This window comes from Lutra lutra, chromosome 12 (assembly GCF_902655055.1).
Source record: "Lutra lutra chromosome 12, mLutLut1.2, whole genome shotgun sequence".
NCBI classification, from domain to species: Eukaryota; Metazoa; Chordata; class Mammalia; order Carnivora; family Mustelidae; genus Lutra; species Lutra lutra.
This window is the reverse complement of record NC_062289.1, coordinates 86,986,471-87,117,814: the sequence shown is the minus strand read 5'-3', so window position 1 is coordinate 87,117,814 and position 131,344 is coordinate 86,986,471. Positions and strand designations below refer to the sequence as shown.

The following is a 131,344-nucleotide window of genomic DNA, read 5'->3' as shown; positions in this document are numbered from 1 at the left end:
GAGAGTGGTGATGGCTGCACAACATTGTGAATGGATTTAGTGACACCCAATTGTCTATTTCGGAATAATTAAAATGTTAAATTTTGTGTTAGATGTATTTTACAATTTTTTTAAAGGTTAAGGACAAATAAAGACCTTTTCAGACACAGAAAAACTGAAATAACTCAAAACATGCTAACCAAACATGCTAACCTAACACTACAACAGAGTCCTTGAAGCAGAAGGAAAATGATACCACACGGAAATCTGGGTCTGCAGAAAGAGTACCAAAATAGTAATTACATGGGAAAATATAAAAGACACTTTTTCTTATTTAAATGTCTTATAAGGTAACTGACTGTTAAAACAACAATGTATTAGGGATATTTGATGAATAAAATGTATGACAATGGCACAAAAGCTAGGAAGAAAGAAATGAAATATGCTATTGTAATACTGATGGTGAAGTGGTACAGTATTACTTGAAGTCAGAGTAAGATAAATTAATGTGTATATACTATAAACCTTAGAACTACTGTTAATAAACAGTTTCAACCAATAAGCCAACAAAGGAGATAAAACAGAATCATAAGTATTAAAGCAGAAAAAGAAGAAAAGCACACAGAACATGATACAAAGAAATAGCAAAAAGATATATATTTAAGGGGCGCCTGGGTGGCTCAGTGGGTTAAGCCGCTGCCTTCGGCTCAGGTCATGATCTCAGGGTCCTGGGATCGAGCCCCGCATCGGGCTCTCTGCTCAGCAGGGAGCCTGCCTCCTCCTCTCTGCCTGCCTGCCTCTCTGCCTGCTTGTGAACTCTCTCTGTCAAATAAATAAATAAATCTTAAAAAAAAAAAAAAAAAAGATATATATTTAAGCCCAAACATATCTGGGTGCCTGGCTGGCTCAGTCAGTAGAGTACATGACTCAATCTCAGGGTGATGACTTCAAGCCCCAAATTGGGCATGGAACCTGCTTTAAAAAAAAAAAAAAAAAAAAGGTGATCCCAAACCCAACCATATCAATAATCACATTAAGTGTAAATGGTCTACATGCCCCCAATTAAAAGACAAATTGTCAGGGGCGCCTGGGTGGCTCAGTGGGTTAAGGCCTCTGCCTTCAGCTCAGGTCATGATCTCGGGGTCCTGGGATCGAGCCCCGCATCGGGCTCTCTGCTCAGTGGGGAGCCTGCTTCCTCCTCTCTCTCTCTCTGCCTGCCTCTCTGCCTGCTTGTGATCTCTGTCAAATGAATAAATAAAATCTTAAAAAAAAAAAAAAAAATTGTCAGATTGGCCCAAAAACAAAAACCCCAACTATACACCACTCCTGAAAAACCCACTTTAAATATGTAAATATAAGTAGGATAAAAGTAAAAGGATAGAAAGAGATGTAGTATGCTAAAAATAGTAAGAAAGCTGAGGGGGGCACCTGGGTGGCTCAGTTGGTTAAGTGTCTGTCTTCAGCTCAGGTCATGATCTGGGGATCCGGGGATCAAGCCCACATCAGCCTCCACGCTCCAAAGGAAGCCTGCTTCTCCCTCTCCCTCTGCCTACTGCTCCCCCTTCTTGTGCTCTCTTTGCCCAATAAAGAAATAAAATTTTTTAAAAAATAAGATTTCAAATTTTTAAATTTTAAAAAGCTGAGGAATGTTAATATTAATATAACTATGTTAACACCAAAGTATATTTCAGAGCAAATATAAAGAATACAGAAGGTCATTTCATACTAATAAAAGAACCAAAAGAGAACCTAATTAAGAGTTTGTATATCTCATAACAAGGCTTCAAAATAATGAAGCAATTATAGAATCATAAGGAAAAACAACCTTCAATTACAATAAGGATTTCAAACAAACCCCTCCCCCCAATAATTTAAGTGAACAAGTAAACAGAACATCAGTAAGCACATAAAGGCTTGAACAACACTACCATCCAATTTGACTTATCTGCCATTTTTTTTTTTGCCATTTTTTTTTTAAGATTTTATTTATTTGACAGAGATCACAAGTAGGCAGAGAGGCAGGCAGAGAGAGAGAGAGGAAGAAGCAGACTCACTGCTGAGCAGAAAGCCCAATGCGGGGCTCAATCCCAGGACCATGAGATCATGACCTGAGCCAAAGGCAAAGGCCTTAACCCACTGAGCCACCCAGGTGCCCCCTATCTGCCAATTTTTAAAAAATATTTTATTGGGATGCCTGGGACCTCAGTTGTTAACCACCTGCATTTGGCTCAGGTCATGATTCTAGGGTCCTGGGATCGAGCCCCACCATCAGGCTCCCTGCTAGGTGGCAAGCATGCTTCTCCCTCTCCCACCACCGCCGCCGCCGCCTCCCCTCCTACATCGCTTGTGTTCCCTCTCTCACTGTGTCTGTCAAATAAATAAATAAAAATATTTATTTTTAGAGGTACCTGGGTGGCTCAGTTGGTTAAAAATCTGCCTCCAGGGGCACCTGGGTGGCTCAGTGGGTTAAGCCGCTGCCTTCAGCTCAGGTCATGATCTCAGGGTCCTGGGATCGAGTCCCACATTGGGCTCTCTGCTCAGCAAGAAGCCTGCTTCCCTCTCTCTCTCTCTCTGCCTGCCTCTCCGTCTACTTGTGATCTGTCAAATAAATAAAATCTTTAAAAAAAAAAAAAAAATCTGCCTCCAGCTCAGGTCAGGATTCCCGGGTCCTGGGATTGAGCCCCGCATCAGGCACCCTGCTCAGTGGGGAGTCTGCTTCTCCCTCTCCCCACTGCTCCTACTCTCTCTCTCTCTCAAAATCTTTAAAAAGATTAACTTTTTTTTTTAAAGATTTTATTTATTTATTTGACAGACAGAGATCACATGTAGGCAGAGAGGCAGGCAGAGAGAGAGAGAGAGGAGGAAGCAGCTCCCCGCCGAGCAGAGAGCCCAATGTGGGGCTCGATCCCAGGACCGTGAGACCATGACCTGAGCCGAAGGCAGAGGCTTTAACCCACTGAGCCACCCAGGTGCCCGATTTATTAACTTTTAGAAAGAGCAAACAAGCATGACCTGGGCTAGGGGGAGAGGGAGAGCATCTTAAGCAGACTCCTCACTGATCATGGAGCCCAATGTGGGGATTGATCTCACAACCCTGAGATCATGACCTGAGCCGAAATAAGAGTCAGACGTTTAACTGACTGAGCCACCCTGGCACCCCTATCTGCCATTTATGTAACACTCCATCCAAGCAAAATAGAATGCATAATCTTTTCAAGTACATACAGAATATTTATGGCCTGGAGAATATTCTAAGGCTAGAAAAAATTCTCAATAAATTTGAAGAGATTCGAGTCATAGAAATTACGTTCTCTGACCACAAGAAAATTAAATTCGTAATTATAACAATTCTGGGGGCACCTGGGTGGCCCAGTTGGTTAAGCATCTGACTCTTGATCTCAGCTCAGATCAGAAAAAAAAACTTTTCCCAGCTCAGATCATGATCTCAGGGTTGTGAGTTCAAGCCCTGCATTGGGCTCCATACTGGGTGTAGTGCCTACTTAGAAAAAAAAAAAAAAAATGTGGCGGGCACCTGGCTGGCTCAGTCATAAGAGCATAGGATTCCTGAACTCGGAGTCATGAGTTCAAGCCCCATTAGTTAAATAGACTTTAGAAAAAATAAATCTGGAAAATATCCAGTTATCAGAAACTAATTACATACTAATAGCCCATGAGACAAAGAAGAAATCAAAGTATTTTGAGTTGAATGAAAATATAAAACACCAAAATTCCAGAGATGCAGATAAAGCAGTTCTTAGGGAAATATTTATAGCACTGAACACTTGTATGAGAAAAGTCTCAAATGAATGATCTCAGCTTTGACCTTAAATTAGAACAAGAAAAAAAGCTCAAAGCAGAAGGCGGCAAATTAATATCAAAATGGAAGGGGGAAAAAGATCAGAATGCAAACCAATGAAATGGAAGCTGAACAACAGTGAAGGAAATCAATGGGACCAAAGTTGATTTTTTGAGATCAATAAAACCAATAAATCTCTAACCTGTGATTGCCATGCTATAGTTCATAATCTAGCTGCCTGTTTTTGTAAATAAAGTTTCACTGGAAGTCTCACCCATGGGTATTAACCATGGCTGCCTTCACTCTCTAACAGCAGTTGCAAGACAGACTGTAAAGGCCTGCAAAGCCTTGAGTATGTACTAGCTGGCCTTTAAGAAAGAAGTTTGAAACAAGATGGGACCAGGGAGGGAGACAAACCGTAAGAGACTCTTAATCTCAGGAAACAAATAGGGAATAGGGTGGTTGGGTTATGGACTCTGTTGGGGGAGGGGGCATTATGCTATGGTAAGTGATATGAATTGTGTAAGACTGATGATTCACAGACCTGTACCCCTGAAGCAAATAATACATATGCAAATAAATAAATAGAAAAAGTTTGGGGATCGTTGCTCTAGCTGAACATATTAGGAAAAGAGAAAAGAAATTACCAGCATCAGGAATGACAGAGGTGAAATCACTACAGATTTTACAGATATTTTTAAAATAAGGTAATATTATGAACACCTTTATGCCAATTAAGTTATTAAAATGGACAAATTCTTTGAAAGACAACACCAAAGTTCACTCAAGAAAAACAGAAAACCTGAGTAGCTCTGTTAAAACTGATAAAGGGTATCATACGTGGGGCGCCTGGGTGGCTCAATTAAACATCTGCCTTCAGCTCAGTTTGTGATCCCAGGGTCCTGGGATCAAGCCCCATGTCAGGCTCCCTGCTCAGCGACTCTGCTTATCCCTCTGCCCCTCTCCCCACTGCTCATGCTTGCTCTAATAAATAAAATCTTAAAAAAAAAAAAAAGTGGGGGTGGGGTAATCATACTTATTTATGGTTGAGTTTTGGTAGTTTGTTTTCAAGAAATTGATCTATTTCTCCTAGTCCCTTTTAAGGGCTCCTCTGATTAGGTCAGGCCCATTCAGAATAATCTTACTAACTCACAGTCAACTGATTTGAGACTTTACACCCCCAAAATCTCTTCATGGTTTTGTCATAATACTTAAAAAAAATCATATTCACAGTCCTGCCCGCACACAAAGGGAAGGAAATACATATACATCATGTACATATGTATTACCTGTATGCCATGAACACCACGAGTCAGAAATCTTCATGGCCAACTTAAAATTCTGCTGATCACAAATAAGGAAAAAAATTATTCACTGAAGGGGCACCTGGGTGGCTCAACCAGTTAAGTGCCCAACTCTTGGTTTCATTTGGCTCAGGTTATGATCTCAGGGTTGTGAGATCAAGCCCCAACATCAGGATCTGCACTGGGTGTTCAGCCTGCTTAGGATTCTCACTCTCCTCTCTGTCCCTCCCCCGACTCTCCCTCTCCAAAAAAACTAAAAATAAAATTTTATCCACTGCAACATTATTTTTAATCATAATATATTGGAAACAACCTAAACATATATAGGAGAATGGATGAATAAACCACAGTACATTCACACAATGAAGTGACTTTTTTTTTCAAGATTTTATTTATTTGACATAAAAGTGAGCACAAGCAAGGGGAGTGGCAGGCAGAGAAAGAGGGAGAAGCGAGCCCCCAGTTGAGCAGGGAGCCCAACATGCGTCTCAATCCCAGGACCCTGGGACCATGCCCCAAGCCAAAGGCAGGCTTCAGACTGAGCCACCAAGGCACCCCCGATGGAGTGATTTTTAAAATGAGGTATAACTGACATATATACAATGAGAGTTACCTTGAGAATATGCTGTTAAGTGAAAAAAGCAAAGCTCAAGAGTGTTTGTAATATGCTACCTCTAGCGTAAGAGAAAAGAGGAAATAAAATACACATATTTGGTTCTTTTGACAAAAACAAGTTTAGAGGGAGATAAAATAATAGAAACTAACAAGATTGGTTGCCCACAAACAGTAGGTGGAAACAGGGGAAAAGGCTGGAGATGTTGAATGGGAGTAGAAGGTATAAGGGCTAGTAACATTTCTGAGTAAACCTTTTATCGTTTAATGTTGGAACCATACTAATACTTTACATACTGTAAAATAGAATAAACAAACCTGGGGGGAAAGGATCCCTAAGACGGAATATAAACAAAATCAAGCCAAGTGTATTTCAAATGAATAGTGTAACACATCAAAGCATCAAAGAATGGGAGTAAAGAACCTAAAATTTTGAACACATTTTCACTATATACCCTCATAATAAAGTCAAAAAGAGTGATAAAAATATTTAGCTTGTTAGTAGATTAAATTTTCTGTAGTAGTAAGATTCAGCAATACCAATAACTACTTTCTTGGTCTTTGAGGACTGAGCAATAAGTAAATATATTGAGAATAACAGGAGCCAGATTTCTCATTGCTGGAGAAGGCAAAGGACAGAATCAGCCCTGTGGTGATGGACTGAAACTGGGACATATTATAATGAACTCATAATACAGTTATAAAATCAAGTATATGCAGGTCTATAACCACAAATACATATATATAAATATACACACATTTCGAAGTTGTCTGCTGAGAGGACACAGAAGCAATAACCTCCCACCCCTAGAGTAACATCTTGTACATGCCAAGCACCCAGATGATGGTTTCTAACTACTGTTCTGCCCCAAAAGAATCCAGGGTTTCTGGGGGAAAAAAAATTCTAGCCCTGAGGCAGGGAAAATACAAGAGGAACCTGGAATATCTTGTGTCGGAAAGTAAGGATGTATTCAAGAAATAGTTGGCCATGCCTAAACGAGGACCCATGAACCAGCTGGCCAAATCTGGCCATCAAAATAATTATATTTGATCATCAGAATAAATGATAAAGATGAATAATAAAAAATTGAATAAAACAGCCTATTTTTATATATGAATGAATGGGGGAGAAAGAACAGTTCTCCCTTATAGAATACCAACTAAAATGTTGAAGGAATGATGGGAGTTGGAAAATCATCATTTCAATAGTAATAGTTCAGGCAAAGAATCATCATGGATGCTAAAACTAATTAGTGGAGGTTTGACAAGGAACAGCAGTCTCAAAATACCTCCCTCAAAAATAGTAGAAAAGGAAAAACTTTACAGTGGTAAAACTTGCCAGTCTTCTTTACCACGTGATCAAAAATTATCACTGATGAGACAAATTGATAGCACATGGCCACGCATCTTAGGATGCATAGAGGAGACCGTGTAATTTCTGGTATTCCCACAAAAACAGCATAACCTGAATTGTTAAACAAAAACAGATAAACCCAAATATAAAGAGGTTCTACAAAACAACTGGCCTATAATCCTGAAAAATTTAACATCTTTGAGAACAATTTGAGGAATTATCCCAGATTAGAGGCTAAAAAACATAAGTATATGCAACACGTGGTCTTGCACCAGAGAAAAGTGATTTTTGTCACTGTTGGGTCTTGGTAAAATAGAATAAGGTTTGTAAAGGAAAACAAATAGTATTGTATCAATGTTAACTTCCTGATGATTGCACTGCAATTAAGTTAAAAGAACATCCTCATTCTTAGGAAACACACACTTGAAGCAGTTGTGATTAAGGGGTGCCCGGTCTGCAACTCCCTCTCAAATAATCTGAGTTCAGGCAAAAAAAAGTTACAGACACATTGCTAAAGCAAATACAATTAATAGTTAATAAGAGCAATGCTGTCCAATGCCATGATTTGGAAATATGGCAGCAAACACCAGAAGAAATAGCTTTAAAAAAAAAAAAAAAAAAAAAAAAGGCAATCAACTTTCAGGAGAGAATCTCAAAAGATGGAAAGAGGACAAGAAATTATTTCTTGATCTTTTAACTATACTTCTTTTAGGAGCATACAATACTTTTTATTTATTTTTTTTTTTTTTTGAGAGAGAGCACAAGTGGTTAGGAAGAGGGTCAGAGAAAGAAGGAGAAGCAGACTCTGTAGAGCAGAGAGCCCAATGTGGGGCTCAATTCCAGGACCCTGGGATCGTGCCTGAGCCAAAGGCAGACACTTAACAGATTGAGCCACCCAGGTGCAGTGACATAAAATACTTTAAAAAATATTTCAGAGGCACCTAGATGGCTCAATCAGTTGAGCAACTGACTCTTGGTTTTGGCTCAAGTCATGATCTCAGGGTTATGAGATTGAGCCCCAAGTCAGGCTCCATGCTCAGCAGGGGTCTGCTTGAGGTTCTCTCTCCCTCTGCCCCTCCCCTAGTATGTGTATGAAATAAAGAAAGAAAATCTTCTATTTCAAAAAGTGTACCCATTATGAAACATTCAGGAACTATAGATTACTAAAGAAAGTAAAACAAACCAAAAAAATTACTATTTTACTGAACATCTAATCCAACCAAAGGGAAGGAAAACAAGTTTATCTCCATCCCCAAACACTAAAATTATGGGTGACAAGCCCCAAAGCCCTCTCTGCCCCAGAGGATCCTTCCTCACACCTCTAAGTCCCAGGGGGATTTTCAGTCATGCTAGGAGTGGCCCAAGTCTCTCAAGTCTTTGGGATTCTTTCACCGAAGACAAGAAGGTATTTCTGAGCTGACTGCTAATTTTTATTCAGGTAAAATTTTGACATAAAGCATACCAAAAAACCCTATACTTATATATTCTTTTCTCTGGTCTTACTTTTTTTTCTCATTATGGCCCAGACCTGGATGGGAGTCCTGGCTCTGCCATGAATTACCTGCATAGCCTTCTGCAAATCGCTCCTTTCCACTGATGAAATGAGCCAATTCTTCCTTCTTTTCCCACTGCCACAAGGTTGTCAGGAGAATAACAAATGAGCTCAAAATAACCTAAAGTCCTGTACTAAGGGGTAATGAATAATTCTGCTAAGGCTCAACCACTCTCAGGACCAAGGCTTCTCAAATATCTGCCTTTCTCTGTTCAGTTGGAGGCAGTCCCACCTCCACCCCAAATCCCAGAGCTCCAACAACCATCCATTTCCTCAAAATCCAATAGAAAACTGTATCTTGAATGTCTGGCACTAAGAAGCTGCTCATGCTTCAACTACCAGGGTTTCAGGGAGAATGGGGGGCGGGGGAAGCCTAGTCCTGCTCACCTTCCCCCATACTTCAGGGACAATTCCAACTCCAGCCCACTCTGTCTTCTCTAAGGTCTCCAAAGAGTGCAAAGGAGAAGGAACCACAAGACTCAGCTGAACTCCAAGTACAAACTTTATTTCTGTTACAAGTATGTTAATAGTAGTAGTAGTAGTAGTAGTAGTAGTAGTAGTAGTAGTAGTGAAATAAAAAGAGGGGATGGGGGCTCTGATACTTGGTTTTCAGAGCAAGCCATGAACTTAGGCCTCAGTCCTGATCCAAGCAGAGCCCAGCATGGCTCTGGTGGCAACAGGGAGCCCCCAGCCTTCTCCATCAGAAGACAGTAAAGACAAAGGAGCCATGCTCCCCACCAGAAACAGAAGGCAGTTACACCAAATGCCAAAGAAGCAGATTAAAACAAAGACTCTAGTGCACTCACCTCTAGCTCAAATAATCTCCAAAGCCTTGTTCCTAACATATATTGCAACTGGCCTGAACACTTTACCAGAGTGCCTCCATACACACCAGAGGCCCAAATTCTAGAGTGGGGAGGGACAGTACACAGGAAAGGGTACCTAAAAGTTCCCAAATTGAGGCCCCAACAGAGAAGAGAATGGTGAGTACCAGGTTTCCAGAACCCTCTCTCTCCTCTTCCCACCAGGACTACACAGCACCAAGAAGCAGTGGCAACAGTATGTCAAAAGATGGAGCCCTGGTGGGCTGAGAGGCCATAACTCGTATTCCTGCACAGCCAAAAAGCAGTAACTAAAGGTGAAACATTTCTCAACAGCCTCCCTGCTAACCCTCCCCCAAACCCTCAAACTCCCACAGCACAATCTCAAAAGACACAAAATGGCCATAACCTAGAAAAAGTTAAAATCTGTAAAATCTCCCCTGCCCACAGAGCCCAAGAGGTGGGGCCTGAACGGTGGCAAGTGCTGCTGTGCAGAGAAGATGGAACCACTGTGCAGGTTCTCTGAGACACCATTACTCTTCTTCCTCTTCCTCCTCTGCATCCCCAGCTCCTTGTTGCTTGGGGGGTTTTGCCTGTTGAACAAGAGAACACAATCGAAGCAGAAAGGAGGAAGTGAAAAAGCAGTCATCCTCCTCTAGAGCCCTAGAAATGTCAAACTTCTATGGAAACCTCATCCATTGCCTGACACCCACCTCTTCTGACTCCAAGAACCATACCAGTCCCACCCATTTGGGAGTCCTCACTGAGCATCACTGACTAGATCCCCAATTACCTTTGCAGTTCTGTTTCGGTAGTTAGCAGCTGAGGAGGTGACCCGCGAGTTCCTGCCACCTTCACTCCTACCACTGAAAGGGAAGGATTGGAAACTAGTTTCTGAGATTATCGCTGAACGGAAGTCAGAAACTCAGAACAGAAACCACTGGAACCAGACAAAAGCAACTTTCTGCCAGTAGACAAAGCAAATGAACAATGAAAAATCCACAGAAAACAAAAGAATGCTTTGGAATCAGGTCACAATACACACAATACACTACTGAGCTACTCCCAAGCTCCACTCCTGGGCTACTGCTTCTTACCTTACTCCGTATCTCCCTGAAGACCCACGAGAGAAGCTGGGTACAAGGTTTTCTGGGTAGAGATTTCGCACTGGGTGAATCACTGGAAGATGTCCGCTGGCCACAGCCGCATTATGGCTGTTTCGATTGCGTGCCCGGCCATCCTGGCTGTCTAAGTTGTTGAGCTTCAGTATTCGAGGAGGGCTAGGCTGGCACCCAGGTCTGGGGCCTGATGTGGATGTTGACAGTCGGTTACAAGTTGCTGTCATATTGTTAATGGGTCTATTGGGGGGAAGAGGGTAGGTGGGCCCTTTAGCTGTTTCCTGCTTGATATCATCCATGTAACCAGAAGACAAGTCTCCTGAGAAGAGAAAAAAGCACTAGCTTTAGAAAGAAAAATCTGCTCTTGCTATTAGTGCTGGATCTGGGGCAGAAATAATAAGATTCAGGGTAAAAGACTAAGGGTAAAAGACTACCTTACTGTTGAAACCCACATCTCCAGGACAAGGTTGGGAACACCTTGTCCAAATTTATTACCTGAGTCCTCTTATATAGTCTCCTAAGTATTGAACAACGATGTGCCAGCAGATCTTGAAAAATAATTTCTAATTGGCTTTGTAGTGGTTAGGTTTCAAAAACAGCTTACCTGCCTATTCTTGAGGCGTCTAAATAATATTACTAATAAATTTGAGTACCCTAAACATAGTTCAACTAGAAGCAGGGACTCAGGGCTGACATAGTAAGGTCTGAAAATTACCTCCAAATTATGCACTGACTGCACAGACAAGAGACCTGCAGCTGAATAAGCACTGAACAGCATGTCTCATGGCTATCCCCAAAGCCATTACCCTATAATACACTCCAGACAGCTTAGTCTAACATGGGACCACAAGTAGCCTCACAAGTGTCCCCAATGAGATCCTACTGTGCTTGGTAATTCAGAATTCAGGTAACCCCCAAGTTAGAGTAGCAGATGAGAAGTGGTAAGCAGGCCTGAGCCAGCAGCAGACCTGTGGCCTTGGCTCAGCCCTGGCTAATACCCTGGTGTCTGACACGCCTCTTGGGCAGCTCTGGTGAGGTCTCTGGAGGCTGGAAATCCTGGCTAGGAATCCCCTCTGTCAGATGGTTGTTTGCTGTGGCTGGGCGTTGGTCACACTGGTCCTAACAAGAAAAACGAGAATTAGTTCCTTAGGATTGAGTTTGTCCTATGAATAACTATGCAAGGGAGCAGCTGGAGGAAAGGAAGGAACAGCAGGCTGGATAAACAGAACTTATGGGGAGAGGGAGGAGACAGACAGGATTTTGACGACCACTGTCAGGAAGGGCCTGGGTCTAAGAGGAAACACATATGGAATGGCACAGTCATTCCCGTTAGTGCCTAAGCCACTGAAAGAAGCACTCTGACTGTGCCAGGAAGAAGGAAGGGCTGGTTAAGAACCCAGAAAAGGATGTCAATACTTTAATAACAGCATTTGCATGGTTGCTAATTTCATAGTCTACCCTCAGAGATAATAAGCAGTTACTTGTCTACTGCTTGATCCAAAAGCAGAATTCTGACAGAAATGAAATGTGTGATGTTCTAGCAAGATGTATATGGGATCAACTACAGAAAAGACCCTGAACATACCCTCAGTATTAGCTCCTCATAACAAACAAGACTAGGCAGAAAATTTATTTTTTTACCAACAGGTTGGAATCCTAGACTGCAAAGCTAAAAAAGAACTTCAGACCGTCTAATCTAACTCCTTCATTTACGGATATCCCCAGTGAGGGGACAGGACCTATCTGTAAAGGTAAAGCCAGAACCAGACTTCTAGGTATCCTGGAATGCAGGACTCAAATGCCACCAGAACAGGAAGAACCTGCCTGGTCAAAGATAAAATGTTTGTCAGTGACCTCAGGGAAACTCATCAAAATCCTTTTGGCATGGGGTGTCTGGGTGGCTCAGTCAGTTAATAGTCTAACTTTTGGTTTTGGCTCAGGTCATGATCTCAGGGTTGTGAGAGCCAGCCCTAATTCAGGCTCCACATGGAGGGTGGAGCCTGCTTAAGATTCTCTTTTCACTCCTCCTCCCCTCCCCTCCCACACATACTCTCCCACACTTTAAAATGATAAAAATAAAAATAAAAACAAGTCCCTTTGCCAGGTCCTGGATGCCTGCTTAAATGGAGTCCTGGCTGCTTGGTCCTCAGCTAATGACATTACGGTTCACAGAGGTAGAGAAAGCCTAAAAGCCTGAAGCAGTATACACCTCAGTCCACAAAACAGGGCATGACTAGTAGCCAGGTCAGGTATGCATGAAACTTAAAAGCTAAAGAAGCATTCTCAGTTCTGAAAGCCTTAGGTTCATTCAGAGGATCTGCATGGAATGAAGCCGACTGGTCCTCTGCGGACTCTTACCTGGTGATGGAAAAGCACCTCCTCCTCCAGCTGTACCCCACAGAATTCACATGGGATGATGATGCTATCCTCCACAGGGGGTGAATTGCTCAGGCCCATCAAAGAGTCTAACTGGTTACTTGCAGCCTGCTGCAAAAACTTTTGGAAGATGACATCAGGGTCCTCCACGCCTTTGGGGGAAGTGCTGCCCACACTAAGTGGAGGTAAGGCACAGGAAGGATTACAGCTTGTCTGTCTCAAAAAAAAAAAAAAAAGAGGCAGGCGTTAAGGAAAACACTACATTCCCAAACACTGCCTAAAAGTCACAAATGTTAATAATCCTTAATGGGGAGAGAGGCTATAAAGGGTTAGGGCAAACAGAACACTTTACTTTTATTTTAAACACTGTTTAAAATTTTTTTTCCTGTGTTCATGTGATTATGATTTCTTTTTTAAGGATTTTATTTTTAAGTAATCTCACCCAACATAGGGATGGCACTTAGAACCCTGAGATCAAGAGTCACATGCTCTACCAACTAAGCCAGACAGGAGCCCCTGTGATTATTCTTCTTAAATTGAGAAGATTCAAATTCTTCCCATAGCCATTAAGTAAAAGGAGGCTGTTATCCCTATTAATAGGTTTTCTTATGCTGTTCTAAAACCAAAAAAGTAGATATATTCAAATACTATATTATTCCACTTAGGGGGGAATGTATGTTCCACCCAGAGCACAGGGATTATTTAATAGTTATGGAAATGCCACACGAGGCTAAACCAAACCAGAGAGCAACAGAGTTGAGGGGGAAAAGTGGTTCCCTCCACCAGGTAATCCTCAAACACGAAGGCTATTCTCTTATCATTCCTAAATCCCTCGAGAACTTTCAGTCATTCAAAAAGCACAGGACACCTTTCATATACCATGTACTGAGAGATTCAGTAGCTAGGAAAACAGAACCTTCTCAAGGAACTCAGCCTGATGGTGCAGACCAACAGGGGATCAGGAGACCACACCATGGAGTGATAGGCTAAAAGAAGTGGGCACAGGACTTTTGAGAAGGACACAAGTGGGACCTCTGACCTTGTCTTCAGAAGATCCCTTAGGATGGTTTCCTGAAAGGCCTGTCAGAACCAAGTCTACAAGTAAGGCTCTGTGTTGTAGGGTGTTAAGGAAGCAGGGGTGGATGGCCACACATCTTGTAGGCAGAAAAAGTAAACTGCAAAAAAGATCCTTAACCCTTCCAGGGAATTGCAAGGACTTCAGTACATCCCCGATAAATCAAAATGGGGCATGAGAGGACACCAGAATAAGCTGGTTGGTGGGGATGTACACTAGTCACCATAGTATGGGGAGAGCAAGGGGGCCTGCTGGAATGAACATTACTTTTTTACAAGATGGAACAAGGCTGAGTTCTCATACCCTTAGGTCACACCATGGTAAGAAACACAGTTGCTACCTCCTGCCACAGGTGTATTAAAATAGTGGCTCAAAAACTCATGTGGCCTACAGCACCAACTAGTGCCTGCACACGTTCCTCACATAATTAAACACACCTGATGGTCAATCAGCAGTTCCTCTGGGTAGAGCTCCTCACAAAATTCACAAGGCAACATGGTCTGGTCAGCTGCACCTAGGTATCAGGCCATACAGTCAGACTCAATGAACAAAAACAAATTTGATTTAATCTTTTATCCCACTTGTAAGGTTTTATATAAAAGTCACACTTCCTTTGACTTTTCTTAGATGTAGCAACTTGTGGGACTGCAAAAAGGAGCCTTCTAAGAGAAACTCTAAGGAAAACTTCCAGTATGAAAAAAGAAATTTACATGTCACCATTTCCTGAGCAAAGTAAAGTAGTAGCTTAACCGCTACCCTAATTAAGGAAGAATGTAAATGTGTACTAACCTCAGGCACTAATCTAAAAACTTCTGTAGATTATTTCCATCCTCAGAGAAAACTTATTAAGAGAACCTCCATTACCCTCATTTTATAGATCAAGAAGTTGAGGCTCACTTAGGACTGGTAGACAGATATCCTTAAAAACTCTCCCAGTACAAAATACCAAGAAAGACACAAAACAAAAGTAATATAGGAGAGCAAATAAATTAAGAGTAGTTTTAAATCCAGGATTCCCCAAAGAGCCACCTCAGTAAGACCGCTAAACAACTGGAGGGTAAACAATGAGAAGAGTTAAGAAAACTCGCCCACCTAGGTCTTCACTCTGGGTAGGAGGAAAAAGTCGTTACCGTGGAAGAGTAGCTAGAGTTTGACCTTTACATGGGTTTGAGTCTAGAACTTACATTTTTACATAAGTTCTAATTTTTTATATAAATTCATGTTTATAATTTTTAAAAGTCCAAGCCAACCAAAAATTCAATTTAAAATTATCCCAGGGGCACCTGGGTGGTGCAGTACAGTCTGTTGGGTGTCCGACTCTTGGTTTCAGCTCAGGTCATACACGATCTGAGGGTTGCGAATGATCTCAGGGTCATGAAATGGAGCCTATATCAGGCTCAGTACTCAGCACAGTGTCTGCTTAAGATTCTTCCCTCTCTGCCCTCTCTGCCATATCCCTACCTGCCCCCACCAACCGGCTCACTTAAATAAATCTTTTAAAAACTAAGAAAATAAAATTATCCCAGTCAGGAGTGTCCCTACATACCTACCAGAAGCATGCATATATATATATATATATATATACACACACATACATACATACACACACACACATACATACTCTAAGGAACACATCAGAAGTTTAATGTTAAAACACACACAGAGTGGGCAGTAGGATTTGGGTGTCCAACTCTTGGTTTTGGCTCAGGTCATGATCTCTTAGGTCATGAGATCAAGACCTGCATTAGGCTCTCAGCTCAGCAAAGAGCTTGGGAGTCCGTCTCTCTCCCCACCCCTTTCAGCCCCTCCCCACCACTTACATGCTCTCTAAAATAAATGTTAAAAAATATATATTAAAAACAGAGGGGGGCGCCTGGGTGGCTCAGTGGGTTGAGCCGCTGCCTTCGGCTCAGGTCATGATCCCAGGTCCTGGGTTCGAGCCCCGCGTCGGGCTTTCTGCTCAGCAGGGAGCCTGCTTCCTCCTCTCTCTCTGCCTGCCTCTCTGCTTACTTGTGATTTCTCTCTGTCAAATAAATAAATAAAATCTTTAAAAAAAAAAAAAAAAAACAGGGGCACCTGAGTGGTTTAGTCAGATAAGCATCTGCCTTCAGCTCAGGTCATGATCTCAGGGTCGTAGAATCGAGCCCTCCATCAGGCTCCTTGCTCAGCGGGGAGTCTGCTTCTCCCTCTTCCTCTCCCCCTCTTCCCTCCTGTGCTCACAGGCACCTTCCCTCTCAAATAATAAAATCTTTAAGAAAAAAGTTGAAAACAAAATAAAACAATAAAAACCCACATACGCAGGAAGCAGCAAGCCACCATAACAGTCAGCAGAAACCAAACAGCAAAAAAGATTTTAGATATATTTCTATACACTACAGAAAAATAAGTATATCTAAAATCTTTAAAGACATGTTTAAAAAGGAATTGGAATAGGCCTACCCCAGATTAAAAAAAAAAAAAAAAAAGCCTTTTGTAAGATCAGGTCATGATCCCAAGGTCCTGGGATCGAGTCCCACATTGGGCTCCTTGCTCAGCAGGGAGCCTGCTTCTCCCTCTGCCTGCTGCTCCCCCTGCTTGTGCATGCTCTCTGACAAATAAATAAAACCTTAAAAAAAAAAAAAGATAGGAGAGAAGAGAGTGCATGTAAGCACATGAGCAAGGGCAGAGGGAGAGACTCTTCAGGCAGACTTCCTCCTGAGCATGGAGCCCACACAGGGCTCAATTTCATGGCCCATGAGATTGTGACCTGAGCCAAAACCAACAGTCGGTCGCTCAACAAACTCAGCTACCCAGGCGCTCCTATAAAGGATTATTTAAGGGGTGCCTGGGTAGCTCAGCTGGTTAAAGCATCTGCCTTCAGCTCAGGTCATGATCTCAGGGTCTTGGGATCAAGCCCCAAATCAGGCTCCCTGCTCATCGAGGAGTCCACTTCTCCCTCTCCCTCTGCCCTCCCCCTCATGTTCTCTTTCAAATAAATAAATAAAATCTTGAAAAAAAAAAAAGATTTAAAACATGATGAGGTACACTGAGGAAAAAAAAACAATCAAATAGAACTACAATAAATGAAAACTTATTAATCACTGAAGTGAAAACCTCAATGGATATATTGAACAATAAATTAGAAAATGATACTTCAATTAACCAAAATTTGCCCCAGAGGAAAAAGCAATGAAAAATATAAGAAACAGGATAAAGCAAAATCTAACATATATAGGAGAAGCCTGGGTGGCTGGCTCAGTTGTTAAGTGTTAGACTCTTGATTTTGGCTCAGGTCCTAATCTCAAGGTTGTGAGATCCAGTCTTGCATCAGGCTCGGTGCTCACTAGGGAGTCTGAGATTCTCTCTCTCCCTCTACTCCTCCAGTCCACCCCCCCACCCGCCACCAGTTGCACTTACACCCACTCACACTCTCTCAAATAAACAAACAATCTTTAAAAACAAAAAAACTACAAAGGATGCAAGACTGGGGCACCTGGGTGGCTCAGTTGGTTAGGCATCTGCCTTCAGCTCAGGTCATGATCTCGGGGTCCTGGGATTGAGCCCTATTCTGGGATCCCTACTCAGCGGGGAGTCAGCAGCTCTCTCTCGCTCCCTCTGCCCCTCCCTCCATGCCCCCCCCCAACCAGCTCATTCTCTCTCAAATAAATTTTTTTTTTAAAGACTTTATTTGACAGAGATCACAAGTAGGCAGAGAGGCAGGCAGAGAGAGATGGGGAAGCAGGCTCCCTACCAAGCAGAGAGCCTGATGTGGGGCTCGATCCCAGGACCCTGGGACCATGACCCGAGCCGAAGGCAGAGGGTTTGACCCACTGAGCCACCCAGGCGCCCTGCAAATAAAATCTTAAAGGAAAAATTAAGGAAAAGATGCGATAAAGAATAATGATGACAATTTTCCATATAGACGAAAAATACTAAATTTACAAATCAGTAAAGCCAGCAAATCCCAAGAAATTTAAAGCCAGAGAAATCACAGGGAAACTGCAGAAGCTCAAAGACAAAAAGAGCTTAAAATCAGCCAAAGGGAAAAGACAAAGTACCCATAGAGAAATAACACTAACAGAGGACATCTCTATAGCCAAAAATCAGAGTATCTTCAAAGAACTAAGAAAAAATAATTGCCAATCTTGACCTGTGTGACAGAGAAACTACCACATAAGAAAAAGTAAGATTTTCAGACTAAAATAGAGAATTTACAATCAACAGATACTTTCAACAGAACTTCCAAAGAATATACCTTAGGGAGAACTTTATCCTAGAAAGAAGTTCTGGGAAACAAGGAAGAATGGGTGAGCAAAGAAAACAGTAAACACATAATAAAATAAATACAATGAGTATATAAAACAAGAAATACCTCTATCTGGTGCTAAAAAAACAAGTGAGAACACTAACTTACCACATTAGTAGTTTTCAAGTCATAAAGATGCTAATTCTAAAGTCTCAGTATTAAGTATGATAAGGTTAATTTTAGTCTTTGTTAAATTATACAAAGATGTTGACATTTCTAGGGCAACCATCACAAGAACAGGGACAGAGAATATAAACTCCAAACCAGTAAAGAGGAAAAATGGAATGAAACAAGCAAACCAAAGCTAATAAAACAATCCAAGGTATGATCAAGAAAGGAGAAAATGAAGGAAACTACACTGAACCCAGTCTTCACCTGTCATTACTCTGCTACTGCATTTTACTTTCTTTAGTATCATGAAAGTCAAGTCTGAAAGGGCGAGAAGGAGACTCACATTAAAAGACTTTGGAAGGGGCGCCTGGGTGGCTCAGTGGGTTAAGCCGCTGCCTTCGGCTCAGGTCATGATCCCAAGGTCCTGGGATCGAGTTCCGCATCGGGCTCTCTGCTCAGCGGGGAGCCTGCTTCCCTCCCTCTCTCTCTGCCTGCCTCTCTGTCTACTTGTGATCTCTGTCAAATAAATAAAATCTTTAAAAAAAAAAAAATAAAAAATAAATAAATAAATAAAAGACTCTGGAAATGCTTTCTGTGGGGCTAGTGCATTTTCCAAAGGGAAAGATGCAGGAACTATTAGGTAAAAAACAGATCCAAGGTAATAAAGGGGAGAAGCCGCCTACCAACATTCCATAAAGGGTTACCAACCTAGACACAAAAGAATTCAAAGCCAAACATTACATTGACAAGCCTTGTTCTGCTCTCCAAAATGCAGGAAGTCTAATAAACCAGCTTTTAAACAATCTCTTATTACATATTCACATCCTTTACTGTCCAAAAAAATATAAGGCTACCTAATTACCTGCTGAAGTGGTAACCTCTAGGGAGAACCAGGAGACTTATCAGTGGGTGAGGAAGAGACTTTTGCTTTCTTTTACTCTTTTACAATCTTAATTTTATGATTTTTACCTCTTTTTTCTTTAATAAATTTATTTGGATATAACTTACATACCATATAATTCACCTATTTAATTTGTACACCATTTTTATTACAGATGCAAACTTTTTTTTTAAGATTTAATTTATTTATTTGAGAGTGAGCAAGAGAACACAAGCACGGGGAGCAGCAGAGGGAAAGGGAGAAGCTGAGCAGGGAGCCTGGCACAGGGCTCAATCCCAGGACCCCGGGACCATGACCCAAGCCAAAGGCAGACACTTAACCAACTGAGCCACCCAGGGGCCCCACAAATTGTTTTTAAATATCCTCTACTCAGGGTGCCTGGGTGGCTCAGTGGGTTAAGCCTCTGCCTTTGGCTCAGGTCATCATCAGGTCCTGACCTCAGGGTCCTGGGATCGAGCCCCGCATAGGGCACTCTGCTCAGCAGGGGGCCTGTTTCCCCCTCCCACTCTGTCTGCCTCTCTGCCTACTTGTGATCTTTCTGTCAAATAGATAAATAAAATCTTAAAAAATAAATAATTATCCTCTACTCAAAGGGATGGAAAGTACAGCTCAGGAAATATACTTAGTAACACTGCAATACACTTATTGTGGTAAGCATTTCATAATGTATATAATTGTTGCATCACTATACTGTACACCTGAAACAAATTTAATATGTCAACTATATTTCAACTAAAACCAAAAAAAAAAAAAAAAAAAAAAAAAAAAACGGGGCGCCTGGGGGACGCCTGGGTGGCTCAGTTGGTTGAGCAGCTGCCTTCGGCTCAGGTCATGATCCCAGCGTCCTGGGATCGAGTCCCAGGTCGGGCTCCTTGCTCATCAGGGAGCCTGCTTCTCCCTCTGCCTCTGCCTGCCATTCTGTCTGCCTGTGCTTGCTCTCTCTCCCCTCTCTCTCTCTGACAAATAAATAAAATCTTTAAAAAAAAAAAAAAAAAAAAAAAAAACAGGGCGCCTGGGTAGCTCAATGGGTTAAGGCCTCTGCCTTCGGCTCAGGTCACGGTCGCCGGGTCCTGGTCCTGGGGTCCTGGGATCAAGGCCCGCATCGGGCTCTCTGCTGAGCAGAGAGTCCACTTCTCTCTCTCTCTGCCTGCCTCTCTGCCTACCTATGATCTCTGTCAAATAAATAATAAGAATTTTAAAATAAATTAATTTTTTTAAAAAACCCTCTACAATACAAAAAGCATTTTCTTAATATAGCCTAAAATAGTGTTTTTTGAACCAATAGGGACATAATCCTCTCAGGAGACAAAGACTAACTCTTTATTCATTCTTTGAATTAACGTGTTAACCAGCTACAGTCTAGAGTAGATTATAGAAACAAAACATTTGGAGCACCTGACTAGCTCAGCTGGTTAAGCAAACTGACTTTTGGTTTCGGCTCAGGTCCTGATCTCAAGTTTGTGAGATAGAGTCCCTTATAGGGCTCTGTGCTAGGTGGGACCTGCTTAAGATTCTCTCCTTCTCCATCTGTCCCTCCCACACCACTCTCAAAAACAAAAATATTTTACATGTATACTTACTATTTTTCACATTAATACAACTTATAATTAAGAAAATACATTTTTAAAAGATTTTATTTGACAGAGAGATCACAAGAAGGCAGAGAGGCAGGCAGAGAGAAAGGGGGAAGCAGGCTCCCTGCTGAGCAGAGAGTCCAAAGCTGGGCTCAATCCCAGGACCCTGAGATCATGACCTGAGCCAAAGTCAGAGGCTTAACCCAGTGAGCCACCCAGGCGCCCCAGAAAACACATTTTTAAAAAGGCAAAATGTCATTAACTATCCAAATTTCTATTAACACTACCATTTACCTCTTTTAAGCAAGCTGTGTAACACTTACCATTTACCTTTTTTTAAGATTTATTTATTTGACAGACAGAAATCACAAGGAGGCAGAGAGGCAGGCAGAGAGAGGAGGAAGCAGCTCCCCGCCAAGCAGAGAACCCAATGCGGGGCTCGATCCCAGGACCCTGGGATCATGACCCGAGCTGAAGGCAGAGGCTTTAACCCACTGAGCCACCCAGGCGCCCCACCATTTACCTCTTTTAACTAGGACCAATTCTATTTTATCTAAATCAATAAAACATTAAGAGTTATCCTACTGTTTTTGCAGCCATTTTTTTTCACTTAATGACATAAAGAAAACTCATAGCAGGGAGCCTGGGTGGCTCAGTCAGTGACACATCTGTCTTTGGCTTGGGTCATGATCCCAGGGTCCTGGTATCAAGGCTCACATCAGGCTCCCTGCTCCTCGGAGAGTCTGCCTCTCCCTCTTTCTCTGCCCCTCCCTACTGCACGTGCTTGCTCTCTCTCAAATAAACAAAATCCAAAGAAAGAAAGAAAGACTCATAGCTGACAGCTGCTTAAGTTTAGGTCCCAAAAACCTCTTACAACTACAGTATTTTTAAAAAGCAGGGGGGTGGGGGGGGTCGCCTGGGTGGTTCAGTGGGTTAAGTCTCTGCCTTTGGCTCAGGTCATGATCCCGGGGTCCTGGAATCGAGCCCCGCACCGGGCTCTCTGCTTAGCAGGGAGCCTGCTTCCCCCTCTGTCTCTGCCTGCCTCTCTGCCTACTTGTGACCTCTGTCAAATAAATAAATAAAATCTTTATAAAAAATAAAATAAAAAGATTTTATTTATTTATTAGAGAGAAGAGAGAGAGAAAGGGAGCATGAGCTAGGGTGGGGGAGAGGTAGAGGGAGAAGCAGGTTCCCCACTGAGCAGGAGTAAATTCTAATCCCAGGACCCTGAGATTATGACCTGAGCTGAAGGCAGACACTTAACCAACTGAGCCACCCAGGTGCCCTTCCAGCATTTTAAATATGCAGGACATGCATCCCTCAAATATACTGTTCTCCAGACAAGAGACTCAAAGGGGTGATTCACCAAACACAATCCAACTTCTATCTTTAAAAACCTAGTTTTAGGGGCACCTGGGTGGCTCAGTGGGTTAAAGCCTCTGCCTTCGGCTCAGGTCATGGTCTCAGGGTCCTGGGATCGAGCCCCACATCGGGCTTTCTGCTCAGCGGGGAGCCTGCTTTCTCCTCTCTCTCTCTGCCTGCCTCTCTGCCTACTTGTGATCTTTGTCAAATAAATAAATAAAATCTTTAAAAAAAAACAAAACCTAGTTTTAATCTAGAAGTCTGATAATACCAAAAAGATTTTTTTTTAATATTTTATTTATTTGACAGAGAAAGACAGTGAAAGAGGGAACACAAGCAGGGGGAGTGGGAGAGGGAGAACCAGGCTACCTGCCTAGCAGAGAGCCCAATGCAGGGCTCGATCCACATGACCTGAGCTGAAGGCAGATGCTTAACAAGTGGACCACCCTGGCGACCCCCAATTTTTTTTTTAATTTGGTTTTTAGTCATTTCTACACCCAACATGGGGTTCAAACTCATGACCCTGAGGTGAAAGGTCACAGAGACAGGCAGCCAGCCAGGCTCCGCAGAATAGTTTTTAAATGAGACAGGGAGGGGAACAAAGTTCTTCATAGAATAAATAATTCAGAACAAAGGATAAAAGCAGAAAAATCACCAATGTACAATCACCAGTTATATATGATTAGTGAATACAAAAAACTGCTAAATAAAAAAGACTGTATGGGGTGCCTGGGTGACTCAGTGGGTTTAAGCCTCTGCCTTTGGTTCAGGTCATGATCTCAGGGTCCTGGGATTGAGCCCCGCATCGGGCTCTCTGCTCACTGGGGAGCCTGCTTCCCCCTCTCTCTGCCTGCCTCTCTGACTACTTGTAATCTCTCTCTGTCAAATAAATAAATAAAATCTTAAAAAAAATAAAAATTAAAAATAAAAAAGACTGTAAATATCTCATTCCTCCACAATCTCAAAACAACAACCTGAATCTAGGTATTATAAAGGGGAAAGCTACCCATATAAGGGAGGTATCTGATAGATCTCATTTTAATGAATAGGATAAATTGACTTCTTAAGGACACATTACCAATGTAGGAATTCTGCCACAGCTATGTTACTTGAATCTAAACAGGAGAAAACAGTCAGACAAATCTAAATTGAGAAAGAAATATTCTGCAAAACAACTATTCTGGACTCTTCAAAGTACCAATGTACAGAAAGGAGAAGAAAAGGGGGCTGGGGGGAAGGGCCTAAACGAAATTAACCTAAAAAGAACTAAACACAATGTGTAATCCCGGATTTTGAAAACAAATATGCTCCAATGGATATTGTGTATAAGTAGGGAACTTGTGTTAAATTTCCTCAGAGTAATATGTGTATTTTATTTATGTATAATACCCTTGTTCTTAAGATACATGCTAAAGTACTCAGGGATAAAATGTTACGTCTGCGACTTATTCTCAAATAGTTAGGGGTAGAAATAAAAATATATAAAGTAATGGAAAATACTAAAATTGGCAAATATAAACAAGGGGTATACAGACATTCACTGTACTATTCTGACATTTAAGAATAAAAAGTTGGCGAAAAAAGAATAAAAAGTTGGGAAAAGCAAAACAAAAAAGGCAAATCTAATCTCATGAACAACTCTTGATTTTACATAAATTACATAGTATAACAGTTAAAAAACCTGTAGAGACAGAAGCTAGTACAGAATAAACAAACCTACCCTTCATGTCATTGAGAGCATTGGAACGTTCAAGGGACTGGTCTGTACCACATACAGCCCTCCAGAAGTCATGCTCTGCCACACTGCGGGCCTGCCCTTCATTTTGCAGACTTAGGGCCAACATGAAGTCCAAGTTTGCACTATCTTCACCACCCTCTTTTGGGGGCTGTCGGGTTCTATTCCTTTCCTGCCTTTCTTGTTCTTCCACTGGAAGAAAAAATAACCAGTACTCAAGATACATTAGAGGGGTGCCTGGGTGGCTCAGTCAGTTAAGCATCTGACTCTTGACTTCTGCTCAGATTCTGAACTCAGGGTCCTGAGATCGAGCCCTGTGTCAAGCTCCATGCTCAACATGGAATCTACTTGAAATTCTCTCTCACTCTCCCTCTGCCCGTCCCACTCATGCACACCCACACTTTGAAATAAATAAATCTTAAAAAAAAAAAAAATTAGAGGGGTGACTGGGTGGCTCAGTGGGTTAAAACCTCTGCCTTCAGCTCAGGTCGTGATCCCGGGGTCCTGGGATCGAGTCCCACATGGGCTCTCTGCTTGGCAGGGAGCCTGCTTCCTCCTCTCTCTCTACCTGCCTTTCTGCCTACTTGTGATCTCTGTCAAATAAATAAATCTTCAAAAAAAAAAAAAAAATTAGAGATGCTGCTACCTCATGTCCATGCTTAGCAAATATTCAAGGTTTACAGGCATTGTGCAGGAACAAAAGAGGCTTGGTCCTCCTGTTCTCCTAGGACTCCAAACATCAAGTCTGCTGTGATAAAGGCTCCACTATTATTCTAATTATCTTATTAATACCCCAAATTAAGCTGTAACTATGAGACAAGTACTGTGCTAAACATTTTTCATATATTTCTGCACTATAGCAAAATAGCTTGAAGCATGGAGCCAGATTGCCTGAATTCAAGTCCCAGCTCTACCCCTTACCTAAGAATGCCTGTGAGAACTAAATCATTCAACACATATTAAGCACTTTACGAATGCCTGAAGCACATACTGTATACTCAGTAAATACTAGCTATTAACAGGATATCACTGTCATCAACACTAGCTATAATCCAGTGGTAATCCAATAGCAAAGAGGTTACTTCCAATCTATAGTTAGGTGTATTAGAAAGACTACCTAACTGTAATCAGGTTTTATTATTAAAATCTATTTGCCCTCAAAGCCCTGTTCCCATTTGTCCTGAGACTTTGATACCATTCCAGTTTTCTTTTTTTTTTTTTTTTTTTTTTTTTTTTTTTTTTTTTAAAGATTTTATTTATTCATTTGACAGAGAGATCACAAGTAGGCAGAGAAGCAGGCAGAGAGAGAAGAGGAAGCAGGCTCCCCGAGAGAGCAGAGAGCCCGATGCGGGGCTCGATCCCAGGACTCTGAGATCATGACCTGAGGCAAAGGCAGCGGCTTAACCCACTGAGCCACCCAGGCGCCCCCCATTCCAGTTTTCTAATCCCAACACAACTCACACAGATTATTCTGAATTGGAAACTGGGCTGTCATGTTCCTTTGGTTGGAAGTTCTACTATGGAAAACATCTGATTCAAAGGATCTCAGAGGTCTTCGGGGTATCCTCATAGGGGGGTCCAGAGCCTCAATTTGCCTGAGGAGCTGGGATGCAATCCAGATGCCATCTTGACCCCAGGACTCATCATATGCATTAGGAGGCATGGCAACCTCATCTCTCTTTTCCTCCCCATCTCTTCCACAAACATCAGGATGAGTCTTCAGATCTTTCACCAGGACATTGCGCCCACAACTGCCACATAACTCTGTCCGGGCGCCACAGTAATCTTCATGGTCCTTTAGTTTGAGAACAGAAAGTTCCAAATCACAATGCTGGCAAAGGGCAAGACGTAGAGGACACTCAGTCTCCTGTAACACAGAATAATAAGGCAGTTAATACGCCGATCTAAAAGAGGCTATGTTTTAGCATGGAGGTTCCTCAAAATGTTGAAAATAGAACTACCCTATGACCCAGCAATTGCACTACTGGGTATTTACCCTAAAGATACAAACGTAGTGATCCAAAGGGGCACGTGCACCCGAATGTTTATAGCAGCAATGTCTACAATAGCCAAACTATGGAAAGAACCTAGATGTCCATCAACAGATGAATGGATAAAGAAGATGTGGTATATATACACAATGGAATACTATGCAGCCATCAAAAGAAATGAAATCTTGCCATTTGCGACGACGTGGATGGAACTAGAGGGTATCATGCTTAGCAAAATAAGTCAATTGGAGAAAGACAACTATCATATGATCTCCCTGATATGAGGGAGAGGAGATGTAACATGGGGGGTTAAGGGGGTAGGAGAAGAGTAAATGAAACAAGATGGGATTGGGAGGGAGACAAACCATAAGTGACTCTTAATCTCACAAAACAAACTGAGGGTTGCTGGGGGGAGGGGGTTGGGAGGGGGTGGTGGGGTTATGGACACTGGGGAGGGTATGTGCTATGGTGAGTGCTGTGAAGTGTGTAAACCTGGCGATTCACAGACCTGTACCCCTGGGGATAAAAATATCTGTTTATAAAAAATAAAAATAAATAAAATAAAAGAGGCTATGTTTTAATACAGGGAAAGGAAAGCCAAAAATATTTATTTACTTCAGTATTCTCTTCCAAACCTAGCTTTGCCTGCCATGGTTTCCTATGCATTTAAGAGTCACGGCTTCAGGGCATCTGGGTAGCTCAGCGGTTCAAGCCTATGCCTTCAGCTCAGGTCATGATCTTGGGGTCCTAGGATCGAGCCCTGAATCGGGCTCTCTGCTCAGCAGGGAGCCTGCTCCCCCCACCCTCTCTCTGCCTGCCTTTCTGCCTACTTGTGATCTCTGTCTGTCAAATAAATAAATAATCTTTAAAAAGTCACAGCTTCCCTCTGTCCCTGTCACCTGGTTCTACAAGAGGAAAGAAACTCTCACAAGGAATCTACTCACTCAGCCACCCTACCACCATTTTGTGCACACATTACAAAGTAACCCAAGTAACCCAAAGCCAGCCAGTTCTTGGGCAAGAGCAAACACCAAAAGCACAGCAATTCAAGTACGTTTGTCAAAACTCCACCAGCCCAATTTCCCCTTACTACTCCAATCTGTCTTAAGTACCTGGTAATGAGGAATAGAGACTGTCCTTTATAAAGACACTGATATTTCTAATCTGCATATTTGTACATAGCACTGGCTTTGAACTGACCAAATAAACCAGGAATTACCAACAAAGATGACCCCAAGAGTATACTCAGCAGATGAAGGATAAAACTCATAAAACTGGGACACCTGGGTGGCTCAGTTGGTTAAGCATCTGCCTTTGGCTCAGGTCACGATCCCAGGGTCCTAGAATCGAGTCCCGCATGGGGCTCCTTGCTCAACAGAGTCTGCTTCTCTCTCTGCCTGCCCCTCCTCTCTGAGAAATAAACAAAATCTTAAAAAAAATTTATAAAACTTATTTTGAAATTGTAACTAAAACACCAAAAAAATTAAAAAGATAAAATCATATGTTCCTCTGATATACACATTCCAAACCTTGGAACTTCAACTCAGAACTTCAATGTAACATCATTTCAAAAGTTTAGATACTTTACAACCACTGTGCCAAAGAACAAAAATTTCTTTTCATACAAATTAAACCCAAGTTCTATCCTAAATGCTACTTTAAACACTTTTAGCATAATTTGTGTATGCATGAACTATCTCTTGTAGAAAGCACAAAAAAAATGATTAAAGAGGGCCTAGGTAAGAGGAATGGAAGAGACAATTTTTACATACCTGCTTTTGTGACTTTAAAATTATATACCAAGTGGCTATAATACTGATTCAGAAGGATTAGAAAAATGCCACTGATTTAAAGTTACTCAACAGCCAAAAAAAAAAAAAAAGTACTCAGCCAAGAGTAAAATATTGCTGGCACATACCAGATAATGTAGTTTAAGTACTTTGTTAGCAACCCTAAAATGTGTTAATAACTCACCAGAGCACCAAATAAAGTTTAAACTTTTTTTTTTTTTTAAGAGAACTTTAAAAAATTCTTTAATCTCTGGTCTACAGCTATTTTGATCTAACTTGCAGGAACATTAGGAAATACTTTGTACTTGTACCTTTATAATGACTGATATATTACCATGTTACCCCCAGAAATAGCCGGAGTGAAGAGGATAGAAGACAGGAGAGCTAACTGGAGGTTGTTTTATAGAGCAGGTAAATATTAGAACCAGAGAAATACTCATTATTGTTAATGTGACCTCAATCATAACCACCCCCGCCCCGCTGGTGAGCCCTAGTACAACATAGGTCAAATGCTTAGAAAAACTAGTAAGAGTGCCAAAGTACTTATAAGATGTTTAATTCTAGGGACGCCTGGGTGGCTGAGTTGGTTAAGCAGCTGCCTTCGGCTCAGGTCATGATCCCAGCGTCCTGGGATCGAGTCCCACATCGGGCTCCTTGCTCATCAGGGAGCCTGCTTCTCCCTCTGCCTCTGCCTGACATTCTGTCTGCCTGTGCTTGCTCTCTCTCCCTCTCTCTCTGACAAATAAATAAAATCTTAAGAAAAAAAAAAAAGAGGTTTAATTCTGTGCTATGGAATTATGAATAGTTATTGTTTTCTTCTTACATTTTCCAATTTTTCTACAATGATTATGAATTACCTTTTTAAATTATAAATTGTCATTTTAGGTACACAGAATGATGTGTACTAATAAGTGCATACCTTGGTAAATTTTTACTTATGTATACACACTATGTGACCAACTAAATAGGGGATCTTTTTAACTGGTGAATTCATATGCTCATTCACAAAAACAACATTCATTCAACTATGGCAAACAGCTTTATTTCAACTAGGGACCAACTGATACTATGTTCTATCTCATGAAATGCACTCTGAGGAATTGCTTTGGGTATAAACAGCATGTTACCCAAGTGATCAAGAAGTCAAAAGGAAATTATAAGATGTTAGGCAGGCTCTGTACTAAAGTGGTTATACCACACTGGCAAGCCCAGGCTCGGTTTGGCACTCACTGAGGGTGCCAGCTAAACCCCAGCAAAAATGACAGACTCAGTTCCAAAGAGTAACGCTCTGAGACCTGAGCAAGGGGTGCAATAGTCACGCAGCTGATTCTGGCAGCAAAAGGTCAAAGCCTTGAATACACTTTAAGAGACAGTGTTTGTGGAGCTGGTAGAGAACCAAGACTCAATCAGACTGGTTTTCTGCTCTGCGTGTAGCTCAGTAATCTCAGTAATATTGGCCCCAAGGTAACTCACGCTCTTCATGGTACAGGGAAACCAACCTCATGCTTCTTTAACTGCCTCTTCTCCAACTTCTTATTACATTTGCAGGTCACCTATGATAAGTGACAATCAGTAAATTGGCTTTGTGATAACAATCACTTGCTAATGCAAAATAGCAAGTATAATAGAGTTATGAACATTTGAGTACTTGGTGGTTTACCTGACAATGTTCTGTCGCCATGTGACTCTCCATGTCAGATTTGGGAAATGGTTCCTTGCAGATAGGACACATACCAATGTTCCTTTGACAGTGGATCTCATGGATGGTAAAATTAAATACAGGAATTTCTTTTTTGCTATAGAAACAGATCAAAGGCAAAGGCAAGCATTACTGACTAATCTATGCACAGTGATAATACATGAAAATCTGCTGGTCAGATCTTTAATCTTTGTTACTTCTCTTTAGTAAATCTAGTCTGTAAACTCTTATGATTATTACACCCCTGCTTTTCAAGGATTAACTTCCAAAGGTTTTGAGTCTTCTGTGCAACAATGAGTTTTCAGTGCTATGTACTACTTCTACAAGCTCAGCCTCACTTTCTAGATGTCAGAGCTAATCACAACCAGCAACATGAAGTCAGATGCCAAGAAATAAACCAGGCTTTTCTAAAACTATCCATGACCCAAAACACAATGATATACTCCAGGATTGTTTTTAAAACAAACAAACAAACAAACAAAAAGCAGCCTACCTATTATTTTCACTCTGGGTCTGAGGTAGGTTTAACCTCAATAGATTTTATTCCACTAAAAGTCAAACAAGCAGATGCCAGCATTGAGATAGTCAGTGGGGAACAGTCTCCCTTTTTTTTTTTAAAGATTTTATTTATTTATTTGACAGAGATCACAAGTAGGCAGAGAGGCAGGCAGAGAGAGAGAGAGGGGAGGAAGCAGGCTCCCTGCTAAGCAGAGAGCCCGATGCAGGGCTTGATCCCAGGACCCTGAGATCATGACCTGAGCTGAAGGCAGAGGCTTAACCCACTGAGCCACCCAGGTGCCCCAACATGTCTCCCTTTATGTCACACATGCCTTTCAAAGCAGGCTAGATACTAGTCAGGAACGTGCTCTGGTCCTGTTGGTATGACTTCACTGAAGAACTGTACAATAATGAAGTCCTGAATCTCTTCCCCCAATCCTGTCTCTTCACTCACTCTCTGCCATTCTCTTTAAGGAATCCAATTCAATTATCATCTCTAAGTTACAGAAAAGGGAGGAAAATGACAATCTTAAGTGAGAGAGTAAGATCATTTAAATTTAACAAGAGCGCTTTATGTACACTTCAACAAGAGAAATATTCAGTCTTTACTTTCAGTCATTTGGATATGGCCATTAGAAAACTCCAATTTTAGTCTAGGTAAAGATTGCATTTTAAGACTGTCTGGGGGACACCTGGGTGGCTCAGTGGGTTAAGCCTCTGCCTTCAGCTCAGGTCATGATCTCCGGGTCCTGGGATCGAGTCCCGAATCTGGCTCTCTGCCCAGCAGGGAGCCTACTTCCTCCTCTCTCTCTGCCTGCCTCTCTGCCTACTTATGATCTGTCTCTCTGTGTCAAGTAAATAAATAAAATCTTAAAAAAAAAAAAAAAAAAAAAAAAAGACTGTCTAAGGTTACCTGCCTGGCTCAGTTGGTAAAGCATGCAATGCTTGATCTCAGCATCCTGAGTTCAAGCCCCATGTTGGGCATGGAGCCTACTTAATTAAAAGTAAAGAAAGAAAGAAAAATAAGGAATGTGTCTAGGGGTACCTGGCTGGCTCAGTCAGTACAGCTTGTGATTCTTGGTCCTGGGGTTTTGAGTTCAAGCCCCATGTTGGGTGTAGAGATTACTTTAAAAAAAAAAGATGAACGGATAAAGAAGATGTGGTGTATATACAATGGAATACTATTTAGCCATCAAAAATGAAATCTTGCCATTTGCAATGATGCTGATGGAACTGAAGGGTATTATGCTAAGCAAAATAAGACAATCAGGAAAGACAATTATATGATCTCACTCCTCTATGGAATTTAAGAAACAAAACCAAAGATCATGGGGGAAGAGAGGGAAAATAAAACAAGACAAAATCAGAGAGGGAGACAAACCATAAGAGACTCTCAATCACAGGAAACAAACTGAGGGTTGCTGGAGGGGAGGGGGCTGGGGGTGAGGTGGGCATGAAGGAGGGCACATGATGTAATGAGCACTGGGTATTATATAAGACTGATGAATCACTGACCTCTACCTCTGAAACTAGTAACACATTACATGTTAATTAACCGAATTTAAATTAAAAATAAAGATAGAGTCTATAAGTATGTCACCTAGAATAAAATTTCAGAAAAATAAAATACTGAACAGAATCAATACAGATAATTACGCAATCTTTAAATATTTTATTTAGCCTACAAAGCTAAATACTATAGGAATTCTCTTCCACACTAAATTGTAGTTAATTTCTGGGGCGCCTGGGTGGCTCAGTGGGTTAAGCCGCTGCCTTCGGCTCAGGTCATGATCCCAGGTCCTGGGTTCGAGCCCCACATAGGGCTTTCTGCTCAGCAGGGAGCCTGCTTCCTCCTCTCTCTGCCTGCCTCTATGCTTACTTGTGATTTCTCTCTGTCAAATAAATAAATAAAATCTTAAAAAAAAAAAATAAAAAAAAATAAATTGTAGTTAATTTCTCTTAGAGTTTTCATCTTCATACATAGTGTAAGAAACATTTCAAAGTAGGATGACTGATGTGCCTCCAGCTAAGTCATACTCCAGTCTGAAAGACCAAGACACCAAATAAATGCAAATTTATTTCCACCCAATGGTGAAACTATCAAGGAAGCTCTTATGCACAGAAGATCAACTGTGAGATGGGAAGAAATCTCAACGAGATAAAGAGGGAAACTACTAATATCTTGAAAGATTTAACTCCCCTTATTTCTCCCAAATTCCTAGCTTTGAGGAAACCAATGGTTTTAAATTATTTTATTTTTTTTTAAATGAAGGAAAAATATATAGAGGCTATAAATCAAAGTTATGATCTAAACCTAGTAAATCAACAAAAATTAAAATTAGTAAGTTCCACTGTTAAAAATGTTGTGAGGGGCGCCTGTGGCTCAGTGGGTTAAGCCTCTGCCTTCAGCTCAGGTCATGGTCCCAAGGTCCTGGGATCGAGCCCCGCATTGGGCTCTCTGCTCAGCAGGGAGCCTGTCTCCGCCTCTCTCTCTGCCTGCCTCTCTGCCTACTTGTGATCTCTGTCTGTCAAATAAATAAATAAAATCTTTTTTTTTTTTTTTAAAGATTTCACTCATTCATTTGACAGAGAGAGATCACAAGTAGACAGAGAGGCAGGCAGAGAGAGAGAGAGAGGGAAGCAGGCTCCCCGCTGAGCAGAGAGCCCGATGCGGGACTCGATCCCAGGACCCTGAGATCATGACCTGAGCCGAAGGCAGTGGCCCAACCCACTGAGCCACCCAGGCGCCCCATAAATAAAATCTTAAAAAAAAAAAAAAAAAAAAGATGTTGTGAAACTAGTGTTCTATTATGTTACCAGTGGTACTGTAAACTGCTTAAAAATAGGCTGAAAATCTGTTTCTAGGACCATAATACAGTCTTTAACCAGGTAATCTCTCTTGGAATTATGAAGATTTTCATTAGGGTCGTAAAACAGTTTAAAAAAATCATTAGGGACAACTGGGTGGCTCAGTTGGTTAGGCCACTGCCTTCGGCTCGGGTCATGATCCCGGCATCCTGGGATCGAGTCCCGCATCGGACTCCTTGCTCATCAGGGACCCTGCTTCTCTCTCTGCCTCTGCCTGCCACTCTGCCTGCTTGTGCTCTCTGATAAGTACATAAATAAAATCTTTTTTAAAAATCATTATAAGTGTTTAAATCAGGGCTCCTGGGTGGCTCAGTCGTTTAAGTGGCTGCCTTAGGCTCAGGTCATGATCCCACAGTCCTGAGATCAAGCCCTGCATCCGGCTCCCTGCTTCTCCCTCTCCCACTCCCTCTGTTTGTATTCCCTTTCACTGTCAAATAAATAAAACCTTTTTTAAAAAACAAAACCTTTTATTTTTTTTAAGGATTTTATTTGACAGAGATCACAAGTAGGCAGAGAGGCAGGCAGAGAGAGGTGGAGGCAGGCTCCCTGCGGAGCAGAGAGCCCGATGCGGGGCTCGATCCCAATGACCTGAGCCGAAGCCAGAGGCTTAACCCACTGAGCCACCCAGGCACCCCACCACTTGGGAAACTTTGAAAGAAACCTTGAAAGAAAAAACAGATTTGCAACAATTACATACATGAAACAGTTGTCTGCTGGTTTTCTTTTTAAATTTAGCTCCCAAGATAGTCCCACCAAACATTCCAACCAGACAAAATACCAATATACTTACTTCCTATCATACAGATAAAATCAAGGTGTTTTAATTTTTTTTTTTAAGATTTTTGTTTATTTGACAGATCACAAGTAGGCAGAGAGGCAGGCAGAGAGAGAGAGGAGGCGGCGGCAGGCTCCCTGCTGAGCAGAGAGCCCGATGTGAGGCTCGATCCCAGGACCCCGGGATCATGACCTGAGCCGAAGGCAGAGGCCCTAACCACTGAGCGACCCAGGAGCCCCAAAATCAAGGTGTTTTAAAGGAGAGGAGAACACAACTTCGTATCTAGATACAACTGCAAAAAGCTCCAAGGAGGGCCTAGCAAGTTAAAGATGAAATTTCACCTTAGATAAAAATGACTGAAAGGCAAGCCAAGGCTTCCAGAAAATTCCTAGTAGCCTTCTAAATGCTAAACAGAACAAGCCAGAAATCAATTCATTATTACATGCAAAAATAAAAGTCAAAGTTTTGGGCCTTTTTGTTTTTAGTAATCTCTGTAACCATCACGGGGCTTGAACTCACAAAGCTGAGATCAAGTCATGAGCTCTTTCAACTGAGCCAGCCAGGCACCCCCTGCCCCCCCCCCTTTTTTTTTTAAGATTTTATTTATTTGACAGAGGGAAAGAGATCACAAGTAGGCAGAGAGGCAGGCAGAGAGGGGGGTGGGGAAGCAGGCTCCCTGTTGAGCAGAGAGCCCGATTCAGGGCTAGATCCTAGGACCCTGAGATCATGACCGTCATGACGCAAGCAGAAGGCAGAGGCTTATTAACCCACTAAGCCACCCAGGCGCCCCAACCAGGCACCTTTATAAGTCAAAACCTTCTAACATTGAAGTTCCTATTCCTTAGAACCATACTCTCCCCCACAGAGAATAGAGATGCCATGCAAGAACATCTTCAACAACAAACTCCTCCTTTTACTGGCCCAATGGATCTAATGGCAGCTCATTTTTTTAATTTAAAAAAAAATTTAAGTAGGCTCCATACCCAAAATGGGACTTGAACTTTGACCTGAGATCAAGAGTTGCACACTCTGACAGAGCCAGCCAGATGCCCCAAATTTCTTATTTTTTATTTTGTTTTTTTTTTTTGTTTGTTTGTTTGTTTTAAATAGACTCCATGCCCAATATGGGGCTTTAACTCACAACCCTTAGGTTAGGAGTCACATGCTCTACCGACTGAGCCAGCCAGGACCCCTTCACTTTAAATTTTTTTTATTATTTATTTTTTTATTTTTAGTAAACTATGCCCAATGTGGGGCTTGAACTCATGACCCCAACATCAAGAGTTGCAAGCTCTACTAAACTGAGCCACGCTGGCACCCCGGACGCTCACATTTTGAAGTTTACCTTTTCTTAGGGAACAACAGAAATATGGCTTTAAAAACAAAAATTTTAAACCTAGAATTTAAACAGGGTTACTGAGATGGGAGGTCTGTGCTGGCTTGGTTACCCTTCCATGCTAATCCTTTTTCTTTAAATAAATTGCTTTGGCTTTGAATAACCCTGTTTTCATTAGCTTTCCATTAACTTACCTTTTTTTTTTTTTTTTTAACTCCCTTAGCATAGTTATTTATATATTGTCCTGGCCTTGAGACTCCTTCAAATTGGAGAACTGATAAAATAAGAGTATCTTAATTGATGACATTGCCATTATGTCTGGTTTTTTACACAATCACAATGTTTTCTTGTGATTACCTGCATCGCTGATTATTTTGTACCAGTAATAGCACATTTAAAACACAAATAGAGCTAAAATAGCTTTTATTTTTATTTTTATTTTTTTTAAAGATTTTATTTATTTATTTGACAGAAATCACAAGTAGACAGAGAGGCAGACAGAGAAAGAGAGGAGGAAGCAGGCTTCCCGCTGAGCAGAGAGCCCGATGCGGGGCTCGATCCCAGGACCCTGATGTCACCACCTGAGCTGAAGGCAGAGGCCCTAACCCACTGAGCCACCCAGGCACCCTAATATAGCTTTTAAATTGGCAGAAAGTGATAGGGGTATAGTAGAAAAAAATACCCTATAATGCAAGACATGCCCTTAGAAATGAAATCTTAAATCTGTTCAGGTAAAGAATACTGCAATCAGCAGTTGCTCTGATTATATCCTAATTCTGCTGAAAGCCTAATAAAAAGAAAAAAGCAATAAAAGAATAAAAACTGTTATCTGGCTCAAATCTTCCAGCAGTCGGAGTCAAAATATTTTCCTTCTTCAACATCTCTTCCCTTTTACCACAATTTAATAAGTTAAACATAGCACAGTCCGTTCTGCTTTGCTTTTTTACCCTTCCATAGAGTGCTTGTACATTACCAAAATACCAAACTCAGGAAATTATTGGCTGCATCCTAAGTTTCATTTCAGCAAGAAAGAGTTGCCCTTTCCTGTCACTCACGTGGGTTAAACACACCAAAATAGAAAGCTTAACATCCAAGTCTTCACAAACAGTTCTGATCATGAAATGATAATGATTAAGCAGGACTACCAGAAGACTTTAACTAGAGTTTTTTTGTTGTTATTGTTTGTTTTTGTTTTTAGTTTTAAAGCAGTGGAACATTCCTTCAGCAAAATCCTTTATAAAAATATTTGAGTGGCTCTGGCTGTACTACTCTCTCAATGCTAGATGTAAAACCAACCTCACTAAACTTGCTCCCAATCACCCCTAGGACAGCCACTGTAGCAACATGGGGAAATCTTTGTAACATTTTGAAAAGCATACATCTAACCCAAACATTGTATTATATTTTTTGTATCTTTTTTTTTTTTAAGATTTTATTTATTCATCAGAGAGAGAGGAGCGAGAGTGAGCACAGGCAGACAGAGTGGCAGGCAGAGGGAGAAGCAGGGTCCCTGCCAAGCAAGGAGCCCGATGTGGGACTGGATCCCAGGATGCCAGGATCATGACCCGAGCTGAAGGCAGCTGCTTAACCAACTGAGCCACCCAGGCGTCCCTTTTGTATCTTCTTTAAAAAAAACTATGATAAGGAACACCTGGCAGGCTCAGTCATAGAGCATGGGATGCTTGATCTCAGGCTCGTGAGTTCAAGACCCACGTTTGACGTGGAGTCTACTTAAAAGAAAAAGAGGGGCACCTGGGTGGCTCAGTGGGTTAAAAGCCTCTGCCCTCGGCTCAGGTCATGATCCCAGGGTCCTGGGATCAAGCCCCGAATAGGGCTCTCTGCTCAGCGGGGAGCCTGCTTCCTCCTGTCTCTCTGCCTGCCTCTCTGCCTACTTGTGATTTCTGTCAAATAAAAAATTTTTTAAAAAAGAAAATAAATTTTAAAAAATGAAAAATAAAAATGTATTATATTCCAGAAAGACAAAAATTACATCTGCTTATTTATACATCAGAAAAGTGAGGCTCCAAAACAGTCAGTGGGGTGACTGGACAAGTCATTAACTAAAGGCAGGTACCAGAGCTCCAGACACCCAGCTCTATCACATCACTCTACTCATTTCTCTATGCTACCTGAACCTACCATTTTTTTTTTTTTTTTTTTTTTTTAAATTTGACAGAACACAAGTAGGTAGGAGAGGCAGGCAGAGAGAGACGGGGAAGCAGGCTCCCCGCCAAGCAGAGAGCCTGACGTGGAGCTCAATCCCAGGACCCCGAGATCATGACCCGAGCTGAAGGCAGAGGCTTTAACCCACTGAGTCACCCAGGCGCCCCTGAATCTACCATCTTATCCCATCACTAAAACAGGCAATGTTACATAAAATTGTTAAAAAGGCTTTTTAGTCCCATATATTTCCATGTTATATGATAACAAATTTAACCTGCCAATAAATAAACCAACCTTCTACAGAAACCATTTTGTTCTCATTCCAACATTTCTTAGATTTAATTTCTTACCAATTGTCACACAGTTGAGTGTCCTGGTCATCTAGAAATTCAGCCATCTTTAGTTCTTTCAGAAAACTACAAAGGAGAAAAGTGTAAACTTTCAATTTCATTTCTGCTTTTAGGATGACATGCAGAACACAAAAAAAAACTACACAGAAAATGTTACCAATACCAGTAAATTAAAGTATTTTATTTAATACCCAATACATTTATATTTTACCCTATTTTCTAATTTTCATTTTAAAGTAACTTGACAAGCAAAAGCACCACAAAAAACTCCTGTAGACCCTTAACCCAACACATCATAAATAATCACAATAAAATTATCAAGTTTGATAGTAAAATATCAAAATTATCAAATTACTAATACTAATAAAATATTAATAACTCATCTATAAATCATATTCATGAATCATTCCACTAATTTTCTTTTCCTGGTTCAAGACACATATCACAGTTATTTCTCCTTTATCCTCTAATTTAAGATACTTCAGTTTTTCTTCATCTTTCAAAATCGTGTTGTGTAGTTTGAGTCTGTTCAGTGTTTTTTCATGATTAGTACTTTTTTTAGCAAGAATACCACAGAACTGATGTCGTGCTCGTCTCAGTGCATTATATCAGGAAGTACATGATGTCAACAGTTTTATTATTACAGATGATGTTAATGTTGATCCTTAGCTGAAAGTGTCTGCCAGGTTCGTGCACTGTAAAGTTTTTCCTTCTTTTTAAACAAGATGTCAGTGCAGAGAGCAAAGTGCTGGCAATTTCCTTACCACTATTCTTTGCTATGACACAAAAATGGTCTTAAATACTGCCCCCAAAGGGCTCTTAAATGGTTCTGACATTTCCGAATGAACTCCCTTTTCAAAGCATATATTCATTCAACATGTTAATTGAGACCCTGGATGCCGGACCGGCACTAAGACTACTTCACAAACTAAAGAAGAGAAGTGTCCATAACAGATCAACTTAGTGACAGAGGAAAAATAAACAAATTAGCGGAGATCTTAATGTATTTTGATGGAAAAGTACATAGACAAATGGAGATGAAGGGGATCTACTTTAGAAAAAGGTGGTAAGAGAACTTTCTGACAAGATGACATTTAAACGCTGAAGTGTGAAGAGGAAGTAAGAGAGGATGGGAATTGGGGGAAAATCCAATCAGGCAGAAGGCCCAAAAGGCAATGAAAGAGAAAGTAAAGGGAGATCTGGAAGAGCAGAACGAAAAACGAAAAACGGGAAGGACTCAAGGAGGCCTTATCGTGTACAGCAGAAGGGGGGTATCAGCCTATAGTCCTAGCTCAACGGTACCCCAGAGAATGGTTTTAAATTAGGGAGTTACAGGACTCAAGAGAACCGCTCCCACAAGAAATGTACACTAAGGGTAGGAACCACCGATCTAGGAAAATAAATCACGTTCCCTAAAGGGGAAAGGCTGGATACTTTTCTCAGGGCGGTCTGTTTCTCGGTGTGTTCTAGACACTCAACCAAGACCAGAGCTTCCGGTGAGGGAAGTGCCTGCCCTCTGGCTGCAAAGGGTCTGGGGGTGGCAGGCCGAGCTGGGAGTGGGCCCCTCTGAGGGTCGAGCTCTGGTTCCGCCACGCAGTGGATATGGGACGTGACCTTTCTGGGCCTCAAATCCCTCAGGCAGACGACTGACGATACTTCAAAGGGCCCTCTGTACGGAGCAAAGGGGCGAATGCACGGAACTGCCCCAGGACAACTCAAGTCTCCAACCTGACAAGGAGCCCCTCTCAGATGTTTCGGGCGCAGCTGCCCCCTCGTGTCCAGGCGCAGGAGGCGGTTTCCAACCGCCCCCTCGCCCGGGGAGTTCGGAGGTGGGGAGCGGCAGAGGGCACCAGCTTCGCAAAACAGCAGCGGTTCAGATGTACCGTCTGACTGCTACGCGCTTCACAGGACCCTCGCCTCCAGGCCGGAACCCTAGCAGGTGAAAGCCATTTATCCCATTCTGGGGAGACAGCAGCTGCACAGCTGGCCGGAGTGGGGACTCGAACCCCGGTCCCCGGCCGAGAGCCCGCACTAAGCCAGCGCGACACCGCCCCTTTTCGCCCCCACCTCCCGCCCCGCAAGCTGGGGGCTCGAGACTGGAGCCCGGCTCCGCCCGGGGCGCAGTGCCCACAGCCGCGCTCTGGACGACGCCCACTTCCCCGACACCCTGGCCAAGGCCGCGAAGGGGCGGCGCCGCCGGGGGCTGCCGAGACTCGGGTTCCCCGAGGAGAAAGCGCGGCCTCCTCCACTGGCCTGAGGAGACGCCGTGGCGTGGCCGTCTTTCTCCTCACCGCCGCGACCCCCGGGGCCCACAGCCCCCTCGCCCACACACCAAGCCACAGGGATGCCGGCCTCCTCCCGAACCGCAATGAGGCTCCCAAGGCTCCGGCCGCCGCTACACTCACCCGGGACGACAGCAAGGACTTGCAGCAAACCCGCTAGCCGCAGACACAGAGCCTCCCCACTCAGCCCCCCGCACTGAACAACGGCCCCCAGAGCCGCCTCACCACTTCCGACCGCCGCGGAGGAGCGCGCCCATTGGCCAGGGGCGGCCCCAGCTGTCAACCCATTGGATGATACCGCTGTCGCTCCCAGGGCCCCGCCTGATGCGAGCCGATTGGCTCCTCAAGCTCCACCGGGGTGAATCCCTGAAAAGTCCCAGCCCTTGGACAGCTGGGGTAAGCAACTGAGGTCTGAGCTGGAAGCTTGGTTCTTAGGGCCCAGAGGCTAACCTTGACACAGGCTAATAATATTTGCATGAATAACACACACACAAACATTACTAATACGCTTAATATATTAAGATAATTAATAGCATTTGTTCTCTTGTCATGAGCCATTAATACTTATTAGTCATTCTTATTGCTGTGATAACGCCCTCATGCAAGACCTCTGCAAGGCTTTATCCATATTTAAGCACTTCGCTTTTTGCAGAAAATTTAGCCGCTGGATCGCAGTTTTGACTCCCATATTCTCTACTGCTACCTGTATGGACTCTCCGAACTCATGAATTTAAAAAAAAAAAAAAATCTGCCAACAACAAATTGTATATATCTGTAAAGCAATATATATGTGTGTGTGTGTAGAATTGGAATAAATACATTTGAAAAAGAATAGATCTCGTTTTTGTCACAGGTTCCTGGCACAGAGCTTCAAAAAACTGGAATTTCCTAAGTGATAGGAGTGTCTTTGTTGAGGTCATGGTGACTCAAGGTGGGCCCCTACATAGCTTCAGAATGATGGCTGGTCACCAAAAAACCTGGCCCTTAATCAGAGGATCAGACCTTCCACCTCTGAAAAGGGGAGGGGTCTGGATTATCAATCGTGCCTATGGTAATAAAACCCCAATAAAAACTCTGGACACCGAGGCTTGAGGAGGGAGCTTCCTGGTTGGTGACCATATTGATGTGCCAGGAAGGTAACACACCCTGAATCCACAGGGAGAAGGCAAAGAAGCTTTGTGATGCCCCTCACATTAAACCTTATGTATCTCTTCATTTGCTTGTTTTGAACTATGTCCTGTATCGTAAAGCTGTAATTGTAAGCATAGTGCTTTTCTTGGTTCTGTGAGTCATTCAAATGAATTATCAAACTCAGGGAGTCATGGGAAACCCTGAATTGATAGCCAGTTAGTCAGACGTATGCTTGGCCTGGGGACCCCTACGATGTGGCTGGGACTGAAGTGAGGGCAGTCTTGTTGGGGACTACTAAGATCTGTTTTTCACTCATAGCAATTAAGTTCTGGCAACAAATGCATAGAGTTTTCTCTCCCATCAACAACCAGTCCTTCAACTCTCCAGACTTCAGGTGAGTATCCTACAATTTAATTCAACTCTAACACTCAATGCCTGAAGTTAGCATCAGATCTCACAGGTTAAGGGCTCAGTCCCACAAGACATCCCCCACCCCTGCCGATATAGACACTTCAGACTCCAGTTTCAAATTCATGTTGCCACCTATGTTTCTGACCAACCCGTTATAAATCAGAGGTTCCCACAACCCCCTCCTCAAGTTCTATAATTTGCTGTAATGACTCACTGAACTCAGGGAAACAATGTACTTACGTTTACTGGTTGGTTGTAAAAGATATCATAAAGGATATAGATAACAGCCAGGTGAAGACGCATGCCGGGCAAGGGCTGGTGGGTTCCCAGCACAGGAGCTTCTGTCCTAGTGGAACTGGGTATCCCATCCTCCTGGCACATGGATGCATTTACCAACCCGGAAGCTCTCCAAACTCCATAGTTTAGGGGTTTTATAGAGGTCCCATTACACAGGCATGGTGGATTAAATCATCAGCCTTTGGTAATTAACTCAGCCGTCAGCCCTTCTCCCTTCCCCAGAGTCAGGGGTGGAGGGGTGGAGTGGGGCTAATATTTCCAACCCTCTAATCACATTAGCTCTTCTGGCAACCAGTTGCCATCGTGAAGCTACCTAGGGGTGCACCAAGAGTCACCTCATGAGCATAAACCCGGGTATGGTTGAAAGGAACGTATAATGAACAACTAAGGACATTTTTCTCAGGGAATTTCCAAGGACTTTAGAAGCTCTTGGGCCAGGAACCAGTATAAAGACCAAAGTTATTTCTTAGCATATCACCATATCACAAGAACTGCACCCTTAAACCTGGGTAGTCAGGAGGTTAGCATCAGAACTGAATAAGTACACGCAGTATATAAGTATTTCACAACACACCTTTAGTAGAGAAGCCCAATTAAATATAAGCTCATTCAACCTACTGCGGGTGTTCACAGAGCCTTTGAGTCACGGCAATTAATTAGGGGCAGTCTTCCCGCTTGCGGTGAATTTATGTTATTTGTAAATAGGTTTCTTCTGAACTTTGAAACAGATTTTCCCAGAGAAACAGTGTTACAGGGATGCCTGGGTGGCTCAGTCAGTTGAGCATGTGCCTTAGGCTTAGGTTGTGATACCAGGGTCCTGGGATTGAGTCCCATCTTGGCTACCTGCTTCTCCCTCTGCCTGCCACTTTCCCTGCTTGGGGGACAACCAGGCACCCCTTGATTCTTTTTACTTTCTCTCTCTCTCTCTCTCTGACAAATAAATACATAAAATCTTTAAAAAAAAGTGTTACAGTGGTGATTCTGACTGATCCACAAAATGTAATTCAAATTATAACAACACTTCCCAGCAATCCTGTGAACTAAACAGAATCTTTTCTTTTTTATGTAAATAAACTTTTTGAAAATTTTTATTTACTTATTTGACAGAAAGCATGAGCTGGGGGAACAGCAGGCAGAGAGAGAAGTAGACTCCCCTTAAAGCAGGGAGCCGGATGCGGGGCTCCATCCCAGGACTCTGGGATCATGACCAAAGCCGAAGGCAGACGCTTAACTGTCTGTGCCACCCAGGTACCCCTAAACAGAATCCTTTCAACAAAAACCCATTTTTACTAAATCAGCCAGAGCTGGGTCTTGTGTTTTCTAATAAATAAACTTGTCAAAAAAAAATAAAAAAGCTATATAAGTAAGTAAATCCCTGAGAATATATCTCCTTCTCCCATTCACATTGTCTGTAGCCACAGCAACAGAAGGGGAGTGATTTTTCTCCTTAAAACTATTACTCCTTTTTTTAAAATTTTTTTTCTAAGATTTTATTTATTTGACAGAGATCACAAGTAGGCAGAGAGGCAGGTAGAGAGAGAGGAAGGGAAGCAGGCTCCCTGCTGAGCAGAGAGCCCGATGTGAGGCTCGATGCGGGACTTGATGTGGGGCTCGATCCCAGGACCCTGAGATCATGACCTGAGCCGAAGGCAGAGGCTTTAACCCACTGAGCCACCCAGGCGCCCAAAAACTATTACTCCTTTTGACCAAATGACTTGATCAAGAAACTTCTAGGAAGCCAACTTTTTTTTTTTAAGATTTTATTTATTTATCTGACAGAGAGAAATCACAAGTAGGCAGAGAGGCAGGCAGAGAGAGAGGAGGAAGCAGGCTCCCTGCTGAGCAGAGAGCCCGACGCGGGGCTCGATCCCAGGACCCTGAGATCATGACCTGAGCCGAAGGCAGCGGCTTAACCCACTGAGCCACCCAGGCGCCCCTAGGAAGCCAACTTTTGTGTGTGTGTGTATATATATATGTGTATATATATATATATATATATATATATATATACTCACACTATGTAATTACAGGGATGTCTATTACTATTTCCAGGAAGAAAAAATGGTGATAAATGGTCCCTCAAAAGGAGACCAGTTAAGTAATTTGTACTTCAATGGAACCAAAGAAAAAGTAAAAAGAATCAAGGGGTGCCTGGGTGTCTAGTCATTAAGCAGGCAACTCTTAATTTTGACTCATGTTATGATCTCAGGTCCTGGGATTGAGCCCCATGTGGAGCCCCACAACAGGCTCTGTGCTCAGTAGGGAGACCGCTTGAGGATTCTCTCTCTCCTTCTCCCTCTGCCCTCCCCTCCATTCTCTTTCTTCTCTTTCATATACAGCTTTTGGGATGCCTGGGTGGCTCAGTTTGTTAAGTGTCTGCCTTTAGTTCAGGTCAGGATCCCAGGGTCCTGGGATCGAGTCCCATGTCCGCTCCCTGCTTCTCCCTCTGCCTGCCACTCCCCCTGCTTGTGTGTTCTCACTCTCTCTCTCTGACAAGTAAACAAATCTCTAAAAAATCAACAAATAATTAAAAAAGAAAATAAAAAGAAGTGAGCATGGAAAGATACGCCAAATACATTGTTTTATGAAAAGAAAGTTACAAACCAAATACATCAGGGGTGCCTGGGTGGCTCAATCGGTTTAGGGACCAACTCTTGATTTTGGCTCAGATCATGGTCACTGAGGACCTCCGGTCCCTCCCCACCCAGCCCCTATAGGGCTCACACCAGATGTGGAGCCTGCTTGGGATTCTCTCTCTCCCTCTCCCTTTGCCCCTCCCCTGCACATGTAGGCTTGCTCTCTCTTTCTCCTAGGACTGTATTTGTGAATCCATTATTAACAAATAATATTAGTAATATTAAACTACCTAGTAATATGTTAGAATAGGTTTTAGAAATAAACTGGAGGAATCATCCATTCCAGTGTTGGTCTCTAAAAAGTTGGGCTTACAAGGATTTCGACATCATACCATTAAATAATTTTGCAAGTAGGTTATTTTTGTAAACAGGAAAAACAAAAAAAAATCATATTTCTTCTTCCATTTCTGACTTGCACACAATGTATTTAGGAGAGTTTTAAGCCAGATTTTCAGACTTGCTGTTTTTTATGCCTTATTGGTTCAAGGATCTGTGGCATCTTTTTTTTCTTACTTATCCTATCTTTTCAATTTTATTGCAGCATAATTTACAAACAATAAAAGCACCCATATTAAGTGCACAGGGTGTTTTGACCTACGGAACTAGGACTGCTATCAAGATACACGTTATTTCCATCACTCTCCCAATACTCCCCATTCCTCCTCTAACTAGCCCTGGCAACTCCTTGTATGTTTTCTTTCACTTCGGAGAGGAGTTTCATATAAATGGAACCATACAATCATGTCTGCTTCTATGTCAGGTTTCTTTCACTCAGCATAAGGTTTTTTGTTTCTTTAAGATTTTATTTGTCAGAGAGAGAGAGCTTGAGAGAGAGAGAGCACAAGCAGGAGGAGCGGCAAGCAGAGGGAGAAGGAGGTTCCCCCGAGAGCAGGGAGCCCAATGTGTGACTTGATCCCAACACTCCAGGATCATGACCTGAGCCAAAGGCAGATGCTTAACCGACTAAGCCACCCAGGTGTCCCTGTTTGTGTGTGTGTGTGTGTGGGTTTAAGATTTTATTTATTCATTAGAGAGAGAGAGAGAGCACAAACGGGGAGCAGCAGGCAGAGGGAGTTGGAGAAGTAGGCTCCACACTGACCAAGGAGGCAGACATGGGACTCCATCCCATGCCCAGGATCATGATCCAAGCAGAAGGCAGATGTTCAGCTGATTGAGCCACCTGGGCATCTCTCAGCGTAAGGTTTTTAAGGTTCATCCACACTGTTGATCACATCAATAGCCAATTTCCTTTTATTGCCTACTAGCATTCCATCATATGGATATACCACAATTTGTGTTGATGGACAGTAGAGCCGATTCCAGTTTTTAGCTAATATGGATGAAGTTGCTGCGAACATTCTGTACAAGTCTGTTGGGAGGACAATGTTTTTATTTCCCTTGGATAAATACTTATGAGTGGAACTGCCAGATCACATGGTAAGTTTATGTTTTAATTTTACAAGAAACTGCCGAAACGGGTTTTCCAAAGCAATTGTACCATTTAACGTTCCCACCAGCACTATATGAGCCTTCCAGTTGTTCCACATACTTGCCAACTTGGTATAGATACATTTTCAATAAATAAACAGAAGAACAGTGGTCCTGTCCTCTGGGAATAACTTTCTTCCCTTGCATAGGAGATCCGGAAGTTCTGAATACAGACTTTACAACATCATCAAGGAAAGGATAATGATAAGTAGGAATAATGACAAGCTCAAACTTTCCTTAATTCCCTGGGGTGTCTTATTTTTACTGGCCTATATCCAGCAGCAGGAAAAAAAAAAAAAAAAGTTTGCCGGGGCGCCTGGATGGCTCAGTGGGTTAAAGCCTCTGCCTTGGCTCAGGTCATGATGAGCCCCGCATCGGGCTCTCTGCTCGGCGGGGAGCCTGCTTCCCTTCCTCTCTCTGCCTGCCTCTCTGCCTACTTGTGATCTCTGTCTGTCAAATAATGGATAAAATCTTTAAAAAAAAAATTGCCAACATTTTATTTCTGACCCAAAGAGGCAGGTGGGGCATGGTGATTACAGCAGCTGCAGAAAAGATTTAGATGAGACCTGAGGGAAACCTGCTTCCTGTTTTACTAGGAGACAATCTAGGAAAGAGGATTAGAGGCAGTTGGCCTTAAAGGCTGTTTCTCCAGCTACAGTGGAATTTTGATAAAGCCCTGGGGATAGGTGTTGCCTTACCCTTCTCTGCTCTGCCAAACTCACGTCCCAGCCAGGGTGGGGGAGGGGAATCCCTCTTTTTTTGGCCAAAGTTGTCACTTTACAAATCTGAGAAGCCAGTAGGGACCTCCTTCCCAGCATTTCCCTGTAGCCCCAGTCCCAGGACTCCTCAACATCCCACAGTCCCTGCCTGGTCTAGGGATTTTCCCTAACTGAATGCCGCTTTTCCTTGTGTCTCCAGCCACCAGCCTCCTTCCCTTTCTCCCATGTTTGCTTCTCAGCAGCTGCCTCGAGTCACAGATTCCTGGCCTGGTGCCCAGCACAGACTCTGACACATAGAAGGCAATTAATTCATACTTGTGGAATTACATCAAGGTGTTTCTGATGGTTATCTCTGGTGTGGAGTCTTGATGGTTTTACTTATGGGCTGCTTCATCATAAACATTAAAAGTTAGTTTGGGCCAAAACAAAATTCGTTTTCACTGAATTGAATTCCATTTCTCTCTCGGGCATCTCAGCCTTTGCCAGCTCCCTTCGTCTTTTATGTCACTGGCCCCACCTCCTCCGTGCTTGACCTTCCAGTCACTGTTTTGGACATGGCAAGGGGCAACTAGGCTGAGAGTGAATCCTTGGTTCCCTGGCATCACAGCAAACCCCCATTCCCCACACTTTCTCCCTCCCTGCCAGTCTCCTCAAGTACCCCTGGAGGAAGGGAATATTATTGTTTTGTTTTAATATGTATTGGGTTATAATAACACACAACAAAGTGCATAGATCTTAAATATATCTTGCAGTGAATGTTTTATAACATCTTTATTGGGATACAATTTACATGTCATACAATTTGCCCATTTAAAGTGTTTGGTGGGGGACACCTGGATAGCTTAGTCCATTAAGCATTTGACATTGGTCCCTCATTCAGTTTCTTGTTCAGCAGGGAGCCTGTTTCTCCCTCTGCCTGCCGCTCCCCCTGCTTCTGCTCTCTCTCTGACAAATAAATAAAATCTTTTTTAAAAAAAGTGTTTGGGGGCGCCTGGGTGGCTCAGTGGGTTGGGCCGCTGCCTTCGGCTCGGGTCGTGATCTCGGGGTCCTGGGATCGAGTCCCGCGTCGGGCTCTCTGCTCAGCGGGGAGCCTGCTTCCTCCTCTCTCTCTCTGCTTGCCTCTCTGTCTACTTGTGATCTATCTCTCTGTCAAATAAATAAATAAAAAATCTTTAAAAATAAATAAATAAAGTGTTTGGGTTTTTAGCTTATTCACAAAATTGTGCAATCATCACAATCTAATTCTAATCTATATATAATCTAATATATTTCATTTAAAGATTTTATTTATTTGACAGAGAGAGAGAGAGCGCACAAGTAGGCAGAGCAAGAGGGAGAAGCAGACTCCCCGCCGAGCAGGGAGCCCGATGCTGGCTGGATCCCAGGACCCTGGGATCATGACTTGAGCTGAAGGCAGATGCTTAACCAAGCCACCCAGGTGTCCCATGACATTCATTTCTATTAGGTATACAGTCAATAATGGAATTCCTGGGCCGAATTGAATGATGTATATTTATTTAGCTTTTGCTTTCTAAAAGTTCCATGTGCACATACATATTTTCAGTTCTTGTGAGTTGGTGATTCTCAATTACTTACAATTTGTCCCATTTTTTTCCATCTCCAAGTTTCAGGGTTCCATCTTCCTATATTTCTCAGTGATCCCAGGGGATGTCATTAGCCCGCCACCTGATGATTACCAAGAGGGGCTTACACAACTGACAAGCTGGAAAGAGGAACTGGGACCTCTGCTAGGCAGTAAGGGGGCATGTAGGTACCTATTAGGAAGGCAACAAACCGTATCTACCACAGGAAGGGCACTCGTCATACACATTTACCCTGTTGATGGAGATAGGACTTTCAGGGAAGGCTTTACACATACATTTTGTTTGCTATTTTGCACACATGCACAAGTTTATTCATCTGGAGAAATACTTGTGAAACCACTGCTAGAAACCAGTTTCCTAATCAAGATGCCAGGTTCTGAAATGTTTACATTATTTTGTCAGTTCTGAAGCAGGGGGGCTAGGAAATTCAGCGGACATCTGGGGACTCATACATATTCATAAGGATAATGGAGATTGGACCTGAGTTCTCAGAGCATGCTGGGAAATCTTCCGGAGTGCCTGGTTACCAGGCAGAATTCGCAGGAGCTGCTGTTCCTTTGCCTGATGACTTCCTCATCCCTCAGATCCTTGCATGGTGCCCTTCTGGTTTTGAGAGGACACATCTTAGGATCACTTGCACTGTGGTCTGCTTTTCTGAAAAAGCTCAGATCTTTCACCCCCGTGCTGCCTGGGAAAGTACTTCCCATTTCCTAGAGGGAAAAACATTAATGCTTAAATCATATATTTCAGAGGGTGGTTTGAAGGTTGGCAGGATTAGCATCCTTTGGGGCAGGGAAAATGTTTGTAAAAATGCCCAGGCCCATTTCCTACCAACTGGATATAAATTTCTGTGGTGGGGTCCCAAAATATTCATTTCAGAGTTTTGTGGGTGATTCTTGTGCTCAATGAAGTTAGAGAACCCTCTGGCTTAAATTATCAATTAAATGAAAACTAACAACACAGACATATTCCTGAAACTATATCCAGGGGCACCTGGGTGGCTCGGTGGCTTAAGGGTCTTTGGCTCAGGCCCTGATCCTAGGGTCCTGGGATTGAGCCCCCCATCAGGTTTCCTTGCTCAACAGGGAATCTGTTTCTCCCTCTTGCTCTGCCTCTTTGTGCTCTCTCTCTCTCTGTCAAATAAATAAAATCTTAAAAAAAAAAAACCAAAAAACACTATATCCAGTCCCATCCACCTGCTCCCACCAAACTGAATACCTTGTAGCTTTACGTACCCACACGTCCCCACCAAGACTTCTCAAACACTGTTTCTTCTACAACCTGTCTGATTTCCCTCATCCTTTAAGGCTGGCTTTGATTTCACATATTCCAAGATATCTTCCCAGAACTCTGGGTAACGGTACCTCTCCTCTGGTTCCTATTGCTTCCTGTGATTACCCCAGGACCCCTAGAAAGCTGCAGTATTATTGTCCAAGTAGGCACCTGTCTGTCCCATTACACTGAATCAGTTCCTGGAACACTGGGCTGACATTTTTTTTCATGGGCTGGCTGGAACCTAGCATAGAGTGGGGCACACAGTAGGCACTCAATAAATGTTGAATAAAGGGAAGAATTATCTATTATGACTTATGCCTTTTATGCCCACTTAAGAAATCCTTGCCTACCTCACCACAAAAACAAGTATTTTTTTTTGTTTTCTTCTAGAAGCCTTATTGTTTTATCTTTTACATTTAAGTCTATGACCCACTTTGAATTTTATTTATTTATTTATTTGACAGAGGGAGAGAGAGAGGGAGAGAGAGCGTGAGCGCACAAGCCAGGGGAGCAGCAGAGGGAGAAGCAGGCTCCCTGCCGAGCAGGGAGCTTGATGTGGGGCTCGATCCCAGGACCCTGAGATCATGACCTGAGCCAAAGGCAGATACCCAACCGAGTCACCCAGATGCCCCCTATGACCCATTTTGAATTAATATTTGTGTATGGTGTGAGGTAGGGGTAAAGAGTTTGTTTTTTGTTTTGGTTTTTTGATATCCTATTGCTCCATTTACTAAGGGGAATACTTTTTATTTTAAAATTGCACTTGAGGGGTGCCTGTGGGGCTCAGTCATTAAGCTTCTGCCTTCAGCTTAGGTCATGATCCCAGGGTCCTGGAATCAAGCTCCAGGTGGGCTCCCTGCTCAGTGGGGAGCCTGGTTCTTCCTCTCCCACTCACCCTACTTGTGTGTGTCTCTCGGTCAAATAAATAAATAGATACTTATTTATTTTTGTATATTTTTAAATTAACATATAATGTATTATTTGTTTCGGAGGTACAAGTCTGTGATTCATCAGTCTTACACAATTTACAGCACTCACCATAGCACATACCCTCCCTAATGTCCATCACCCTTCTCCCCTCCAGCAACCCTCAGTTTGTTTCCTGATATTATGAGCCTCTTATGGTTTGTCTCCCTCTTTGGTTTTGTCTTGTTTCATTTTCCCTCCCTTCCCCTATGATCCTCTGTCTTGCTTCTCAAATTCCTCATATCAGTGAGATCATACGTTAATTGTCTCTGACAATTATGTCAATTATGTCAAAGAGACAAAAATGTCTCTGATTGATTTCACTTAGCATAAAACCCTCTAGTTACATCCACGTCTTTGCAAATGGCAAGATTTCATTTTTTGATGGCTTAATAATATTCCATTGTGTATATATACCACATCTTTCTTATTCATTCATCTGTAGTTGGACATCTAGGCTCTTCCCATAGATTATCTATTGTGGACATTGCTGCTATAAACATTGGGGTGCACATGTGCCCCTTCGGGTCACTACATTTGTATCTTTGGAGTAAATACCCAGTAGTGCAATTGCTGGGTCGTAGGGTAGCTCTATTTTTGACCTTTTGAGGAACCTCCATACTGTTTTCCAGAGTGGCTGCACCAGCTTCGTTCTCACCAACACTGTAAGAGGGTTCTCCTTTCTCCGCATCCTCACCAACATCTGTCATTTCCTGACTTGTTAATTTTAGCCATTCTGACTGGTGTGAGGTGGTATCTCACTGTGCTTTTGATTTGTATTTCCCTGATGCCTAGTGATGCTGAGCACTTTTTCATGTGTCTGTTGGCCATTTGGATGTCTTCTTTGTTGAAATGTCAGTTAATGTCTTCTGCCCATTTCTTGATTGGATTATTTGTTCTTTGGGTGATGAGTTTGATAAGTTCTTTATATATTTTGGATATTAGCCTTTTATCTGCTATGTCGTTTGCAAATATCTTCTCCCATTTTGTCAGTTGTCTTTTGGTTTTGTTGACTGTTTCCTTTGCTGTACGAAAGCTTTTTATCTTGTTGAAGTCCCAATAGTTCATTTTTGCCCTTGCTTCCCCTTTCTTTGGTGAGGTTTCTAGAAAGAAGTTGCTGCAGCTGAGTTCGAAGAAGTTGCTGCCTGTGTTCTCCTCAAGGATTTGATGGATTTGTGTCTCACATTGAGGTCTTTCATCCATTTTGAGTCTATTTCTGTGTGTGGTGTAAAGAAATGGTCCAATTTTCCTAACACCATTTGTTGAAGAGACTGTCTTTTTACCATTGTTGAAGATTAGCTGACCATACATTTGAGGGTCCATTTCTGGGCTCTCTATTCTGCTCCACTGATCTATGTGTCTGTTTTTGTAAATAAAGGTTGATTCCTGTGACCCAACCACACTCATGGAATCCTAACTTCTGGATGGTAAGGCCTAGGAATCTGTGATTTTAAGTAAATAAATAAATAAACTAAGTTGCACTTGAGCCTTTGTCATAAATCTAGGGACCATCCAGTAGGAATCTATTTCTGGACTCTTTGTTCTACTGTTCTATTTGTCTGTCTAAGCCAATACCACTCTATCTTAATAACCGTAGCATTATGATAAGGCTTGAAATCTGGTAATATAAATCTTCCTCCTTTGCTCCTCTTTTTCAAGATCTTTTATCTTGGCTATTTTAGGTCATTTGCATTTGCATACAAAGTTTAGAATAGGTTTGTGAATGGATTTCCTGGTTGGTTTTAATCTCTTATCTTTTATGCTTTATCTTACCATAACATCAACCACACAGTAGCACCAGTTCCCAGAAGCTCCATTTTAAATTGAGGGCCAACTTCTTGGTATACAAGCAGTCAAATGCAGCCCAGGGCTCTGAGTTCAGCAGCTCAGAGGCTGTATAGAGACAGTCTAGACTCAGAACACCAAATCCAACTAGCTTGGCAAATTCCTTATTTGTGGCCCCCCAGCTTTGACCTGCCCTTGAAAGGAGCCTGTAAACTGTTCCATGACTAGACAGAGTGCATATGGAAATTTAATGTATGATAAAGATGGCATTGTGTCCTTTGTGAAAAAGATGGATTATTTAATAAATGAGGTTTGGAGCAACTGGAAAAGATGAACTTGGAAGCCTACCTCATTGTTCACACTGAAATAAATTCAAAATATATCAAACACTTAAATGTTAAAAATGAAACCATAAAAATACTAGGAGAACTCAAAGTAATTTTAAAATGATATTGGGGGGAGGAAAGACTGCAAAATATAAAACATTTCTTCCTTGCAGGGGCACCTGGGTGGCTCAGTGGGTTAAAGCCTCTGCCTTTGGCTCAGGTCATGATCCCAGGGTCCTGGGATCGAGCCCCACATTGGGCTCTCTGCTCAGCGGGGAGCCTGCTTCCTCTTCTCTGCCTGCCTCTCTGCCTACTTGTGATCTCTGTCAAATAAATAAATAAATAAAAATCTTAAAAAACAAAACAAAACAAAACAAAATATTTCTTCCTTGCAAAAAAAACCCATATCCCCAAAATGAAAAGGCAAACAATACACTGGAAAAAATATATGAAACACCTGTTTATGGCTAAAGGCTCATTTCCTTAATATATAAAGGGTGATGTAAATTAATAACATAATACTAGCAATCTGAAAAAAAATGGCCAAAGGACATGACCAGACTGATTAAAAGAAAATGCATTACAAAATGGTCTTAAACAGATGAAAATATGGTAAATATAATTTATAACCTGAGAAACATGAATCAGAATTACACGGAGATATCATTTTTCACGGAGAGATTGTCAAAGATACAAAAGCTTGAGAGCACACTGTGTTGTGAGGGAAACTGGCATTTCTACACACTGGTTATGAGAATGCCAACTGGTAAAACCTTTGTGAGGTGGAGTTAAGGAATATTTATTCAAATGTTAGGTGAAAAGAACAGCTTACAGAAGCATATGAATAGTATAACAACATTTATCAAAATTTTAAAGAAAGTGAAACTATTATATATTATTTATGTATACATACACATGCAATAAAAATATTAAGACACAGAAGGAAAAATACCAGTCATTAGCATAATAGTGGTTATCTATGGAGAGGTAGGGAGGGGAAGAGATTAAGAAATGTACATGTGGTATCCAGTCTATGCTTGTAAATGTTAATATTTGTTAGATCTGTGTGGTATCTATGCACTGGTATTCTCTTTTACAGATCTTGACACATTTGAACATTTTTTAAATAAAAAAATATAGCTTATAAGGGCACCTGGCTGGCTCAGTCGGTAGAGCATGCAACTTTTTTTTTTTTTTAAGATTTTTAAAATTTATTTGACAGAGAGAGAGAGATCACAAGTAGGCAGAGAGGCAGGCAGAGGGAGAGAGGGGAGAAAGCAGGCTCCCTGCGGAGCAGAGAGCCAGACGCGGAGCTCCACGCCAGAGCCCTGGGATCTTGACCTGAGCCGAACGCAGAGGCTTTAACCCACTGAGCCACCCCAGCCGCCCCTAGAGCATGCAACTCTTCATCTCCGGGTCACAAGGTCAAGCCCCACCTTGGGCACAGAGCTTACTTAAAGAAAAAAAAAAAAAAAGAATTATTATAGTGAGATTCATCCCTTCTGAATTTGGGAAGTTGGCCTCGGTCATTTGGCATTCATGCGCCACCTGGTGGACTGAGTTGGAAATTCTGGGGTGGACAAAGGCCTCACCGCGAAAGAGCTAGGAGGCCCCTATGAGGAAAATGTATGAGGCCCAGTATTACACTGGGAATTAGTGGCCAAACCAAGACCATGACCTGGATTCTTCAGATTCTTATTTCCCAGTTCTGTGTTTCTCTGCCTTGAACCCTACCTTTAATTCTGGGCCTACTTTGTGCTTTCGGCCTTCTTTAGGCTGTTTGCACCTAAGCCTGTTTGATTTCAGAGACAGAGCTGCTGTTTATTCTGTCCAAGTGCAGGAAATCAACTGTCAGAACTGTGACTTATAGTGCCTTCATTTTGTGAAGAATCAGGATTAGGTATTGAAACCTATCCATCAAGGGGGACCTGGCTGGCTTAGTCAGAAGAGCATGTGACTCTTGATCTTGGGGTCCTGAGTTCAAGTCCCATGCTGGGTGTAGGGATTATTAAAAACAAAACAAAACAAAACATGGGGCGCCTGGGTGGCTCAGTGGGTTGAACCTCTGCCTTCGGCTTGGGTCGTGATCTCAGGGTCCTGGAATGGAGCGCCGCGTCGGGCTCTCTGCTTGGCGGGAAGCCTGCTTCTCCCCACCTCTCTCTGCCTGCCTCTCTGCCTGCTTGTGATCTCTGTCTGTCAAATAGATAAAATCTTAAAAAAAAAAAACAAACTTAAAAAAAATCCATCAAGATGGAAAAGAAAAACTAGAAAAGAAAAAGAAAAACTTCCTCAGCCTTAGGAATGATTTTTCCATGAGGATCACATGGGTGGAGACACTCACAATCAGTACATCTAAGTAATGCAGCCCCCTACCTCATATCACCCAGCTCTTCAGGCACAATGCCCCCAGGTGCTTCACTGCCCTTGAGTGAGGAAGTTTTTCACCAGAGCAAATCTGCCACCAAACAGGACAAGAATGAAGGGCTTACCCCTTGTTCAAAGTCAAGAAAATGGAAACTACCATTGAATGAGTACCACTGTATGTGAAGCATTTTCCCATAATGTCAGCTCTAACAATTCTTGAGTTCCAAATTGTACAGCAAGAAGGATGGGCTTTTGGCTCCTTTGAGGTCATCCTCTTTGTCACCTGAAATGACTCAGGTCTGCCAGAGGGTGTGGAGGCTGCCTCCCAGGAGCAGGTAAGGACAAGCCCAGAGCCAGATGACTGCTTCAGCCTTAGGTGCTGAGGACAAGGGGCAGGAATGGGAAAAGAGAAAGGCCAATTCATCCTACTTGGATGCCAAAAAAGCTTTTGGGGTGGAGGGAAACATACTCCACCAAGAACAGTGACTCAACCATCTAGAGGCCCCTGTTAAGGAGGTCCACAACGTCCAGGCTTTGCCAAGTTCAGCGAACAGTGCTGAGCCTGTCAGCATTCTTCTGGGGGCCAGGCCAACAAAGGTAACCTGAGAATGTATCGGAGTAACCACAGTCCTGGCCAGGAGCATCATATGCGCCCCTACTTGAAGGTGCTGTATTTTTCCATTCTGGGAAATTCTTTTTTTTTTTTTTTTAAGATTTTTTATTTATTTGACAGACAGATCACAAGTAGGCAGAGAGGCAAGCAGAGAGAGAGAGGAGGAAGCAGGCTCCCTGCTGAGCAGAGAGCCAGATGCGGGGCTCGATCCCAGAACCCTGGGATCATGACCCAAGGCTCGATCCCAGAACCCTGGGATCATGACCCAAGCCGAAGGCAGAGGCTTTAACCCACTGAGCCACCCAGGCGCCCCCATTCTGGGAAATCCTTAAACCAGCTCTTTCCTTTGTGCCAAAGATGAGCCCCAGCCCTCCTCCCTCCCCTCTTCTTTCCAAGCCCAACCTGGGCTTGGTCATACCTGGCCAAATCGTCTCAGAGTAATCCTGGGGTCAGTTTACCTAGGCTCTTGCCCTTCATTCTTTTTTTTTTTTTTTTAACTTTATGTATTTGACAGACAGAGATCACAAATAGGCAGAGAGGCAAGCAGAGAAAGAAGGGCAAGCAGGCTCCCCGTGAGCAGAGGGCCTGATGTGGGGATTGATCCCAGGACCCTGGGATCATGACTTGAGCCGAAGGCAGAGGCTTAACCCACTGAGCCACCCAGGCGCCCCTCTTGCACTTCATTCTTGCTGGTTAGCATGGTTTGGGGGAGTATGGAGCTCTGCTTGGGATAGGAATGCCAGATGTAGCAAATAAAAATATAGGACATCTGGTTAAACATGAATTTCAGACAAACAGTGAATATCATTTTAGTGCAAGTACTCCCTAATACTACATTGTGTTTTATCTGACATTGTATCCTAGGAGTATTTAAATTTCTTTCATTATCCCAGATCAGGGGTTGACAAACTTTTCCTGTGAAGGACCACATGGGGTACCTGGGTGGCTCAGTGTGTTAAGCCTCTGCCTTCAGCTCAGGTCATGATCTCGGGGTCCTGGGATGGAGTTCCATGTCGGACTCTCTGCTCAGCAGGGAGCCTGCTTCCTCCTCTCTTTCTCTGCCTGCCTCTCTGCCTACTTGTGATCTCTGTCAAATAAATAAATGAAATCTTAAAAAAAAAAAAAAAAAAGGACCAGACAGTGTTTTAGCCTTGTGGGCTCCACAGCTGGGTCTCTGTTGCAACTACTCAACTTTTCCTTTGTAACACCAAAGCAGCTCTAGATAATGCATAAATAAATAGGGGTAGTTGTGTTACATAAAATGTTTTTTATGGACACTGACCTTTGAATTTATGTAATTTTCACATGTCATGAAAGATTATTCTTTTGATTTTTTTCCCCAGCCATTAAAAAAAAACAACATTGTTCTTAGCTTACAGGTTGTACAAAAACTGGTAGAAAGCTAGATTTGACTGATAGGTCATAGTTTGCCTACCTCTGACCTAAAATCAAAGAATCCAGGGACACCTGGGTGGCTCAGCTGGTCAAGTGTCCAAATCTTGATTTCAGCTCAGGTCATGATCTCATGGTCATGAGTTGAGCCCTACGTCGGGCTCTGCACTTGGCATGGAGTCTGTTTGAGATTCTCTCTCTCTCCCTTTGCCCTTCTCCCCTGCACTCACACTCTCTCTCACTCTCTCAAATAAATAAATCTTTAAAAAAATTACGTCAAAGAATCCACCGTTTGTCCGAATCCAAATTACCAGAGAATTGATTTGTAACAATGCAGGTTGCTAGGGCCCACTCCTAGAGTTTTTGCTCCGTAGGTCTGGGGCAGTGCTAAAAATTTACATTTCTAACACCTTCCCAGGTGATGCTGGTGTTGCTAACTAAGGACCTCACTTCGAAAACCACTGACCTAGAAGAAAACCATTTTCCCATAATGCCAACCTATCTAGGATATACATATTTTTTTTAAAGGGGGAGAGAAAGAGAAAGAATCTCAAGCAGACCCTGCGCTGAATGTGGAGCCAGACATGGGGAGGGATCCCATGATCCTCAGATCACAACCTCAGATGAAACCAAGAGTCAGATGCCCAACTGACTGAGCCACCCAGGCGCCCCAAATAGTTTTATTTTTTTTTCTTTTTTTTTTAATTTTATTTTTTTATTTTTAAGTAATCTCTACACGGAACACTGAAAAGAAAATAAAAAATGAGTTGCACACTGCACTGACTGAAACAGACAGGCATCCCCATCAAGGGTATCTTAAAGCTTCCTCAGCCTTAGGAATGATTTTTCCATGAGGATCACAGATTGTATCTTTGTTGGAGAGCCTCTCATTCTCTTTAAGAATTTCTCCTCGCACTTGTTACTGGAATTTTCTCTTTTAGCTAGCCTTGGGATGGAGTTGGGCTGAGAGTTTCTAATACGTCTAGATTAAAAAAAAATAGTTGTCTCCAATTACTAAAAATGATGCATTTAAAAATCTTTTATTTTGTGGGGCACCTGGCTGGCTCAGTCATTAGAGCATGTGACCCTGATCTCAGGGTCATGAGTTCAAGCCCCACCTTGGGGCTTCTTAAAAAAAGAAATTACTTAAGAAAAAAATCTTTTTTTGGAGTAATTTTAGATTTACAGAAAAGTTGAAGAGAGGGTAAAGTTTACATACACTCCTCACTCAGTTTTTTAAAGATTTTATTTATGGGGGGCCTGGGTGGCTCATTTGGTTGGGCGACTGCCTTTGGCTCAGGTCTTGATCCTGGAGTCCTAGGATCAGGTTCCGCATCGTCCCACATCGGGCTCCCTGCTCCTTTCTCCCTCTTACCCTCCCCCTTCCCATGCTCTCTCCCTCTCTCATTCTCTCTCTCTCAAATAAATAAATAAATTATTTAAACACATAATTAAAAAATTAAAAAAAGATTTTATTTGAGAGGGAATGCGCGCGCGCGCGCGCGCGCGCACACACACACACACACACACACACACACGGGAGGTGGGGGGAGGGTGGAGCAGAGGGGGAGGGAGAGGGAAAGAATCTCAAGCTGACTTGTGCTGAGGGCAGAGCCTGACACAGGGCCTGATCTCAGGACCCTGAGATCATGACCTGAGCCAGAACCAAGAGTGGGATGTTTAATGGACTGAGCCACCCAGGTGCCCATCACCCAGTTTTCTTTAATGTTAACATCCTACATTACCAGTGTACATTTATCAAAACCAAGAGGCCAACATTAGTACAACACTATTAACTAAACTCTAGATCTTATTTGAATTTCAACTGTTTTTCCACAATGTCCTTTTTCCGTCCCAGGATCCCAACCAAGATACCACCTTACTTTAGTTGGCATGTCTCCTTAGGCTCCTCTGGTCTGTGACAGTTTCTCTGTTTCCTTAATTTTTCATGACCTTGACAGTTTTGAAGAGTACTGGTCAGACATTTTGTAAAATATCACTCAGATTGGATTTAATGTTTTCCTCCTGATTACTCTGGGATTATGGGTTTTCTGGAAAAATACTACAGAAATAAAGTTCCTTCCTCATCATCTCACATTGGGGTACATGGTATGAACATGAATTACCACTGGTAATGTTAACTTTGATCACTTAGCTAGGGTAGTTCTTACTTCTTACCACGTTTCTCAACTGTTATTTTTCCTTTTCTATACTTAACTCTTTGGAAACTGGCCAGTAATTCCAGGGTGTGGATTTGGGAGTGAGACGACCACAAATTTCATCACAGACTGTGTGATCTTGGGCAACTTACCTAATATCTCTATGTTTCAAAATTCTCATTTTAAGATGAAGATTGAAAAGGTACCTATTTCACCAGTTTGAAAAAGTGAAGTGAGAAGGTCTATGTGAAAGAGCTTGGCACAGTCTCTAGCACAGTGCTCATTAATGCACTCTATGATTATTATCATCACTAGTTTTTTTCTAGGCATGCATATTTAAATTTTAATAGCAATTGTTAACTTGCTGTCATGGTAGATTCTAAAGACTTTTGATGGGTGCCTGGCTGAGTCAGTGGGTAGAGCATGCTCTTTTCTTTCTTTTTTTTTTTAAAGATTTTATCATCCATTTGATGCAGAGAGAAAGACAGAGAGCACGCAGGGGGAGGAGCAGGGAGAGGGAAAGGGAGAAGCAGACTCCCCATGGAGCAGGGAGCCTGATGCAGGGCTACATCCCAGGACCTTGGGATCATGACCTGATGTGAAGGAAGCCACCTAACGGACTGAACCACCCACGTGCCCCATTTTCTTTCTTTCTTTTTTTTTTTTTAGCGTGTGAATCTTGATCTCAGAGTTATAAGTGCAAGCCCCATATTGGGTGTAGAGATCACTTAAAAATAAAATCTTTAAGGCACCTGGGTGGCTCAGTGGGTTAAAGCCTCTGCCTTCAGCTCAGGTCATGATCCCAGGGTCCTGGGATCGAGCCCCGCAGGGGGCTCTCTGCTCAGCAGGGAGCCTGCTTCCTCCTGTCTCTCTCTTTCCCTGCCTCTCTGCCTACTTGTGATCTCTGCCTGTCAAATAAATAAAGAAAATTTAAAAAAATGTTATAAAAAATAAATAAAATCTTTAAAAAAAGTAAATAAAAACTTTTGATCTAGATCCTTTAATTAGTATTCTTTCTTTCTTTCTTTCGTTTTTTTTTTAAGATTTTATTTATTTGTTGGAGAGAGAGAGCATGTACAAGCAGGGAGAGTGGCAGGCAGAGGGAGGAGTAGGCTCCCTGCTAAGCAAGGAGCCCGATGTGGAATAAATCAGTATTTTCCAAAGAGTGGTCTTCAGATTGAATTAGCAACTCTTGGAGTAGAATCCAGGAAACTCATGTTTATCAAGTTTCCCAAGGGATTCTGATGTGCACTTAAGTTGGAGAATCATTTTCTTGGACACTAAAAAAGCCAAGAAAGGAAGAGGGAAGGAACTTCAGTAGAAGGGGTCAACCTCAGCTGGTCAAGGCTGACACAGGGGACACTGCAGTGCAGGGGATTACTCTGGTTCTCTACTCAGAAAGACCTGACTTTGAATCTAGTGACTAGTGTGGCCTTAACTTAGGTTATGACTCTACTGAGCCACACCTAAGTGGCTCCCTCCCTCTCCAAGTCTTTGATAATTAACACTTTATCAGCTAGGATTTCCCTGACCACATTATACATATAAAATTGCTTTCCTCCTCCACTCCCCAGTCCTTGTTCTACTTTTCTCAGAATCAGTTATCATCATCTAATATGCTGTTTTGTCTGTTTCTTCCACTACAAGTAAATCTCCATGAAAATTTTATTTATTGATGTAGCCTGGCACATAATAGGCATTCAATAACTATGTGTTGAATGAATTTAATTACTTTTGCCATCCAGTTTTACTGAGGTATAATTGACAAACTGGATTACTATGAATCTAGGATGCTTCTTAGCTGGTTGAACCCAGGAGAGGGCTGAAGAGATCTTGAACTTTTCAGGCAGATTTTTACTGTAGAGCAGCATCTCCCCCTCTCCCTCCCCCTTTTTAAGTCAGCTCTCTGCCCTCCCTGGGGCTTGAACTCATCAACCCCAAGATCAAGAGTGTCATGCTCTACAGATTGAGCCAGTCAGGCACCCCGATCAGACCCCTTTCCCCCACAGTTCCTTGGGTCAGTCTCCCAGAGGAGTTCCTGATTCCTCAACAGTTGGTCACAGACAAGTCTAACTGGTCCTCCTTCGGACACAGAGGATAAATACGACAAGCGGGAGCAGCTGAGCTCAACTTTGACCAAGAGTTTCTCCCCTCCTTTCCTCACTACCCAGTACGTGACTCGGAAGGGATTTCAATACCAACAGCCGTCTCTTCCAACCTGGTTGATTCCATCGGGCAAAAGGAGGAAAGATTCCTAACGAAGAACCCATCTCCGTACCCGTAGAGGTCCAAGGGGCTCTAGGGTTTCCCCTTCCGCGCAGGGGCGGTCAGTTGCAACTCTGCGACTATCGCGATAGAAGAGCGAGATCGGCGCTGGCCCTTTAACAGCCCCTTCCCGAGGGCCTGCCCCGCGCGTGCGCACTGCGGTTCTGCGCTTGTCATCATGGCGACGCGGGGCCATGTGCAGGACCCTAACGACAGGCGCCTCCGGCCCATTTACGGTGAGTGCCTGGGGCCAGCATGTTGTCGGCCGGACGCGTCGAGGGCTGTTGAGGCCAGGGCGAAGGTCCGGGAGGGGCGCTGAGGGGGCGGGCGCGGAGCTGGCGGATGCGGGGGGCTGACCGCGCGGGCCTCTAGGCCGCAGCCACCCGCCTCGCGTAGGCGCCGGCCGGGCCTTCCTGCGCCCTGCGGTGGCAGCGGCGCAGTCCAGGCAGCGTCAGGTCGGCAGAGCTGGCCCGACGTGCAGGCCCTGTGAGACACACTCTCGCTGAGACTAGTGCGCTGCCCGCAGGCTGCGTTGTTAATGCCACACCAAAGAAGACCCAGAATCTCAGATGGATCCCAAGCCAGGTGAAAGCTGGCTCCGGCGTGAGGGTGCGACACTCTTATTTGAGGGAAAATTCCTCACTGAAGACTTTTTACTTCCGAGAACCCAGTCTAGGGGGTTGTCTAACTAGCTGTGCTCCGTGCACATGGAGAAACAGGTCCAAAGAGGGGAAGGGGCTGATGCAAGGTCACCCAGATCGAGTCAGGAGCAGGCCGTATTGGAGGCTCCCAATCTAGAGCTCTTTGGTGGAGAAACAGCTGCTCTGGGAGCACGTGGGAGGCGGGGTGGGGGGGTCGTGGGCCCAAAATAGCGGTGAAGAGACAGTGTTAGCTCTTGTCAGAGGGGCATGCAGGGCTTTTCCTTTTTTGCAGCTTCCCTTGTGCTTGCTAAATGGATCCCCCTCCTTAACGCCCTCAGACTTTAAGACCTTGATGTCACCCTCCTACCCGGCTGTGAAAAATCAACAGATTTGAGTCAGGGAGAAACACCTTTTCGGTAGCCGAGATGTTCTGTAATTGAGCAGTGGCCCTTTTCCTCTCTCTACTCATAGATGCTTGGTTTATCTTAGTGAACAGTGAGGAAGGCTTCAAGGTCAGTGGTTTTTGCCAAACTAGACCTCGAGCTTATAGTGTAAATAAATTGAGGTTTCTCCACATGGCTGAGATAATTCAACTTTTTTGGAGGAGGGGGTGACTTTATTTCTGGCACAGTTGGTCCTGCTTTTAAAATTTGTATGATGCTTTACTCACATCTCATTTGATTTTAGCAGCAACCCTTTGAGGTATGAAATAATAGCGAATGTGTGTAGACTGATCATTCTGTCATTCTCTGTTATTGGCCCTTAACATGGCTTATCTCATTTAATAGTCACACATTCTCCTGAGGTGGGTAGTTTTTTCCAGTCCTGCAAATCCCTCCCCCCCTTTTTTCTCCCCACAGATGAGGAAAATGAGGCACTGTTGATGTTGTCTAATTTTCCTAAGGTCACTCAGCTAGCATTTGATGGAGCTAGGATCTGAACCCCAGTGTCCCAAGCTCACCCTCTTCACCACTGCTAGAAAACACCTTACTTTGAGCTGAAGGCACTGACTTGCCAAAGGTCACACTGGTGGTGAGTTGCAGAGATAGGACTCTCTTTCCATTTCCCCGTGGTGTTTGTTACCATATCCTCCGGTATATATTTTCAGAGGGCAGGGATGAAATAAGGATGATTGAAGGGAGGAACTGAATCTAGCCAGGGTTCACAATTTCTGGCTTATTATGACTCTGCAGCAGGAGCTGCCTGCAGACTTTTTTTTTTTTTTTTTAAGATTTTATTTATTTATTTGAAAGAGAATGAGAACATGGGAGGGGGAGGTTCAGAGCGAGAAGCAGACTCCCTGCTGAGCAGGGAGCCCAATGTGGGACTCCATGATCATGACCTGAGTGGAAGGCAGTCGCTTAACCAACTGAGCCACTCAGGCTCCCCCACCTTTTTTAGAGTTTTATTTATTTATTTAAATAATCTCTTTACCCATCATGGAGCTTGAACTCAACCACCCCGAGATCGACCCTGAGATGGAGTGGCATGCTCCTCCTACTGAGTAGCCAGGTGTGCCCTACCCCCGCCTTGAAACTAAAAAGATTTGGTACTTTCCCTTTTTTTTAAATTTAAATTCTAGTTAGCTAACATGCAGGACAGTATTGGTTTCAGGAGTAGAATTCAGTGATTCATCATTTATGTATAGCAAACACCCAGTGCTCATCATAACAAGTGCCTCCTTTAATACCCATCTAGCCCATCCCCTACCCACAAGATTAAGTACTTTTTTTTACTTATTTGACAGAGAGAGAGATCACAAGTAGGCAGAGCAGTAGGCAGAGAGAGGGGGGGGAAACAGGCTCCCCGCTGAGCAGGGAGCCCCTTGCGGGGCTCAATCCCAGGACCCTGAGATCATGACCTGAGCCAAAGGCAGAGGCCTAACCCACTGAACCACCCAGGTGCCCCTTTTAAAGATTTATTTACCTATTAGAAAGGGAGAAAGCACTCAGGTGCTCGGAGGAAGGGGGATGTGGGTGGGGGGAGAAGCAGAGGGAGACAAAAGAAACCCAAGTAGGCTCTGCATATGGAGCCTGACTTGGGGTTCAATTCCAGGATCTCGAGATCATGACCTGAGCTGAAATCAAGAGTCTGATGCTTAGCTGACTGCGCCATCCTGGCGCCCTCAAGATTCGGTATTTTTGAGAATAATTGGATTTCTAAAATTGGCTCTTGAGGACCAAAGAAAATGCTTTTGGCATCCCATAAGTCTTTTAGAAATAAGTGTTTTGAACTACCCAGTAAGAAAAACCTTGTTCATTTCATGTTGCTAAACATTATTATATGTTAACTAGAAGTGACAGGTTGTATTGTCAAAACTGAAGCCAGAATTATGTAGCTTTTGTTAAAGTTAAATGGGAAGAGTATTAGAAGCTTTCAAGAGTTCCAAGGCAATTAATATGAATTGGCAGGAATAGGAAAAGAGAGGTTACCAGCTGCCCTTGACTAATGCACTTTTGACCTCCAAACTTTGGGATAGCCCCTGGTTTTGTGTTTGAATATATTAGTACCCCTAAACCACTGTTGTTCCTTGAATTCATTAGCTATTAAATAAAAAGCTTATGTTTAGTAGGTAGTGCTTACCCACCAGCCAGAAGTTCAACAACTGTCAGCATTAATAGAGTGCTTATTTGTATGCTAACTGTCCAATAGGTAGTAAGATTATTGTGATCATAGTAGTAAACTAAAGGCTGGAGATTAACTTGCTCAGAGTTGCAGCTGGTAAATTGTAGATCTGGATTTTGAACACATTTTACTGAGTGCAGAATTAGCAGCATCACTATCTTTGTATAGCATTATTTGTACTGTCAAGGTTTTAGCATTTTACAGCTGTTGGAAACTTGCCTGTGACCTCAGCTTTTGCTGAATATTGTTTAGGGTAGACAGGACTGTATGGGTGATTAACTGTGAAATTGTGGTGAGTTGAGATGTGGTGGGTTGAAATTATGTTTTCAGTGTTTAGGTTTGGAATGACTTTTCAGAAAGCTCATTAGTTGAAACAATTTCAGAGTGCTTTTCGTTACTCATAAATTGGTTTAGGTATTATATTTTTAGTGTTTGAAAACCACGCCTGACCTTACCAGAACACCTACTTTATTCATTTTCATTTTGCTAAAATTACTGTCTTGTGCTATGTGGTTCTTTACAGATTTTGTACTCAGACATGGTGAGCCCAGTGCCTTTTTTCTACCATTATTATTAATTTAAAGATGTTTTTAGTGGCTGGGGGACAAGCAGGGTGAAAGTGATGGTCAGGTATGGCATGTCATAATGTGTAGAATACAGGAATTGCTAGGTAAGCAATTGTAAAATAGAGAGGTTTCAAAGAAAAAATATTCCCATAGTTTTTAGAATGCACATACACATTTTTACTTACTTTCTGGCACACGATCTTTTGTTCTAATCTTTTACTGGCTTCCAGTCTTGCCGTAGTCTGGGTCAGATGTAACATACTTCCTAGCTGTGTTTCCTGAATGATAATGACTTCTTAGTGAGTTAAGATGTTTCCCTTTGGTGCCTGGCCAACTCCAGGTAGTTATTCTGCTATAGTTCATTAGTAAACGCTTGTTAAGTCCTCAGTCCAATGTGGTACTTATTCTGAGCCTTCTGTTGGGCATTGTTAGCCCTGCGAGTTTTGTCCTGTTTTCCGTCAGGAGTGGTAGGGCATCTTGGTGAGTGAGGATTAATCTTGCCCTTCTTTAGAAAAGTCACTTGGTATAACCTGTTTTCTTTTTTTGAAATTATGACCATTTAAAAGGGTCTGACTTAGACCTATACATTCTAAAGCATTTTAGACTTAAAAGAAGGATTTTCATGCACAGAAAACTCTTAGAAGAGCGGTGCCTGGTTGGCTCAGTCCTTAAGTGTCTGCCTTAGGCTCAGGTCATGATCCCAGGGTCCTGGGATTGAGCCCTGTGTTGGCTCCCTGCTTGGCGGGAAGCATTCTTCTCCCTCTCCCCCTGCTTGTGTTCCCTCTCTCGCTCTCTCTCTCTGTCAAATAAATAAAATCTTTAAAAAATACATGTTAATTAAAAAAAAATAAAATCTTAAAAAAAAAAAAAGAAAGGAATTTCCTACAATGAGTAGAACATAGTGGGAGCATAGGGCAGGATTAAGAGACTAATCTTTTCATGCTATGCTCCTATGAACTGTTCGGATTTTTTTTAATATTTTTTAACTGTGGCTTGCGCTGTTTTTGTTATTTAAAAAATTAGTTGGGGTACCTTGGTGGCTCAGTTGGTTGAATGTCTGACTCTTGGTCTTAGCTCAGGTCTTGATCTCGGGGTCATGAGTTTGAGCCCTGCATTAGGTGCCATGCTGAGCGTGGAGTGGAGCCTCCTTAAAAAAAAAACTTAGTTGAGGGGTGCCTGGCTGGCTCAGTTGGAAGAGCATGCAACTCTTGATCTTGGGGTTGTGAGTTCAAGCTGTTGAGGATGTAGAGATTACTTAATAACTAAAACTTGTATGCCTGGGTGGCTCCATGGGTTAAAGCCTCTGCCTTTGGCTCAGGTCATGATCCTGGGTTCTTGGGATCGAGCCCTGCATCAGGCTCTCTGCTCAGCGGGGAGCCTGTTTCCCCCTCTCTTCTGCCTGCCTCTCTGCCTACTTGTGATCTCTCTCTCTCTCTGTCAAATAAATAAATAAAATCTTTAAAAATAAATAAAACTTGAAAAAAGAAAAGAAAGCTTTACAAAAATTAGTTGAAATGTGTGTGTGTGTGTTTTTTTAAGATTTTATTTATTTGACACAGAGAGACAACAGCGAGAGAGGGAACACAAGCTTGGGGAGTGGAAGAGGGAGAAGCAGGCTTCCTGCTGAGCAGGGAGCCTGATGCGGGACTCCATTCCAGGACCCCGGGATCATGACCTAAGGTGAAGGCATATGCTTAACGACTGAGTCACCCAGGCGCCCCTAGTTGAAAAGATTTTTTAAAAACTTAATAGTATGAAGCCATCACTAATCATTGGTTCTTAGAACTTACTGTTGTGGTCAATTTTTTTTTTTAAGATTTTTTTTTTTTAATTTATTTGACAGATCACAAGTAGGCAGAGAGGCAGGCAGAGAGAGAGGAAGGGAAGCAGGCTCCCCACTGAGCAGAGAGCCCAATGCGGGACTCGATCCCAGCACCCTGAGACCACGACCCGAGCCGAAGGCAGAGGCTTTAACCACTGAGCCACCCAGGCGCCCCATGTTGTGGTCAATTTTTTATGCATGTCATTTTCCTGGTAGACTGCTCAATTTCTAGAAAACTGTCTTTTTCCCCCCTGTATGATTTGTTCATTTCTCTATTCCTTTCTTCATTCACCTTATTTATTGAGGGCCCAATATGTGCTAGGCACAATGTAGATTCAGGGAATGAGTGAGTACCAAACAGCACAGCAGAGACATGGTTTCTGCTTTCAAGGAGCTTGTTTCTTAAAAATAATGGTACACATAATCATTACACTTGTGTTAAGAGCTTTTTTTTTTTTTAAGATTTTTATTTATTTGAGAAAGATTGCGTGTGCACGCATGCCCGCATGCGCACACACACACACACCTGAGTGGTAGGGAGAGTGAGAAGCAGAGCAGGCAGCTTGCCATGGGGCTCAATCCCAGGACTCGGGGATCATGACCTGAGCCAAAGGCAGAGGCTTTAACCCACTGAGCCACCCAGGCGCCCCTGACTCTCTCTTTTTAAAAGTAAGCTCTATGCCTGACATGGGGTGCAAACACATAACCCCTGAGATCAAGAGGCGCATGGTCCATAGACTGAGCCGTGAACCAGTAGACACCCTAAGACTGATCTCTTTCTTACTATCAGTATCCCTAATTGTGATTGGACAAATTAATCCCAGGGCCTCTTCTACCCGGCAGGTAGACAGGCCTGCCTGTGTCATGGTCTACTGTTGTCTGCATATGTAAGGAAGAGTCACTTCTCTTCATATTGTTACCCAGGAAGGTGGCTGGCTCAGTCATTTAACAGATTTTGATAGTCTGTTGCCAATAATTTAACCCAGTATTTCCCAAATTTCTATCATTTTTCTAACCAGTCTGATGATTCCAGCTTTATTATAGTACTATCTGTACTATTAATTACTTAGAATTTTTCTCTAATTTGATTTTTTTTAAAGATTTTATTTAATTATTTGAGAGAGGGGGCGCCTGGGTGGCTCAGTGGGTTAAGCCGCTGCCTTCAGCTCAGGTCATGATCTCAGTCCTGGGATCGAGCCCCGCATCGGGCTCTCTGCTCGGCAGGGAGCCGCTTCCTCCTCTCTCTCTGCCTGCCTCTCTGCCTACTTGTGATCTCTCTGTCAAATAAATATTTGAGAGAGAGAGAGCATGAGAGAGAGCATGAGAGGAGAGAGGTCAGTGGGAGAAGCAGACTCCCTGCTGAGCAGGGAGCCCGATGTGGGACTTGATCCCGGGACTCCAGAATCATGACCTGAGCCGAAGGCAGTCGCCCAACCAACTGAGCCACCCAGGCGCCCCTCTCTAATTTGATTTTTAACGTAAATTTATTTTAAAATAACCTATCGGGGCGCCTGGGTGGCTCAGTGGGTTAAGCCTCTGCCTTCGCCTCAGGTCATGATCTCAGGGTCATGGGATCGAGCCCCGCATCGGGCTCTCTGCTCAGCGGAGAGCCTGCTTCCCCCTCTCTGCCTGCCTCTCTGCCTACTTGGGATCTTTCTCTCCACTAAATAAATAAATAAAAATCTTTTAAAAAAAGAAAGTAAAAAAATTAAAATAACCTACCATTATCATTAATGGAGTACCTTTTACTTATGCTAAGAGAACAAAGTGGTAAAAATAAAAGATGAAAACAAAACAATGTTGTTAAAGTTTTAACTAGATTCTGGTATTTGTGTAGCTGAATCTGAAGTCTATTCTTTGCTGTTAAAAGAAAAAACATTAGAAAGTATTAAGAGGTGGCTGGCTCAGTTGGAAGAGCATTCAGCTCTTGATCTTGGGGTTGTGAGTTTGAGCCCATGTTGAGTGTAGAGATTACTTAATTAATTGATTGATTGATTTAAAAAGATTTTATTTATTTGACAGAGAGAGAACACAAGCAGGGGGAGTGGTAGAAGGAGAAGCAGGCCTCCCTCCGAGCAGTGAGCCCGATGTGGGGCTCAATCCCAGGACTCTGCAATCATGGCCCAAGCTGAAGGCAGCTGCTTAACGACTGAACCATCCAGGCGCCCTGAGAAAGAGAATCTTAAGCAGGCTCCACACCCAGTAAACAGCTGGACGTGGGGCTCACTCTCATGACTCTGAGGTCATGACCTTAGCCAAAATCAAGTTGGAGGCTTAACCTATAGAGCCACCCAGGGGCTCTGGGATATCATTTTTATTGACCTGTTTTCTCCAAGGGCTACATAATTTATATTCTAGAGTCAGGAATGTAAAATGAAAATAGACTTTTCCCTTCTAGGCATGTAGGAAGGGGGAGCCTGACAGCAGACTGGCTGAATATAGTGATATAGTGGAGTGTCTTAGTTAAACTTTTGGGTGCAAGGAGCAGAAACCCATTGACACAAGCTCTAGTGAAGGGGGCTTGTTGTAAACCCTGGTGGGAGCCTAGCGCAGGAATGTAGTGTTCAGGATTTGATGGAAACTGGAGAGCTGTGAGGATCTAAAGTTTTTTTTAAGAGTTTTAAAAATTTATTTATTTGTCAGAGAGAGAGCACAAACAGGAGTGGCAGAAGGAAAAGCAGGCTCCCTACTGAGCAAGAGCCCAATGTGGGACTTGATCCCGGGACCCTGGGATCATGACCTGAGCCAAAGGCAGACACTTAACCGACTGAGCTGTCCAGGCATTCCTAAAGCTTTTTCCCCCCTCCCAATTTCCCCTGGGCTTTTATCTTTGTGTATTTATTCTCTGCTGGGTTCTTCAGACTGCCTTTTTCTTTTTTTTTTTTTCTTTTTTTTTCTTTTTTTCCTTACTCATGAGTTTACCCAGGGTTCACCATGTTGGCTTTGTGACCACACCAAGATGTGATCTCTCCCTACAAGCTTCAGTTAGTTAGCACTTCCCTGACCCCAATCCTTTGATAAAGATAAGTGACATTTTTAATACTTTTATAAATGTTATGTGAATGAAGAGGTGAGATAACTCCTTTTCTTTACTCTGCATCAACTAACTTGCATCCCCTAAGGCTTCTTCAAAATGGAAATTTTGGAGCTGCCAATGGTAATGTCAGACTCAAAATATTTATTTCCTTCCAAATAAGGTTCCCATAGTTTCCTGACTCTTGCTTTGTGACTCAGTGTTGCAGTTACAGTTTACTAGGGAAGAAACCTGATTTACCCTTGGGTCAAATATCCACCCCATTGGGTCTACGTAGTTCCAAGGTCTAGACATGGTCATCCTATCTTGCTCCTGCAGTAGACACAGTGGGAACCATTCCCAGAGAAGAGGGCAGGGGCAGGTAGGTGTAGAGGGAAATGTTAAATGCCCTTGTAGTCCTGACCGCTGGTCTCATCCATTTATGGGCAGATCTTCAGAACTGGGTTCTTATTACAGATGTCTAATTATTCTTCAGGATATGCTCAAAGAACCTGGAGTCTTACAGGAATGAGTCAGAAGTACCTTAGAACTGACTCAGAAAGAGATCAGCCCAAGAGAAAGTATCCTTTATTGAGCTGAAATAAATGTCAGGTATTTCCCATAAGGACAAATGATGGCCTATTGGCTGAGCTATTTAAGAAAACTGGTGTTAGATATTTGGGTAGTTAGGCCAAGATTGTATGCTTTTAGTGTTTTCTGGTTCTCTAGTTTCTCCACCCGAATATTAGGTGTTTCTTTCTAGACTGCAGTTGCATCCATAGCGAGTACGTCTGTCTTTGACCTTCCTCCCTAGATTGTGATTATGTCCAGAGTAGGGCTTCTTAATCTCTTCACCTAGCATTCTTGGTGTTCATCTGTGTTATGGCATTGAAGAAAGACTGAAGAGATGAAACTCATAGGTTCCTGTAGCTCTGTTTTAAGTTTAGTCTAGTATTCATTGGAGGAAAATGGAATTCGTTAGGTAAAATGATAGTTTTTCCGTTATTTGGGGCACTCTGGGCCACCAGTGGCATAGGTTATTTGAGTTTATGCTTCCTTTGTCCCTTGCTGATTTGGGACCTTGATAGACAGAGTGGGACCATAAGAGGTAGTAGATTGTGAACTGGCCTGCATTCAGTCATCTTTCTATAATTAAAATTGACAGCTACCACCCTTGTTGCCCACCTGTAACACTTCTTACTTTCCTTCTCTGGAAATGAATCTTTGTGTGTATACACGTGCACACACACACACACACACACATTTTATTAATGTGCCTTATTTGTTAGAGCAGTTTCAGGTTTACAGAAACATGAGGGAAAAATGCAGAGTTCCTATGTATCCCCACAATCCCATTCCCTCCCCCCAGTTTACTCTATTGTTAATATCTTGATTTACTATGGTACTTTGTTTCAATGGCGGAGCCACTACCATAGGTCATTGTTGTTTCTTTTTTTAAAGATTTTATTTATTTATTTGAGAGAGAGAGCATGAGAGGGGAGAAGGTCAGAGGGAGAAGCAGACTCCCCATGGAGCTGGGAGCCCACTGCAGGACTCGATCCCGGGACTCTGGGATCATGACCTGAGCTGAAAGTAGTCGCCCAACCAACTGAGCCACCTAGCGCCCAGGTCTTTTTTTTTTTTTTTTTTTTTTTAAGATTTTGTTTATTTGTTTTTGAGAGAGAGTAAGCACAAGCAGGGGAAGGGGCAGAGGGAGAAGCAGATTCCCCACTGTGCAGGGAGTCCAATGCAGGATTTGATCCCAGGATCCTGGGATCATGACCTGACCCATCCAGGTGCCCTGATAGGTTATTTTTAACTAATGTCCATAGTTTGCTAGTTTACATTAGCATTTATTCTTTGTGTTGTATCTTCTGTGTGTGTGTCTGTGTGTGTGTCTGTGTGTTTTAAAGATTTTATTTATTTATTTGACAGTCAGAGATCACAAGTAGGCAGAGAGGCAGGCAGAGAGAGAGAGGAGGAAGCAGGCTCCCTGCTGAGCAGAGAGCCCAATGCGGGGCTCGATCCCAGGACCCTGGGATCATGACCTGAGCCAAAGGCAGAGGCTTTAACCCACTGAGCCACCCAGGCGCCCCTATTTTTTTTTTTTTTTTAAGATTTTATTTATTTATTTGAGAGCGAGAGATCACAAGTAGGCAGAGAGGCAGAGAGAGAGGGGGGGGGAAGCAGGCTCCCTGCTGAGCAGAGAGCCAGATGCGGGGCTCGATCCCAGGACCCTGGGATCATGACCTGAGCTGAAGGCAGAGGCTTTAACCCACCGAATCACCCAGGCACCCCTTCTGTGGGTTTTGACAAAAGTATGATGACCTATATCCATCATTACATAATCATAATAGTTTCACTGCACTAAAATTCCCCTGTGCTCCATCCATTCATCCTACCCCCAGCCCCCGGTGATCACTGATTGTTTCATTGTCTCTATACTTTTTGCCTTTTCCAGAATGTCATGTAATTGGAATCATAGAGTATATAGCCTTGTCAGATTGGCTTCTTTCACATAGCAATATGCATTTAAAGTTCCCTAGTGCTTATTTGTCCTCATTTCTTTTATCACTGAATAATATTTCGCTGTATGGGTGTATCACAGTTCGTTTATTCATTGGCCCATTGAAGGACGTCTTGGTTGCTTCCAGGGTTTGGTAGTTGTGAATATAACGGCCATAAACATTTGTGTGCAGATTTTTGTGTGGAGGTAAGTTTTCAGCTTATTTGTGTAGATATCAAGGAGCACGATTGTTGATCACATGGCAGAGTATGTTTAGCATTTAAAGAAACTGTCAGGGGCGCCTGGGTGGCTCAGTGGGTTAAGCCGCTGCCTTCGGCTCAGGTCATGATCTCAGAGTCCTGGGATCGAGTCCTGCATCGGGCTCTCTGCTCAGCGGGGAGCCTGCTTCCTCCTCTCTCTCTGCCTGCCTCTCCGTCTACTTGTGATCTCTGTCAAATAAATAAATAAAATCTTAAAAAAAAAAAAAAAAGAAACTGTCAGACTGTCTTCCATGGTGGATGTACCATTTTACCTTCCCAGCAGCGCTGAGTGAGAGGTGCTGTTGCTCCATGCGCTCACCAGCATTTGATCCGTAACTTATTTTGAGTTATCTGTGCCTCATCTGCCCCGCACTGATTTGGGACCTTGATGAGCGAAGAGGGATCAGATAGTAGTAGTAGTAGTAGGTTGTGGACTGACCTGTTTTAGAATTGACAGCTACCACCATTTCCCATTTATGACACTTCCCATCTTCTTCTAGATCTTCTCATCTGGAAATGAATCTTTGCTTTTGTTAGACTTGGATAATAATTGATTCCTTTTTTTCCTTACCACAATTTTATAACAAGTCTGAGAGATGACTACAGGAATATAAGATTGTATTCTGTACCATCCTAGCCATTTAGAGTTAAAATTGGTACCATGATGTTTTTAATACTGAATTAAAATACTTTATGAAACATCTCATACCAGCCTATTCATTTTTCTTACTTGTCAAAGGAATATAATAACTATCATAATTTGTTTTCATAGATTATCTTGATAATGGTAATAATAAAATGGCAATTCAACAAGCAGATAAATTGTTGAAGAAACATAAGGATCTTCATTGTGCTAAGGTAAGGTCATTTGCTCTTGAGTTACTTATATTTGGTGGGTTATATATTATAATCTTAAAAGGGAAAGAGTATTAAATCTGTTTAGTGACTCTGTTTTTTCAGGTTTTTTCCCCCCCAGGTTTTTTTTTTGTTTGTTTGTTTTTTGTTTTGTTTTTTAAGCAGGCTCCATGCTTAGTGTGGAGCCCAACACAGGACTTGAATTCACATGTCTGAGATAAAGAGTTGCACACTCCACCAACTGGGCCAGCCAGTCACCTCTCTAAGCCATTTATTTTTCTGATTACTTAAATGCCATAAATAGTATTTAATTAAAAGCTAACTATTTGTTTCTTTGGATATTTTGGACATAATTTAGCTAATTCAATTATCTTATATTGATACGCTTCTTTTTTTAAGCAGTGTTGTGCCTTTTCTCTATTTTTTTAAGTAGGTTCCGCGTCCACTGTGGGATTTTAAACTCACAACCTTGAGACTGAGCATTGTATGCTCTACAGACTGACAGCCAGGTGCCCCTGTTGTGCCATCTTAATATTACTGAAATAGAAAAGAATCTTTTTTTTTTTTTTTAAGATTTTATTTACTTGACAGAGAGAGACACAGCGAGAGAAGGAACACAAGCAGGGCACGTGGGAAGAGGGAGAAGCAGGCTTCTCGCTGAGTAGGGAGCCCAGTGCGGGGCTCGATCTCGGGACCACAACCCAAGCCGAAGTCTGATGCTTAATGACTGAGCCACCCAGGTGCCCCAGAAAGAATCTTGATGTGCTGAAATTTTTAGTAAAATATGGTTTACTTGATTAGCAGCCTAGGTGTACCTTAAAACTTGTGTTTTCAAGTTGGCCTTCTTTGGCTCTTTTTTTTTTTTTTTTTTTTTTAAGATTTTATTTATATGACAGTGAGGGAACACAAGTACAGGGAGCAGGAGAGGTTCCCCTCTGAGCAGGGAGTTTGGCTTATATTTTCATTTCTGTCCTTTTAAAACTAATGTTTTTCTTGTGTATCAGGTTTTAAAGGCAATTGGTTTACAGAGAACTGGAAAGCAAGAGGAAGCCTTCACCTTGGCACAGGAGGTGGCGGCTCTTGAACCCACAGATGACAACTCGCTACAGGCACTGACTATTCTTTACCGGGAGATGCATCGACGTGTGTTTCTTTTTCACTGTTTTTAATACTGAGCTGAAGTTTTTGTTTCTTTCCTTTTCTTTTTTCTTAAGATTTATTTATTTATTTTAGAGAGAAAGCATGTAAGGGGAGGAGGGGCAGAGGGAGAGAAGAGAGACACTCTTTTTTTTTTTTTTTTAAAGATTTTATCCATTTATTTGACAGAGAGAGATCACAAGTAGACAGAGAAGCAGGCAGAGAGAGAGAGAGAGAGAGAGGGAAGCAGGCTCCCTGCTGAGCAGAGAGCCCAATGCGGGACTCGATCCCAGGACCCTGAGATCATGACCTGAGCCGAAGGCAGCGGCTTAACCCACTGAGCCACCCAGGCGCCCAAAAGAGACACTCTTAAGCAGGCTTCATACCCAGCTTGGAGCCCAAGGTCGGGCTCCATCTCATGACCCTGAGATCATGACCTGAGCTGAAATTAAGAGTTGGACTTGACTGACTGAGCCACCCAAGTGCCCCAAGCTTTTGTTTATTTCTGATTGAGTTCTGTATTTGTTTCTTTTTGTTTGTTTGTTTTTTTAAGATTTTGTTTGTCTTACAGACAGATCACAAGTAGGAAGAGAGGCAGGCAGAGAGAGAGGGGGAAACAGGCTCTGAGAGCCTGAGCAGAGAGCCCGACATGGGGCTGGATCCCAGGACCGCGGGATCATGACCTAAGCCGAAGGCAGAGGCTTTAACCCACTGAGCCACCCAGGCGCCCCTGATTTCTATATTTGTTCATTTGACTTATCACTCATGTTTTGAGTGGACGGCGATAGGCAAAATAATGCATTGACCAGGATTTACAAAGACTGCAGGCAGAAAGGATATTTTACATGTATAGTACCGTGAATTGGAATGAGAACTTGAGGTCAATTTATGACATTTTGATTTACTAAATGGAAGAGTTACCCTTTTTTACTATTTGATATGGAAAATTTCAAACATAAAAAAACCAGAGCAGAATAATAAATCTCACTATGCACCTTAAGTGATCATGTCACATGGCAAATTTTATCTGTATCCCATCCCCCTGCTAGATTATTTCTGAGCATATTCTATGTAGTCTACCATTTCACCTATAAATAAAGCTTTTTGTTATTTCTCAAATCTTTTATTATGGAATGATCTATATCTTCCATAATACATATTATAAAAGGCACATTTTATATAACACACTAGAATACTTGGTATGGAATAATGAACATTCATGAATCCACCAACCAACTTAAGAAACAGAGCATCATCTATACTGACAGATTCCTATGTGTTCCCTATCAGTTTCACTTCCCCTTTTACATTCCAGCAGGTACTTGCTTTCCTGAATATATTTTATTATCTTGCTTTTAAAAAATCTTTATCACATTTGTTTTTCTAAGTAATACTTTATTAATTTTGCTCAGTTTTGACTTAAAAAGTTTTGCCCTTGGGGTACCTGGGTGGCTCAGTCGGTTAGGCATCTGCCTTCAGCTCAGGTTATGATCCCAGAGTCCCAGGATTGAGTCCACATTGGGCTCCCTGCTCAGTGGGGACTCTGCTTCTCCCCATGCCCCTCACCCAATTTGTGCTGTCTCTCATTCTCTCTCTCTCAAATAAATGGGTAAAATCTTAAAAAAAAAAAAAGTTTTGCCCTCAAACCATCATGTTGTGTACCTTAAAGTATACAATTTTTGTTAGTTATTCCTCAATAAAGCTGGTAAAAATAAAATTTTGCTAACCTAGTAGATAGAAATGTTACTTTATAGTTTTGTTATTCATTTTTTTAAAAGATTTTATTTGAGAGAGAGAGCGTGCACGCGAGCACAAGGGGAGGGGGGAGAGGGAGAAGCAGACTTCCCGTTGAGCAGGGTGCCTAATGTGGGGCTTGATACCAGGATTCTGGGATCACGACCTGAGCTGAAGGCAGACACTTAACTGACTGAGCTACCCAGGTGCCCCTTGTTTTTAATTTTTAAAAAGACAGAACTTAAGAGTTGGGGATTATATCTATTTAGGGATTATGTTGATTTAGAGATACGGTTTCTCCCCGTTTTTTAAAAAATCATTTATTTCACAAATACTGAATGTTTCTCTGTGAAAAGTATTGTATCCAAGTCAAAGATGAAAGGGGGTCTCTCTGCCCCTGTGTTACTCACAGTCTATAAGGGGAAATTCATGGGTAACTGGTTGGCTCAGTCAGTAGAGCATGTGACTCTTGATCCTCAGGGTCGTGGGTTCAAGCCCCACATTGGATGTAGAGCTCAATTAAAAAAATAAGGAAATTCATGAGAGGACTGTATTCTACATTATGTGTTAATAAATGTTTTAAGAGACTTATTTACAAAATTTAAAGATGGCAGAAGGAAGCTGTGATCAGACTGGATGGAGGTGCAGAGACGGTGTTCAGGGAAGGATTACATTTGAACTTTTCACAGTTCCTTTCAGTGAGGATAACATTTGAGCTGGGTCTTGGTCTTGGATGATGTTCACTAAGTAGAAAAGAGAGGAAAGGAGAATCCAGGCAGAGGGAACAGAGTAAAGGCGTGGGGAGGTATGATACAGCAGAGGGGGTTGTTCAGCGTGCTGGAACACTAAGTGCTGCGGGAAATAAGTACGAAGGAGACAGGCTGAATCCTGAGGGGTCTTATTTATATTGTAAATGTGTTGGGAGGCCTGAGCTATTTCATGCTTCATCAACTAACACCCAACCAAGAGAAGAGTAATGATCAGATGAGGCAAAACAAATACTTTCTTCTTCCTTAGTGACAAGAGACATCTATTTCCTCCAAAGGGGGAAAAAATTAAATGCTATTAAGATTTAAGGTATACTTCAATAATTAAAGAATATCCTATTTCTCTTTATCCTAGCGGAGTTAGTTACAAAACTCTATGAAGCAGCTGTGAAGAAAGTTCCCAATAGTGAGGAGTATCACTCTCACCTCTTCATGGCTTATGCCAGAGTGGGCGAATATAAGAAAATGCAACAGGTAACTTGATTCCAAACCTCCAGGATTGTGGGATTTGCCATTAGATACAAGTCTCCTTAAATTCGACTTAATTGTAGGAATGTGTGTGCATGTATGTGGATGTTTGCATCTGTGTGTAGAGCTGAATCTGTGTTTGTGGAAATCAGGCAGATACTTTCTTTGTGTGTGGGTTTTTTTTTTTTTTTTTTCCTTTGTGTGTTTTAAAGATGAACTATATTCAGGTTCTTTGTTTTATTTGGGGGAAATCTGGTTGTTCTTTGGTGTCCTGGTGGTATGTTTTCTTTGGTTCTGGTAAGTTGGCCTCAAATTGTCCCGGTGCATGAGATTGCTGTTGTATTTTCAGAAAATGAGCAGAAATCCCAGAACAAAAAATGAACAGACTATAGAAGGATTAAAGTTTGCATCTACTTTGTAAATTTAACTCCTTGTAGCCTGTTAAGATTTTTAAATCCACTGGGGAAAATTCCCCACTCTTTGGATATTTATCTTTTTCGCCAGAGGTAGCTTATTCTCCAGTTAGCACATTTTTGATGTTCCATGTATTTAGATGTATGTGAAGAAGTCCATTTGGACTAGTGGGTGGGTAAAGTCAACATCCCAGAGAAGTGAGACTGTTAAGCCCATAAAGGGTTATGATGTCAAACTAGTATTTTTTTAGAAATGGCTTTGTTTGTGGTTATGATTTTTTCTGAAAGCAAGGCTTTCTTACTTGTGTTTTTGTTTTGTCTTATTCTTTACTTGAAATATCAAACTATCACAGTAGATAAATTAGGGAGCATGGAAGGTACTATATTGATATAAATCCTTTCTCCTTAAAATTAATCTTTGTTTATAAAAGTTTTTAAATTACAAGATTTTTTTTTCCCCAAATAAAATTTTTTGAAGGTGTTTTATTTTCTGATGGATTTTATTCTCAGGAAAAATATGCAGAGATTATAATTTTTCTTTTAATGTAAAATGAGTATATATTTTTAAATTGGCAACAGTAACATGTATGTATGTAAATCTTTAATATCATTTTTACTTCTGTGCTTGCTTCGGCAGCACATATACTAAAATATTTTTACTTCTAGGAATATGTTTTAAGTAAAATATATTAAATGTCCATTAATACAGGTAGAGTTAAAGGAATTAAGCTTCATTCACATGGTAGAATAAAATGCAACACCCCACTTCCCCTCAAATAGTACTATGTCTCTGTCTTATATCTCTAAGGGAACGTACCAAAATGTTACCAGGATATAGGCCTATGATACTTTTCTTTCTCTTAATTTCTTTTTTTTTAAAGTATATGTTAATTTTATGATCCCACAAAACACACTTTTGAACATGTTTATTATATATACATGCAATAAAATAACAAAAAGGACAAGTATGTACAATGACAATATTAGGGTAAATTTTGAACGAAGGAGAAAATAATCTGCCACTTGAACAACTTTTTTTTTTTTAAACAGTTGAACTTTACATGTTGGCAGAGATACACGTATACTTTTGCATCCTGCTCTTTGGAGCCACTGCTTTGATGTGGCTTAATAGTCATTAATCCTTAATATGTTGTAGCTGTAGCTTGTTTTTTTGTTGTTTGTTTTAAAGATTTATTTATTTGAGAGAGAGAGAGAGTGAGCAAGAGAGAGAAGTGGATCGGGGGAGGGGAAGACGGAGAGGGAGCAGCAGACTCCTCAGAGCAGTGAGACATGGGGCTTGATGACATGTGGCTCGATCATAGGACTCTGGGATTATGACTTGAGCCAAAGGCAGACACTTAACCAAGTGAGCCACCCAGGCACTCTGTGATAGCTTGTTTTACATTATTCCATGCTAATATATTGGAAGAATGGAGCATTCTGGTGTTAAATGTTTCAGAATGAAATGTCTTATTTTTGTTTTACCTCTTTTGCTGCTTGGATAGTTAGAGTTTCTTAGTTTTTGTGTATGTTTATTTTGCGTAAGTGGTATGTCAGTCTGGGTAGAAAGTAGTTTACAAATTAAATATCATGTTTCTTGAGGGTGAGCATTTCTGTTTTGTTCACTGTGGAATCCTCAGTGCCTAGAATAGCATCTACACAATAAATTTTTGATAAATGAATGATTTGCATTAACTTGTGGAGGTAAAAAAGAGAGGGAAGCCAGGGAATCAGGAAACTTAAGGATTTCTGCTGTCCCAAATGACATCCCTGGCAGGTAATATTTAAAATCATCTTTTTTTTTTTTTCTTTTTAAATATTTTATTTATTTATTTGACAGATAGAGAGAGAGAGAGATCACAAATAGGCAGAGAGGCAGGCAGAGAGAGAGGGGGAAGCAGGCTCTCCGCTGAGCAGAGGCCCTGATGCAGGGCTTGATCCCAGGACCCTGAGATCATGACCTGAGCCGAAGGCAGAGGCTTAACCCAGCCGCCCCTTAAAATCATCTTGAATGAAGATTTGCTATGGGTTCAAAGGTGATTGGACTTTTCTTTTTCTATAAATGACATTCCTTCGTTCATTTGTTTTTTGACATTCCTGTATTGAGTCTCCAGTTCACGGTAGTGTTTTTTATTTTTTAGTTTTATTTTAAAAAAAGATTTTATTTATTTATTTATTTATTTGATAGAGATTACAAGTAGGCAGAGGGGCAGAGAGAGAGAGAGAGAGGAGGAAGCAGGCTCCTGGCCAAACAGAGAGCCCAATGCGGGGCTTGATCCCAGGACCCTGGGATCATGACCTGAGCCGAAGGCAAGAGGCTTTAACCCACTGAGCCACCCAAGTGCCCCTTTATTATTTTTTTTAAGATTTTATTTATTTATTTGACAGAGAGAGAGAGCACAAGCAGGGTGAGAGGCAGAGGGAGAGGGAGAAGCAGACTCCCTGCAGAGCAGGGGAAGCCAAATACAGGGTTGGATCTCAGGACTCCGGAATCATGACCTGAGCTGAAGGCAGTGGCTTAACCAACTGAGCCACCCACGTGCCCCTCACAGCCATGTTTTTTAAACTTATGTGTCTTCAGAAGTTTTCTGTATCAGCAGAGTATCAGTGTTTGCAACATAGTATAGGGTGCAGGCATGAAATTTTTGTCTTTTTTTTTTTGTATGAAAAGTTCATATTAATTTTATATTCTCCTTTTTAATTTCTATATGTCATTATAAAAATGTTTTCTTTCCCCAGATGATCAAGTAAAATTGGTTTTCTAGCACTTTTCATTCTATTCCTCCAGGGTTTGGTGTTAGAAGCAGGGACCTTAAGCCATCTTAGACTCTCCTTTTTTTCTTTATTCTTTTTTTTTTTTTTTTTAAGATTTTATTTGTGAGAGAGAGAGGGAAAGCAGGAGAGAGCATGAGCAGGGGGAGGTACAGAGGCAGGGGGAGAAGCAGACTGTCCACTCAGCAGGGTGCCTTAGGCAGGGCTCCATCCCAGGACCTTGAGATCATGACCTGAGCCAAAGGCAGATGCTTAACCAACTGACCCCCACCCCACCCCCAGGTGCCCTTTACACTCTCCTTATTCTGTATTGTCCATTTTGTCTCTAAGTCATCTTGACTCTTTCTCTACAGTGTCTTTGAGGTCTCTTTGCTGTTTGATCTACCTCATCCTGGTTTAGTTCCTCATTGCCTCATCTCCTATTTTTTTCCTTCATGGTACAGCTAAAATACTCTTTCTAGAAGAATATAGATGTGTACATGTCACTCCCTTACTCTATATAACAGACTCCTTTTTGAGTGCTTCACAACCAGGTTATCTGTTACCCTTTGGCCCTTTTCCCCCACCAGTCCTCTTAATCCTTATTTATAGCCAAACATCCCATTTTTTCTTGTCAACATGTCTTTTCTTTCTTTAATATTTTTGTTCAGATTCGTTTTGCTTCTACCTGGAATTGATTCACTTATTTAGCCGCTCACCCCAAATGTTTGTATTTGTGTACATGTATCCTTAACCCCATCTTTGCCTATAGACATTCTGTTTGAGCTTCAAGGTTCATGTGAAAGACGGCTACTTTGAAGAAGACTTTATGATTAAATTCCCTTCCCTACTTTCCTTTAAAGAAAGAAAAAGAAAGGAATAAACAAACTTAACCATGCCTTTTTTGGAGACAAAAAAGCATTGTATTTTTGTATAGGATGTTTATTTTTTTGCCAAGTATTATTTTAGTCATTTGAATATTTGTCTTATCACTTTCCCTAGCTTTTAAGTATGTTTGGGACCAGGACTCAATCTTTGTATCATGGGCAGGTATTAATAGACATTTCCTTCCACTTAATAGGGACTCCGTGTAATTTTTCAAGTGGATTGAAGATAGGCAAAAGATTAAAAAAAATGGTAACAGTGACAATTAGCTGAGTTCTTAGAATTGATTACTAATTGGCTAATTATGGGCAGATTCTCAGTTATACATGAATAGATCTATTTTATTCCTTGTTGCCATGTCCCTGCTTTTAAGTATTTCATATTATACATTTCACAAAGAAAGGGTTCAGTTCTAGTTAATGGTATTTTGAAAGAACCTGATTGTTTTCCTAACCTAGGAATTATTATTTTTTTAATAATGTCAGAGTTAAGTTTTCTGATTTTAAGTATAAATATACTGTCTGGATTTTTTTATTTGTTTTACTCTAACTGGTTAGTACAGTATTTTTAGGTAAGTTTGTTGGTGTACATTCATAAGCCAAATTGTGTTTGTTGGTAGTCTGTCAGAACCATATTGGATTACTGTGCTTTCCAAAAATAATGGCCTTTAATTTGAAGAAATCTGGTTCAAAAGGTGAAATATTCCTGATGATATAAAAATTCACCTTTGTGATTACCTGTATTGGTATCCATAGAGAATATCCATCAAGCCACTAGGCACTTAAAGTAACTATCTAGATCTTTAATTGCCCTCTGTATGATGTTTTCTAAATTAAGTATTTATGGCTCTCTGTCTTTCAGGCTGGCATGGCTCTATATAAAATTGTCCCCAAAAACCCTTATTACTTTTGGTCTGTGATGAGCTTAATTATGCAAGTGAGTATGGCATTTAGAATGGGATTGAGATTTGTTTTTATTTTTGTATATAGTTATTTGTCCTTGTCTTCTGAACAGCTTGGGTAATGTGTTGTATCATGTGTCAAACAGGGACTTTACATACTGTCAGTTGACTTTGTGAGTTGGGGGGTTTGGTATTTATTCCTCATGAGTTGGTATATCGGTTTATTTTTGTGTAGCACAGACTGTATTTCCCCTGAATCTTAGATCCATTACTGGGTTATTTGATTAAGTATGAGCCTCGAAATATTTGATATTTTGCTTGAGGTTTTTCTTTAAGACAATAGGGTTTAGTGAACATGTTATTGAACTGGATGGCCTTGTTTTACCAATTCTGGTTTTTGAACCTCAGTTTGCTCTTCTGCAGAATAGAGATCCTTATCTCCCAGAGCTACTGTCAGGACCAAAAAGGAGATAGTGTGTAAGAGAAGATGGGAAGGAAAGAGTTAAAATGTAGCAGTTAAGTCAGAGAGGCTCTGGGTGCAGACAGGTTTGTGTTCATATACTGGATTCAGGACATGTCTTAGTTGTTGGGGAATCTCTTCGTTTAGCTACGAAATAAGCATGATAGCTACCTTGAGCTACTGAGCTCTGAGCAGAATCTCAGGCAATGTTAAAATTATTAATATGCCTTGATTTTAATTATCAATCTAAGATAATCTTAATTTTCAAAACTAGTTAATACTAGGCTGTATAAATGGAAGGTATTGGCCTTTTCCCTCCAATATGTGAGCATCTCAAAAGGACATCTGAAGGGCTTTTCTCTTCAAACACCTGATGATACCCTTTACATATAATGAGCATTATAGGTATACGCCCTCTTAACATAGTTCTAGAAAAATGTATGAATAACCTATTTAAAAGTTAGGCCATTTAAAAGTTTATTTTAGTTTATATAGGCCATTTAAAAGTTATGGTGGAAATCCAGTTTGTCAAAAATGTATAGAATAATGAATCTTTAACAAATCTCTTCTAAGGCAAACCACTCTAATGTGTCTTCGTGGCAAGTTCAAATTAGGTCTAATATTTGACGGGCTGGACTGATAATTATGTGCTGGGGTCACGGTAATGGTCTGCCTGGTAATATAAATAGTGCAAGCGGGGGAGAAATTAGAATGAAACATTTATTTTTTCTCCTATAGTCTATATCGGCACAGGATGAAAACCTCTCAAAAACGATGTTTTTGCCCCTTGCTGAAAGAATGGTAGAAAAAATGGTGAAAGAAGACAAGATAGAGGCCGAGGCTGAAGTGAGTAATGGAAGTCCTACAAAAGCCCTACTTTTGTATTCGCATGCGTTTGATATTGCTACAATATTATGTATTATAGTATTACAGTATTATAAACTGCTGTCTTACTCCAGAGAGAGCTGGGTCCTCATTCTTGTCTTTTGTATAAATAGGAAGTTTTAGGCTTAAGTATAATGAACATTCTTACTGCTGATTTCATCTCATTTGAAGATAGTGTTCTTTTCTCTTGATATTTTAAAAATTAAATTAAATTAGAATTTAGTTTTTTTAAGTAGGCTCTACACCCACAATGGAGTCCAAGGCAGGGCTTGACTTCATGACCTTGATGTCAAGACCTGAGCTGATACCAGGAGTCCGACATTTAACTGTCCGAGCCACCTAGATGCCCCTAGATAACTTTTTAAAAGCATGCAAACGATTGTTCTTGTTGAAAAGTTTTGATTGTTGCATTTCTTATTTGTTTCTTTTGTAAGGTTGAACTTTATTATATGATCTTGGAACGTTTGGGAAAGTACCAGGAAGCCTTGGATGTTATCAGAGGAAAATTAGGAGGTAATTTTTAATTAGGAGGTAATGAGTTGGGGGACAAGGGAAGGGGCAGAGGGAGAGGGAGAAGCAGACTCCGTACTGAGCGGGAAGCCTGACCCCATGGGCTGATCCCAGGACCCTGAGGGTGCTTAACCAATTGAGCCACTTAGGTACCACCCCCCGCTTTTTTTTTTTTTTTTTAAGATTTTATGTATTTATTGTTTTAATGTTGCTTATCTTTAATTCTTTAATTTCAGCCTCCTCGCAGATGGGTGAAGTCAGCCTTTCTGTTTTTACCCAGCTGGATTATAGTTTAGGATAGTTAAAATGAAGATTATCTGTAGGAAATTCATAATGTGGTTGTTGGTATCCGTAAATTGCTAAGCTGTTTTGAAAGGTCGGGGTAAATCTCATTTGGTCAGAAATAGTAGTCATAGTTTTTCTGTTCCTAGCTGTTGGGAAGGTGTTTGATTCATCTCTGTTCATTTTCGTATTGCTCCTAACTTCTCACCTGGCTCATCCCATTCCAGTCCAAGCTCATTTAATGTTTTGGAACTGTTTGTATAGATGGGAAGTCTGTCTATGGACCAAATATACTAGTTCCTAAATGCTTTTGGGGTTTTATAAGTGTATCCCATGTATTAGATCCTCAACTCAGTACATTCTGGATCCTTGTAGTTTATAGGAAAAATGATTATAAAAGTTTAGTATCAGAAATTTATTTTTTTCTTTTCAGGAAAATAATCTTTAATAAGATAATAGTTTGTATCTACTAGTGGTCCCATTTTCTAAGAGAGGGAGTAAGAAAATGTGACATTTTCCTTCTTGTGTTTGGACTTTATTCTGCTTTCTGAGGAAAAATGAAACCAGCTTACCAATTTTTATTTTTTTTTTTTAATAATTTTTAATTGTAGAGAAGTTGACAAGTGAGATTCAGAGTCGGGAAAATAAGTGCATGGCTATGTATAAGAAGCTGAGCAGGTGGCCAGAGTGCAATGCCCTTTCCAGGCGCCTCTTACTGAAAAAGTGAGTAGATGGTTCTCTCTGGGCCATGAGACTGGAGTGGGGCTCTTAGGTGTCACTACTGAATTTTTTTTTTTTAATCTGTTGTCTTTTATATTTCCTGAGCATAAATCTTGCAGTAATGTGGCCTAGGTATTTTTAAAAGTTTTTTGATGAAACTTTATCTTTCAGTAAAGGGGTATAATGGAACTTAAGCCATCAGAGTGCGAAGTATTACGTCTTCAGAATGAATGCTAAAAACCATTAATTTGTTAAATTCAGTATTGGTCTAAAAGAAACATGTGTGTTGTGTCGTTCCCCCCCCCCCCCCACTGCCACCGGCTGCCCATTTTGAGGAAGTACTAACATGGGAGTTTTTTGTTAAGAATATTAGTTTTCTGGACCTGTTTATTTCATTGAAGGAAATAACTTTTTCCTAAAAGTTTTTTACTTTGAACATGCCTCTCAAATTCCCTTTTCGGGTGGCAGAGGAAACTCAGAGGGAGGGTTGGGGTTCTCCTAGTAAAGACTAAAATGTAACCTAGAAAATAAATTGAGTATCATGGTTCCTAGGGCAGACTTGTCACAACTTGGGTTTAATCCTGTGTGCACCATTCAATCTGATTTTAGCTCAGATGACTGGCAGTTCTATCTGACTTATTTCGATTCTGTCTTTCGACTGATTGAAGAGGCCTGGACTCCTCCTCCTGAAGGTGAACAGTAAGTTGACTCCTTTCCTGAATTACAGTGGCACTTTTTAGCATGCTGTAGCAAAATGATGTCATTGGAAGCCTAATAGAATTCTTTTTTTGGTCTCAGTAGTGTGTTCCTTTCAAAGTAAGATATTTCATTTTTTTACAATTACAAAATAAATGTGTTCATTGTGAGAAATCTTAAAACTAAGTGCAGAAATGTATGGTGTAGAAAGTGTTCCTAAATATCTTATCACCCCAGAAATAACATTTTTTCCCCACTTTTGTTGAGATATAACTGACTCAGAGATAATTTTTTTTTTTTTTTTTAAGTAAGTTCTACACCCAGTGTGGGGCTTGAACTCATGACTTCTGAGCCCAAGATCAAGTCGCATGCCCTGCCAGCTGAGCCAGCCCGGTGCCCCCAGAGATAACTCTTGATGGCAGTTTAGAGTCCTTTCTTCCAGATTTATTTTGTCAACATACTAATGTAATTATTCTCATTATTTAACATAAAAATGCAGTTATATTAGACATAATGGTTTGCAACTTGGTATTTTCTCCCTTAAAATATATCTTGGGCATCTTCCATATATGGTATATATAGATTCGTTTCATTCTTTTTAGTGACTTAAGAGAACTCCACTTTAGAGATGTAATTCATTTAACCTGTTTCCCATTGATGGACTGATGAACACTTGGATTGTTGCTGGTTTCCTTTTTTTTTTTTTCCTTTGCTATTCTAGACAAAAACACAAACATAAATGGGATCTTTTTAAAAAGTAAGGATTTAAGGTGGTGATGAGCTGATTCTTACTTTGTAATATTAACTGAGTGATCTAATTTTTCTCAGCCTTCATTCTTAAAGCAATAAAGTAAAGTTTACTTAAAAATTTTTTTTATCAGGCAATATTTTATATATATAAAGTTATCCATTCTTTCTTTTTCTTTTTCTTTTTTTAAAAGGTTTTATTTATTTATTTGACAGAGAGGGAGAAGCAGGCTCCCCGCTGAGCGGAGAGCCCAATGTGGGGCTTGATCCCAGGACCCTGAGATCATGACCCGAGCCGAAGGCAGAGGCTTAAGCCACTGAGCCACCCAGGCGCCCCTCCATTCTTATTTTAAAGAAAGAGGTAGAGGTAACTAGTCACAGTTCAGTAATCAGATGCCAGAATTGGGAGTGATCCTTTGCCATGTTAGTTATCAGAATGTGCTCATAGTTCTCTTTTACTCCCTTACTATTTTATAAATCAGAGTGATTTTTATTTTTTAATTTGTTTCTTGAAGTCAATTTGACTTCACTTTTAAGTTTTAGGATGGACAGTAGAGGTACAAAATACCTTTTTCCATGTGTGTTTATACCTAGCTCTTTAGAAGGAGAAGTGCATTATTCTGCAGAAGAAGCTGTGAAGTTTATAGAAGATCGGATAACAGAAGAATCTAAAAGTTCCCGCCATCTCCGAGGACCACATCTTGCTAAACTTGAACTGATTAGACGTTTAAGACGTCAAGGTTTTAATGATGAGTACAAACTGGGTAAGAACCCTTAATATGATTTGGGAACTTTGGAGAAGATACAGGGATGCCCTCCATACCCAAGTGCAGTTTTCATTCTCTGAGGTCTGTGATGATAAAGTCATGCTTGGGAAGCAAATATCTTCATAACCTGAAAATATTTACTCATGAATAGATTACTGTACCGTTATCTCTCAATCATGTCTTCAACTCGACATTAGCATCTCTTCCTTTTTCGCCAGCGTCTTTATGAGGCATTCTTTTTTGACTCAACATTAATGTCAAAATCAATTTCACAGTATAATAGCCAATTTTGTAAAAAAAAGTTTCAAGATTTCATGAAGCGGATGAAAGGTTTCTTGAAAATCTGCTTCAAGCACTCACAAAACCATTCATGAAAGAACATCTGGCAGAGTTAGAACAATTAACAGTTAAGAGAAAATTTATAAGGACAATGACAGGATAGGAGGAAAACATGATTCAGATAATAAAGCATGAAGAGAGGCCTTCAGGAAAATTGAGGAACCCCTTAGATGTTTTTTTGAAAATGATGGATGTCATATTCTAATTCACAGTTTTGTTGGAAAATGGCACCGTTCCCCTCAAAAAGCGGTAATTCTTTGCTCATACTAAGAATTAGCTTATGGTTTAGTTATAGCCTAAATTTTAAGTTTAAGATAATAAACTTTCTTTTTTATTTTTTTAAGATAAAGCTCCAAAGGACCCCCCCCCCCACTTATCGTTATGAAAATTTGGTTCTCATTAAAAGAGGCTGCTTTTTGGCACCAGTTGTCCTGAGATGATGAGCACTTCCAGTATCTAAAGATACTCCAGTATCTTAGATCATCTCATTTTAATCATCTAATTAATGCTCTTTGCAGCTTATTATTATTACTATTTTTTAAGATTTTATTTATTTGAGAGAGAGACAGTGAGAGAGAGCATGAGAGGTGAGAAGGTCAGAGGGAGAAGCAGACTCCTCATGGAGCTGGGAGCCCAATGTGGGACTCAATCCTGGGACTCCGGGATCCTGACCTGAGCCCAAAGACAGTTGCTTAACCAACTGAGCCACCCAGGCATGCTTTGCAGCTTATTCTAAAATTAACTGTGGGCTTCTCTCATTCCCTTCCTAGAGTTTTCACAACCAGTTTTGAACTCCATGTTGACTTCTTTAGGTCTACTTCAGGAACCTTGTCTCACAGAATTGCCAATGAAAATTTTTGTTTGATCCTTAGCTGATCCCCAGCAAATGTTAACATAGATTCCATTCTTTCCAAAGTTAGATATAAAAGTATTTGGATCTAGGGGCACCTGAGTGGCTCAGTGGGTTAAGCCTCTGCCTTCGGCTCAGGTCATGATCTCAGGGTCCTGAGACTTTTTTTAAAAAAAAAAAAGTATTTGGATCTGTGTTGGCACTTGCTGTGTCCATCTTACGTCTTTCTCTTCTTTCCACCTTGCATAAGAGAGATTTGTGTTTACCTAGTTGCCACCATTGTTTTTTTTGTTTTTGTTTTTGTTTTTGTTTGTTTTGAAGTAAGCCCTGCCTGCAACATGGGGCTTGAACTCACAACCCCAGGATCAAGATTTACATGCTGTATGGACTGAACCAGTCAGGCACCCCTCCACAAATTTTTTTTTTTTTTTTTTAAGATTTTATTTATTTGAGAGAGAGCATGAGTGGGGTGAAGGGCAGAGGAAGAAGCAGACTCCCCGCTGAGCCGGGAGCCCAACATAGGGCTCCCAGGACCTTGGGATCATGACCTGAGCCGAAGGCAGACACTTAACCAACTGAGCCACCCAGGCGCCCCCACAAAACTTTTTTTATGCAGATCAGTAAGTGATTCTTAGTGTCTTGGATCAGCGTCCTTTGAGAATCTGATCAAAGCCATGGACTTTAGTTCTCTGAAATGTGGACAGAAACCAAGACCTAAAATCTTACAGAAACTCTGGTTTAATTTGAGAACATTTTTTTAATTATTTTATTTTTTGTTTTTAATTTTTTTAAAAATTTTTGTTTTTAATTGTGTGGTTTTTTTTTTTAAGGTTTTTTTTTTTTTTTAAGATTTTTTTTTTTTTTTTTTAATTTATTTGAGAGAGAGACAGTGAGAGAGAGCATGAGCTAGGAGAAGGTCAGAGAGAGAAGCAGACTCCCCGTGGAGCTGGGAGCCCGATGCGGGACTCGATCCCGGGACTCCAGGATCATGACCTGAGCCGAAGGCAGTTGTCCAACCAACTGAGCCACCCAGGCGTCCCAAGGTTTTTTTTTTTTTTTTTTAATTTATTTGACAGAGAGAGATCACAAGTAAGCAGAGAGGCAGGCAGAGAGAGAGGAGGAAGCAGGCTCCCTGCAGAGCAGAGAGCCCGATGTGGGACTTGATCCCAGGACCCTGAGATCATGACCTGAGCTGAAGGCAGAGGCTTAACCACTGAGCCACCCAGGCACCCCTTTAATTGTGTTTTTAATTTGAGGAAAAATAAAAGGCACTGGTAGCTTCTGTAGATCCATGTTTAAATTTTCCACAGTGAGTGATCTTGTTGGGAGTTACTGGCTTGTACTCTTCCCATTTTCTCTTGTGTTGTGCATGTGAAACATTTAGTACTTCAAAGAACTGTGGAAAGAAGCATGTTTGTTCAATGTTTGTATATAAACTTCAGTCTTTATTTAAATTTTAATGAAAACTTTTTAGGTATTTAAACTTTAATTAGTGAAAAGTGTCACATTTCCCAAGTGTAATAACAAGTAAACTAGTTGAGATTGTAAGATTCAGCTCCTTTTTAAAATACATGTTTAAACGGGTAAGCCATCCTGCAGCCCTCATTGTCATTCTCATTCAAGTATTCAAGCAAAATTATATTTATTTTTTTTAAGTTTTTATTTATTTATTTGAGAGAGAGACAGAGAGAGCATGAGCTGGGGATGGGGCAGAGGGAAAAGCAAAGTATCCATTGATCAGGAGCCTGATGGAGGGCTTGATCCCAAGACCCCGAGATCATGACCTGGGTTGAAGGCGGATGCTTAACTGACTGAGCCACCCAGGTGCCCCATCAAGCAAAATTTTAATTGAAATAAATATTTTTGGGGATGCCTGGGTGGCTCAGTGGGTTAAAGCCTCTGCCTTTGGCTCAGGTCATGATCCCAGGGTCCTGGGATCGAGCCCTGCGTCGGGCTCTCTGCTCAGCAAGGAGCCTGTTTCCTCTACTCTCTCTGCCTGCCTCTCTGCCTACTTGTGATCTCTGTCTGTCAAATAAATAAAATTTTTAAATTAAATAAAAGAAATGAAAAAAAAAATATTTTTCAAATCAGACCTCTTAAATTTGCAGAAGCAAATATAGTGATTTCTTTTTCTCTCACTCTCTTAGGTGATCCAGAAGAATTAATGTTCCAGTATTTTAAAAGGTTTGGGGATAAACCTTGTTGTTTTACAGACCTCAAGGTGTTTGTTGACCTGCTACCTGCTACACAGTGTACAAAAGTAAGTACAGTTCAGAATTCTGTTGGGTACCTGTATTACTTGTAACTAGGTCGAATCTGTGTGTGAGTGGTGAACACGAGATGCCAAGGTAACTGCTCTAGCAAGCCAAGGACTCCAGGTGCTAACAGATTAAGAGATGATTTCTTGTTAAATTTAGCCATGAAGAGAATAAGCCTCTGATGGATAATTGGATTGTCTTTTTGTTTTATGGTGTGTTTTTGTTTTGTTTTGCTTTAAGATAATTATAGATGTACATGCAGTTGTAAGAGAAATAATACAGAGAGCTTTATAGCCCATTCCCATTTTGCCCCACTGGTAACGTCTTGCCTAACTATAGTATAATATCATAATTAGGAAATTGACATTGATACAATTCACTGACCTTGTGGAGATTTCAGCAGTTTTACATCTGGGTGTATACGTGTGGTACATTAATGTGTATTTAGTGCAGTGTATTGCACGTGGACTCAGTGACCTCTGCCAGTGTCAAGATACAGAACAGTTCCACCACCAGGATCCCACGCGCTACCCCTTTTTACCTGCCGCCATTTCCCTGCACCTTCCCCTTTCCCTGTCTCTCTGTCCCCTGGCAATCATTAATATGATTTCTATTTCTGTAATTTTGTCATTTTAAGAATGTTATGTAATAGAGCCATAGTATGTGTAACTTTCTGAGATTGACTTTTTTCCTCCCTCAGCATAATTCTCTGGAGTTTCATCCATGTTAATGTTTCAATAGTTCATTCTTTTGTATTGCTGAATAGTATTCTGTCATATGGATGTGCCACCGTTTCTTTATAAACTGTTGAAAGACATCCAGTTTCCTGTTTTTGGCTGTTACATATAGAGCTGCTGTGGACATTTGTGTGGGGCTCTTTTTGTGTGAACTTGTGTCTTCGTTTCTATGAAAAAAATGCCCAGTAGTGTAATGATAGCTGCTTGTTTAGTTTTTTTTTTTTTAAAGAAATGGCCAGACTTTTTCACAGTTGCCATTCCATTTTAAATTCCTATTAGCAGTAAATGAGTGATCTAGTTTCTCTGCATCTTCATCAGGATTTAGTGCTGTCACTGTTTTTTTTTTTTTAATTTTTAATGATTTTATTTATTTATTAGAGAGAGAGAGAGCATGAGAGGAGAGAGAGATCAGCGGGAGAAGCAGACTCCCCACCGAGCAGGGAGTCCGATGTGGGACTCGATCCCAGGACTCCAGGATCATGACCTGAGACGAAGGCAGTTGCTTAACCAACTGAGCCACCCAGGCGCCCCTTGTCACTGTTTTTAATTTTAGCCATTCTGGCAGATACATAGTGGTTTTAATGTGTAATTCCCTCTTGGTTAATGGTGTTGAACGTCTTCTCATGTGCTTATTTGCCAGCTTTATATTCTCAGTGAAATATGTGTTTCTGTCTTTTGCTCCCTTCATAGTTCGTTTTTGTTTCTTTACTGTTGAGTTTTGAGAATTTGGATATTCTAGATACAGCTCCTTTGTCAGATACGTGGTTTCACATATTTTCTCCCAGTCTCTGCTTGTCTTTTCATCCTTTAATAGGATCCTTTGCGGAGCAAGGTTTTACATTTTGATGCACTTATTTTGGAATAATTTTAGATTTATAGAGAAGTCACAAAGATAGTACAGAAAGTTACACTATAGTCTTAACCCTTGCTTGTTAATATTTTAAATTACCATGGTACATTTGTCAAAACAAGACACTGGCACACTCTTTTTAACTAACCCCTAGATTTTATTTAGATTTTCCCAGTTTTCCTATTACTGTCCTTTTTCTGTTCTGTGATCTAATCCAGTGTACCACATTGTAGTTAGTTGTCACATATTAGGAGTTTTTGCTATAAATGAACCAATGTAAATTTCTTACATAATGCAGTGGGGAAGCTTATCTTTAGACTCCTCATCCACAGCAAAATGTACTGGGTCAGATTGCTCACCCGTTGCTGGGAACTTCATACCCTGTTCCACAGTATGAGTTTTTAGTGTTTAGTCCAGAGTGTCCCTGGTAGTGGGCAGGTGGAGTACTCTACCAGTTGGAAGAACAGTGTATGTGGGGTAGGGTAGAGTGCCATGTAAAGAAACAGTGGCATGTATAAAAGAAAGTCCATGATTTGATCAGTTTTACTCATAAATACCTCTGTAATTAGTGAAGGTTGCAGCGAAGCCTTCCTATCACAGGGTTGCCACCACCTGTTATTCCAGAGTGCCTTCTGTTGCCCCCATAGTGGAGGTTACTGGAGTATTTGTTCGGTGGTTTTATGTTCAGTCCACCAGGCTTGATACTTGGCAGTCTTGAGGGTGACGTATCTAGGGGGGATGGAGCAGTGCCTTCCCAAACTGGTAAGTAGCCAATGATCTCTCGGTTGTGAAATGACTGTCACCATTCACTTTGGTTTAGTAAAACTATTCTTGGAGTGCTGTGTTTACAGGGCTCAGGTCAAGCTTTAGAAGTTTCCAGATTAATTGTAGGATATCCAGAAAAGGAGTTCTGGGTTGTAGGAGGACTTGAAAGCATAGGAGAGAGAAATGGAAGAGAGGTTTGGTCTGGTGAGGACACAGTCCTTCCTTTCTCATAACTGAAAAGCTCCCGTACAAAAAGGGAATAAGAATTGGGATCCGCAGGAAGTTGTTACAGGGAATACAGAATTTGGCCAGTGGAAAAAAGGTCTTTCTAGTAGTTAGATTCTCTAAAAATACAATGTGTGAGTTTCATGTTACTAGAGCGATTTAAGCAGAATCTAGAACTGTGTGGAAGAGATTTTTTCAGTTAGTATTTGTTGCAGATATTATGTACTAAGTGCTAAGATTTGGAACAATTGATCATGTCTTCCGTTGCTTCCCATCTTAGAAGTTGAAGCATCAACTAATGAGGCTGCATTAAAGGGACACTTAATTGCCTTCAGCTGAGATTCATAAGGGTTTGCTAATGTATATCTAGTATAAGCTCTACTGTATTAGTATGTTTGAAACATACTAATCTCATGTGACCTCATAGAGTAAATAATCTATTGAGATGAACCCTCTAGAAATGCTGGGATACTAGCAGTGGTGGGTAGTCGTTGTTCTGTGAAACAAAGGATTTAAAGCTGTTGGAATGAGTTTTGTAGACCCACATAAATTTTCATTGAGGGGGTAATTTTGCTGCCACAACTTTTTAAATGTAGGATGACTTCAGTAGCTAAAAATTCTGCCTTTCAGCAGTGTGTTTGTCAGAGGATTGCAAACCATTTAAGTAAATTTCAAGCTGAGAGCTATAGTCCCAGTCTTTTAAACTGGGACGAGCCCCTACAGGTAGGCCACTGAATCCAATTATCCTGAAGTGGCTCACCCAGAGTGATGTTTTTATCTTTTGATTTCCTTTGCCCTGGGGTTTTAAGCTAAACAAATGATTACAGGTTTTATAAAGAAGCTTTTTGCATAGCAGTAAAATGGTACAGGCTAGAATAAAGAATGAATGCATTGTTTCATGACAAAACCTGTCTGGAAGATTCTTTAGCATTCCTTGAAGAAGGCATTAATGATAAGCATCACTAATATATAGAGTAGCTTGCAAGAATGGACCAGCCGGCAGTAGAAGCTATATAGGCATTTAATCAAAAATATGAAGACCGGGGCTGCAGTTTCTTTGTTGCACATGATTATCTGATCATAATAATTAAAATTCATACATTTGGAGACAAATTGAAGCAACATTGGTACAGATGTGAGACTGCATGAGTGGGGTTTTCTTTAATTTTTATTTTTATGAAAAAATTACATGGATAAAGTTGAAAAAGCTGAATGGTACTATAAGGCTTCTTTTGAAAGACAGTAGCAGCTCTTTGCCACCTTCACCCTGCTTCTGGCTCTCTACAGGCAGATCGCGTTCAGCTCCTACCTGTGTCTTCTGTGATTTACCTCAGTATTTCTAAATTACAGATTTGTATAACAGTTTATTTTTACAGTTACAGTCTTCCTCTGTTGGAGCCCTTTCATGGAAGGATGATCATCTCATTTACAACATCCCACTTCTCTCCTTACGTGCTTGCCCCCCGATTTAGTTTAGTGTTTATTCAGAATTTGTATTGTTACGAAATTTTATGTATTTTATGGAGATTTCTTACACAGCTTACTTTCTCAGAATTAATCTTTTTTTAAATTCACCCCAATCTGACAGAACCATGAAAGTATAAAACTGTTCTTCAGTTAGTCTAAAACATGAGGTGATCATCTGTTTCATTCTACTGCAAACCTTTTCTATCCTCCCACCCCTTACCCCTCACCTCAGAAAATACTTTTTTTTTTTTTTTAAAGATTTTATGTATTTGTTTAAGAGAGAGAGCTGAGGGAGAGGGAGAAGCAGACACCCCACTGAGCAGGGAGTCTGACATGGGGCTTGATCCCAGGACCCTGGGATCATGACCTGACCCAAAGGCAGACGCTTAACCATTGAACCACCCAGGCTCTCCTAAAATCATTTTAATGCAAGGTGTTAGCATCAGGAGAAACTGGATGAGAAGGGTACCTGGGATCTCTCTGGATTATTTCTTAAATCTGCATGTGACTCTGCATCTGAAAATAAAACTTTAATAAGAAGCAACTTAAGGCCACTGACATGACATAACTATTCCTCTCAACATGTAATATTTTCTGTAAGAATTCACTTGTATATCAATTGTAATTGTAGGTTTGTTTTGGTAATCTCTTTTTATAGCTTTCCTAATCAAGCTTTTCATTGCCGTATCATTATATTATGTTGTGTGGAATAATTTATGAAACGTTTTCACAATTATTTTAATCTGTCAGTGGTATAGTACCCGGTATTGAGAGATGACTTGTGGCCAGCAGTGAATGAGAATGCCATTTCCGTTGGCCTTTTATCAGCATTGTGTGCTGTTAGAAGTTTTTTTGTTTTAGTAATTTTGGTAGATAGAAAATGCCTTTTTCTAGATCACTTCAGCATTTGTTAATTACAGCCTGCCAAAGATGAGTTCTGTTTTGAGATTGGTGCTTTTTTCCTACATTGCAGTTTATTAATCAGTTACTTGGAGTTGTTCCTTTGTCGACACCAACCGAGGAGAAGCTGGCGCTGCCTGCGGACATCAGAGCTCTGCAGCAGCATCTGTGTGTCGTGCAGCTGACGAGGCTGCTCGGCCTGTACCACACTATGGATAAAAACCAGAAGCTGAGTGTGGTCAGAGAACTGATGCTAAGGTATCAGCACGGACTAGAATTTGGTGAGCATTCTTTCAAAATGTATAGTAGTTGCCTGATTTGCTAAGTTTTAGTCTGTTGGGTTTTGTTTTTATCACTCAGAGCACCTTGTTTTAATGAGTTTGGCAAGGAGCTTATTCTGGGAAGACTGTTCACATATAAAGCCTCTCTTAAGTTTGGAGTTTTGAATAATGATAGGTGTCCATATTCTTCTTGATTGAGCTAACTGTCACACTGGGGCTCATATGAATTACATGGGGCTTATGATTAATTGTGACATTTTCTGCTTATAGGCCTTACTATTTTTAATATATAGACTGAAATTGAACAAAGTGAATGTCATAGATTATGAGGTAAATGTTTAGTTCAGAAGTAGATGACCTTTTGCTAGATATATGTGATAAAGTATAAATTATGTGACCAGATGATGTCAGTGTTTCTCTAACTGTAATCTGAATCATTAGGTGAAGTAATGAGTGTACCATTACTTTAGTTGTACATGGCCCTTGGCTTCTGTTCTTCTCTTTACCTGAAACCTCCTTCCAAATCTTGCTGCTCTCCCTTTGGGGCCATTGCAGATACCACCTTTGTTCTAGAACTCTTCCTTCTGCTCCAGTTGAGTGTGGCCTTACCTTCTTTTGAATCCTTTGATTCATGGCTTACATTTTTCTTCTGGTATTTATATGCCTCTTACTACTTTCATTTCCTCTTTTTTTATCTTCTCCCTCCTGTCATTTTCCTGCTTTAAAAAACTTCTTTGGGGCAGTGATAGTTGAACAAATGTTAAAATACAAATATGGGATTTTTTCCCTACAGGGAAATCCTGTTTGAAAACCGAATTGCAGTTTTCAGACTATTACTGTCTCCTTGCTGTCCATGTGCTTATTGATATATGGAGAGAAACAGGTAAGGAAGAGTGATTTCAGTTTGACTTTATGCTTTGCTTTTATTGATTATAAATCCTGAGACTAATTATATAATCCAAGAATTTGATTTATGCTTTTAGGTTTTTCCTCCTTGCCCTTCTCCAGGGTGCTTCTAGAAGAACCCATCTCCAGATAATCCCCCTCTCTCTAATCCAGATAATCTTAAATCAGTGCACATCTGTTCTGTTTTTATTTTTTAAATTTTATTAAATTATAGTTGATACACATTACATTAATTTCAAGTGTCCAGCATAGTGATTTGGCAGTTCTGCACATCATGCCCTGCTCACCACAAATGTAGCCAGCACCTGTTGCCGTGTACCACCGTCGCAGTACCAGTGACTGTATTTCCTACGCTGTGCCTTTCATCCCTGTGACTTACTCATTCCGTGACTGGAAGCTTATACCTCCCACTCCTCTTTTCCTCACCCTCCGTTCCTCCTGACAACCATCAGTTCTATATTTATAGGTCTGTGTCTCCTTTTTTGTTTGTTCATTTTATTTCTTAGATTACATATAAGTGAAATCATATGGTATTTGTTTTTCTCTGTCTAGCTTATTTCACTAGCATAATACCCACTAGGTCCATCCATGTTGCAAATGGCAAAATATTCTTTTTTATGGCTGAATAATATTCATGTGTGTATGTATGTGTGTATGTGTATACACATGTGTGTACACACCACATCTTTATCCATTCGTCTATTGATGGACACTTGGTTTGCTTCCGTATCATGGCTATTGTAAATAATGCTGCGTATGTATATCTTTTTTAAGTTAGTATTTTCATTTTCTTTTGGTAAATACCCAGTAGTGGAATTACTGAATCATACGATATTTCTGGTTTTAATTTTTTTTGAGGAACCTCCATACTGTTTTCCACAATGGCTGCACCAATTTACATTCCCACCAGCAGTGCATGAGGGATCCTTTCTCTCCACATCCTTGTCAACACATGATATTTCTTGTTTACTGTTATGTTTTTAAACATTTCTGAAAAGTGAATAATGATTGAACTACCTATTACAAAGTTGCCACAATTAAAATAAGAGAAACTGATTCAGAGAGAGATGTATAGGTCCATGAAATGGAATAGCCCTTTTTATTCACTTAAAAAAGTGTTGAGGAGAATGTACTCTTTTGGGAATGTAATTCTAATTAACCTGTTAAGGACAGAAATACAATATATGCTGAAGGAAGCATATATCCTTGAGCAAGAAAAGGATGATTCAGCAAATGATACTGAGATTCCCTTTAGGTCTCACTCCTGACATTTTCTTTTATTAGCAGTTTTTTGGGAAAAAAAAATTTAGGTACTTATTGCATATTATTCATGAGAATAAATTGCACAAGAAACAAAGGGCTGGGGAGACAGTACTGTGTGTGGTGGACACAAGCCCTGCCCTTGGGGGTCGTTTCATGGAGCATTTGATTTTCATACCATCACCCTTGGGCTGAAAACCCTTCAGAGGTTTTCCTGAGGGTAAAGGTCAGCCTCTTTAGGATAGTTTACAGTGCTCTGTATGACCTAGCCTCTGCTTATATCTCTAAATTCTTAGGTACTGATAGCCTAAATCTGCTGGTTTTTTTGCTAGTATTAGTGAACGTCATGTGCCTCTCTTTGAAATAACTTCCTTCCTTCCTTCATCTAACTTTTACCTCTGACGAGCCTGTCTTGATTTCACACTCCCCCCACCCCCCCACCCACTAAAGAGTTTATGCCCCTTCTGAACGTTGTGTGTATCCCTGTGCTAGTACTTGTTATACTGTATTGTACTGGAGATGGGGCTGAAATCCTTTTTATCAGAGTCTTTGTCATCTGAGCCCCAGAATCGTGAGTTTGCATAGAGCTGTAAAACATCCATGAATGAACTGACCCCTTGATCCCTATCAGATACCCTTCCCCACTTACTCTAGCATCCGTTCTTGCTCCTAAGTGACTATATGGCTTTGCTAATCCCTTGTTTTTTTTTAGCAACATGCCCAGTATAGCAATAGCAGCTAACATTTGTTGATCTGCAGGCCCTTGAAAGTGCTTTACATGAATTAGGTAATTTAAACCTCATAATATAGTTAAGATTGGTGCAGTTTTATAGAGAAGGAAAGACAGGGCAGAGAAAGAAGTTAAGCAGATTTTCCATAATCATACAGTACAGTGCAGATACATTGAGAAATTGCCAATATTATAAAGATGCAGGTTTCTTGCAGTCAGTGAAAGGGAGGTTGCGGTGCTCTAATTGGAGGCATAGTCACTGTCCAGGGTGGATCTGACAGATACTAGAAATCTGTAGAAATTCGGTATGAATGTTGGAAGACTCTGATTTGAATGTGAAAGACGAAGAAGAGCATTTTAAAATTTTTTCTAAGATTTTACTTATTTATTTGACAGAGAGAGACACAGATTGAGAGGGAGCACAGGCAGGGGGAGTGGGAGAGGGCGAAGCAGGCTTCCAGCTGAACAGGCAATCTGATGCGGGGCTCGATCCCAGGACCCTGGGATCATGACCTGAGCCGAAGAAGGCAGACACTTAACGATTGAGCCACCCAGGTGCCCTAAGAAGAGCACTTTAAGAAGTTGATGATGCTCTCAGATATTTTGCCAAAAGTCATTTGTTTATGATTCTGCAAAAGTAAAATGGGGAGTTAAGGATATCTTTTTTCCCTCCAGTTTTATTGAAGAAATGTGATTGATATATTACATTGTATTAGCTTAAGATTGTATAGCTTAAGATGTATAACATAATGATTTGATATATGTATATCATGAAATGATTACCACCATAAGTTTAGTTAACATCTGTCACCCCACAGTTAGTTTTTTTTCTTATGATTAGAAATATTAAGATCTACTCCCCTAGCAGCTTTTGAGTATACAGAACAGTATCATTAACTGTAGTCCATACTATACATTAATATAGCTCTAGAACTTATATCATTTTGTTATATTACAACATTTAGTTAGAAAACATTTTTCCAAAAAGCCTAATCAGTCTTTTGTGCTCTTTTCTTTTTTTTGCTTGATGCTCTTTTGATTTGGTGAAGAATTTGCATAGAGTTGTAGTTATAGCCTAAATTTTACAAAATAAAATAATAAATATCCTTGTAATGGTTTAATAGTTGAGAAAAAAATATAAATTATACTTTTTTAATGTTTATTTTGAAATTTTGTTTCCATTTTAAGGAGATCTTTTTTTCAATACAGGTTATCTTTGAGTAACTAGGATTTTTTTCTTTTTTAAGATTTTTGTTTACTTGAGAGGAAGAGCATGAGCTGAGGGAGAAGCATACTCCTCTCAGAGCAGGGAGCCTAACACAGGGCTCTATCCCAGGACCCTGAGATCATGACCCAAGCCAAAGGCAGACCCTTAACTGACTGAACCACCCAGGCACCCCATTCTTTTCTTTTCTTTTTTTAAGATTGATTTATTTACTTTAGAGAGAGAGTGAGGGAGAGCAAGTGTGCACACCAGTTGGGGGAGGGGCAGAGGGAGGGAGTACTCAAGGCAACTCCTGCTGAGCACAGAACCTGCCAGGGGCTCAATCCCAGCACCCAAGCTGAAGCCAGGAGTTGGTCGCCTAACTGATTGAGCCACCCAGGCACCCTGAGTAACTAGGACTTCTTAGAATTATTTATTCCCTTTAATTGTCCAGCTCTTTACTCACCTCTGAGCCCCTTGAGGCCAGGAACCACCCGTGACCTTTATCCTCCGGTCCTATATCTAGTGTTGCTCTAGAGTTTTAAGTCAGTAAGTGTTGAATTCAATAAAATTACAATTGTTTTTTTTTTTTTTTTAGATTTTTATTTCTTTATTTTAACAGAGAGAGAGAGATCACAAGTAGGCAGAGAGGCAGGCAGAGAGAGAGGGGGAAGCAGGCTCCCCGCTGAGCAGAAAGCCCGATGTGGGGCTCGATCCCAGGACCCCGAGATCACGACCCGAGCCGAAGGCAGAGGCTTTAATCCACTGAGCCACCCAGGCGCCCCTAAAATTACAATTGTGAAGACTAGGTAGCAACATGGGAAAACACTTCAAAGAGCAGAACACAAAATTAGATGATGTCGTGACTGCTACTGTGTAAAAGTAATTCTGATTCAAAGGCAATACATTAAAGTCATAATGGTAGTTTGCATAGATTATAGGTATGCATAGTTTGGGTAGGATTATGGATATTTATCTAAAACCCCAATTTTTGATTATATCGCATTTCTTGTAGAAAAAAGCCTGCAGCATATAATTCGAAAAGCTCAAGGCATAGAGCTTTTACTTTTAAGTGTTTTAAGTTTTAGTTTAAGTTTTCTCTGACTATAAAAATAACTTATAAAAGTGTTGGGAAACAGTTTATTTTAATCTTAACTTTTCCAGCTTCCAAAACACATTCTAAAAGCTGGCCTATTTCCTTCTCTTTTTTTCTGTGCTTGTCTTATAGACTAAAGATCACTTCTTCATGCTAATTTGAATTCTGTGTGTTATACTGAACTGTTACTGTATAAGTATTTTCCCTCATTACTAAAAACTCATTAATATCAAATGGTTGCATAATGTGGGCCTTATTATAATTTTCTTAATCATTCCCTCATTAGTACAATGAATGTTTTTGTATATAAATCTTTATCTCCATTTCATATTATTTCTTTAGGTTCATGAAAGAGAAGCTTACTTAATCTTTAAGACTATTGATGTATGTAACCTTTTGAATTTTGGTAGGCCAAAAATAAGTGTGTTGTATTAATTTGATTATTAGTGAACAGCTTTTTTGAAATATTATTTGACATCTGAATAGTAGAGTTACATATGGAAGAAAAATGTTGCCTAGAGAGAATATCTTCCTGGGGTCTGGTAAAGAAAATCCTGTATTGGGAAGGTTGGTGGACTCAAATTCTCCTTCAAGGTCCATCTCTTCAGAATCTAGGATTCTCAGAGGTTCTGTAACTTCCTTCCTAAACCTCACAACTTAAAGTCTGCATCACTTTTGCAGATGCATGTTTAAGAACTGAGGTAACTATTGAGAAACTGTCTATTCTGGGAAATTGCCTGTTTTGCTTACAGGTGTGTATCTAAAATTTGTTCTTTGACACCTAAACTCATTCTTCAAATAGTTAAGGGAGGTGCTAATACCAGTAAGTTTTTGTCTTTTGTTGATGAGAAATCTCCATCTGCTGCTAAGAACTATGGATAATACTGTTACGTTTTGGTTCTAGGTGACGAGACTGCTGTGTGGCAGGCCCTGACTTTGCTGGAAGAGGGATTAACCCACAGCCCTTCCAATGCTCAATTCAAGTTGCTGCTTGTTCGAATCTACTGTGTGCTGGGGGCGTTTGAACCAGTGGTGGATCTCTACTCCAGCCTTGATGCTAAGCATATCCAGCATGACACCATTGGGTTGGTAGTATATACTCTGAATACTGAGCAGCCAGCTACCTCAGGGTGGGGTCCTTACACACGGAGCTCAAGCTTTGCAGTTTCTGTTATTAAGCTTTTTAGATGACCATGATGACCCATTGCAAAGCGGAAAGATTTTTATATCTTCCAGCATTTGATGGTAATTTTTAAATTTGCACAGTTTTGAAAAGGTAAGAGTTTCCCCCAGAGGTAGCAAACGCTATATACTTGGAACACATTATCGTGAAGTCTTTATTTCTGCTTTGCAGTTGAGATTAATACATGTTCTTTATTTGTTGACCTTAGAGATCCTTTGAATTTGTGTTTTGACTGTTCTTTATGATGAGTCAAGGGTATTTTCTTTATCCCCTTCTGGTCCATTAATCATATGAGCGTAAGAAAGCATGGCATAGAGCTTTAGGTCTCCCACAAAACTGAATTAACTTTGCTCTTTAAAAAAAAAATTGATCCTGTGAATGAGATGATTTCTGTGACAGGCTATTTTAACTTCCCTGTGTGCCTATTTATCTGCTATAATAATTTGAAGTGTAGTTGGTACTGGAGGTGGTAAGTATAACATATTTTTTTTTCTTTCTTTCCTTCTGACCTAGCTATCTTTTGACCCGATATGCCGAATCCCTAGGTCAGTACGCTGCTGCATCCCAATCCTGTAACTTCGCACTCAGGTTTTTCCACTCCAACCAGAAAGATGTAAGTGAAAAATATTTTTAAAAAATATGTTCTTGCCTGCTGAATGCACGCGAGTCAGAGAATACCTTCCCTCGTGTGGCACGCGTGCACGTGAATGCACCATGCGTACTTGCAAGTGCCTTAGGCCATAGCTTACTGGACACGTCTGTTAGGTGGAGGTTAAGAGTTTTTGTGGTTGCTAGAGTGGGTGTGTTTAATAGAATCCATGCAGAGGTATAGTTAAAACACTATTAGAGTAGTAAGTGGTATTCCTCTTAGTTCTAAGGGACTTTTTCTAAGGGTATAAGAGGTAACCCATATGTGTTTATAGCCTGGGATGCCGTAGAAGATTCTGTAACAGCAGCTGCTCTGTTACCTTTATTTCCGAAGTTTATACTACCATGCTCTTTGCCAACAGCCAGTGCACTCGTATTTTCTTAGAATTATAAAATTGTCCAGTTGAAGGACATTTCAAGAAACTTGTGTCAATAATGTGTTTTTTAAAGTAGCAGTAAATAAGGTAGAGCTATGTGCCATAACGAAAGGATGGGATTTGCACCATATTTTTCACTGCAAGCAGACTTGGTCTCCACTTGTCAGTTAAGCAGAAGTTTTGAATAGTCTCTAGTCAGTCAACCAACTGTGTAAATCCACCTTGAACACAGTTGGTTGACTGACTAGAGGTGAACACAGGTGAAAAGAAGGCAAGTCTCTAGGATGGTCATTGCCTGCTTTGTTCTCTTGTGCTTCTAAAACTCATTGCTTGGAATTCGGTTATGCCAGATATCTGCCCATAGTTTTTTATTTTCATGGTCCAGCAGCAACTAAGGAACTTGGCAACGTAGCTGGTTTTGGGGTGGTTCTTTTGTAACTGTAACAGCTGTGGTTAATCTATCTTCCATCGAATTTTTTAGCCTTGTATTAAACAGAAGGCAGAGCGGAAGCATTTCTGAACAATGGAATACAGGTTTATTGTTGTCAGCTTGCAGTAATTCTGTCCTGGTAAGCCTTATGGCAAGGCCTAGAGGGCTGATGTAGCAAGGGATAGTAAGCTGTGCATCAGTTGGCTTTTAAGCCCTATTCCCCTTCCCCCATGGCACTTTCCAGTGTTTGGGATCTCTGTTCACACCTTATTTTGTGCCACAGCTCCTGATCAGGGAGAGAGGGAAGTAGGCATCAGTGTTTGAACATGCTGCCTGGAAGGTGCTGGCCTGGCTTAGAGATCCGAGGGCATCTCTAGGACCTTGGATTTCTAAAATATCTTAGCACAAGTAGGCAGTTGAGTTATAAGTCTGTGTGTTTGTACTCTGTGTTCAGGTATCTGTGCTTGCCCTCCTCTGTTCTTAAGAAGTTTTAATAAGTCAAGGGAAAAAATCAGAAGTGTTTCTCAAATCTCATTATTCTGGCTGTCACTTCTGTATTTCTAAGAAAGAGGTTAAAGAAGTATTTACTGATGACTCCTTTTTAAAGTTTTGTTCCTCTGATAGCTCTGAGGCAGAAGTTGGGGTAAATAATGGATTAATCCATGCCTGGTGGCTGGTTTTATTCCAGTTTTTAATCATCCAGCATTCTAGAAGCACCATATTGTTCCCGATTTGGTCAATAAGGCACATTTCATATGCTATTGAAAATTAAGCTTTGCTTCCTCCCTTCCTCCCACCAGTTACTGTGTCTAAAGAGTTGTTTTGAAAACAAAACACACCTACCCCAAAACAAAACAACTCAAGTTACTGTTATAGAGAAAGGAGATCTTCAGGAATGATTTGAGAGGGTATGTTGTTCTCAGTGCCTTTTTTTGTCTCTGAAGTTTTGCTGATGGTTATGTGAGGCAGAAGTGACTAATTAATCTGAATGTATGTGATGCTGGACCTGATCATTTTATTGATCTGGGAATAGGACTCTCTGCTTGAAATTTATTTTTATTACTACGAGAGAGCTTATTTAAACTTACTAAAGTAGATAATCTTTGGGGGGTCCTAGAGGCAAAAGCAAAAACCAGTAGAGCAAGGAAAATGCACCTTAAACCTTCATGCCTAGCTTGAGTCCGAAAATAGGGAACTGGGCACTGTGGCATTGACTGTTTCCTATAGGAATTTGAGGATAAGAAAGAGCACGAGTTTAGTGTTGTCTTGTATGGGTTAACCCTTCTGATAGTATTAGATCTTTGGAAGGCTAAAGCCCTGTGTTCTACATCTTTTATTCTTGGTAGTTTTTGAGATCCCCAGATGGTTCTTTCTTGATTGACTGATGTATTTCCATTCCTAACTTGATCTTCGAAAGAACACTTTTGCTCCTTAACTGGAAAATCCAGTGTTCTGCTTTGTAAGGCTCTGTGCTATGGGATTGAAATTTATATTTGGAAGGTCTACACAGGGATTTTCTTTTTGGAAAGGTCATCATTGTCATCTTACTTTGGAATAGATTTTTACAATGTGAGACTTAGAGACAGATGTTCTTATCTCTAAAAGTTACTTCTGTGTTTGTACTTCAAAAATAATTTCCCGTTAAAAGTCTGTTTTGGGTATTCATGAAGATGATCATTCAGGGTTGATGTCCATCTGTTTTGTTAATTCTTACAGTGACCAGGGTTCATTTCAGAAATCCATATGGGATATAACTAGCCTCATGGTGCATAAATGAGTAGAAATAGGTACGGACAACATTCTCTGATATTCAAAAGTTTTAAAGTGCCTGTGGCTTCCAGTTTTGCCTGCAGTTCCAGTAGGGGTTGTCTCTTCAAATTGTGGATGCACAGGCCCTTTTCTAGCTCTGCAGTGATGCTTTGCTGCAGCATTAAAGGAGGATGATCTTAAAAACAGAAGCCAGAGAGCTGCAGTTACCTTCTCAGTTTGTTAAAGGACTGCATTCCCTGTCTGTTGCCCCTTATTTTTCTTTTTTAAAAGCCATTGCCTCTTTTTCAAAAGTGATATTCCATGGACCACTCAGAAATTAAGACTGTCTGTCTACTTTGTAAAGCTGGGTTCTTTTCTTTAATCAGCGTGTTTTGGAGCTGTAATTGGTAAATGTGATTGAAATCCCCAGAAGTCCTGTTTTCATCCTGATTAATTGCTGGATCATTATGTTCCTAAGCAGCTGGTTTTTTCAAGCTGTAAGTTCCTGCCGCAAGAGCTGATAGTAAACCTTGCTTTTTCCAAGCCAAGAGGCCATAGGATAGGCCTGTGTGTTTAGAGTATCCTGGCCTCTTCTTGATGGGGCATATCACTGTCCTTTAATCAGGCTAGAAGGTACACTTGAGCTTTTTCGGATAGTCCTTCTTTACACCTGCAGGATCACAAGTAATCTTTTTAATTTTCTTGTGTCCGTCCGTCTTTAATTTCTCCAGATACTGCAGGCAAACAGCTCGCCGAGGTGTCCCATGGGGTTTAAAAGCCGCATCGAATGCAGTTGAATTAGCGCCCGTGGCGCAATCCCGCGGCCTGAAATGAACCCTGCGAGGCTGTGTATCAGAGGGTATGTTGTTGACTATCGGCATATTTTCCTACTGGGCAAATTATTTAGTCATAATGGAGATGGGGGCAGAGCTGACTAAGGTGTAAAAAGACTGGCTTTTCTGGAAAGGATCTTTGGGGCAGACATCCGCTTTGAGCTTAACGTTCCTTGGCCCAAAAGGGTACCCTTCTGACTTCTGATCCTGATGGTATAGGCCCACACCCCTGAAATGTTCTTCCCTGAGATTTTCTTCTATTGTGCCAGAATTTCTGTTGAGAATTCTTTTTCTTGTCTTTGTTCACAACATTACATCTGTACATATGTATTACTCTAAAATTAAAGTGCATATGGTGAGTGTTCCCTTCACTTACTTGTTCATGGAATTTTCCAGCATAGGTCTTACGTAGTTTGGATGGACAAGAAAACTGGTTCTTGTAGTCTTTCTGTCCTCAGAGTGGATTCTGATGAATTCTTATGGGTCTTTTGTTTGTTGTCTTCTGTCTTGGTATAATGCACATATGTTCTATGTTTGTGATACATAGTACTCAGAAGTAAACAAAACCAAGGAGCAGACTGTTTTTTTTTCTGGAAGAGGGTGATTTTTTATTTGGGTTGGTAGTGGGGTGGTTATATTATTCTGGTGTTTTTGGAACCTTTGTATAAAATGCAGTTTGTCTTAGATGCAGAAAAACATGGAGTAACATCCCTTCCATAATGGCACTAAACGAAATTTTTGACTGACATGGTATCACAAAACCTCCAGTCCTACCAAATTAAAAGACATAACTGCTAAGAGAAAGTCTCTGTGGATAGCAGCAGCTGGGTGGTGGTGGTGGTGGTAGTAGTAGTAGTGGTAGTAGTAGTAGTGAAGAACACATATAACTGGTATAGGAAAGAAGAAAAATAATGTTTTATAAAGCTGATATTTTACTTGTGACCTTTAAAGATTAGAGTTTACATCTTAATTTTAGTTTGAGTATAGTTTGGTTTTGTTTTGCCTGGCAAGTTTTGTCTTCTTTGCCTGATCTGTGAAATATTTATACGGAGGTGATGTCTTTCCTTCCCAGACCTCAGAATATATTATTCAAGCTTACAAATATGGTGCATTTGAGAAGATCCCAGAATTTATCGCTTTTAGGAACAGGCTGAATAATTCTCTTCATTTTGCACAAGTCCGTACTGAACGGATGTTGTTAGACCTTCTACTTGAAGCAAATATGTAAGTATTGCACAAGAGCTAAAAAGAAACTCAGGGATTAGGTCAGATCCTGAGAGCCGTTAATGGGCTCCTGGGTAATAATAGCAGGTCTAGGCTAAGGACAAATGGGGAAAGAGAGAGAGAGAGAATGGAAGTTGGTGGGAGCAGAGAAGAAAGGGGAAATGACCCAGTGCATTTCATGGAGAATGAGCGCATAGCCAGCACCATCGCGTGTCTCGTGCACAAACCAGACAGGCTGTGGTCATCACCCCAGTCCATGTGTTGTTTAAAGGCTTTCCCTTCCCCACTTAAACATGGGGTTTCAGGAATTAATGTTGACCCACTTTATTTTAGTTGAGCTTCCAGATGCTTTCTCTTGCTGTGTAGCAGGCCAGCGTGATATGGGCTTGGTTCTGTGTCATCTTCTGTGAACCTTTTCTTCTTCTTTTTTTTTTTTTTTTTAATTTTTGAACCTTTGCTTCTTAATAATAAATCCTTCTTCCTCTTTCTTTTCCTTTCTTTCTAGTAAGACAAAGTTGTGGCTAATATGTTTTCATGGCTGTTTTACTATTGAAATAATACATAAATTTTCTATATCACAGATCAACCAGTTTAGCAGAAAGTATAAAATCAATGAATCTTCAGCCAGAAGAAGATGACATTCCATGGGAAGCCTTGAGAGACAACAGAGACTTAAATGTTTTCTTCAGCTGGGATCCAAAAGACAGGTAACTGGAATTAAACCCCAAGTATTTATTTTTGAAGAATTGGGATGAATCTAAGAGTTAAAAAAAAAAATCTCTTTTTTATACAAATAATAACATGGTTGTTGTAGGAATAGAAGGCATAGGTAAGCCAAATGAAGAAAATGAATCTCACTCCTATGTTGGATTGCTGGCTAATCTAAAAATTAGATTTTCCTTCATAGCATACATGAAAAGAGATTCCAGATGGATTAAAGAACTCCTTAGGAGTTCTACAAGAAAATTAAAAAAAATTTTTTTGTTTTGTTTTGTTTTGTTTGAGAGAATGGGGGCAGGGGGAGCAGAGGGAAAGGGAGGGAGTGAATCCTGAGCAGGCTTCACACCCAGTGCAGAGCCTGATGTGGGGCTCAATTTCAAGATCATGACCTGAGCTGAAATCAAGAGTCAGACATTTAATTGACCATGTCATCCAGGTGCCCCTAGAAAATGTTTTTAAATGGTTAGGGAAAGCCTTTCTTAGCATTACATCAAACCTGGAAATACAAAGGATTTGGTCTCTGTAAATATTAGCCTTCTATATAGAAGTAAATTTGTTAAGTTCTAAAGGTATATGGTAGATTGGTAATTTTCTTCGTATACATTAATACCTTTCACATGAAGAACTTTTTTTTTTAAAGATTTTATTTTTTTGACAGAGATCATAAGTAGGTGGGGAAGCAGGCTCCCCACGGAGCAGAGACCCCCCATGCGGGGCTCGATCCCAAGACCCTGAGATCATGACCTGAGCTGAAGGCAGAGGCTTTAACCCACTGAGCCATCCAGGTGCCCCAAAGGGAGAACTTTTAATAAACCAGTAAGAAGAAGATAACTAAAAAACAAATTGGACTTAAGAAATTCAAAGAGAGGGACGCCTGGGTGGCTCAGTTGGTTGGACGACTGCCTTCGGCTCAGGTCATGATCCCGGAGTCCCGGGATCGAGTCCCACATCGGGCTCCCAGCTCCATGGGGAGTCTGCTTCTCCCTCTGACCTTCTCCTAGCTCATGCTCTCTCTCACTGTCTCTCTCTCAAATAAATAAATAAAATCTTAAAAAAAAAAAAAAAAGAAATTCAAAGAGATGCACCTTATAGTGATAAAGATTTTTTTTTTTTTAACTGTTGGACAAAGATAAAAAAGATTAATACTTGTGGCCAGCAAGGTTGTGGGGGTAAAGGTGGTTGTGCATTGACATGAAGATATAACTTTTATAATCTTCCTGTAGAGAATTTTGGTAATCTGTATTAAGATTGAAAATTCCAGGGGTGCCTGGCTGGCTTAGTGGGTTAAGCCTCTGCTTTCAGCTCAGGTCATGATCTCAGAGTCCTGGGATCGAGTGCTGCATCAGGCTCTCTGCTCAGTGGGGAGTCTGCTTACCCCCTCTCTCAACCTGCCTCTCTACCTACTTGTGATCTCTCTCTCTCAAATAAATAAATAAAATCTTTAGGAAAAAAAAAGATTGAAAATTCCATATCCCACTTAATTCAGCAGATCACTTCTAGGAAAGTACAACCAAAGGCAGTAGGAGCACAAACGTGAAGAGATAAGTATATGAGGTAGTTCTGAATAGACGTTTGATCCTTGAACAGTGTGGTGTTGGGGCGCTGACCCCCTTGTACAATCAGAAATCCAGGTGTAACTTTTAACTCCCCAGAAACTTAACTGCTAATAGTGTATTATCGACTTGAAGCCTTGCCTATGACATGAACAGTTGACCAGCACATATTTTGTATGTCATGTATATTATATCCTGTATTTTTTTTTTTTTAAAGATTTTATTTATTTATTTGAGAGAGAGACAATGAGAGAGAGCATGAGCTAGGAGAAGGTCAGAGGGAGAAGCAGACTCCCCATGGAGCTGGGAGCCTGATGTGGGACTCGATCCCGGGATTCCGGGATAATGACCTGAGCCGAAGGCAGTCGTCCAACCAACTGAGCCACCCAGGCGTCCCTATATCCTGTATTCTTATAATAAAGTAAGCTAGAGGAAGAAAATGTTATTAAGAAAATTATAAGGGTGGCTGCCTGGGTGGCTCAGTGGATTAAAGCCTCTGCCTTAAAGCCTGGGTGGCTCAGTGGGTTAAAGCCTCTGCCTTCAGCTCGGGTCATGATCCCGGAGGCCTGGGATTGAGACCCACATAAGGCTTTCTGCTCCACAGGGAGCCTGCTTCCTCCTCTCTCTCTGCCTGCCTCTCTGCCTACTTGTGATCTCTGTCTGATAAATAAATAAAATCTAAAAAAAAAAAAAAAGAAAATTATAAGGAAAAAATACATTTACAATACTGTACTGCATTTACCCAAAAAAAAAAAAAAAAAAAATCTGCGTAAGTGGACCCATGCAGTTCAAATCAATGTTGTTCAGATGTCAAGTGCACTGTGATTTGGGGATTGCCAAGATTGTATTCAGTGGTTTGCTAGGACTCATAAGATTTAACCTGTAGTTGTCTTCACAGCTAAGGTTTATTATAACAGAAGGAGAAATGGCAGGATCAGCAAGAGAAAAAGACACAGAATCTGGACAACTCCATGCACAGACTTCCAGTGCTCTCTCCCTTCTGTGTTTCTTAGCAGCAAAAAATGTAGTGATGTGTGTGCAGCATTTCTGCCCAGGGAAGCCCATTGGAGATTTGGTGCCCCAGGTTTTTTTTTTTTTTTAAGATTTTTATTTATTTATTTAACAGACAGATATCACAAGTAGGCAGAGAGGCAGGCAGGTGGGGGATGGGGCGGGAAGCAGGCTCCCTGCTCAGCAGAGAGCCTGATGTGGGGCTCCATCCCAAGACCCTGAGATCATGACCTGAGCTGAAGGCAGAGGCTTAACTCAACTGAGCCACCCAGGTGCCCCTAGTGCCCCAGGTTTTTACCAGCTGGTTATGTAGGTACCCTCTGTCTATCATGTGTCAACATTCCAGACTACCAGAAGGAAAGCAGGTGTTCACAATAGACCATATGGTTTGTACAAACAGCCTAGGTGTAGTGAGCCACTCTTATAATTTAGGGAATGGTTGGAGTGCCAAGTTCCTAGACATTAGCTAATGGTCAGCCTTGCAAGCTGGCCCTTCTAAAGATAATAGCCCCAGGCTTGCTATGGTAACTCTTTTCTATAGACTGTCAAAAAAGTATAAATATCATGAACCCATTTTATTTGTTTAAAATATGTCAAATTCTATAAATATCTTTAGTTGCAGTTTTGTTCATCTGTATTGTAAGAGTCTGAAAGAATTGATGCCAAGCTTGTTAATATTGCAGGTATTTGGTTATTAGAGTACATTTTTCTATTTTTCAGTTTTCTGTCATTTGAAATTTTTATATTGTGTATTTTGTTGAAAATGCATGATATAAAAATTTTCAACAACATTTTCAGCAAAATACATGATACGTATTTTGTTGTTATCAGAAATCTCACTGAAGCGGCAAATTGATGTATTAGGTAGGTTATCATTCCCCATTTTATTAATCCTGAATTGGGGACTTGGGTGATTAGGTTTATGCGAGATCATTCGGCTAGGAGACGAGTGCCGGGATCATTCAATGGCATCTTGACTGATTGAAGTAAAGCTTGAAAGATGTAAAGGCAACGCATTGAATAAAATGGATCGTTTGGGGATATTTCTTTTTAAGGGATGTTTCTGAAGAACATAAGAAACTTTCCTTGGAGGAAGAGACCATGTGGTTAAGAATCCGTTCCTTAACATTGAGGCTGATTAGTGGACTTCCAAGTCTGAACCACCCCATGGAGCCAAGGAACTCAGAAAAGACCGCTGAGAATGGCGTGTCCTCCCGGATTGATATTCTTCGTTTACTCCTTCAACAGCTGGAGGTGGCCCTGGAGACGGGAAAGCGATTCATTGAGAAGGAAGTTCAGGTATCATCAATATGTGTTCACCATCAAAGCTGCAGGAACCCATGACTGTCTTTAAAACTAGGAATTTGGTGGGTGAATAGTAAAGAACAGTATTTTGTCCTAGTTTTTGGCACCTGTAGGAAAAAAAACCTGACTTTGTAGACTTGGGAATTACAGAGGCTCCCTCACTATCCAAACTGGAGAGTGAGGAAAAGCAAAGTAGCTTTATTTGTAATGGTATATTTTTAGTAGTCAACAAACTAATACAAGGTTTCTGTTTTCACCATAATGATTCAGTTGTTAGATTAGTTAGATGGTGAATTGCAACTTAATTGCTGAAAGAGACTTAACCAATAGTTATAGTCTGCTGTTTTCTTGTTCTATATAAATTTAGATGGATTTAAAGGACATTACTTTTTCCCCCTTTTTTCCAGTATCCTTTCCTTGGTCCTGTACCTACCAGAATGGCTGGATTCTTTAGTTCTGGCTGTTCTCAGTGTCAGACCAGTTCTTTTTATCTTGTTAGTGATATTTATGAGCTGGACACCAGTGGTTTAGGTAAGTGTACATTTGCATGAGTGTATTTACTAGGCCTTTGTCTTTCAAAACTTAGTAAATTTAACAGTTCACATATTTGGACAGATTGGGAGGAGATGGAAGCTGTTCTGGAAGTGTCTAGTTTAATATCAAAGAAGGTACATTCATAGATTACGAAGTATTGTTTTAGAAATTTAAGTCTTCTCTATTTAAAATCACTTGTTATGTCCAAAAGTTGAAAAAAATCCTTAATTTGTTGAAGTATTACTGGATTTCAGATTGAATTCTTTACTAAACTTTGTGGAAACGAGTTTTTTCCTAACTCGGTGAGAATCATACATATTCCATTAATCCCCATCATCCCCCAATCATAAGGTTTGTGGTTTCTGTCGTTGAGAGTATTTGAAGCACATGGATTTTAAGTCTTCTTAGAGAATTTTAGGTATTACTTTTGAGAGAAAGGTAGTTAATGCCTCTCTTTGTCTTTTCCTTTCTTTTATCTTTTTCTTTGTCTCTCAGTAATGGAATTTGATGCCTTTGAGTCTTAAGAGTAAAGAAAATGTCCTTGTTCATGATTTGCTTGCAGGTGTTGATCTTAATTCTTTTTCTCCCTAAAAAAATTAATTTGTTTTTGTTTTTGTTTTTCAATTTTAGAGGATACAGTGGAGATCCAGGAGAGAGTAGAGAATAGTCTTAAGTCTTTACTAGAACAACTAAAAGGTAAGCATTCTGGGGTGCCTGGGTGGCTCAGTGGGTTAAGCCACTGCCTTCGGCTCAGGTCATGATCTCAGGGTCCTGGGATCGAGCCCCACATTGGGCTCTCTGCTCAGCAGGGAGCCTGCTTTCCCCTCTCTCTCTGCCTGCCTCTCTGCCTACTTGTGATCTCTCTGTCACATAAAAAAATAAAATTTAAAAAAAAAAAAGGTAAGCATTCTGACTGTGGAGTCCCATATTTTATTGTCTGACAGGAATTCATTTTTTAGCAGAAATTGCAAGAGTTGCAAACAACAACTTGAAAATAATAATGCATACTTTTGGTATTTTGAAAGACTTGTTTTTAACTTTAAAAAGATTACAAAAGTAGGGACGCCTGGGTGGCTCAGTTGGTTAAGCGGCTGCCTTTGGCTCAGGTCATGATCCCAGCATCCTGGGATCGAGTCCCACATCGGGTTCCTTGCTTGGCGGGGAGCCTGCTTCTCCCTCTGCCTCTGCCTGCCATTCTGTCTGCCTGTGCTGGCTCTCTCTCCCTCTCTCTCTGACAAATAAATAAAATCTTAAAAAAAAAAAAAGATTACAAAAGTAGTAGACAACCTACTGTAAAACAGTTAACAAGTAGGTGTGGTCTGTCTTTCATTCCCATCCCTATTTCCCCAGAGGGAAATAAATACTTTTACTTATGAGATAAGTAACACATTTGGGGTCTGTACTCCTAGATGCCCCCTAAACAGTCTTATATGTGTATGTGGAAATACATAGTAGTGATTTATTTTTTTAAACACATGAAAAGGTTATAATACAGGGGCACCTGTGTGGCTCAGTGGGTTAAAGCCTCTGCCTTCGGCTCAAGTCATGATCCCAGCGTCCTGGGATCAAGCCCCACGTGGGGCTCTCCAATCAGCAGGGAGCCTGCTTCCTCCTCTCTCTCTGCCTGCCTCTCTGCCTACTTGTGATCTCTCTCTGTCAAGTAAATAAATAAAATCTTTAAAAAAAAAAAAAAAAGACGGGGCGCCTGGGTGGCTCAGTGGATTAAGCCGCTGCCTTCGGCTCAGGTCAGGATCTCAGGGTCCTGGGATCAAGCCCCACATCGGGCTCTCTGCTCAGCAGGGAGTCTGCTTCCTCCTCTCTCTCTCTGCCCTCCTCTCTGCCTACTTGTGATCTCTCTCTCTGTCATAAATAAATAAAATCTTTAAAAAAAAAAAAAAGAAAAAAAAAGGTTATAATACATACTTTTTATTTTAACATTTTGTTGTCTTGAACATTTACCATGTCAGTTACTTATAATAATCCACATTATTAGAGTAATGTACTGTTTATTTATGTATGCCTCATGGAGTACATAATATGTTATGTACTTGAGTTATTTATGACTATTTATAATAATGCTGAAATGAACATTTTGGGACATAAGTGGGTACTCACTTGAGCATTTCCTTGGGGTTAAATTCCTGGAAATGGAATTGTTCGGTATAAAAGTACATAAATGCATTTCAAATCTATAAGGGTCTTTCTTTTAAAGAGCCTAAATGGTCTTTTAATTTATTGCCCAACTGAATAATGATAATTAAAAGACAAAGATTGTGCGAATAAAACATGGTATTTATTATGAAGGTGAATTTCTATCATGCACCTTAGTCTTTTAGTCCATAATGGCCCACATTCTTTTAAATCACTCATTTGGAGTCTTAATTTTATTGTGGCAGTGGCCTATTTGTGGAAAGGCTAGCCGGTTTTTAAACTCTAAAATATATAATTTATAAGGTCACCTTTTATATTTTGAAGGCAACAGAGCAATAGTTACATGGCTTTTTAAAGAGCTGAAAATAGGGGCTCGTGGCTGGCTCAGTTGGTAGAGCCTGCAACTCTTGATCTTGGGGTCATAATTTTGAGCCCTGCCTTGGGGATAGAAACTACTTAAAAATAAAGTCATTTTTTTAAAAAAAGGTGAAAATAGATATCCTTTGTTGTTTGGTTCACTGTGGGGGAAAAACTTTCTGGATTAATCTTTTTATATTTGCTTATTGTGCATCGTATTCCTAAAAATATCATTGAAACAAAAGCTGAACAAAACAATAAAATACTTTCCTGTTTTCAGATGTCTTCAGTAGATGTAAAGGTGACCTCTTAGAAGTTAAAGATGGTAATTTGAAAACACGACCTGCTCTTTTAGAGAACCTAGTCTTCTTTGTTGAGGTATGTCTTTGTTCTTTTCCTGAGAAACTTAGTTTTCCTTTATTGAGTGAAGGATTAATTTTTAAAAAATGAACAGGTAATAGGCACCTTACACCTGTAATTTAATCCTCCACCCCACCTTTTGTTAAGTGAAAAGCAATTTAAGTCATTTTTGAATGAGCTCCTTCCAAGCATACCAAGAAGGTTTTGTTCATAATGACTAAAACTTGCAGTTTGCTTTACCAATCTCTAAAAATTCCTCAGATTCACTCCAAATCTGTCTGTTCTCTGTTCACTTTCCTTTTTGACTCCACTTCTATGTATTTTAAGTTAATTCCACCAGCTTTTTATTTATTATTATTATTATTTCACCATGAATGATTTTTCAGTTTTTATTAATATATAATATATTACTTGTTTCAGGAGTACAGTTCTGTGATTCATCAGTCTTACATAATACACAGCGCTTACCACAACACATACCCTCCCCAGTGTCCATCACCCAGCCACCCCAACCACCAGCTTTTTAAATTTGTTGTTGCTAGTCATTAATTAACTAAGATTCTGCATTATAAAGGAGAATCTGGGCACAGATTTAGCAAAACTTTCTCTTTTTTAACCAGAGGGAAAAGGAGGATTGCAAACACTCATAATCCGTTATCTTATTTTCGTCACGTTTGTTTACTTTTCTCTTCCTCCTAGTCTGTTCTGGTGATTGGCACAGTATAAGTGTCTAAGACTGAGCAAATCAGTAATAATTGCATGGGTATGTCCATGCACTCTGTAACAGAGAAGAAGCATGGTATAAACACCTTACTTAAAGGAGGGAAACGTGCTGACCAAGGAGAATTCTCTGTTTTTTGCATTTTTTGTTTTTCTTTCTTTTTTTTTTTTTTTAAAGAGAGCATGAGTGCTTTGGAGGTGGGGCAGAAGGAGAAAAAGAACCTTTTTTTTGTCTAAAGATTTTATTTATTTGAGAGTGCACGGGAGGTGCAGAGGGAAAGGGAAAAGCAGACTCTGTGCTGAGCGCAGAGCCTGATTTGGTGCTTGATCCCATGCCCCTCTCTGTTTAAGATTTGTAGGGGAGGTACTATCTTACTGGGCTGGGAGGTGGGTGGGGAGAGGTATATTGTAAAGAACCTTTGGATTCCAGGCATAGGAATTTGGACCTCTCTTTGAGTGAAAGGATTACTTCCTGCAAGGGAGTGAAAGGAAACTGGACCAAATGTACGATGGCTTTAGGGCTAGGAGAGCTAGAAGGGAGGATAAAGATTGAAGCAATCATAGTATTTCTAGTTATTTCGAGCAGTGTTCAGATGAAGGTCTTCTGGATCTGTGTGGTAATTGTAGAAAATAATCTAATCTCTCTAATCTGTAGTGGAGAGCTAGAGGAGAATTTGAAAGGATTTGCGTGAACTGCAGCAAGGATTGTTCAATCCATAACCCTTAACTGTTCCTGATAGATGTCTTGAATATAATCCTTATTGATGAATTTGCAATTTTTCCTCTTTTAGACTATTTCTATTATCCTTTGGGTGTCCAGTTACTGTGAGAGTGTCCTGCGACCATACAAATTAAATTTACAGAAAAAGAAAAAGAAGAAAAAAGAAACCAGCATCATCATGGTAATAACAGAGAAAATATAACTTGGCTGCATGCTGCTGTTTCTTTTCACTGTTTTACTGCATATTGTAAGAGACCTTAGAATCCCGTGTACATTCGTTAACCCTCCCCAGCTTGTTTTTGTTTTTAAATTACACACCTATAGAAAAGCAAAAATGCTCCATCCACTTTGTTCCCATTGAACTGAACTGAGACATTTTTTCAAGGAGCCCTGCCTGGTTCTTTTATGGGGAGTGGCATTTCAAAACCAAGATGTAGATGTTAGGTGTGCTGATTGTTGATGAGGTTTCAAGTTTATGTTAGTGGAAAGAGGAAATGTATTTACACATGTAAACACACAGAATAATTAATTCTTACTGATACCTCCAGTTTTAGTCCAACACTACCGTGTTCTCTCTTCTTTTCCTTCTCTCATTCCAGTTTATAGTTTCCCCCAACGCCACCCCCAGAGTTTGAACACTGGTTCCCTATAGCATCAATGTATTTATTTCACTTGTTTTACAGAAATACTAAACAGTTTTGGAATTACTTTATTATATCATTTGCATTACTAGTTTCAGTAAGCCACTAAATAAAGTTCAAATTTTTTTGCGGTTGTTCTTTGTCCTTAGAATATGTACCAGTGGATACAGAGAGTTAAGTACTCTGTAAAAACACTGGAATTAAAAATAAATTATATTATTAGAATGGCATAAATAAGATTCATTTATTTTTCTTTGTCTTCAATTTTGGAGTGTCCGCCCATCTATTGATTTAATTTTCGAATGTGTAAAACATTAACATAATTTGTGTACTTTTCATGAGGAAAGTTATTTAGGGTTCATTCTGCACAGGACGTGCTGTTTTTTTAATGTTTGAATTTGTCCTATCATTATAAATGGGAGAGTGTTTTTCACTGTAGCAACATATAGTGACCATTGTCATTTGAAAATGTTAATGGTCTTAGTGGTAATATTGACTTCCTGCATAATTCAGTAACAATTCAGGAATTCTTTAGATTTGACACTGCTTTGCTGGATGTTTCATTCGTTCAGAAACAAAGGGTAGTATATTTGGATGAGGGGCTAAGTGAAGGAACCTTCTCTTTTTTCAAGGTAATTTAACAGATCATGAGTGTAAAATTTGAAAGTGTAGGTAAAATTTTCTCTGTTAATCTCTTCTAATGAAAGCCCATGTACCTAGAACATTTCGGAGAGCTTATTGGCATTTGGATTTTGGGGCTGGGGTGGTGGTGGTGGATTGTAGTTACTGCTTTTTTAATTTCTAAAACTGAGAACAGCTTTCCTGTTTTCTTGATCATCAAAGTAACCTAAAGATGTGAATCAAGTGAAGATCGCTTATAGTCCCACCAGCCAGTGATCACCACTGCGAACAAACCAGAATTATGCTCTGTATCAGAAACTTGTCTGTTTGTGTTTTCGTTTAACAGGGTACCTTAGACACCTCTTCTGGAGATACATGGATGTATCTCATTACTTTTTTTTTTTTTTTTTTTAAGATTTTATTTATTCAAGGGAGAGAGAATGAGATAAAGTGCATAAACTTGCTTTACTAACTGATTGGACAGGTTTCTTGCATTTGTCTGATTTTTAAATTGTGTCACATGTTGCTACGATTTCTTTGATATATTTTCTGTTCACATCTTTTTTTTCTTTTTCAAGATTTTTATTTATTTATTTGACAGAGAGATCACAAGTAGGCAGAGAAGCAGGTAGAGAGAGAGGAGGAAGCAGGCTCCTTGCTGAGCAGAGAGCCCAATGCAGGGCTCGATCCCAGGACCCTGAGATCATGACCTGAGCTGAAGGCAGAGGATTTAACTCACTGAGGCACCCAGGCGCCCCTTCTGTTCATATCTTTGCCCAAGTTTCCTGTTGTGGTAGTAATATTTTTCCTAATGATATATTTTAAGCTGTTGGGTTCTTAATTTAATACTGTTCTTAATTCTCTATCCCTAATGATGCAATTTTTTCCAGTTTTTCATTTATCTTTTAACTTGAATAATTTTTTTGGTCAACATAGTAATTAAGAAAAAATTTTTTTAATGGTTCTTAGTTTGGTGTAATGTTTAGAGAGTCCTTTTCAATTTATTACACAAGCCATTAACTAAATTTTCTTCTGGTGCTTTGGTGGATTTTTTAAACTTAGGTATTTACTCTGGAATTTATTTTGGTACTTACTTTTTATTTTGTTCATTTTTTAAAAAGATTTCGCCCCCTGGTTGGGTCACTTGGTTAAGTATTCAACTCTTGGTTTCAGCTCAAGTCATGATATCATGGGTTATTGTGCTTTGTGCTCATTGGAGAGTCGGCTCGAGATTTTCTCCCTCTGCCCTTATCCCTGCTCATGTGCTTGTGCTCTCTCTCTCTTTCTCTCAAATAAATAAATTTTTTTAAAAAATTATTTTTAAGGGGCGCCTGGGTGGCTCAGTGGGTTAAAGCCTCTGCCTTCAGCTCAGGTCATGATCCCGGGGTCGTGGGATCGAGCCCCGAATCAGGCTCTCCGCTCGGCAGGAAGCCTGCTTCCTCCTCTCTCTCTGCCTGCCTCTCTGCCTACTTGTGATCTCTATCTGTCAAATAAATAAATAAAATATTTAAAAAAATAAAAAAAAAATTTTAAAAAAAATTATTTTTAAGTCATCCCTTACACCCAAGGTGGGCATCCCTACACCCAACTCAAGACCACAAGCCCCAAGGTCAAGAGTTGCATGCTCTACTGACTGTTTTATATGCACTACTGTGCTCCTGTTTTATAATTTCAGATGTCTCGCAAGTTATCTCAGTACCATTCATCCACTGGAAACCATTGTTTTGAGATGCTACCATTTAATTTCCCTTATACTCTTTGGTTTATCTTGGGACTTGTTTTCTTTCACTTTTTATCAGTTCACTTATATACCAGTACTGTCTGGATTTCATGTAGCTTTATAATATACCCTCATATATATGAGGGCAAATTCCCCTTAACTACTTTTTTTCAGAATTTTTGTGACTGTTGTTACCCATTATTTTTTCTGTTGGAACTTAGAAAACTCTATTTCTGTTATTAATATTAGAGGAAATCTCAAAGACATATAGAGAAGAAATGAAACTTTGGTTCCTCTCATCTTCTTTAGTGTTCCAGAAGATTCTTAGCCTGAAGTTGAGTAATGACCACCTAAGATATTTTCTCTTGGTTTTTCCATCTCAAGTTCCCCAGAGTGAATAAGCCCCATTTTTAAAAAATGCTTGTCATTGTTGGTGAGGTAAGCATTATTGGTACCAATTAAATTTACCTTGGTTTGAGAGACTGTCTTAATATCCAAAACTGTATCCATCTTGGTTACTATTAATAGCATTAAGTAACTGTAGCATGAAGTTAATATAGCTTATGAGATGTAAGCAAAGGAAATATGTTTGATAATCTTTCATCTTTTTAAAAATCTTTTTTCCAGCCACCTGTCTTCACCAGTTTCCAAGACTATGTTACTGGGCTTCAGACTTTAATTTCCAACGTTGTGGATCACATTAAAGGGCTTGAAACACATCTAATTGCACTTAAACTTGAAGAACTTATTTTAGAAGATACTCCTCTCTCACTGGTAAGGGACTGTAGGTGATCACCAATAAGTTATTTGTAGATACTCAAGAGTTCCTCACTTTATCACTAGGATAAGTTAATTTCAGTTCATCGTCTGCTCCGTGTAGAACTTGTGACTGGAAGTTGCCTGGTAGCAGTTTTTTGTTGTGTCATTGGTGGTGGTGAGTCCCCTCTGCCTTCGCTTCTCCCCACCCCATACCTGCTTTCTGAACATTTTTGGGGTTGTTCCTTTGCTGTGAATACTGATGACTAGTTAATGAGGAGTACAGTTAGAACTGTCTCTGTTGTGAGCACCAGAGGAAACCAGCCATTGAGATCCAGGGATAGTCTCCTTGAGTGAAAAGTTACCTGCTGCTGGGTTTGCTGGGTTTTTTGCCACCCCAGCAGTTATCAGCTGAAAAAGAGATGCTGAACACCATAAATAATTTTGTCAGTAATAATTAGGCTGGAGAGTAAGCCAGTCAAAAGGGGGAATGGAGCCAAGCATGGAATCAAGGGTACCACTCAATCAGACTTCTCTTGGTAATTATTATAGGCTAGTTTCTTTCTTTTTTTTTTTTTAGATTTTATTTATTTATTTGACAGATCACAGGTAGGCAGAGAGGCAGGCGGAGAGAGAGGAGGAAGCAGGGTCCCTGCTGAGCAGAGAGCCCTGTGTGGGGCTCGATCCTAGGACCCTGGGATCATGACCTGAGCTGAAGGCAGAGGCTTTAACCCACTGAGCCACCCAGGCGCCCCTATAGGCTAGTTTCTTAAAAATTTATTAGCAAAATCGTTATAAAGTCTTGCCTTTAAGATATGTATTCTTCTGGGGCACCTGGGTGGCTCAGTGGGTTAAAGCCTCTGCCTTCGGCTCAGGTCATGATCTCAGGGTCCTGGGATCGAGCCCCGCATCGGGCTCTCTGCTCAGTGGAGAGCCTGCTTCCTCCTCTCTCTCTCTCTGCCTGCCTCTCTGCCTACATATGATCTCTGTCTGTCAAATAAATAAAATCTTTAAAAAAAAAAAAAAAGATATGTATTCTTCTAAAAAATGAACTAAGGGGCGCCTGAGTGGCTCAGTGGGTTAAAGCCTCTGCCTTGGGCTCAGGTCATGATCTCAGGGTCCTGGGATCGAGCCCCCCATCGGGCTCTCTGCTCAGCAGGGAGCCTGCTTCCCCCCGCCCTGCACCTGCCTGCCTCTCTGCCTACTTGTGATCTCTGTCAAATAAATAAATAAAATCTTAAAAAAAAAAAAGACCTAAGTAAACTTTCAGTCTGAAATGATTGAAGATTTAATGGTGTCAAGTGAGTTAACATTCATCAGTCCTAGTTGGTGTAGTGATGAAACTTCAGTTGTGAGGGAGTGCTCCCTTGAGTAGTTCATCTGACCTGAGCCTCTGCTAGCGAGGGAGCTCATCCACTAATGAGAGCAGCCATCATTTCTAGCCCCAGATCTTCCCCAGTGAGGAGAGGGATTGGAATATTGCTTGGCACACTAGCATTAAAAGATTATAAGTCCTTCTTCTGTAATGCTTCAACACATTAGAGCTATTAATAAGGGGCTTACTGTGGGAAGAGGCTCAGAGCCTTAAATAACATTTCCAAAGACTGGTTAAAGAAAGCAGATGTGTTCAGAGGTGAAACTAGAAGTTTGGTTTTAGATAGTTAAGCTATCTTTCCTATATATACATTAGAATGAACATAGACTTCCGTGGTAAGTAGGACTAATTGATGGATTAATTCTTTAGTATTTTTGTTTTATTTATTTACTCTTTTTTCAAGCTTTACAATGTATTGTGTTTTGTTTTTTTGTTTTTTTTTTTTTAATTTATTTGACAGAGAGATCACAAATAGGCAGAGAGGCAGGCAGAGAAGCAGGCTCCCTGCTGAGCAGAGAGCCCGATGCGGGGCTCGATCCCAGGACCCTGAGATCATGACCTGAGCCGAAGGCAGAGGCTTTAACCCACTAAGCCACCCAGGTGCCCCTACAGTGTATTATTTTAAAAAGTAAAATAAGTATATGGTAAAAAAATGTGGCATAAATAAAGACTATATAGTGAAATGTCTTCCTCCCTTTGTAACACATTTCCTAGTTCCATTTCCAAGAAGGAACCTTTGTTGTTCATAGTTTCTTGTACAATCTTCCTGAGTTCAATAAACCAGCTACGAGCATATGTTTCTTTTCCTTCCCCACAACCTTTTACTTTTAAACACAAATGATAGCATACTATACATTGGTGGGGTTTTTTGGACTGTCTAGATTATTACATGTGAGTACTTATGTACCTTAGTCTTCTCAATGCTTCTATAGTATTTCGCTCTTTCTTTACACACAAAATGTATGTTTAAGAGAATTAGAAAATAGAAATTAGCAGCTCTCATTTCTCAGCCCCAGATAAGTTCCAGTCTCATCATCCAGAACTATTCCCACCTCTTCCCCTTCTATGTTCCTAGAACACGTTTGTATCTGCCACTAGCCTTTATGCTTCCGGGCACTTGGGAAGCCAGTAAAGGCCTAGTAATTGAATCCTTGAGAAATAGGTATATCTAGCTAGGATTCTGGCCTTCTACCTCCTACTTGCACACCATTCTGAAAGAAGGGATACTTGATCGTCCATTTGGAACACTTATTCACATATGGAGAAATATGGTAATTAGTGGCAGATTTTGAGCCATTCAACTTTTTAGGATAAACCCAAACTTACTCTTTGGTCCAAACTCTTATCCCCTTTCCTGAATACTGTAGAACAATAAAAACTTAAAATTATAGTATCTATTTAAAAAAAAAGTCTTAGGGATGCCTAGGTGGCTGTCAGTTAAGCGTCTGCCTTTGGCTCAGGTCATGATCCCAGGGTCCTAGGATTGAGCCCATGTTGGGCTTTCCGCTCAACAGGGAGCCTGGTTCTTCTCCCTCTGCCTGTCACTCCTTCTGCTTATGCTCGCTCGCTCTCTCTCCCTCTGACAAATAAAATCTTAAAAAAAAATCTTAAAGATCACAAACTTGAATGAATGTCACATTGCTTCATGTCACTTGCTTCATTGGGCTTTGCTGGGTATTTGGGTTGTTAATTTTTAGATAAATATAAATATATTGAGCTTGCTGTTCTGGGTAAATGCTCATAAAATAGAGTGGTCAAAAGACCTGGCTGCAGGGGCGCCTGGGTGGCTCAGTTGGTTAAGCGGCTGCCTTTAGCTCAGGTCATGATCCCAGGGTCCTGGGATTGAGCCCTGCATCAGGCTCCCTGCTTAGTGGGAAGCCTGCTTCTCCGTCTCCCACTCTACTGCTTGTGTTCCCTGTCTTGTTGTGTCTCTCTCTATGTCAAATAAATAAATAAAAATTTATTAAAAAAAAAAAAAAAAAAAGACCTGCCTGTAACTGGAAAGTAGTATGGCATTTGCTCAGAAAGCTGAAAATAAAGCTGTCCTAACCCCCAGCAATTGCACTACTGGGTATTTATCCAAAGGATACAAACACAGTGATCGGAAGGGGCACCCGCACCCCAGTGCTTATATCAGTAATGTCCACAATAGCCAAACTATGGAAAGAGCCCAGATGTCCATCAAGAGATGAATGGATAAGAAAGAGGTGGTATAGCTATATAATGGAATACTACTCAGCCATCAAAAAATTGAAATCTTGCCATTTGCAACTATGTGGTTGGAACTAGAGGTATTAATGCTAAATGAAATAAGTCAGTCAGAGAAAGGCGATTATATAATCTCACTCATATGTGGAATTTAAGAAACAAAACAGAGGACCATAGGGGAAGTGAGGGAAAAATAAAACAAGACAAAATTAGAGAGGGAGACAAACCATAGGAGGCTCTTAATCATAGGAAACAAACTAAGGGTTGCTGGAGGGGAGGTGGGTGGGAGGGTAGGGTAGGTGGTGGTAGACATTAACGGAGGGGCCGTGATGCAATGAGCACTGGGTGTTATATAAGACATGATCACTGAACTCTACCTCTGAAACTAATAATACACTATATGTTAATTTGAAAAAAAAAGACACGGCTGTAGAGAGATGCATACAAATTAATTTGGAGATATGATAGAGGCACAAAAACTGAGCGAGTCAGAGTCTTACCAGAGAGGCGGCATTTAAGGATTAGTAAGTTTTCAGTAGGTGGACCAGAATGGATGAAAGGAATCCAAAGCAGAAAGAGGCAGACAAAAGCTGGAGGCAGAAAGGTGAATTGTGTGGGGACATCGTAAGTCAGTTGGCAAGCTGGAGCACATGGTATGTAGGAAGGACTGTCCAGTACAAAGATGACAGGCACAGTAGCCTGCTATTGCGGGTTGTATGGTTGTTGTTAAAGGATCTGTGTCTTCTGATGTGAGGAATAAGATTTCTCACTTTGAGTATTTGTTCTGAAGGTTATCTTTAACCTTGGGGTACTGTGGATTTTTCAAGACTTAACTCTGTCCTCATTTTTTTTTTTTAAGGTTTTATTTATTTGGGCACCTGGGTGGCTCTGTCAGATGAGCATCTGCCTTCAGCTTAGGTCATGATCTCAGGGTCCTAGGATCGAGCCTTGCATTGGGCTCCCTGCTCAGTGGGGAGTCTGCTTCTCCCTCTGCCTGCTGCTTCCCCTGCTTGTGCTCGCTCTATCAAATAAATAAAATCTTAAAAAAAAAAAAAGATTTTATTTATTTGAGAGAGCATGAGCAAAGGGGAGGAAGAGAGGGAGAGGCAGACTCCCCATTGAGCAGGAAGCCTGGCTTGGGGCTCAGTCCCAGGACCCTAGATCATGACCTGAGCTGAAGGCAGACACTTAACTGACTGAGCCACCCAGGTGTCCCTATTTTTTTTTTTTAAGATTTATTTATTTGAGAGCGGGTAAGCATGTGTGCGAGTTGCAGGGAGGGGCAGAGGGAGAGAATCTCAAGCAGATTCCCCGCAGAGTCTAACACAGGGCTCCATCTCACAATCCTGAGATCATGACTTGAGCTGAAACCAAGAGTCAGATGCTTAACAGACTGACCCACCCTGGTATCTCATCCTCATCTTTGACCTGGGAAGTCACTTAACCTTTCTAGGCCTCAGTTTCTTTTTCTTTTTCTTTTTTTTTTTTTTTAAAGATTTTATTTTATTTATTTGAGAGAGAGAGAGACAGTGAGAGAGAGCATGAGTGAGGAGAAGGTCAGAGAGAGAAGCAGACTCCCCGTGGAGCTGGGAGCCCGATGCAGGACTCGATCCCCGCACTCCGGGATCATGACCTGAGCCAAAGGCAGTCCAACCAACTGAGCCACCCAGGTGTCCCTAGGCCTCGGTTTCTTTATCTGTATCTGTATTTATCTGTATCTGTATTAAACTCTTTTATAAGATTATAGTGAGGATTACATAAAACAGTTATGGAGGGGTATGGGAGGATGGGGTATTTAATTGCCTATTTTTTATTGAAGTCGTAATACCTGTAATATACTGAGCAGTACCAACTACCAAATGTAGGATCCATATAGTGCTGGCTGCTTTGTCTTTCGGGTGAAAAATATTTTTTTCTTCAATTTCCACTAGGTTTACTTCTTTTTTCTTTCCTTCCTTCCTTTCTAAACTTGAAATACTATGCATAAGTGCTACCACCTCCAGTCATAGTCCATTTTCCTCTTACCTGGATGTATCCACTGAAACTGGTTGTGTGCCAAGAATTTTTTTTTTAAAGATTTTACTTATTTATTTAATATTTTACTTACTAGAGAGAGAGAGAGAGAGAGAGAGAGAGAATGAGAGAGCATGGTGGAGGGGGTCAGAGGGAGAAGCAGACTCCCTGCAAAGCAGGGATCCCAATGCAGGATTTGATCCTGGGACTCCAGGATCATGACCTGAGCTGAAGGCAGTTGCTTAACCAACTGAGCCATCCAGGCGCCCCAAGCCAAGACCTTTTATGTTAATTTAAAATGTACTGTAATAGCTGCTATGTTTTTGAAAGTAAATGATACACTCTGTTTTACACTGAAACTTAGCTTGCTTTTCTGCTTAACCTTATATTCATGAGATTTGTTCAGGCTAATGCTGTTCTTTTAAACAACTGTATGGTATTCGGCATATGAATGGATCGTAGCCATTGGATATTGTAGGTTGTTTATATACACTTACTTTTACTGCAGTCCTGAATGAAGTGTATTTTACATACCTTCTCTACTAATGCACGTGTGTACTTCCAAGGTAGACAAGGTCTCAAGATAATATTGTTTGGCCATAAGGTCTGCTTCCCTGGTTTCTTCAGGTCTTTGCAATACTGCCAAGTTCATGTAACCCTAACCAGTTCTCAGCCAGCCTCCTTTTGATGTTTGAACACTCCATCCCTTTATTTTTTGTAGTCTGTATTACAAGTCAAGTATATAGCACATATTTGAGGAAGTCTAGGAAAGCTTTGTTATTTTTTAGCTGTTTGGTCTCTGGAACCCATGGTCTTTGTCAGTATGGAGAGACACTTATCAATATTGTAACCAGAAAAGTTGGCAAAGGTAAAAGGTAAATTTGATGCCTTTAAGAAGTGGCTCTGATAATGTCCAAATTAATAATTTCTACTTTTGTTTTATGATGAAATAATCAGAAATCTTAATTTTTCTATTTTGTACAGCTCATAACAAAATAGTAGTGATTTTATATCCAGACTTCTTAGTAATAATTTTCTACCTTTTTTTTTTTTTTTTTTAAGATTTTATCTATTTATTTGGCAGAGAGAGAGCACAAGAGCAGTAACACAAGCAGGGGGAGTGGGGGAGAGAGAGGCAGGCTTCCTGCAGAACAGGGAGTCTGATGTGGGGCTCAATCCCAGGACCCTGGGATCATGACCTGAGCAGAAAGCAGATGCTTAATGACTGAGCCACCCAGGCGCCCCTCTACCTTTTTTTCTGGATGAACATTAATAATCAGAAATCTCAGTTTTTTGATTTTGTATAACTTAGAGTACTGGTGAAAGAATTGAAATAATGACGCTAAAGCAATAGGGTGTGAGTGAAAATCACATGGAGAAATACCCATCTGTGATGAGCTTTAAGCCTTCTTTGCATTTTATGAAATTGAAAATGACCCATTGTATTCTGATGGAGCTTGCTGTGAGACCAAAGGTAATGGTAGTTTTTATTTCCGTGAGAGGAACTATAATCTATCTGAGGGAATGCTTTCAGACCAAGACCGCTAATTCTTATCTTCTTTGTAGGAAGAGAGAAAATTTTCAAAGACTGTGCAAGGGAAGGTGCAGAGCAGTTATCTACACTCACTTCTGGAAATCGGAGAGCTGCTGAAAAAAAGACTGGAGACCACAAAGAAACTAAAAATTTAAGGAAGTGGGAACCACAGGCACCAGTGACTCTACACCAGAAAATGATATCATCTTCCCAGGCAAAAGCTCCATCTGGTTGACCATCATTTTAATCCAGAACTTCCTCATAAAATGCATGAAGGACTTTGATTGTGAATTAATTTTTTAGGTATTAAATGTATACAATTGATTAAATTATTGTATATAAATCAGAAGCAGGACCCTTATCTGGGTTTTGACCACTTTTTATACATGTTCATATGCATATGGCAGCCACAAGAGAACCCCACTTTTCTTCTTTCTTCCCATCACCAGACACATCTGGTGGGTGGGTGGGGGTCCTATAAAAGCAGCAATAGAAGTTAAGCATAAAGCATTGACCTCAGAGCAGCTGAATGGCCCTACCATTATCATATTGGGTGTTTGGTCTGGTCCTTGAGCCTTAGGAAGCAGAAAGCAGAAGTAGGGGGACCATGACTGGGAGCAGGCCCTCTTTCCACATTAGTTCAGTTTTGAGGCTTCCTCATCTGCTTGGCTCCCACAGAACCCAAAGCAGGTACCCAAAGGGCCTCAGATGAAATTTGGCATAAGCACCTGTCACTGAAGAGCGCCACTCAGATGACCATAGGCACTCAGTGTTTGGCTTAATAGTCTAATAGCCAAGAAATCCCCATCCTAGCTCCTCTGAGAGTTAAATCACAGATAGGCTTGTGTTAACTTACACCATATGGAAGGGAAAGCAGTACAGACCACTTATGAGCCTGCTAAGGACTAGCTTGCTGTCTTTCATCCATCTTTGGGAAAGATGGGAATCACTGTTTTAAAGAGACGTGTACATAATTTATGCAGGCAAGTCTGATACCAATGTCATTGGTTTTGTGAGATATATATATATATATATGTATATGCTTTTACATATATATTTTCCAAGCACACAAACACGTGTGTGTGTGTGTTTGTGTGCTTGAAAATAAAGATTTAATACTTTAGTGTTTTTTAAGTGGGGGGTTTGGGGAGGGAGGAAGGAAGGAATGTATATTATGGACTTAACTTAGGTTTTAAGTTTTAGGCTGGCAAAAGAAATGTTATCCATTGGGTTTGATGTTTGGTCTGCTTTCTTCAAACTTGAGAATTACACCAGGATGGTGTTTACATTGTTCACTTGGAGCTCCTTATGACTATAGCTTCAGAGATTGATCTGACAGAAAAGATAACATTGCTCTTGAAAATGTTAAACAGTTTATACAATTGCTTTGATACCTTTTTGTGTTTGAATCTGTGCTTCTGTTTTTAGTTTTCGTTACTCAAACACCATTAAAGTTAGTAATTCTGTAAGAGCAAAGATATGACTTTGATGAGAAAATTCAAGTATCTGATGGAGGGTTGATTGGTCTTAAAGACCTTACAGTTCCTTTTTACTCACTTCTCCAGTGAAATGTGATACTTTTTTCTTTTAAAAGGAAACGAGAGAGCTTGGAAAATCTCTGTATGCAAAACAATTGCATTTTGTCCCTTTATCGTGACTTTCTTAGATTCACAGTTTGATAGGGTGATTAGTAACTGTGCTTGAACTTCCAAGGAAAATTTTAAGAAAATTACTACATTATCTGTTCAAAATAAGACTTGCTGGAAATCCTAGTCCATCAAGTAATTCCAAGAAGTTATTTTTTAGTGTAAGTTTGTATCCACAGCCATCATACCCCGTCTGAAAAGGAAAAACTGCCTTGAACAAGATGAATTGAAAATTCTAATTGATTCCAAATCTAATTTAATGACAACATAATTTCATAAGACTATTGCCTATTTAGATGGAACTTGGTGTGTGTATGAGGGTGGGGGTATGTGTATATGGCATGTGTTCTTGAAATGATGTTTCTTTGAATATCCAAAAATATTGTACATAGAAATATGCTCTATGAAACAAGTCTTCAGCTGACCATGGTCAATCTAGCATATGTGTGCTCAGTGAGCTGGCTTTGGTCCTCAGGGACAGTGCTTGACTCCAGTGGTCTACCTAACTAGTCTTTTGCCTAGGGACACCCAGGACCTCTCCTGGTTTTAGTGACAAATAATGTTAGGATGAGGTTATGCTTCCTTTGTTACTTGCTGACTTTCCTACTAAATGTAGCATTTCAATTAGATCCAACCTCTTACCTTTTGGGATAATTGTAAAAAGAATGAAATTATGCAGAGATGCCCAATATCTTTTATTGATCTGTTCTTTTGGAAACTGTTATGCACTATAAATTGTGTACAGTTTAAAATAATACATATATATATATATATACACATAAGTATATGTATGTATATATATATATATATATATATATATATATATATATATATATATATTTACATGAGTAAAAAGCACCCTCCAGCAATTGTATGTCATTGGTATTTGAAGAGAATTCCCAAATAACCCATTGCTGCTGCTGCTGTTTTTGGTTTGTGTGGGTTTTTTTTTGTTGTTGTTGTTGTGTTTGTTTTTGTGTGGTAAATTGATATTTAAAAAAAAAAAAGAAAGAAAAACACGACTACTGTTTACAGACTGAAAAATTACTGCTTTTTATACTACTGAGATCCTAAGTTAAGATTCTCCAAAGCAAACATTTGGTTTAAATCATTTATCTGATGTGGATAAAGCATATAGAAATTTTTAGTGTTCTTCACATAATGGAAAATGTACAAATACATAGCTGTGTTGCCCATCAATTTTGTATATTTTCATAATTTTAATTGTTCAAAATTGCATTATATTTTGCAATCACTATGTTCAACCTGGATTTGTCTTTCATTTAAACTTTTAATATAAAAAGGGGTTTCAATGTATCTATGGCCTTGTTATTGAAACTCTTCCTACTTATTTGATATCATTTATTAATATGGGAAGTATATATTCTTCCTTCAGAACTTAGTGAAACGTACGTAGCCAATTAAATTAGATGGGTTGATTTTTTTTTTTTAGATTTTTAAAATTTATTTATTTGACAGAGAGATCACAAGCAGGCAGAGAGACAGAGAGAGGGGGGAAGCAGGCTCCCCGCTGAGC

General features: G+C 40.8%; 2 protein-coding genes across 2 annotated transcripts; one reads left to right on the top strand and one right to left on the bottom strand.

Moving 5' to 3' along the window:
• Positions 1-9,081: 9,081 nt before the first annotated feature.
• Positions 9,082-39,963, bottom strand: TRAFD1 (TRAF-type zinc finger domain containing 1). The gene is made up of 12 exons (XM_047697736.1): positions 39,831-39,963; positions 37,426-37,491; positions 29,397-29,532; positions 29,236-29,289; positions 25,417-25,822; positions 23,941-24,147; positions 14,425-14,501; positions 12,895-13,125; positions 11,535-11,655; positions 10,516-10,855; positions 10,212-10,284; positions 9,082-10,011 (listed from the first exon to the last, which is right to left on the bottom strand). Exons 2-12 carry the CDS (start codon positions 37,470-37,472, stop codon positions 9,952-9,954), a joined length of 1,752 nt encoding a protein of 583 aa, XP_047553692.1. The 5' UTR covers positions 37,473-37,491; positions 39,831-39,963; the 3' UTR covers positions 9,082-9,951.
• A 21,287-nt stretch (positions 39,964-61,250) lies between these two features.
• NAA25 (N-alpha-acetyltransferase 25, NatB auxiliary subunit) lies at positions 61,251-131,124 on the top strand. Its single transcript, XM_047698335.1, has 24 exons — positions 61,251-61,374; positions 73,344-73,429; positions 74,431-74,569; positions 77,420-77,538; positions 82,443-82,517; positions 83,681-83,788; positions 84,262-84,340; positions 85,231-85,342; positions 85,949-86,038; positions 87,377-87,546; positions 90,886-90,998; positions 96,014-96,221; positions 97,015-97,104; positions 102,322-102,502; positions 103,114-103,213; positions 107,710-107,861; positions 108,443-108,568; positions 112,201-112,444; positions 112,858-112,981; positions 113,615-113,680; positions 115,773-115,870; positions 117,364-117,474; positions 120,903-121,049; positions 128,194-131,124. Exons 1-24 carry the CDS (start codon positions 61,317-61,319, stop codon positions 128,314-128,316), a joined length of 2,919 nt encoding a protein of 972 aa, XP_047554291.1. The 5' UTR covers positions 61,251-61,316; the 3' UTR covers positions 128,317-131,124.
• Positions 131,125-131,344: the final 220 nt, after the last annotated feature.

Coding starts and splice junctions, on each gene's coding strand:
- NAA25 (XM_047698335.1), top strand. CDS start 61,317: ATGGCGACGCGGGGCCATGTGCAGGACCCTAACGACAGGCGCCTCCGG. Junction 107,862..108,442: donor CTTCTACTTGAAGCAAATAT/GTAAGTATTGCA, acceptor TCTATATCACAG/ATCAACCAGTTTAGCAGAAA. Junction 121,050..128,193: donor AAGATACTCCTCTCTCACTG/GTAAGGGACTGT, acceptor TCTTCTTTGTAG/GAAGAGAGAAAATTTTCAAA.
- TRAFD1 (XM_047697736.1), bottom strand. CDS start 37,472: ATGGCTGAATTTCTAGATGACCAGGACACTCAACTGTGTGACAATTG. Junction 13,126..14,424: donor AACTGCTGATTGACCATCAG/GTGTGTTTAATT, acceptor TTTTTGAGACAG/ACAAGCTGTAATCCTTCCTG. Junction 10,012..10,211: donor ACCGAAACAGAACTGCAAAG/GTAATTGGGGAT, acceptor CTTGTTCAACAG/GCAAAACCCCCCAAGCAACA.